A 144,179-nucleotide genomic window follows, 5' to 3' on the forward strand; every position below is an offset into this window, starting at 1 on the left:
CGAGGGGGGGCGGGGGGTGCGGACCGCACCGGGTGACACCATTTAGGGGGGTGACACCAAGGCAAAAAATAGCAAAAAATATAGAGAAAAACTCGAGGGGGGGTGCAAATCGAAAGTTTGAGGGGGGGGTGCAAATCGAAAACTTGAGGGGGGGGGGGTGCAAATCGAAAGTTTGAGGGGGGGGGTGCAAATCGAAAATTTGAAAGTTTGTCCCTGGGAAGGGTCTCTATGCCTCTGGGGGGGGGGGGGGTGACACCATTAAGTGCCGCACCGGGTGACACCCGACCTCGCTACGCCACTGCTAGATAGTAAAATATAATCTAGAAATCTAAATTTAGATCTTTCCGGCATCGTACGATATGTCTATGTCATGTCGATCTACTTGTACATTAATGTATTCTTCATATTTCAATAAACCCAATGATCGATCTGAATTTCAGACAATCCATGTCAGTAACTTCACAAAGTGACGAATACTGAGTCGAAATGTCCATTATACTTGTAATTTTGTTCTTAATTTGTAAAGTTGCTAAAACTATGCGTCTTTATTAATAGAGGAGAACGGCCAGAAATGGGATAACAAAGAAGTGGGACAACCCATTTCTGTTAGGCCTGCTTCTAATCAGTGATTAAATCACTCTTCATTTTTTTTTCAACAGAGAGCTCTTATACTTTTGCTTCCGGGTCAAGTTTCGACAACAAACGTGAAGTGTTCCTAATAATTTTCTATTTTCTACCTGTCGTAATTTACAGAAATGTCAGAAAGAAAAGTTTTAAACGTAAGTAGCGATTTATAGTAGGAACTACAATTCTTACTTACTGTAGAATTGTAGAATGTTTATCTTTAATTCTCAGAGTTACTAGATCTAGATTCTGTCACTGATGTGGTAATCTAAATTTTCTAAATCTATCGTTTTGGGTACGTACTAGACTAAAATCGCCCGCGACTTGTAATGTGAAAAACAGGTGACTCCTTAAATTTTAATAATTATTTCACATGTTGAGGAGGATTTATGTTTTTTAAAATACAAACATGTTACCTTGTTTCATTTATGTACCTGTTTTTAAACAATTGAATTAAAACTTTTCTGTTATAAATGAAGACTAGCGATGTTTCCAACAGATGCAACCATGCTCATTTACTATAGCACCCATCTTGTTTAAGTTTTATTTTTATAAGCTTATAACGCAAGATTCAGGGGAAGCCACTCTATTTTACAAATGGCTGCTGTTTATATAGCAAATCTTGCTCTCAGACACTGCTGTTTAAAGTTAATTTCTGGCCTATATCGATATATTTAGCCATTGATTTAGGTTTATTATTCATTTATCTATAATATTTGACAAAAACATATGACAATACACTTCTACGTTTTCGTACATAAATAGCCGCGGGCGGTTTTACGTACCCAAAACGATAGATTACCCAATAATTAATAATTAGTAGTAGGCCTGGCTATTATTACTATTAGATTAGGCAAGTACTTAGTACTTAGATTCTAGTACTAATAACTTACTAATAAGTTAGTAAGTTAGTAGACCTACTACTTTACTAGTGAAGTGGGAGACTACTAATAAACTAATATATAAATATAAATAAAACTAACTAAACTTTATTGAACTAACTTCTTAAACTAAGGCCTTGGCCTAATCTAATCAAATTAAAATTAAATCAAAACAGGACTATTCAGATTAAATTGAGGGATCAAGCTGCTCTGACCACTTTGTTACAGACTTTCTTCTTTGAAGCCCACTATAACTCATCCTGTGTTATTTTTTATACCCACTAACAATGCTAACCTTTTGTCCTTTTAACAGAAATACTATCCTCCGGAGTTTGATCCATCAAAGATACCCAAGCTTAAGCAGCCAAAGAATAGGACTTTTAGCATCCGAATCATGGCGCCTTTTAATATGAGGTACAAGGTATTCAAATGGAAATTTCAAAATGAATTTTTTAGTAACTTACTTTACTGTTTGAATGTGCTATTGCTAAAGGAATTCATGAATCAGAATATTTAATGGACAATGTATTTTTTTCTACTTTAGGTGTAATACTTGTGGTGAGTACATTTACAAAGGCAAGAAATTCAATTCAAGAAAAGAAAACGTTGATGATGAAGATTATCTTGGTTTGCGAATATTCAGGTTTTACATCAAATGTCCAAGATGTGTGGCTGAAATTGCATTTAAAGTGAGCAGAGCTATTTTATAAAATTTAAAGATTAGATCATTTTTAAATTTGTTATTAGTTGTTTTTATCTTAGCAAAGAACATTGAATATGAAAAAAATAATATTTTTCAAAGTTTTACATTTTTTTATCTAATTAAAAAAAAAACAACCTTTCATTCATTTATAATGATTACTGTTTATTAGACAGACCTGGCTAACACAGATTATGCTCTGGAAGCTGGGGCAACTAGACTTTTCGAAGCTGAAAAGATGGCACACCAAATGGCAGAGAAAGAAAGAAAAGAAAAAGAGGAAGATGAACTAAATCCAATGAAAGTAAGACTTGCCCTGGTCACCAATCCTTACATTAGATTACCATTTTTAGAGCAGGGATTTTTTTCAATATCTGTGTTTACTTTACAAGAATCTTACTGTTACATACGTTTGAAATGTTTCTATACAACTAAACTTAATTCTTTAATATTATAATCCCCCTGATGTATATTGAAAATAAATATTCTGTGTATTGTTTTATAATAAGAGTTGAGCGTGATTTAGAAGATAAGTCCTGGTTCACCTTGATCGATGATATTTAGGAAATGACAGAAACCTTCACTGGAGTGTACTCAACAAGCTCCCAATGCATGTTGTTTTTTAATGAATGATTGACAAACAACCAGATAGACATTAGTTTCTGTTCGACAATTCCTGCCACCACTGGCAGTGGCACTAGTCCCCGTCTCTCATTTAGCAGTCTATGCCCCCTCCCCCTCCCCATTATAAAACAGCTTGCCCGTGTATACACCAAGTTCTGCTCTGTCTGCAGGTGTTGGAGAACCGCACCAAGGCCAGCCGGAATGAGATGGAACAGATAGATCAGCTGGAGGAGCTGCGGGAAATGAATGCTAGACATGCCCGTGTGGACCATGAGAATATGCTCCAGCAGCATATGGCTTATGAGGAGCAACTGCTAAAGCTGCAAGAACAAGAAGAAGATAAGCTTGTTCAGTAAGTGACCCTAACTACCTAGATGTTTGCCTTACTGATTTTTCTTAACCTTATATATGCCTATACTAATTCTTCTTGAACTTCATTTACTGAGCTTTGTTTTTATCATTAACTGTGCTTAAACTTGTTATTTTTATATTAGTTTATTCTCTGTTATACAGCTGGTATATTTTGTTTTCAATTTATGTAATTCATTTTCTACATCAGTAAAAGTGAATAGCTTAATATATTTTGTGTAGAAAATGTTACAGTATTGTGTATTTGATATTCTAATAACTTTATAAACCTGCAACCAGTTTTTTTAATTATTTTTGTATGACAGAGAAATACTCAGAAAAGGTAGCTCAAGCAAAATAGTGAAAAGAATTGATGAAGATGACAGTGATGAAGAAAGAAATTTACTGGCCAAGAAAGCAAGACAGGAACAGATTGTTTCAGCCAAGCCAACAGACCTTCTAGCTGTAAGCTATATTTTAAAAAGTTGTTTAGTTTAGCTTTAAGCTATATGTACTATTTTGTTAGTTTAGCTGTATCATGTTGAGTAGTTAAGACTTATAAATGTAGTGAAGTTTCATTTTTTTCATAACCTCTTATATTTTCTCTCATAACTTATTTACTGTTGTTGTTCCTTCCAGGCTGAAATCAAGCAAGAGGATAAGAAGAAACCAGCATGGGAGCGAAGTGTTGGCTCTTTTTCCAGCAAGTCATCACTCTCTGGCTTGGTGAAGAGGAAGTCTGCTGTCAAGACAGAAACATGTGGATCAGCTTCATCATCAACAGATACCACCACTACCCCTATAAATGCGGATTTATCCCTGCCTGATACCAAGCCTGATCAAGTGGTCAGTACAGAGCAACATTGTGAAGTTAAGCCTAGTGTAAGCTTAGGTCTAGGCCTGCTGGGAGAGTACTCTGATTCTAGTAGTGGGGATGATGTACGATAACTGCAATTAATTCTTTTACCTGATGTACCTAAATGCAAGCCTTTAGAATTTTATTACTGTTGTCTTGATGAGGGCAGTATTTGAAATGCCATGTAATCACCGATGTAGTATTAATCAAGGTGGTGAATATTTTACTGTCTGTGACAACAGGACATCCATCACTAATGGTTCTAGTTTTAAGTTATGAACTTCAATTTTAATTCAGAAACAATACACTTGAAGAAATAAAGGCTGGTTAATTAATTTAGAAAAAAAAAGTTGAAGCAACATTAAATTCTCAACAAATTAAGTTCCATGAATAAATTTAGGCATGCCATTTTTAACGTATAAGTGAATTTTAGACCAATCTGCTTTTCAATTAGCAGTAGCTATCATCTTGTTTAAAGATGGATGTGTTTAATTTTATCTGGTTTTAAACTAGTTTTTTAAATAAACCACCAGGATGCTGCCTTGTACAATGCAGCATATAAAACTGAAATGTATCTAGGAATATTGCTACATAAGCTTTTATCAGTCATGTTTATTTGTAAATGGTTTTTGTGAACTCTTCTTCCAATATTTTATTTGTAACTTCTTTTAATGTCTTTTAATGACAGAATGTATTGTATATTTTAGTAAATGAACACACACTTTAAGATTTGGTTTTTATTTGTATCTTATTTTACATTGACAATACAATCAATATGAATGGCTCATTGGTTAAAATAAAAACATTTAAATTTCACTCTACTGTAAACTGACATCTGCCACAATTTCAACACCATACAATCTATTTATAGCATTTAGGTGGCAAGGTAGAGCTAAAAAAAATCATTGTAAGCAAGCAGATTAGTTTGGTGCCTTACCAGCTAATAGTTTAGCATGTCTAAAACTGTATTGAACCAGCTATATTTTCTATATAATTAGTTTCTAATGCAGGATAATTAAAATTGGTGAATTTTTAAATTGTAAATAAATGTATTTATTGTTACACATTGTTTTATATTTTCAAGTTACATTTGGGGAAAAAAAATTACATAAAAAAGCAATCTAAAGCATGTTTTTAACAAATGGTCTCAACATAAGTGAAACATGAAATGCTGTGTGAATCCTGAGCTAATGCTGCCTGGCAGAAATAAACTACACAGCTCTGCTGACAACAACCTATGATATCCTTAACACAGCAACAAGTTAAGTTCTGGTTTTCAAAATACAATTATTCTTGAATCAGTAATCAAAATATAATTATTATTTCCTGTAATAAGTAATTTCTAAGCAGACACAGATAATGTTAAGTGCCATTTCTTTCTCAAGCTGGTAAACTAGTGAACAGTTTAAGATAGAATCAGTTTTGAAAGTTTTGTTTGGAGTATTTTCTTACTGATATAACAATGGTTTCACTTAAATTATCATCCGCTGAGATTTTCAGCTCAATTGTGAAATTAAAAACAATTCTGAAGCTAAAAAAGTAACTTGATAATTATCTCTGCAATCTTTAACATTAAGAGCAGTAGGTTGTTAACTAAAGATAGTAACTTCAAATGCCTCATGACTTGCAACTCACAAAAAATTTGTTTACTTATGTACAAATAAAGAATTTTGAAATATTTTTATGTGAAAAACAACAAGAAATTTAAATTGCCAATCATCCAGAATCTAATGAGTAACCAAAAGTAAACCTGAAAGCAATCGCTCAACCAAGCAGAGCACAATAAGTTAAAACCTCCATTCAAATATACAGAAAATAGATCACTTTGGACTGTTAAGTTTAAAATAAAAATGGAATATGATGAGAAAACGAATCACCCAGTTGAAACAAATGAAAGAAAAACACGCAAAAATAAATTACTCTTTCATTATCAGCCATTCAAATGTACATGCCACTTAGACCAAAATCAACAGCCGATAAAAAATGAGCAAGAAATAAAACACTTGAGATTTTGCAGGGTATGAGTCAGGTAAAAAAAATGTACAACTCTCCTTTAATGGTAGTAAACAATGTCACATTTTCCACATGCAGTTCTTATACGCCAGTCATATCCATTACTGAAAGGGTCTTGTTATATAGTTGAAGGAACATGCAGCCATTCATCAAACTAACATGTACATGGATCTCTAGAGTCAGCTCACAACCTGAACGTGGGCTTCTCAACACAACCGGCCTGTACGCCAACCAATTAGCAACTACTTGAACCAAACATTAAAAACTCAACAGCTTGTAATGAATTAATTTAAAAAAACATACTAGTCAAGGTAAGGCAGAGTAAACAGATGATTATTTCATTTTCTGTGGAATAGGTTATTCTACGCATAAAAATACATTTATTATCAATGAATTTACCGCTTATGTACCAGCAGAGTGAGTTATATTTTTAGCAATCAATTAAGTAGTCACAAAATGATCCTAAAAAGTTTAGATATATCCCATTGATAACAAAATGACAAATACGCTAACTGGTTTGTTAGATTTAAATTAACCAGCGCCAACACAATTGACCATGTGGTGTACTAGGCAGTGTAACCATGACTATTTGGATTGACCATTTTGAATGTTTGATGCTAAATGGAGAATACTGCAGTAAACAGGAATTGCATCTTTCTAAGGTATTTAAACAACACACTCCTTGTTCACAAGCTGCAGGATCTTCTAGGGCAGACATGAGTGGGTTAAACTCCCTGTACATCCAAAAACTCTTTCAGTAACGTCTGTCTCCGCTTTTCAGCAACATCCATCTGGTTTTCTAAAACCTGGGGAGAGGAAAATTTAGGGATGAAAATTTCCTCTACTACACACTATTGTCATACGTCGAGTCCACCCAGCTCTGATGGGTACCTGCCCTAAGTTAGGGAAATGAACTCAAATGATCCATTTAAGTTGGATGTCAAACACAATTTCTGGATCTTAAAGATGTAGTGAAATAACAACAAGATGTATAATTAAAATCTTTGAATCTAAATGATGTAGTGAAATAACAAGATGTATAATTAAAAATCTTTTAATCTAAAAGATGTAGTGAAATAACAACAAGATGTATATTTAAAAAACTGAATCTATAAGATGTAGTGAAATAAAGATAGTGTTTACCCCTCTGTCTGTAATCTCTGCCCTTTCAACTTTCCAGGATAGATTTTCTACTTCAGCTTCTAACTGTGCCTGCTGGTACTCAAACTGAAATTTTAGGGGGAATGTGTTAGTTTACAGCTGTGCTTTTCATCTTAAAACTCATACTTGAGATTTTAAGGGAACTGTATGTCAACTTAGCATCATAACTCACTGAAGGAAAGGTGCAAAACTACAAAATACACCTTTAATCCTAAGGAAAGGGGCACAAATCTAGAAAAAAACTTGTCTACTCATCACTTCATTGATTATTAAATTTAAATGAAACATTTGATCATTTTAATTATTTATTATAAATTTTGCAAATCCTAATTATCAATAAGTCCAGTGAAAATTTTGATAAGAATTAAAAAAAAAAATGATACAACTAACCAAATTAAGATTTGATGGCTTAATGCAAACCACAGAAAGGAAATTTGCTTCAAATTTTTTCCAGTATTTTAATTGAAGTAAGAAAAAAAGTTTTATAGCTCACAAGGCTTCAAGTAAAATAAATGGTTGAAGCTTAAAGGACTCAGGACTGCTGAAACATTATGATACTAAGTGTTTACAACAAAAATATACCAAAAGTACATTGGTACTTACCAGGATTTTTCTTGGGCCTTTCTCCATGTAATAGGCATAAGGGTATGTGTACTGGAGGGTGTATCGGCACTGTGGAGGAGAATTTATATTGATTTAAATATCTATTAAAGCAATTTTTTGTAAGATAATTTCTGACAAACTTTTTTACAAGTTCAGCTCTTCATAAGAAAAACTTAATTTAAAAAAAACCTGCTGAATTTTATAAGAATAGCCATTTACGGTCCTATGTGCCTGAGATTTTCTTATGATTTACTATTTAATGCAGCAGACAATGTGTAATGCGTTTATTTACACACAGTAATTATGAAAGTTTTATTAGCATTTTTTCTTTCTCTTCTGTCACTAGCAGTTAAATTTCTACAATGTTTTAAAAATTTAAATCTAATTAAAATGCCTTTCCTTGTTAATAGGGCTTTGTTTATAATTAACTTACATAGTGTTATAAAAAAAGATAGTTTCAGTGACTAAATTAAATTGTTTTTTCTTTTAGCTTTTAAAATGACAGGAAAAAAGTATGTTGTTTTATACATTTTTCTATGTTTTATAGTAGTTAAATATATTATTTATAAATTATCAGACTCAAACATAATAAACTAAGTAACTAAGACTAATTTCCTGTAAAAAAAAATTATTTTTTCAATGTACATGAATATTTTTAAATACTTTTGAAGTGTAATAATTTTAATAAAAACATATTTTTGCCCAGACAGTGAGTAAGTAAATGGTTAATTTGCTCAACATTCTGACAGTGAGTAACCGGTTCATTTATACAACCTTTTTGAGAAGTCCAGCAGCGCGCAGCAGATACTGCCAATCAATCCAAGTTCCCTGGTTGTTCATCACCTTCTCATGAGTGCGGGCTGTGATTTTGGCTGTTGTTGTTTCTTCTAACTGTAAACTTTTGGCATGGTTCTCCCACTGTGTACAAGTAACAGACACATTAGATCATAACATTCAATGTAAGTGTAACATTCTCTTTAAAAGGTCCTCTTTGATTTGATTATTTATATAACCATGACTGACTAGTCTAAATGCTTCTTTAATGCTAATTAAACCACCACTAATAGCTAAAATGCTTCTTTGATTTATGGGTGATTTTTAAATACATCATTTAAAATATTTTTGAGACAATTAAAATAGGTTGGTATTCCGGTACAGGAAATTACAGAGAAAATTTATTTCAGATCTACTTAAAATTTCATTTAAATTGTATAAAAAACTATAAGCTTTTTGGAGTAGGTTTTTACAGGTAATCAACTTAAGCCTGCAACAACCTTAAAAGCTAATAAAATCACAGCCAATGTTTAAGTTGGTTCACTCCTAATTAGGAAGGAGTATAGCCCAATGATTTTATGAAGCAACTAAAAGACTGAGAGATTTGTTGACAAACTCACCCTCTCATAGTAGAAGAGATATTTCTTTAAGGCTTCCCTCGCTTGGACATGCACTGATTCGTTGGCTATGTTTGGGTTTTCTTTGTAACGACTGCATTCATAATATTCACTCCCATGGGTTTTCCAGTCTGAAAGTAAGTGCCTTGAGTTGAGTAGCACATTTTGGTTACAGCATTAACATTCTAATTTTTAAAGAAGTGAGTACAAAAACATGCTTCTTCCAATATAGAAAAAAACTAAACTCTTGTCGTTTCAAATGTATCGCATTTAATGTAATAACAATCTCACCATTTCTCTACCAGCGATATATTTAAAGTGGTATTTGAATTTCTATAACAGACAAAACATTAACTATGTTTTCAAAACTGTCTTTCATTCTATAGCAGACCTGTTAGCAATGCAAATAAAACTCAACTTACCACCTAAGCACATCCAACAGAAATCATGCTTGCATTCAGGACATTGCTAAATGACAAGAATACAATAGTTATAAACATTTTGTTTAGTATTGATGCATTGTATAAAAATTTAATTTAAGGGAAACAACCAATGCAATTTCAACTCTACAAAGTGCAGACATTGTGTAGTAGCCCTTAGTTCTTTCATTTACATTTAGTACCTTGAACATAAAATTAAACCTCTGAATTCTGCTGTTAGAAATATTAACCACAACTAACTTACCATATGGTTGCAGCCTCCATTTTTCTCTATACACACATGGCACTTGGGGCACTAAAAATAGAAAAGTCAGTGTTCACACAATAAGACATTACACAATAAACAAGCTTCCTTGAAACAAAGGTGATCACTTCATAATTGTGGATGGAAATATGAATATACATAAAAGTATGCCTTATCAATAAACAAAAGAAGTCAGATATCCAAAAAAAGTAATATAAATAAACTTAGGGTAAACAATTGTTTAATATGAATTTTTAAGAAAAAAAAATATTTTATTGGTTTCACTGTGTAGGACGCCCCCAAGTTCACCCAGCTCTGATGGGTACCTGACTTAGGGAATGTAAAGGGAGCTCATAATGTTGAACACATTACCCCTTCAAGGTCAATGAAACAGGTGAATTCTATTTCATCTGCCACTTTGCTGTACAAATTTGGTATTGATAATTGAAAAATGTTTCTGATTTTTCAAAGTTGACTTACGTCTTTAGTGTGGGCACTGATGTAATTAGCTGTCTCAGAGTCATCTTCACATTTGGTAAGCCACCGCTTGATTACATCACATTCAGTTGGTGCATGGTAGGCTATGCCACACTTGAAGCTGCATTAAAAAAAAAGATTTTATCCTACTTAGTCCTTACGGACCTAGCATTCTATATTAAAGAAAATAAAATTATGGGCTAAAACCTATATTCTATTTCACATAGACCATAATTAAGTGTAGTATTCCAACCAGCAAAATCTTTTCTTCTAGGGATCAGATAAGTAAACCAGGTATCTGTAAGGTAACTACTGGAAGAAGTCAGGTAAGGTAACAGGATTTCATGAGCCTGTCAGGGAAACAGGTCTGAACCAGGGAAACAGGTCTGAGCTAGGGAAGGTCCAGGTTAACTCCATCTGTCCGGACTAACATTTAGCTCTCTTCTGCTAGCCTGAGCTTATCACATGATAAACACTAATTAAGGCTTTTAAGCTAAAATTTTTATTTATGTACTTTGTTATATATTTTTTACACTAGCATTTAAAAACCGATCACTGGCATCAGGATGTCAAAGAACTGTTTAGCCTAGTTACCAAAATGCAGCCTTGCATGACTGACATTCCACTTTCTTTGCTTTAGGTTCTTTAGCCTTGATGATTACTGAGCAGTCTATACCTGGGCAAAATCTGAGGTTGGGATGGGACTGTAAAAAATATATTTGATCAGACATTTCATCATCAGATTCGTTAATAAATGCTATATTTATATGCTATTAATGTGGGTAAAACTTTTTATAATTTAAGTAATGAATTTATAAAATTCTGATTGGTTTCTAACCTTAATGAGGTCGTTAAAAGAAAATTTGGAATACTTGTCTCTGAGTTTGGGCTGAGTTAGAATTTCACAAACAAAATCTTCTGTTACCAGAACCAGGCATTCTTTTGCCATGCATTCAATACCTGGAAGAAACTTGAAAGTTAGAATAGAAAATATTTTTACACAACTTCATACCCACCATTCATACCTTTTGCCATGCATTCAATACCTGGAAGAAACTTGAAAGTTAGAATAGAAAATATTTTTACACAACTTCATACCCACCATTCATACCTTTAGCCATGCATTCAATACCTGGAAGAAACTTGAAAGTTAGAATAGAAAATATTTTTACACAACTTCATACCCACCATTCATACCTTTTGCCATGCATTCAATACCTGGAAGAAACTTGAAAGTTAGAATAGAAAATATTTTTACACAACTTCATACCCACCATTCATACCTTTTGCCATGCATTCAATACCTGGAAGAAACTTGAAAGTTAGAATAGAAAATATTTTTACACAACTTCATACCCACCATTCATACCTTTTGCCATGCATTCAATACCTGGAAGAAACTTGAAAGTTAGAATAGAAAATATTTTTACACAACTTCATACCCACCATTCATACCTTTTGCCATGCATTCAATACCTGGAAGAAACTTGAAAGTTAGAATAGAAAATATTTTTACACAACTTCATACCCACCATTCATACCTTTATGCCATGGTAACACACAATTTTAACATAGTTTACTACCACCATTCATATATTTAAGTAATTGTAAGACACAATACATTTTAACACGGTTTACTACTGATCAGTTCAAGAAATTACTGTTACTAACATTTTAAAATTTTTAAGTCCCCTAATTTTAAAAATATCTGGCACAGCATATAATGCACAACACATTTTAACTACTATCATCAAGAACATCTTTCACCAACTGACAAGCACAGCCCATCCTATGAATCATACCAGTAGTAATGCCATCTTGAATTTGTATTTGAAAATGCATATCCCAGCAGTCTCTACAAAAACTATGACCACAAGCAACTCGGAAAAATCTGTCCCGGGGGTATTCTATACAGCAGACAGAACACATGGGGCGCTGGCCAATCAAATTGTCCTGTAATACACATAAAAACAAGGGTGAAAATTTGTGGCAACGCTAAAAATTAAAGTAATTAAAAATGTAATTATTCAAGACAACATCAGCTTACATGCTTTCTTCTACTGGCAAGGTGGCTTTCAATTAAATATTCTGTTGGATTGCGTTGATAGCTGCAATAGAGTAATTGTTACCCACCTTTGAAAAATACCCATTTTTGTGAAACAGTAATACAGCACGAATATGTGAAATACAATAATAAGAACATGTAGATTAAGATTCTAGTTTTGGAAACCATACCAAGACTTGTATTAATTTAAAAAAACTGCCTTAAAAATATTAAATAAAAATCTATTGTAAATGTAAGCACCATAAATAACTCACTTGTCAATAATTTCTTCTTTACTCCAATTGTGTCGTAGTAATAGCATTTTGGCCATTGAAGGATTAACCTAAATATAAAAACATGATTACTATAAAAATATTTAGTTTACATGTTTTAACCAACTAATTAGAACAGTACAAAAGTTAAAGGTATAAACAAAGCATTGGACTTATGAAAATGGAAACTACTTCAGTTAAAAAATTTGAAGACAAAATTTTGATCTTTATTCAATCTTAAGTCGTTTAGTCTTACAATTATAAAGCACATTATAAAAAGGCTTATGTATCTTTATTGATAAAACAAAATATCAAAATGAATTCACTTTATTATATTTTGGGAGATGTTAATCACTTTAAAAAAATTCTTGCCAATGTCAGACTAACAGTTATATCCTTACTAACCTAAAGTGCTTTTAAATAAAATTTCAAACAAAAGATTTTGGTCTAGTAAGTTATTAACTTAAAACATGAAATACAGCAACACTAGGAAACATGTTAACTATTTTTGCTAGTTTTGATACTTGATAAGATAAGATGTAGTAGTGGGACAGAATGGTAAACAAACTAGAAAAAACTAACCTCCAGCCTTGTACACAAGGCTTCAATTTCTTCATTCAGCATTCTCTCTGCGTCAATCAGCTGAAGAGGTTCATATTCAAAATACTCAGGGTCATCCGTTTTACTTGGACAGTCCAGACCTAAATCATCTGATGTGTCGTCATAGTAGCTATGGTCAATATCTTCATCCATGTCTTCAGAGGAGTTGCCATCGCTTCCTATTGATGATGCCTCTGACATGTGACTTAACTGGCGATTTATATCGCCTGACATTCTGTTCTACTTATCACTTCAAACGGAAAACTAAAGCTGGGATAATCTGTGAAAATGGTTTAAATAGATAAGCTTATAAGGTATGGTACTTTTCTGCTCACCCTAGACAATCAATAACAGAAGAACAAGAAAAAAAAAAGAACGACAAAAATATTGACAAGACCCAATTATTGAACCAGCATAGCTTAAGATTTAAATGATAAAAACTTTAACACAATCCCATAAAAATAAATCACAGCTTTACTTAACTAAGGACAAACATAAGCCTTTAGATCACTGTTTAGTAATGTAAAAGCTTAAAAGGTAGGCCTACTTAAAGGACTACAAGAGAAAATCTATGAGATTTTATTAGACATGTTTAAAAATAGTCAATAAATGTTACAATTGGTAAACTTAGGTGCAGCATGGAATACCAGGTTTGGATGCATCAAGCCCCAGATTCAAAATTCACTCAAGGCCAAGGTTTTATATGAATTTTTACCATTTAGTATTTAGGCCTATGCCTACAATAATATTATATTCCTGTTTTGAAGTATTTTCAGCTGACTGTCCCCCAGTGTCCGTCCGCTTCGGTTTTTAATTTTATAGATCTAGAATCAAGTTAACTAGTTAGGCCTAGAATCTAGACTCTCTAGCTATAGCTACATTAGCTAGATTAGATCTAGAATCTAGTCTATCAGTATCAAATATCAATCATTTAGCTAGATTCTAAAACTAGAACAATAGGCCTAGGTCTAATAATAATATAATTAGTATTAGGGATTAGGCCTAATAATTGAATTGGATTCTAGTTTTAGACCTAGATTTTCATTTCTTAATCTAAATTCTCTAGAATCTAGCATAGATTTAGAATCTAGAACTTCTCAGGCCTAGGGCCTAGCTAGATCTAGAAGATAGGGCCTGATAGTGATTTTCTTTCTAGAGATCTGCTCTAGAATCTAGATCTAAGTTTTTATTGTTAATTATAAATCTAACGATCCCTTTATAAAATAATAGTCTACATATTATTTTTAAAAGTAACGCTAAGCTATTTAAAAATTGTTATAAAAGCGAAGTTTACTTCAGTGACCACACAACAGTTGTAGGCTATGAATAATCTCAACCAGGATATTTCTTGTTCATCAACAAAGACATTCGCCATCGCCGGATATGACGCAAGGATTTTCCTTTCCTAAAAATAATCTTCCCATTGCTGTTTTCCACGGATAATTATCAGTTATTGTTATTGTTGTTTTTATTTAAAAATAGATTTCGAGTTTTAATAAAAAATTTAAAATGATCTGTTGAATCTACTTTTGCAATAGATCCTAGAATCTGACATTCTTTCCCATTCTCGTGTTAACATAAATCTGTACCTTAACACCAGTTTTAGTTTTATAGATGCGTTTTCAGTTACTTAAGCCTCTGTATAAGTATCATCATTTAATAACATGATCCCATAAACGTTTTAGTTTAGCGTGGGTTCTTCTTTTGTTTATGAAAAGTGCAAGTTTATATCTTTTAATTTAATAGCTATAAATTGTGTCTATAGTAACGAATATAGAATCAACTTTAATCTAAACAAATAGTATATTATATGTTATATAGTTTAAATAGGCCCTAGCTAGCTATAGCTGTAAACAGTAATCATAATGCGCACTTGGCCGTGCACAGACAACAGTAGAACACAAACACATAAACACAACGCATTTTAATGTCATTAATGACACGCTTTAGAATACGTTCTAAAAGAAGAAAGTAAACGTTTTTCTTTAAATATACAGATCTAATTATGTAGGCTATCTTAGAAAAAATTAGAGGCGTACCGAAGGGGGGGGGGGTACATATGTCCCCAGGCGCCAACCCTAGGGGGCGCCAAAATGGGTTGGAAAAAAAAATTAAAAGCTCATTTTAGCTGCAGTTTTGCATTATAAATATAAAAAAATATATGTAGGGGGGGGCGCCAAATTCAAAGTTTGTCCCCGGGCGCTGGGAAGGGTCGCTACGCCTCTGTATTATAAAGATAATTATTCGTTTCCGTTCTTTTTCGTGCATAGATAGATTGGGTATTAAACAGTTTTTTATTTTAAAAATTTAAGTACTTTTAAAACCATAATAGAATAACACAAAAAATAAATGTGCACTAGATGAACTATGAAGGACTGTGTAGGCCTATGATACTGAGTGATAGCGCGAAAAACTAGAAGGATATACTTTTTATAGTAAACCATTTAATTTTTAAACATTATTTTTCCTTGGGGGGGGGGGGGCGGACACCCGTAAACGTATATATTTTCTATACACAATCTATTTTGTTCAGAGGAAGGAGGGGGGGGGGGGGTGCGAAGAGATACATGAAAGAAACACCGCCTCCATCCAACCGCCCCCCCCCCCCCCCACTTTCATACTTCACACACACACACACACACACACACAAATGTGGAGTATAGGCCTACACACAAGAGGAGGACTTTAAACAACTTTATTTTTAATTAACTGCACTTTCTGCTCGCCGCACTCTGCACTTTCTGCTCGCCGCACTCTGCACTTTGTGCTCGCCGCACTCTGCACAGGGTAACATTGCTAACAGCTCACTCGTTAACAAACTAGAATAAACTGAGGCCCTTCAAGTAAAAAGTAAAGAATCCTCTGTAAAGTAAAGTTCGTGTGATTCTTGACCTCGGCATATGAAGGGAAGGTGTTGTTAGACTTGTACCACGCCATCAAAATCCTTTGTTGTGTCTAGAAGAGAGAGCACTCTGAGAACAAGTTTTAGTCCGAAGCCACCTACCACCCACTACCCCACCCACCACCCACTACCCCACCCACCACCCACTACCCCACCCACCACCCACTACCCCACCCACCACCCACTACCCCACCTATCACCCACTACCCCACCATGGTTGGCACATCTACCATGTCCGCGAAATCATCCAACTGCGACTGCTGAAAAAGGGATACTTCAAAATTCACCACCAAATTCATCTGTAGTCATGTAACGAGGTGTATGTCATTCCGTGCAGGCGATGATGTGACATTCATTAGATGAAACAAATTTAGACACATGTGTGTGACAAGGTCAACCAACATCTAAGACAGTCTTCACCTTTGTAAAAAAACAAATGTAATAAGACAAAACGCAATATTTAAACAGATTAGCGTGACCATTGTCCAATACGGCCAACATTTTAAAACACGACTAAACACGAAAACAAGCGTTTTATCTTGATTAAGTCAATAGATTAGCTTGTACTCAGAGGGAAAAGCAAAAAGTATCAACTACTGTGTAGGCATATGATACTGATAGTACTATATCGGCGCGATTTTAATGTGAGGGTGCGTTTACTTGTGAAAACCCGTCTAGCACCGAACTTGAACACAATGTTCAGATACCATTGAAAAGAAGATTCGTTATTGTAATCTTTGAATGTGACAAATTCTTTTATTTGGATTCGACTTGTTGGTATTTTATACTTTTGTAACACATTATAGTTGGCCATTTTGCGAGAGTTAATTTTATTATTAAACCGTTGGTCTATTATAAAAAAAACAACAACAACACGTTCGAGGCTGATTTAAAGCTGCGTGACATGGCGAAAATCATCGGAAAGTGGGTACTGGTAGTGGCCCACTACCGTAGTGGCAGATCTACAGTCTAAACTTAGATCCTACAACAATAAGAATGTTTGAAGTTATCTTTCTGCGAGTGTTACAAGTGTTTCTATAACTTTCTTGGGGGGGGGGGGGAGGCACAAGCAATTAAATTTCCCGGATGGGGGAGGGGGGGGGGCGGCGGACGTGCTCCGGGCAGTGTTTCTTTCAGACATCTGTTAGGGATATAGCGCTTAACTGCTAACAGGAAACCCTCGAGTTCGAATCCGGGTTCAAGTCAGTACATCATCATTGCGTCCACCCAGCTCTGATGGGTACCTAACTCATGTTAGGGAAAGTAAAGGCGGCTGGGCATAGTGTTGACCACTGTATCCCTTCATTTGCCAAGGTCACAGAAACAATGAACTCACTTCACTTGCCCCGTGGACCGTCGTCGGGGGGGGGGGGGGTGGCACTATTGTGTACATGGAACTCCTTTCCCAAAAGGGTGTAAGATCGAGGTACGAATTGATTTCTACAGTGATCTTAGCTCCAGACTGCTTGATCGACATTTCGCTTTGTACGATCATTCGTGTTAGTCTGGTTCAGAGTTTCTTTCAGGCATCTATTCTGAACGTGACACTGGTCTGCTTGTATATGAAAGTAACGTGGGAAGTAGTCTTTTAAGACCAGATAACAGTGGACTTAAAATACCTCCCAGCAGTAGCCGACTGGTACAGTTAAATAAACACTAAATAATTCACAATAGCCGACTGATAGGAACTTCCCATACTTTCCAGCTATTGGTACGCTGTAATAATTTCCAGCAATAGCTGCTGGTATAGAGTCCTTTCATATGACGTCACGTCCGTTCGTGATACCTACGCCCGCCGCCACAGTGGTGTACATCAGACGTAAACACAATCAGCTGTTCGCCAGCGCTGGACGTGTTCACCAGCGCTGGACGCGTTCACTGTATGTAAAGAGCCGCACCCGCGGAAAAGGAAAAATACGTTAAAAAACTTGAACTCTTAGGAATTGAAGATCCTTATACTGTTATTGACAGTTTCGTATAAATAAATATGTGGACAAAATTTCTAAATAAAAATACTGTTAGTAATACTGTTTGCGTTTAGAGTTAAAGTAGTCGAATCTGATCAAATGCAGTTTTCGATACTTTGTTTCAGGTAAGGACAGTAAAATAATAAACTCCATTTTAATTATAAAAGATAACTATTAATAAAACAAATATGCTCGACCTTCACAAATACAAATAGTAAAAGACAAAGTCAAAAGTAATAATAAGAATAATAAGATCTAATAGTAGGCCTAATACCTGGCTCCGCTGGGTAGACATAGAATCTAGAATCTACTTCTTTACTTAAATTTAATTACTTTAGATCTACATTCGATTCAAAATACACCCATAATAAATCAAAAGTAGTCATAATAGGCCTAATAAAGCATTTAATTGTCTCTAAGATCTAAAATCTCGCTCTATTATCTTATCATTTTTTTAGCAAACGAAATTTTCTGAAATTCTAGTATGACTAGACTTAGATCTAGAATCTGCTACTTAAATTAAATTGTAAAAACTTTATACAAGCATGTAGTTGATATTATTGTAGTAGAAGGCTTTAATAAATTACTAAGGCCTACCTACTTTGTTGTCTTTTTACAGCAATTTGTATCTGATACTGGACTGAGTTTAATTAAATTCAAATTCATATCTAGTAATTGGTCTACTAAGTTTTTGTAGCCTAGTAGTACAATCTAGATCATACCAGCCAACAACAAATAACCACATTATTATTATTTGGTTAATGATTAGGCTAATTTTAAAAAAAAACCCCACTGTTTATAAAAGAAAAAAATCAAGCTAGAAACATTATAAGTGAGATGGTTTAGAATAATAACAATGGACCCAGTCTACAATTGATACAATTGCAGGTCTACATAGGGCCTACAGTCTAGTAGTTTACAGTAGGCACCTAGTGTGTAGCTAGTATACTAGTGTGTAGCTGTCCAGAGTTAAGATTCTTAATGCCTTAATGCTTTCCCCTGATAAGCCATGTGTGCTATAAATGACATAACATGACACCGAGGTGAGAAGTGTTGAGGGGAGAGCAGTGGGACTTTCCCCTTTGTTCTCCCTGCTGGGCCCTGAGGGTCAAAATTATATAAGAAATACTATCTCTGTGGGGCTGGGTATCACGGAGGTGAGACATTTTCAGGGGAGGGCAGGGCAGACTCCTCTTAGGTTTTATTGTGGGCTAGATACAGGTGGGGGCAGCCATCATGAGGGTTGAACGTCAGTATTAACGTGTCTGATTACTTCCCTGCTGGATTATAAGGGTCTTAAATTGTATAACATGCTACCCAGATTGGTTATTACCCATGGATTATATTAGCCGTTGTAGTGTGGGTTTTGTAGGAGTTAAGTGGTCTCACGTTTGCTACAGTAGATAACCTATAATATATTACTGCATTTGATCAGCTTCGTCTACTTAAACTCTAAACGCAAACGGTATTACTAACAGTATTTTTATTTAGAAATTTCGGCCACATATTTATATTATCCACGAAACTGTCAATAACTGTATAAGGATCTTCAATTCCTAAGAGTTCAAGTTTTTTAACATATTTTTCCTTTTCCGCGGGCGCGATTCTTTACATACGGTGAACACGTTCAGCGCTGGTGAACACGTCCAGCGCTGGCGAACAGCTGATTGTGTTTACGTCTGATGTACACCACTGTGGCGGCGGGCGTAGGTATCACGTGATTTAGGTCACGTGTTTGCAAGGACTCTATAGTCCGGCATTGAGAAAGAACACGCCTCTCACCTTTGTACTAGTGTAGCACATGCCATCGTCACAACTGGCATGCTGTTATGGACCCACCACTCAATACTTGTCATTTTAAAATATAGGCCTTTATCTTTTTCTTCCTCCCCCACCCCCCTCAGGGAGCGGTGCCAATATGGGATCTAACCATTATCTTTTTCTTCCTCCCCCACCCCTCAGGGAGCGGTGCCAATATGGGACCTAACCATTACCGCAACATGTTTGGACAGTTCTACGTTTTACTCTGGAAGAACATTCTGCTTGAGATCCGGAACTGGCCGAGCTTGTCCATCAGCGCCATCTTCTCCTACGTCGTCGTCATCTTCCTCATTCGCTACCTAGACATCACCGACAGGACGCTAGGGGACAGCCGGCACGGCAACGACACCCGGAGCCTCGCGCCCACCCCGGTGGACATTCACCTCAGGTCAAAAGCCTACCCCCCGTATTCGAACATTTTCATCGCCTACGCGCCATCTTGTCCGGCCACGGACGAACTGATGGCTCAGGTGAAAAGGATGCTCATCCGTAACGGCCTGCCGCCCAATGTGTATGACAGTAAGTTGGAGTTATGTTACATGCTAGACAAGACAACTCATGTTTGGATAGCGCATAGAACGTTTCTTTGGGTAACCTTACCGTACGAGATCGTTTTTGTTTAGGATAAAGTTAGAAGTTTTCTTAGGGTTTTGGGTTGTTAATGTGGATATTACGCATTGTGATTGGCTGGGGCATGATAACAAAGAAAGTTAACAATTTTGTTAGCCTAAGGCAATGGCGTATCCAGGAATTGGCTATGGGAGGGGTTTAAATTGTTTCCATATATATATATATATATATATATATATATATATATATATATATATATATATATATATATATATATATATATATATATATATATATATATATATATACATATATATACATATATATATATACATATATATACATATATATATATATATATATATATATATATATATATATATATATATATATATATATATATATATATAGGCTATATATTATAACATATATTGTATTTATTCCGGGAATTATATGTAATCCACCAAGGTGGCAGGGGAAAGGGTACCAAATATGTTGTCAGGGAGAGGGTTAAGAAAGTTACGATGGTATCACAATATTCACATGGGAGGGGTATAGTCCCCTATCCGCCACGTTTCTTACGCCACTGGTTTAAGGTACACACATTGGGATTTGGTTGCGATTTTTAAAACTAGAGATTTGTTTCTTCAACGGTCAATCTTTTTACTTATCCCCAGCTTGGTTTTTGTTAAATTTTTAAAAAAAAATTGTTTCGTCAAGCGTTCAACTTTTTACTTATCCTCAGTTAAATTCTTGTTGAATTTAAAAAAAAAAAATATTTGTTTCGTCAAGAGTTCAACATTTTACTAATCCACAGTTACGTTGTTAAATTTTTATTCCGAGTTCGAGATGGTGGAGTTCGCCACCGACAACCCCGATCAGGTCACCCACGCGTACGCGTTTGATGACGTCATTTACAACTCGACTGAGCTCCCCAAGCGGCTGACGGTCATCATGCGCCCCACACACAGCCCGCTGGATTGGATGGGCATGCAGGATCCAGGTGACGTCACATTGTTTGGCCGATTCCCACTTAACTTAGCCCCCATGTCATCCCATCGTCACGTGACAAGTCGTTATCTAATGCCAGACCGACATCCAATAACGATGTCACAAACGAACACTTTTTCAAGTAGTTTGTACTTTACACTTTGCTACGTCACACTTTCTTAAACACTCATCACTGTGGTCACATACCTTCACATAAGTCCACCCCCTTCTGCTGAGTGTAGGTCTTGTGTGGTCGACCCCTTATAAACTGTATACAGGTCTTAGACCCTCACTCACCACTGCCACATTCCCAATTATCTCACCACTGTCACACTCCCTTTTACCTCACCACTGTCACATTCCTTATTACTTCACCACTATCACATTCCTTATTACCTCACCACTATCACCACTGTCACATTCCCCATTACATCACCACTGTCACATTCCCCATTACCTCACCATTAGTGATTACCACATTCCCCATTACCTCACCACTGTCACATTCCTTATTACCTCACCATTAGTGATTACCACATTCCCCATTACCTCACCACTGTCACATTCCCCATTACCTCACCATTAGTGATTACCACATTCCCCATTACATCACCACTGTCACATTCCCCATTACCTCACCATTAGTGATTACCACATTCCCCATTAACTCACCACTGTCACATTCCTTATTACCTCACCATTAGTGATTACCACATTCCCCATTACATCACCACTGTCACATTCCCCATTACCTCACCATTAGTGATTACCACATTCCCCATTACCTCACCACTGTCACATTCCCCATTACCTCACCATTAGTGATTACCACATTCCCCATTACCTCACCATTACCACATTCCCCATTACCTCACCACTATCACATTCCCATTTACCTCACCACTGTCACATTCCCCATTACCTCACCATTAGTGATTACCACATTCCCCATTACCTCACAACTGTCACATTCCCATTTACCTCGCCACTGTCACATTCCCCATTACCTCACCATTAGTGATTACCACATTCCCCATTACATCACCAATGTCACATTCCCCATTACCTCACCATTAGTGATTACCACATTCCCCATTACATCACCACTGTCACATTCCCCATTACCTCACCATTAGTGATTACCACATTCCCCATTACCTCACCACTGTCACATTCCCCATTACCTCACCATTAGTGATTACCACATTCCCCATTACCTCACCATTACCACATTCCCCATTACCTCACCACTATCACATTCCCATTTACCTCACCACTGTCACATTCCCCATTACCTCACCATTAGTGATTACCACATTCCCCATTACCTCACAACTGTCACATTCCCATTTACCTCGCCACTGTCACATTCCCCATTACCTCACCATTAGTGATTACCACATTCCCCATTACATCACCAATGTCACATTCCCCATTACCTCACCATTAGTGATTACCACATTCCCCATTACATCACCAATGTCACATTCCCCATTACCTCACCATTAGTGATTACCACATTCCCCATTACCTCACCACTGTCACATTGCCCATCACCTCACCACTATCACATTCCCCATTACCTCACACCACCCAGAGTCTATCCATATACACCCACTACATCATGTTTCCTACCCCCACCAGGCTTTGATTCCTCCGGTGAAGTGTACCTGATCAAACTGATCATGGAGGCCTACATCAACAACTGTACCGGGATAGAGAATGATATCACAATCCTCACACAGATGTACCCCGAGAACCCGCCCAGTGACGACCCCTTCCTGACCATGTCCCGCTGCTACAGAATCACAACATTCATGATCCTAGTCAGCGCCATCTCAGTGGCTCGATGTGTGTACCTTCTGGCCAAGGAGAGAGAAAAATGCATTCTGGTGATTTCACGTTTTGTTTCGTTTCTGGAAGATCTAACTCAGGCATTCCTAAATTTTGGAAAATTTACATTTATAACTTTTATACCTGCAATTTGGAGGAAATTATTGCATGATGTATGTGTGTATGTGCGTATACGTGTCTATGTGTGTGATGTAGTAAGAATGCTTTTAGTGTTTTTCTGCAGACAGATATCTAGTAATTCCTTAAAAAAAACAGCATAGAACAGACCAACTGACTAGTAAAAATTGTTGTGAGATGTCTGTGTATTATGTTAATATGTCTGAAATAAGTTTAAGCATTTTGCCTCATATATATTATAACAGTTGTATTTTTAGCACAGCCAATTATTGACCTTGACTGATAGTTTAAATACAAAGCTTAACCCGCTTGAATCTGATGACCTTCACCTTGCACCCCCCCCACAGGCTATATACCAACGAATGGGTGTACGACCTTTCATGTACTGGCTAACATGGTATCTCTGGATCTTTGTCGACCTGTCCATACTGGCCACAGTCTTTGCCACTTCCTTTGTTGTGCCCATGTTGTCCAAGGAAGCCATTTTAAAGAGAACTGATCCCTGGATTGTCTACTTGTTCTTCTACACTTTCTCCTTTAGCCTGGCGTCATTCTGCATTCTGGGTAGTGTGCTACACCCCAGTGGTAAGTCTTATGTGTCCTTGGTAGTGTGCTACACCCCAGTGGTAAGTCTTATGGCATTGTTGGTAGTGTGCTACACCCCAGTGGTAAGTCTTATGGCATTGTTGGTAGTGTGCTACACCCCAGTGGTAAGTCTTATGTGTCCTTGGTAGTGTGCTACACCCCAGTGGTAAGTCTTATGTGTCCTTGGTAGTGTGCTACATCCCAGTGGTAAGTCTTATGGCATTGTTGGTAGTGTGCTACACCCCAGTGGTAAGTCTTATGTGTCCTTGGTAGTATGCTACATCCCAGTGGTAAGTCTTTTGTCATCGGTAGCAGCCACATTAGTAAAGGTTGTTCCATCTTGGTGATAAATTTGATTTTGTTAGTAACATATTGAAGATAAACTAAGAGAGCAATTTAGCCTAGCATCTTTCAAACTGATCCTATTGTCTCTCCCAGCTAAATCCACCACACCTGATCCCATTGTCTCTCCCAGCTAAATCCACCACATCCACCACAGGTGATCTCATTGTCTCTCCCAGCCAAATCCACCATATCCACCACATCTGATCCTATTGTCTCTCCCAGCCAAATCCACCACACCTGATCTCATTGTCTCTCCCAGCCAAATCAACCACACCTGATCCCATTGTCTCTCCCAGCCAAATCCACCACACCTGATCCCATTGTCTCTCCCAGCCAAATCCACCACATCCACCACACCTGATCTCATTGTCTCTCCCAGCCAAATCCACCACACCTGATCCCATTGTCTCTCCCAGCCAAATCCACCACACCTGATCCCATTGTCTCTCCCAGCCAAATCCACCACACCTGATCCCATTGTCTCTCCCAGCCAAATCCACCACACCTGATCCCATTGTCTCTCCCAGCTAAATCCACAACACCTGATCCCATTGTCTCTCCCAGCCAAATCCACCACATCCACCACACCTGATCTCATTGTCTCTCCCAGCCAAATCCACCACACCTGATCCCATTGTCTCTCCCAGCCAAATCCACCACACCTGATCCCATTGTCTCTCCCAGCCAAATCCACCACATCCACCACACCTGATCTCATTGTCTCTCCCAGCTAAATCCACCACACCTGATCCCATTGTCTCTCCCAGCCAAATCCACCATACATGATCCTATTGTCTCTCCCAGCTAAATCCATCACACCTTATCCCATTGTCTCTCCCAGCCAAATCCACCACACCTGATCCCATTGTCTCTCCCAGCCAAATCCACCACACCTGATCCCATTGTCTCTCCCAGCTAAATCCACCACACCTGATCCCATTGTCTCTCCCAGCCAAATCCACCACATCCACCACATGTGATCCCATTGTCTCTCCCAGCTAAATCCACCACACCTTATCCCATTGTCTCTCCCAGCCAAATCCACCACACCTGATCTCATTGTCTCTCCCAGCCAAATCCACCACACCTGATCCCATTGTCTCTCCCAGCCAAATCCACCACACCTGATCCCATTGTCTCTCCCAGCCAAATCCACCACACCTGATCCCATTGTCTCTCCCAGCCAAATCCACCACACCTGATCCCATTGTCTCTCCCAGCTAAATCCACAACACCTGATCCCATTGTCTCTCCCAGCCAAATCCACCACATCCACCACACCTGATCTCATTGTCTCTCCCAGCCAAATCCACCACACCTGATCCCATTGTCTCTCCCAGCCAAATCCACCACACCTGATCCCATTGTCTCTCCCAGCCAAATCCACCACACCTGATCCCATTTTCTCTCCCAGCCAAATCCACCACACCTGATCCCATTGTCTCTCCCAGCCAAATCCACCACACCTGATCCCATTGTCTCTCCCAGCTAAATCCACCACATCCACCACACCTGATCTCATTGTCTCTCACAGCTAAATCCACCACATCGATCACCTGCCTGATCTATGTTTCAAGCATCTTTGTGTCCCGTGTCTTCTTGCCTGGGATGAAGATGAACTACCTCCTTGATATGATCATCAGTGTCAGTCTTCATACAGGCATGAGCACTATGTTCCATTATGAACAATTAGGTATGTGCGGAAACAGCAACAGGAAATTACACATTCAGTCAGCAAAAGATTACATAATACATACATACACAAAATTATATAATAATATGTATATATACATGACTACATAATACACACATACACAAATTTATATAATAATATGTATATATACATGACTACATAATACACACATACACAAAATTATATAATAATATGTATATATACATGACTACATAATACATACATACACAAAATTATATAATAATATGTATATATACATGACTACATAATACACACATACACAAAATTATATAATAATATGTATATATACATGACTACATAATACATACATACACACAATTATTTAATAATATGTATATATATATACATGACTACATAATACATACATACACAAAATTATATACTAATATGTATATATACATGACTACATACATATAAATACATTTTTGTTTTTAGGGATATATATATATATATATATATATATATATATATATATATATATATATATATATATATATATATATATATATATATATATATATATATATATATATATATATATATATATATATATAAATTTATCTATTTATTGAAGTAAAAAACTTATATGGATACAACACCAAACCTTTAAAGCTTTACCAGTCAAAACATGATCATTTAATGGGAAGAAATTTGGATTATTTGAATTAATTTGATCTATCTGGATATAACAACACATGAAATAAAACAATCATTGAACATTGCAAATACTTGTTTTTTATGTGAAAGTAACTGTGTTTTCAGGTGTGGGAATACACAGCTACAACATGTTCTCCTCACGCTACTTAAAGAGTATGTTCTTTATACATAACATATACCTGAGGCTCCTCTCAAGTTTCATCTACCTCCTCCTGGCTTTTCTCTTCTACAACATCATCATCAGGAATAAACCTGTCTGGTTTAAACAAAGTGAGGTAATTATTGGAAGGTCGTTTGTCAGTTAATTCTTTTATTAGTCATCTCAGCTTTCAATATTACAGTTTTAATTTTTTTTTATTAATGTCAGCAATTGGAGGATGGTTCAATTTATCACTCTAGGAGGGTTCAATTTATCACAAGAAGGGTTCAATCTATCACAAGAAGGGTTCAATCTATCACAAGAAGGGTTCAATCTATCACAAGAAGGGTTCAATCTATCACAAGAAGGGTTCAATCTATCACAAGAAGGGTTCAATCTATCACAAGAAGGGTTCAATCTATCACAAGAAGGGTTCAATCTATCACAAGAAGGGTTCAATCTATCACAAGAAGGGTTCAATCTATCACAAGAAGGGTTCAATCTATCACAAGAAGGGTTCAATCTATCACAAGGAGGGTTCAATCTATCACAAGAAGGGTTCAATCTATCACAAGAAGGGTTCAATCTATCACAAGAAGGGTTCAATCTATCACAAGAAGGGTTCAATCTATCACAAGGAGGGTTCAATCTATCACAAGAAGGGTTCAATCTATCACAAGAAGGGTTCAATTTATCTCAAGGAGGGTTCAATTTATCTCAAAGACGGTTCAATTTATCACTTACGAGGGTTCAATTTATCACTTTAAGAGGGTTTAATTTATCACCTAAGGTGCATTAAATTATTCACTTAATGGTTTAATCAATGAGTATAGATAGTCAATAAGTGGGGGTTCAGCTCCAAAGTTTTCTAGAGTGGCTATGTTAACATGAGAAAATAAGACATATTTTAAAAACATGGTGGCTTAAGTTATTTAAATATTTGTCATCAGAATCATAAACAGGAGTTGTCTGAAGACAAATTTGTCAACCCAAATTTTCACGAAGATCAAACTGAACTCTCACCTAGTATCAAGCTTGAAAAGGTTTTCTTTTTATTGACATCATTTCTTTTATCTTCTCCTTGTTCTTATTCAACCATTTCGTTTTTCTGACTAAATAAGTAACAACTTTTTCTTTTAGTTATGGTATTTAGTTCTTTTCAAATCCAGTTCAAGTCAGTAGAATGTCTCTGGGTCTACTCTACTTCATCTGTGTCTTGGGCACAAGAGGAAAAAGATGATTTATTTCTTGAAGAAAACAATCATTAATTCTGAAATATATTTAACCAGATCATTGCTTATTTTAGCTATTTGAATATAAACATTTGTATCCATGAATCACATCAATTTAGACCCTAATTAATCTGCAAACAGATCAGCAATTCATTTATGATCAATGTTTCAATGGATATGTATGAGAACCAAGTGACAGCACTAATTAGCAACAGTGGAAGACTTCATCTGACGGACGTATTTAAAGGTGAGTCACCATGTTTGAATCCATGCCACAAGCTTGTAGGTTACTAATGTTCTATCAATATTGGTGGAATCAATTTTCCAGCGGGTAGGATGCTAGTAAAAGTATGAATTCCATTGGACAATGGTAAAAGTATGAATTCCATTGGACACTGGTAAAGTATGAATTCCATTGGACAATGGTAAAAGTATGAATTCCATTGAACAATGGTAAAAGTATGAATTCCATTGGACAATGGTAAAAGTATGAATTCCATTGGACAATGGTAAAAGTATGAATTCCATTGGACAATGGTAAAAGTATGAATTCCATTGGACACTGAGAGTTTAGGATAGAGAAGAGCATGTCAGTAAAGAAGAGAGTGTAGGAGTGTGTGGTTTACAGATAGACAAGCCAGGTTTAGAAGCTGAAGTATTTTAAAATTTTAGGGTATTAAAGATATAAAAAGATGATCTTGAATCAAGTTTTTAAAATTTAATTTGCTTAGCAGTCTATCCAGTAAAAGTAAGTCTATAATTTCTTTGACTCATATAGAGATTGGGTTAATAAAAACAACTAGTTTAACCTAATAGGCTGAGTGAGATTTTAATTTGGCTGTCATTATGTTTATTTAAGGTCAGGTCAAAGTAGAGCAGGGAAGAATATTAGTGTATGGTTTGGACCTCAACAACGATCTTAAGCAGATTCGAAAAACAACTGGAATTTGTACCAAAAGCATCACAAATTTGTATAGGAAATTGACAGTCAAGGAAAATTTAAGTTTGTTTACAAAGGTATTTTCTAGATGAACCAAAGCTTTTAAATCTTTTCAATCTGGCATTGTTTTGGGAGGTAGAATTCGGTGAAGCTTTTTTTTTTGGGGGGAGGGGGGGGGAAGGAAGTTGCTGTAAAGCTAATTGCCTAAGGACCAGTTACCTTATGGCCACTTGCCTGAAAATTTTGTTTGTTTTCCATACGCAACTGAGATATCATTCACATGTTTGTTTTCCCTACACAGTTAAAGTATTACTTTAATCTTGTGTTTTCCCTACACAGTTGAAGTATTACTTTAATCATGTGTTTTCCCTACACAGTTGAAGTATTACTTTAATCATGTGTTTTCCCTACTCATTTGAAGTATTACTTTAATCATGTGTTTTCCCTACACAGTTGAAGTATTACTTTAATCATGTGTTTTCCCTACACAGTTGAAGTATTACTTTAATCTTGTGTTTTCCCTACTCATTTGAAGTATTACTTTAATCATGTGTTTTCCCTACTCATTTGAAGTATTAATTTAATCATGTGTTTTCCCTACTCATTTGAAGTATTACTTTAATCATGTGTTTTCCCTACTCATTTGAAGTATTACTTTAATCACATGTTTTCCCTAAACAGTTGAAGTATTACTTTAATCATGTGTTTTCCCAACTCATTTGAAGTATTACTTGAATCATGTGTTTTCCTTACTCATTTGAAGTATTACTTTAATCATGTGTTTTCCCTACTCATTTGAAGTATTACTTGAATCATGTGTTTTCCCTACTCATTTGAAGTATTACTTGAATCATGTGTTTTCCCTACACAGTTAAAGTATTACTGCCAGGATGCAGAAATGACCAAAGTAGAAGATATTGCAGCTAAATTCAAGTTACATAAATTGTTACATATACCCCTTACTGACCTTAAGTCATCTGAAATTAGAATGTTGCAAATAGCTCTTGCATTCATTGGGCACAACAAGGTAGGTTAGCTAATCAAGTTTACATTAATGATTTAATTATATCAGTTAATCAAGTTTACATTATTGATTTAATTATATTAGTTAATCAAGCTTATAATATTGATTTGTTGATGTCAATTAATGAAACCTACCATATTAATTTGAGCAAGATATTTAATCAATCTTACAATGTAGATTAATTAATGCTAGTTAATCAAGCTTTCAATATTAATTACTAGCTAATTAGAAGTAATTTTTTATTCTGTAAAGTGAGTGAACTATCTAACAGGGATGTGTAATCTAATCAATGTTTGAATTTATGAATGTATTATTGTGGTGTTGTTCCAGACACATTTTTAAATACTGCATTTAATACATTTTAAAATAGTTTTAATCTATAATTTATTTTTAAAGGCATTCAAAAGTCTATTGTACACTAGATGTAAACAATTAGACTTTCTAAAATATCTATTGAGGTTACCAAACTGGATTGTTTTACTTCTACAAGAGATTAGGCCTAAAACTTCTTCTTGTTAAACAGTGGAGCCCACAACTGCTCTCCTGCTAGTCTAGAATTATGTAAGATAGAGCCATGCCACAGGTGAACTCTACTCCACCTGCACTATTGACTGTCTTGTCAGAAATTGCAATTTTTATTGGATCTCTTTATTCAGGTCATTATACTGGAGGAGCCATTCACAAACCTGGAGCCGGGCCACTGCCTGCGGCTGTGTAACATCATCAGCAGTGAGAAGGTGGATAAAACAATTCTTCTGCTGGTTCACAGTCTGGAACATGTAGAACTGACTGCAGACGTGCTGGCCTTTTTCATGGCCAAACATCTCATTTGTTCAGGAAGTGCTAATTTTTTACGTGTTCTTTTAGGTAACTATTACAAACATTTTTTTTTTCAATTAAAAAAACCATTAAAATATTAACTCATGAGATATTTATTTCAATTTCTCCAAACATTTTTTTTATTGAAAAAAAAATAATTAAATAATAAAAGATCTCAAAAAAAAATTAATTTTAATTACTTCAAACATATCTTTTTTTTTTCGATTTAAAAAATGTAAATATAAAGTTATGCTCATAAGATAGTTACATATATCCCCAGGTGCAGGGTACTACCTCACCATAACACTAGAACCTCACCTTAATTGGTTACATCTATCCCTAGGTGCTGGGTACTACCTCACCATAACACTAGAACCTCACCTTAATTAGTTACATCTATCCCCAGGTGCTGGGTACTACCTCACCATAACACTAGAACCTCACCTTAATTGGTTACATCTATCCCCAGGTGCAGGGTACTACCTCACCATAACACTAGAATCTCACCTTAATTGGTTACATCTATCCCCAGGTGCAGGGTACTACCTCACCATAACACTAGAACCTCACCTTAATTGGTTACATCTATACCCAGGTGCAGGGTACTACCTCACCATAACACTAGAACCTCACCTTAATTAGTTACATCTATCCCCAGGTGCAGGGTACTACCTCACCATAACACTAGAACCTCACCTTAACTTGTTACATCTATCCCCAGGTGCAGGGTACTACCTCACCATAACACTAGAACCTCACCTTTTGTTACATCTATCCCCAGGTGCTGGGTACTACCTCACCATAACACTAGAACCTCACCTTAACTTGCTACATCTATCCCCAGGTGCAGGGTATTACCTCACCATAACACTAGAACCTCACCTTAATTGGTTACATCTATCCCCAGGTGCAGGGTACTACCTCACCATAACACTAGAACCTCACCTTAATTGGTTACATCTATCCCCAGGTGCTGGGTACTACCTCACCATAACACTAGAACCTCACCTTAATTGGTTACATCTATCCCCAGGTGCACTGTACTACCTCACCATAACACTAGAACCTCACCTTAATTGGTTACATCTATCCCCAGGTGCACTGTACTACCTCACCATAACACTAGAACCTCACCTTAATTGGTTACATCTATCACTAGGTGCTGGGTACTACCTCACCATAACACTAGAACCTCACCTTAATTGGTTACATATATCCCCAGGTGCTGGGTACTACCTCACCATAACACTAGAACCTCACCTTAATTGGTTACATATATCCCCAGGTGCTGGGTACTACCTCACCATAACACTAGAACCTCACCTTAATTGGTTACATCTATCCCCAGGTGCACTGTACTACCTCACCATAACACTAGAACCTCACCTTAATTGGTTACATCTATCCCCAGGTGCACTGTACTACCTCACCATAACACTAGAACCTCACCTTAATTGGTTACATATATCCCCAGGTGCTGGGTACTACCTCACCATAACACTAGAACCTCACCTTAACTTGCTACATCTATCTCCAGGTGCAGGGTACTACCTCACCATAACACTAGAACCTCACCTTAATTGGTTACATCTATCCCCAGGTGCAGGGTACTACCTCACCATAACACTAGAACCTCACCTTAATTGGTTACATCTATACCCAGGTGCAGGGTACTACCTCACCATAACACTAGAACCTCACCTTAATTAGTTACATCTATCCCCAGGTGCAGGGTACTACCTCACCATAACACTAGAACCTCACCTTAACTTGTTACATCTATCCCCAGGTGCAGGGTACTACCTCACCATAACACTAGAACCTCACCTTTTGTTACATCTATCCCCAGGTGCTGGGTACTACCTCACCATAACACTAGAACCTCACCTTAACTTGCTACATCTATCCCCAGGTGCAGGGTATTACCTCACCATAACACTAGAACCTCACCTTAATTGGTTACATCTATCCCCAGGTGCAGGGTACTACCTCACCATAACACTAGAACCTCACCTTAATTGGTTACATCTATCCCCAGGTGCTGGGTACTACCTCACCATAACACTAGAACCTCACCTAAATTGGTTACATCTATCCCCAGGTGCACTGTACTACCTCACCATAACACTAGAACCTCACCTTAATTGGTTACATCTATCCCCAGGTGCACTGTACTACCTCACCATAACACTAGAACCTCACCTTAATTGGTTACATATATCCCCAGGTGCTGGGTACTACCTCACCATAACACTAGAACCTCACCTTAACTTGCTACATCTATCTCCAGGTGCAGGGTACTACCTCACCATAGCACTAGAACCTCACCTTAATTGGTTACATCTATCCCCAGGTGCAGGGTACTACCTCACCATAACACAAGAACCTCACCTTAATTGGTTACATCTATCCCCAGGTGCTGGGTACTACCTCACCATAACACTAGAACCTCACCTTAATTGGTTACATCTATCCCCAGGTGCTGGGTACTACCTCACCATAACACTAGAACCTCACCTTAATTGGTTACATCTATCCCCAGGTGCTGGGTACTACCTCACCATAACACTAGAACCTCACCTTAATTGGTTACATCTATCCCCAGGTGCAGGGTACTACCTCACCATAACACTAGAACCTCACCTTTTGCTACATCTATCCCCAGGTGCAGGGTACTACCTCACCATAACACTAGAACCTCACCTTAACTTGCTACATCTATCCCCAGGTGCAGGGTACTACCTCACCATAACACTAGAACCTCACCTTAATTGGTTACATCTATCCCCAGGTGCAGGGTACTACCTCACCATAACACTAGAACCTCACCTTAATTGGTTACATCTATCCCCAGGTGCTGGGTACTACCTCACCATAACACTAGAACCTCAACGTCGCAGTGATCGTGTGAAACAAGTTGTGGTGACGTACATTCCAGAAACTGTCATTCTCGAGGAGTATGAAAACACAGTCATCTTTCTGCTGTCACTCAACCAGACAGAAAACTTCTACAACCTCTTCTCTGTTTTGGACACCTATAAAAAGGAGCTTTTTATTGCTAATTATAGCATCGATGCTAAAACTCTGGATGAGGCTTTTTCTCGGTATGTTTGACCTGTGGTTCATCAACCTCATATGGCGAGGCTGATCATTCTTGCTGTCACTCTGTATGTATGTATATCTCTTTAGGATATATATGCATGAGATGAAGTAGCATGGCTTACAGTGTGAAGATTATCTTGTCCTAGATTGCACAAATGTGGTCTTCAGGATACATGGGAGACCTTTAAATCTGATACAAGTTTAAGCATCCCCAACCAACTGACTTCTGTCATACAGAGGGATAGAATGAAGAGCATGTAAGTAACCCTCCTACACTCATTCTTGGGCCAATAGAGGCTATTTTGTCAATGATTCAGATTAATAGTTCTTGTGTTTACATTGTCTATTTAGTCAATGATTCAGATTCATAGTTGTGTTCACGCTGTCTATTTAGTCAATGATTCAGATTCATAGTTGTGTTCACGCTGTCTATTTAGTCAATGATTCAGAATCATAGTTGTGTTCACGCTGTCTATTTAGTCAATGATTCAGATTCATAGTTGTGTTCACGCTGTCTATTTAGTCAATGATTCAGATTCATAGTTTTTGTGTTTACATTGTCTATTTAGTCAATGATTCAGATTCATAGTTGTGTTCACACTGTCTATTTAGTCAATGATTCAGATTCATAGTTGTGTCCACGCTGTCTATTTAGTCAATGATTCAGATTCATAGTTTTGGTGTTTACATTGTCTATTTAGTCAATGATTCAGATTCATAGTTGTGTTCACGCTGTCTATTTAGTCAATGATTCAGATTGATAGTTCTTGTGTTTACATTGTCTATTTAGTCAATGATTCAGATTGATAGTTGTGTTCACGCTGTCTATTTAGTCAATGATTCAGATTGATAGTTCTTGTGTTTACATTGTCTATTTAGTCAATGATTCAGATTGATAGTTGTGTTCACGCTGTCTATTTAGTCAATGATTCAGATTGATAGTTCTTGTGTTTACATTGTCTATTTAGTCAATGATTCAGATTGATAGTTGTGTTCACGCTGTCTATTTAGTCAATGATTCAGATTGATAGTTCTTGTGTTTACATGGTCTAATGTTCATCTCTAGGTGTGAGATTCTACAAACTGATGGTGCAGATGCTGCCGCAGAGAGGGCAAAAGGATCCCCCATTGATGATGAGATCGTTTTTGTGGCTGGTCAAGACACTGAACAAGAAGATAGGTTGGCCATTTGTAAAAAACTTATCTCGAAAGTTAAAGGTATGACAATAGTGAGGGTTTAAAGAATTGTGCTGTAGGGTTTAAAGAATTGTGTTGTAGATTTTAAAGGATTGTGTTGTAGTTTTTAAAGGTTGGTGTAGGGTTTAAAGGATTGTGTTGCAGGGTTTAAAGGATTGTGTTGTAGGGTGGTCTGACCCCTGAAATTTGTGGGGTTTTAGGATGTGGGTGTGTGTGGTCAGACCCCTGAAATTTGTGGGGTTTTAGGATGTGTGTGTGGACTGACCCCTGACATTTGTGGGGTTTTGGGGTGTGTGTGGTCAGACCCCTGAAATTTGTGGTGGTTTTAGGATATGTGTGTGGTCTGAACCCTGAAATGTGTGGGGTTTAGTGTGTGTGTGGTCTGACAAGTTTACAAAAAAGCATTTGTGTATTCTGCTAATTAGAGTTCTGCTAATTAGAGTTCTGCTAATTTCTTGCAACTAAGAGCCATGAGTTGACCCACCCCTCTCTTATAGCCTCTCTACACCTAATCCAAGCCAATTAAATAACAGTGTTAAGTTTTTTTTTTTGTAAAATAAAAGATAAATAGTTTCAATCAAGTATTTATGCAACTTAAATATATATTAATAATTAGACTAACATTTTATTTATCCCCAGCTTTTACTAAACTGCTTTTTCCCCCCAGAATTGAATCAGCAAAAACTGAAAGGATTCCCTCTTTTATATGCCCAGGCTTACGCCATGCTACACATCAAAATGATCTTTAGCACCAGCAACTTAGTAATTCTAACAGAGTTGATTCAGGTTCCGTAGGCTACTACAATCATATTCTTTTTTAATATTAACTTCTAGTAAAAATTAAGGAATTAAAATAATTAATTTTTGATAAATATATATTCTGAAGTAATAAAAGTGATTTAGAAAATGGTGGTCAACTAATTATAACGAGACCTTATTCTTGGTTTAGTGTGATTTAAAAAATGGTGGTTAACTAATTCTAACGAGACCTTATTTTTGGTTTAGTGTGATTTAAAAAATGGTGGTTAACTAATTCTAACGAGACCTTATTTTTGGTTTAGTGTGATTTAAAAAATAATGGTTAACTAGTTATAACGAGACCTTATTCTTGGTTTAGTGTGATTTAAAAAATGGTGGTTAACTAATTCTAACGAGACCTTATTCTTGGTTTAGTGTGATTTAAAAAATAATGGTTAACTAGTTATAACGAGACCTTATTCTTGGTTTAGTGTGATTTAAAAAATGGTGGTTAACTAATTCTAACGAGACCTTATTCTTGGTTTAGTGGATCTTTATCTTCCTCCTGGCCTTCCTGTCGTGCGAGATTGAAGTGCACTCCACCTCCTATCAAGAGGTTGAGATCAGCTCTCACACTGCTGCCATCTTCCATCCCATCATCACTGTCACAGAAGGCCACAGTAGGTCAGAAAAAACCAAGAAATTAGCCGACATTTTCGTTGAGAATTTTATAATGGGGCAGACTCATAAGCTGGACCGTGATTTTTTATTGCAGTATGATATTGCCAAGGCGAGTCAAATATTTTTTCAATTACATTTTTATCTTGAAAATAATCTAAATTTGTACTTTATTTTTTAAGATGTGCCATTTTTATTGTGCCAACAGGAACCTATGTATCAAATCCTAGATAACATAAATTTGCGCAACAAGCAACCACATTTCGGAGTTGAGTTTTTAAACATTGCAAACCTGTCTGCCATTGCATGGTATTCAGGAAATGCCGATGAAAGACTTGGCAAGCTGCCTTTGTCTGTAAGTTATAGGTTTACCCAACAAAAGTTAAAATCAGATTTTTACATTATTTTAAAAAATAATTTATGATTTATATAATAATCTCTGACGATTTTTCCAGCGTGATTCAAACTGTTCAAGAGTACAATAAAAAAAAAATGAATACAATTTTATTCCAGGTGGTGGCAGTACTCAATACATTTCTGACCTACCTAATGGGCAATCAATACTCAATGAAGTTAAAACTACTACCTATAAAAAGACTGGACACAATAGAGGCTAAGAATTTCCAAAACCATGTTTATTATGACATAACGCATCACAGTGTTCTTCTAATGATCATTGCCCTGTCTGTCATTCCATACAACTTAGTTTTAGAAAGAGAGGTAATTATCTCATTTTAAATTATCAAAATTTTTAAAAATTTCGGCTTCAGTTAGTTAGGTAAACCTAATCATGAATTATAATAGGGGTTGCGATCACAATGAATGGCTATTGTATATTTCACAAAGGATTGCATCTGTCTCTGGGTAGAATTAGTTCAATTAGAGATAGTATATTTCAGAAAGAATTGCATCTGTCTCTGGGTAGAATTAGTTCAATTAGAGATTGTATATTTCAGAAAGAATTGCATCTGTCTCTGAGTAGTGTTAGTTCAGTTAGAGATTGTATATTTCAGAAAGGATTGCATCTGTCTCTGAGTAGTGTTAGTTCAATTAGAGATTGTATATTTCAGAAAGAATTGCATCTGTCTCTGAGTAGTGTTAGTTCAGTTAGAGATTGTATATTTCAGAAAGAATTGCATCTGTCTCTGGGTAGAATTAGTTCAATTAGAGATTGTATATTTCAGAAAGAATTGCATCTGTCTCTGGGTAGAATTAGTTCAATTAGAGATTGTATATTTCAGAAAGAATTGCATCTGTCTCTGGGTAGAATAAGTTCAATTAGAGATAGTATATTTCAGAAAGAATTGCATCTGTCTCTGGGTAGAATTAGTTCAATTAGAGATAGTATATTTCAGAAAGGATTGCATCTGTCTCTGAGTAGTGTTAGTTCAATTAGAGATTGTATATTTCAGAAAGAATTGCATCTGTCTCTGAGTAGTGTTAGTTCAGTTAGAGATTGTATATTTCAGAAAGGATTGCATCTGTCTCTGAGTAGTGTTAGTTCAGTTAGAGATTGTATATTTCAGAAAGGATTGCATCTGTCTCTGAGTAGTATTAGTTCAGTTAGAGATTGTATATTTCAGAAAGGATTGCATCTGTCTCTGAGTAGTGTTAGTTCAGTTAGAGATTGTATATTTCAGAAAGGATTGCATCTGTCTCTGAGTAGTGTTAGTTCAGTTAGAGATTGTATATTTCAGAAAGGATTGCATCTGTCTCTGAGTAGTGTTAGTTCAGTTAGAGATTGTATATTTCAGAAAGGATTGCATCTGTCTCTGAGTAGTGTTAGTTCAGTTAGAGATTGTATATTTCAGAAAGGATTGCATCTGTCTCTGAGTAGTGTTAGTTCAATTAGAGATTGTATATTTCAGAAAGAATTGCATCTGTCTCTGAGTAGTGTTAGTTCAGTTAGAGATTGTATATTTCAGAAAGGATTGCATCTGTCTCTGAGTAGTGTTAGTTCAGTTAGAGATTGTATATTTCAGAAAGGATTGCATCTGTCTCTGAGTAGTGTTAGTTCAGTTAGAGATTGTATATTTCAGAAAGGATTGCATCTGTCTCTGAGTAGTGTTAGTTCAGTTAGAGATTGTATATTTCAGAAAGGATTGCATCTGTCTCTGAGTATTGTTAGTTCAGTTAGAGATTGTATATTTCAGAAAGGATTGCATCTGTCTCTGAGTAGTGTTAGTTCAGTTAGAGATTTTATATTTCAGAAAGGATTGCATCTGTCTCTGAGTAGTGTTAGTTCAATTAGAGATTGTATATTTCAGAAAGAATTGCATCTGTCTCTGAGTAGTGTTAGTTCAGTTAGAGATTGTATATTTCAGAAAGGATTGCATCTGTCTCTGAGTAGTGTTAGTTCAGTTAGAGATTGTATATTTCAGAAAGGATTGCACATGTCTCTGAGTAGTATTAGTTCAGTTAGAGATTGTATATTTCAGAAAGAATTGCATCTGTCTCTGAGTAGTGTTAGTTCAGTTAGAGATTGTATATTTCAGAAAGGATTGCATCTGTCTCTGAGTAGTGTTAGTTCAGTTAGAGATTGTATATTTCAGAAAGGATTGCATCTGTCTCTGAGTAGTGTTAGTTCAGTTAGAGATTGTATATTTCAGAAAGGATTGCATCTGTCTCTGAGTAGTGTTAGTTCAGTTAGAGATTGTATATTTCAGAAAGGATTGCACATGTCTCTGAGTAGTATTAGTTCAGTTAGAGATTGTATATTTCAGAAAGAATTGCATCTGTCTCTGAGTAGTGTTAGTTCAGTTAGAGATTGTATATTTCAGAAAGGATTGCATCTGTCTCTGAGTAGTGTTAGTTCAATTAGAGATTTTATATTTCAGAAAGGATTGCATCTGTCTCTGAGTAGTGTTAGTTCAGTTAGAGATTGTATATTTCAGAAAGGATTCTTTCTGTCTCTGAGTAGTGTTAGTTCAATTAGAGATTTTATATTTCAGAAAGGATTGCATCTGTCTCTGAGTAGTGTTAGTTCAGTTAGAGATTGTATATTTCAGAAAGGATTGCATCTGTCTCTGAGTAGTGTTAGTTCAATTAGAGATTTTATATTTCAGAAAGGATTGCATCTGTCTCTGAGTAGTGTTAGTTCAATTAGAGATTGTATATTTCAGAAAGAATTGCATCTGTCTCTGAGTAGTATTAGTTCAATTAGAGATTGTATATTTCAGAAAGGATTGCACATGTCTCTGAGTAGTATTAGTTCAGTTAGAGATTGTATATTTCAGAAAGGATTGCATCTGTCTCTGAGTAGTGTTAGTTCAGTTAGAGATTGTATATTTCAAAAAGGATTGCATCGGTCTCTGAGTAGTGTTAGTTCAGTTAGAGATTGTATATTTCAGAAAGGATTGCACATGTCTCTGAGTAGTATTAGTTCAGTTAGAGATTGTATATTTCAGAAAGAATTGCATCTGTCTCTGAGTAGTGTTAGTTCAGTTAGAGATTGTATATTTCAGAAAGGATTGCATCTGTCTCTGAGTAGAGTTAGTTCAATTAGAGATTTTATATTTCAGAAAGGATTGCATCTGTCTCTGAGTAGTGTTAGTTCAGTTAGAGATTGTATATTTCAGAAAGGATTGCATCTGTCTCTGAGTAGTGTTAGTTCAATTAGAGATTTTATATTTCAGAAAGGATTGCATCTGTCTCTGAGTAGTGTTAGTTCAGTTAGAGATTGTATATTTCAGAAAGGATTGCATCTGTCTCTGAGTAGTGTTAGTTCAGTTAGAGATTGTATATTTCAGAAAGGATTGCATCTGTCTCTGAGTAGTGTTAGTTCAATTAGAGATTTTATATTTCAGAAAGGATTGCATCTGTCTCTGAGTAGTGTTAGTTCAGTTAGAGATTGTATATTTCAGAAAGAATTGCATCTGTCTCTGAGTAGTATTAGTTCAGTTAGAGATTGTATATTTCAGAAAGGATTGTTTCTGTCTCTGAGTAGTGTTAGTTCAATTAGAGATTGTATATTTCAGAAAGGATTGCATCTGTCTCTGAGTAGTATTAGTTCAGTTAGAGATTGTATATTTCAGAAAGGATTGTTTCTGTCTCTGAGTAGTGTTAATTCAATTAGAGATTTTATATTTCAGAAAGGATTGCATCTGTCTCTGAGTAGTGTTAGTTCAATTAGAGATTGTATATTTCAGAAAGGATTGCATCTGTCTCTGAGTAGTTTTAGTTCAATTAGAGATTGTATATTTCAGAAAGGATTGCATCTGTCTCTGAGTAGTGTTAGTTCAGTTAGAGATTGTATATTTCAGAAAGGATTGCATCTGTCTCTGAGTAGTGTTAGTTCAGTTAGAGATTGTATATTTCAGAAAGGATTGCATCTGTCTCTGAGTAGTATTAGTTCAGTTAGAGATTGTATATTTCAGAAAGAATTGCATCTGTCTCTGAGTAGTGTTAGTTCAGTTAGAGATTGTATATTTCAGAAAGGATTGCATCTGTCTCTGAGTAGTGTTAGTTCAATTAGAGATTTTATATTTCAGAAAGGATTGCATCTGTCTCTGAGTAGTGTTAGTTCAGTTAGAGATTGTATATTTCAGAAAGGATTGTTTCTGTCTCTGAGTAGTGTTAGTTCAATTAGAGATTTTATATTTCAGAAAGGATTGCATCTGTCTCTGAGTAGTGTTAGTTCAGTTAGAGATTGTATATTTCAGAAAGGATTGCATCTGTCTCTGAGTAGTGTTAGTTCAATTAGAGATTTTATATTTCAGAAAGGATTGCATCTGTCTCTGAGTAGTGTTAGTTCAATTAGAGATTGTATATTTCAGAAAGGATTGCATCTGTCTCTGAGTAGTGTTAGTTCAGTTAGAGATTGTATATTTCAGAAAGGATTGCATCTGTCTCTGAGTAGTGTTAGTTCAATTAGAGATTTTATATTTCAGAAAGGATTGCATCTGTCTCTGAGTAGTCTTAGTTCAATTAGAGATTGTATATTTCAGAAAGAATTGCATCTGTCTCTGAGTAGTATTAGTTCAGTTAGAGATTGTATATTTCAGAAAGGATTGCATCTGTCTCTGAGTAGTGTTAGTTCAGTTAGAGATTGTATATTTCAGAAAGAATTGCATCTGTCTCTGAGTAGTGTTAGTTCAGTTAGAGATTGTATATTTCAGAAAGGATTGCACATGTCTCTGAGTAGTATTAGTTCAGTTAGAGATTGTATATTTCAGAAAGGATTGCATCTGTCTCTGAGTAGTGTTAGTTCAGTTAGAGATTGTATATTTCAGAAAGGATTGCATCTGTCTCTGAGTAGTGTTAGTTCAGTTAGAGATTGTATATTTCAGAAAGGATTGCATCTGTCTCTGAGTAGTGTTAGTTCAGTTAGAGATTGTATATTTCAGAAAGGATTGCATCTGTCTCTGAGTAGTGTTAGTTCAATTAGAGATTGTATATTTCAGAAAGGATTGCATCTGTCTCTGAGTAGTATTAGTTCAGTTAAAGATTGTATATTTCAGAAAGGATTGCATCTGTCTCTGAGTAGTGTTAGTTCAGTTAGAGATTGTATATTTCAAAAAGGATTGCATCTGTCTCTGAGTAGTGTTAGTTCAATTAGAGATTTTATATTTCAGAAAGAATTGCATCTGTCTCTGAGTAGTGTTAGTTCAATTAGAGATTGTATATTTCAGAAAGAATTGCATCTGTCTCTGAGTAGTGTTAGTTCAATTAGAGATTGTATATTTCAGAAAGAATTGCATCTGTCTCTGAGTAGTGTTAGTTCAATTAGAGATTTTATATTTCAGAAAGGATTGCATCTGTCTCTGAGTAGTGTTAGTTCAATTAGAGATTGTATATTTCAGAAAGAATTGCATCTGTCTCTGAGTAGTGTTAGTTCAATTAGAGATTGTATATTTCAGAAAGAATTGCATCTGTCTCTGAGTAGTGTTAGTTCAATTAGAGATTTTATATTTCAGAAAGAATTGCATCTGTCTCTGAGTAGTGTTAGTTCAATTAGAGATTGTATATTTCAGAAAGAATTGCATCTGTCTCTGAGTAGTGTTAGTTCAATTAGAGATTGTATATTTTAGAAAGAATTGCATCTGTCTCTGAGTAGTGTTAGTTCAATTAGAGATTGTATATTTCAGAAAGAATTGCATCTGTCTCTGAGTAGTGTTAGTTCAGTTAGAGATTGTATATTTCAGAAAGGATTGCATCTGTCTCTGAGTAATGTTAGTTCAGTTAGAGATTGTATATTTCAGAAAGGATTGCATCTGTCTCTGAGTAGTATTAGTTCAGTTAGAGATTGTATATTTCAGAAAGGATTGTTTCTGTCTCTGAGTAGTGTTAGTTCAGTTAGAGATTGTATATTTCAGAAAGGATTGCATCTGTCTCTGAGTAGTGTTAGTTCAATTAGAGATTGTATATTTCAGAAAGAATTGCATCTGTCTCTGAGTAGTGTTAGTTCAATTAGAGATTGTATATTTCAGAAAGAATTGCATCTGTCTCTGAGTAGTGTTAGTTCAATTAGAGATTTTATATTTCAGAAAGAATTGCATCTGTCTCTGAGTAGTGTTAGTTCAATTAGAGATTGTATATTTCAGAAAGAATTGCATCTGTCTCTGAGTAGTGTTAGTTCAATTAGAGATTGTATATTTCAGAAAGAATTGCATCTGTCTCTGAGTAGTGTTAGTTCAATTAGAGATTGTATATTTCAGAAAGAATTGCATCTGTCTCTGAGTAGTGTTAGTTCAATTAGAGATTGTATATTTCAGAAAGAATTGCATCTGTCTCTGAGTAGTGTTAGTTCAGTTAGAGATTGTATATTTCAGAAAGGATTGCATCTGTCTCTGAGTAGTGTTAGTTCAGTTAGAGATTGTATATTTCAGAAAGGATTGCATCTGTCTCTGAGTAGTGTTAGTTCAGTTAGAGATTGTATATTTCAGAAAGGATTGCACATGTCTCTGAGTAGTGTTAGTTCAGTTAGAGATTGTATATTTCAGAAAGGATTGCATCTGTCTCTGAGTAGTGTTAGTTCAGTTAGAGATTGTATATTTCAGAAAGGATTGCATCTGTCTCTGAGTAGTGTTAGTTCAGTTAGAGATTGTATATTTCAGAAAGGATTGCATCTGTCTCTGAGTAGTATTAGTTCAGTTAGAGATTGTATATTTCAGAAAGGATTGTTTCTGTCTCTGAGTAGTGTTAGTTCAGTTAGAGATTGTATATTTCAGAAAGGATTAAAACACCAGGAGCTGATAAGGGGGGTAAGCCCAGCTTTGTACTGGTTCACCCATTTCTTCTACGATTACCTCAACTACATTTTCTTCTACAATGTTTATGGTTCTGTTGTACTCTTTATGAAATCTGAAGTCATGGAAAATTCAACAGGTATCCATTTTTCTGGCATTTTTGTAGTTTTTAATGTCTGTTCTTTTATACTAAAGCATTTTGTTTTGTTTTTTACTTTCTCGTATATATGAAGTATAGAGAAAGTATTGTAATCGTGCACAAAAATCACTTGAAATTTTAACAATTTTCACCGTATTACACCTCAGTACTTCATCACATCCGAAGTATAGAGGACATATTTTAATCGGGCAAAAATTATCAATCCAGATTTATCAAAATTAAGAGGTTTTATGCGTAATCCAGTCTGAAAAACTGGGCTTTGCAATTCTGTCCGTATGTCTGTGTGTGTGTCTGTGTGTGTGTGTAAACACGATAACTTGAGTACCGTTACAGCTAGGTTGATGAAATTTCATATATAAGTATTTTATCAAAATCGTAGATCCGTATCAACTTTTGAGCGATTTCCGATAACCGGAATTGGTACTTTTTCTACTTTGAATTTTTCAAAAGACTATAACTTGAGTACTATTTTAGATAGATAAATGAAATTTCACATGTAAGTAAAAGATCTAATACTCTACCTTCTGTTAAATTTTGAGTAATTTCCATTGACCGGAAGTAGTAATTTACGCTACTTCCGATTTCTCAAAAAACTAATGTAAATTTTTAAAGTACTAATAATAGTGCGCACTATTATGCACTTTTTTATTTGGCGTTCACTTGGTGTGCAATTCTTTTGTCTACGAGATTTTATTCTATTTTTCAAACTTTAAGTATTGAAAATGGATTAAAAATCATGTCTATAGCCCGAGTTCCCATCCCCTGTTGTTTTATATTAGAATATTCGAGAAAGTTTAGGGGAGATCACTCCCGGTTTATTTGTTATGGTGTACTGGAAATATCTTTGTATTTTCAAAGTTTGTTTACATAGAATATTTTCTTCTCATGTCATATTTATAACTTTGTGCTTTACATGTCATATTTACATATTTGTGCTTTACATGTCATATTTACATATTTGTGCTTTACATGTCATATTTACATCTTTGTGCTTTACATGTCATATTTACATCTTTGTGCTTTACATGTCATATTTACATCTTTGTGCTTTACATGTCATATTTACATCTTTGTGCTTTACATGTCATATTTACATCTTTGTGCTTTACATGTCATATTTACATCTTTGTGCTTTACGTGTCATATTTACATCTTTGTGTTTTTCCATTTCATATTTACATCTGTTTTTCTATTTCATATTTACATATTTGTGCTTTACGTGTCATATTTACATCTTTGTGCTTTACGTGTCATATTTACATCTTTGTGTTTTTCCATTTCATATTTACATCTGTTTTTCTATTTCATATTTACAACTTTGTGCTTTACGTGTCATATTTACATCTTTGTGCTTTACGTGTCATATTTACATCTTTGTGTTTTTCCATTTCATATTTACATCTGTTTTTCTATTTCATATTTACAACTTAGTGCTTTACATGTCATATTTACATCGCATGTACTTATTTTTCAGGCCTTCTTTACATCCTGGTACTGTGTAGTGGCCTCATGATGTTGCCATTCATCTACGTGATGCAGTTTTTGTTCAACTCTCCAATCATGGCAGCTACAACAATCCTGACATGTAGCTATCTGACATGTGAGTCTAAACCAACAATCCTGACATGTAGCTATCTGACATGTGAGTCTAAACCAAAAATCCTGACATGTAGCTATCTGACATGTGAGTCTAAACCAACAATCCTGACATGTAGCTATCTGACATGTGAGTCTAAACCAACAATCCTGACATGTAGCTATCTGACATGTGAGTCTAAACCAACAATCCTGACATGTAGCTATCTGACATGTGAGTCTAAACCAACAATCCTGACATGTAGCTATCTGACATGTGAGTCTAAACCAACAATCCTGACATGTAGCTATCTGACATGTGAGTCTAAACCAACAATCCTGACATGACATGTAGCTATCTGACATGTGAGTCTAAACTAACAATCCTGACATGTAGCTATCTGACATGTGAGTCTAAACCAACAATCCTGACATGTAGCTATCTGACATGTGAGTCTAAACCAACAATCCTGACATGTAGCTATCTGACATGTGAGTCTAAACCAACAATCCTGACATGTAGCTATCTGACATGTGAGTCTAAACCAACAATCCTGACATGTAGCTATCTGACATGTGAGTCTAAACCAGCAATCCTGACATGTAGCTATCTGACATGTGAGTCTAAACCAACAATCCTGACATGACATGTAGCTATCTGACATGTGAGTCTAAACCAACAATCCTGACATGACATGTAGCTATCTGAAATGTGAGTCTAAACCAACAATCCTGACATGTAGCTATCTGACATGTGAGTCTAAACCAACAATCCTGACATGTAGCTATCTGATATATGAATCTAAACCAACAATCCTGACATGTAGCTATCTGACATGTGAGTCTAAACCAACAATCCTGACATGTAGCTATCTGACATGTGAGTCTAAACCAACAATCCTGACATGTAGCTATCTGACATGTGAGTCTAAACCAACAATCCTGACATGTAGCTATCTGACATGTGAGTCTAAACCAACAATCCTGACATGTAGCTATCTGACATGTGAGTCTAAACCAACAATCCTGACTGCAGCTATATAACAGTAAGTCCCACACAACAATCCTGACTAACAGCTATATCCCAAGTATAATTCTACAACATGAAATGCTTGTGTCTTGCAGCAGAGATCTACTCTCTCAGTGCCCTGTACACAGCCAACTCCCTAGAGACTGAGTCTTTGTGTGCTAATGAGTTCTCCTTGTTTTTTCTTTTGATAACACCTAGTGCAGTCCTGCCTAATGCTGTCTGCAATGCTATTCAGAATTATAGGTCAGTGTGTTGACTAGAATTATTGGTTTAATGTGTTGTATAGGTCAGTGTGTTGTATAAGTCAGTGTGTTGTATAGGTAAGTCTGTTGGCTAGAATTATAGGTCAGTGTGTTGACATGAATTATTGGTTTACTGTGTTGCATAGATCAGTGTGTTGACAAGAGTTGTAGGTCAGTGTGTTGTATAGGTTAGTGTGTTGTATAGGTCAGTGTGTTGTATAGGTTAGTGTGTTGTATAGGTCAGTGTGTTGTATAGGTCAGTGTGTTGTATAGGTCATTGTGTTGTATAGGTCAGTGTGTTGTATAGGTCAGTGTCTTGTATAGGTTAGTGTCTTGTATATGTCGGTGTGTTGTATACGTCAGTGTGTTGACAAGAGTTGTAAGTCAAGTGTGTTGTATAGGTCAGTGTGTTGACTAGAGTTATAGGTCAGTGTGTTGTATAGGTCAGTGTGTTGACTAGAATTATAGGTCAGTGTGTTGTATACGTCAGTGTGTTGTATAGGTCAGTGTATTGTATAGGTCAGTGTGTTGACTAGAGCTATAGGAAATGCCATTTGTGTACCACTTTCAGGGGAGATAAGTTCTGCTCTGCTGTACACAATTATTGTGGCTCCTCATATAAAGTCAACTACAAGGACGTGTGCTGCACTGGTAAGACTCGGGGTTGTTATGGCACTGTTGGCATGGTAACCAGAGGATAAACAAAGATATCCATTGGGTTTTAATGTTTATAATTAAAACTGTGATCAGATGATAGCTTTTATTATCAGATAGAGAATTGTCTTATTAAAATAGGTTATGTGTGTGTGGTAGGGGGGGGGGGTAGGGAGGGAGATATTTTGTCTAATTAGACTGTCTTGTTGGGTGGGGGGGGGGATAGAAATTGATGTTTTAATAAATTAATATAAATATATGAATACTTGTAAAACCGCAAATATTTTTACAACCCACAAATTTAACTTTTGTTTGACAAATATATTTAAGTTAAAAAAAACTTATATACTTAGCAGTGAGACAAACACACATAAAGAAAAAAACAACTACAACATGAATCCATCTTTGACCTCCAGAATCTTGTCCTGGATATTTCAACTGCAACATGTTTGTCAAGCGGCATTTCCTGTCCCTGTGGCGCCCTGGTGTGGGCATGCACATCATCGCCATGATAGCTCACAGCTGTTTCTGGTTCCTGGTGCTCATGGCCAAAGAATACAGATGGCCGTCTCGCATAATGTAAGGATGACTGTCTTGCATAATGTAAGGATGGCCGTCTCGCATAATGTAAGGATGGCTGTCTCGCATAATGTAAGGATGGCCGTCTCGCATAATGTAAGGATGGCTGTCTCACATAATGTAAGGATGGCTGTCTCACATAATGTAAGGATGGCACTCTCGCATAATGTAAGGATGGCTGTCTCGCATAATGTAAGAATGGCTGTCTCACATAATGTAAGGATGGCTGTCTCGCATAATGTAAGGATGGCCGTCTCGCATAATGTAAGGATGGCTGTCTCGCATAATGTAAGGATGGCTGTCTCGCATAATGTAAGGATGACTGTCTCGCATAATGTAAGGATGGCTGTCTCGCATAATATAAGGATGGCTGTCTCGCATTATGTAAGGATGGCTGTCTCGCATAATGTAAGGATGGCTGTCTCGCATAATATAAGGATGGCTGTCTCACATTATGTAAGGATGGCTGTCTCACATAATGTAAGGATGGCTGTCTCACATAATGTAAGGATGGCTGTCTCGCATAATGTAAGGATGGCTGTCTCACATAATGTAAGGATGGCTGTCTCGCATAATGTAAGGATGGCTGTCTCGCATAATGTAAGGATGGCTGTCTCGCATAATGTAAGGATGGCTGTCTCGCATAATTAAGGACGGCTGTCTCGCATAATGTAAGGATGGCTGTCTCACATAATTTAAGTATGGCTGTCTCACATAATTTAAGTATGGCTGTCTTGCATAATTTAAGGATGGTTGTCTCAAAAAATGTATGAACTGTAGAGGGCTGTCTTGCATAATGTAAGGACTATATATGGCTGCCTGTCATAATGTAAGGACATTAGATTGCTGTCTCGAATAATGTAAGACGTGGGGTTTACCTATCTACAAATCTTGTTCGTTGGCCCTTATCATTCCAGTGTAAAGAAGGAGAGAATCAGTTGTGATTGGAGGGGGGGGGGGGGGGTGAGATGGTTTTCACCCAGGTAAAACAAAAGACAAACCAAATTATGATTTGAGTTGAAAAAAGCCATTCAGATTTGATATACTTTTATTTTATTTTGACTCACTGGTTGGGCTTTACTCCCACCCTACAGGTTCCGTTTACGAAAATATTTTCCTGCGGAGGAACCAGCACAGTCTAACATCAACTGGGACCTGCGGCATTCTGTTTTTCTAAATTTGAGTGAAGATTCCGACATTTTTGCCTCCAGTAAATCCACTATTTGTGTCAAATGGGCTTCTCCAAGCAATGAATATGCTGCTATTAAAAGGCGTAAGTATGACAACTTTGTGACATAAATATTGAGGTATAAATTTTGTGACAAAAATATGCTGTGATAATTTTGCTACTAATATGCTGTAATAATTTTGTGATGAAAATAGCCTCTGATAATTTTATGACTAATATGCTGTGATAAGTTTATGAAAAAATTCAGCTTTGATAATTTTGTGACAAAATTCAGCTTTGATATTTTTGTACCATTTGCATCATCCAATGGCAGCCATTGTACCATTTGCATCAACCAATGGCAGCCATTGTACCATTTGCACAGTGTGTTTTATAGGTCAGTGTGTTGTATAGGTTAGTGTGTTGTATAGGTCAGTGTGTTGTTTAGGTCAGTGTGTTGTTTAGGTCAGTGTGTTGTATGGGTCAGTATTTGTATCAACCAATGGCAGCCATTGTACCATTTGCATCAACCAATGGCAGCCATCGCTTATCTTCTTGCCTAATCTCACTAAAAAGAACAACCTTTACAGCAGCACCAGCTATGGCATGCTTCCAGCTGTGCCTGCCTGAGAAAAATGGCACCAAGGTTCAGAACATCTCTCTGGGTGTGGATGAGGGGGACATCTTCTACATCGTCAGCTCCGACTGCTCCATGTCGTCTTCTCTGCTGGGCACGTTTGCTGGAACTCACGCCATCAAGAATGGACACATCTTTAGGAAAGGAGAAAGTATTGATATATTTTCTTATGAGGTAAGGGGCAAATATATTTTCATATAAGGTAAATGTAAAGGACAAATAAATTTTCTTATGAGGTAAGGGGCAAATATATTTTCTTATGAGGTAAGTGTAAGGGATAGAAAGTATTGATATATTTTCTTATGAGGTAAGTGTAAGAGACAAACATTTTTTCTTATGAGGTAAGTGTAAGGAATAAACATATTTTCTTATGAGGTAAGTGTAAGGAACAAACATTTTATCTTATGAGGTAAGTGTAAGGAACAAATTATTTTCTTATGAGGTAAGTGTAAGGAACAAATTATTTTCTTATGAGGTAAGTGTAAGGAACAAACATATTTTCTTATGAGGTAAGTGTAAGGAACAAACATATTTTCTTATGAGGTAAGTGTAAGAGACAAACATTTTTTCTTATGAGGTAAGTGTAAGGAACAAACATATTTTCTTATGAGGTAGTTGTAAAAAAAATTGAAAAAATTATGTTGAACTAACAAAGCTGGGTTGAATTAACTGATTGTAGTTAAATAGACAGCTGAATTAATAGTTAATTAATTAATTGTAATGTATCCAATGTAACATGATTTCCTATAGACTGATTATACTTCTCACTAATTATACTAATTATACTTCTCACTAATTATACTGATTATACTTCTCACTAATTATACTGTGGACTGAAGTTTTTGTAAACTATTGATATTATACATTTCATCAATGATATTATTATTATTAAGTAAGCTTATTGTTGATAAATGTTTATTAATGATTCAGTCAATATTTCAGCCATCAAGGAAGTTTATCAGGGATAATACATTCTAGTGATTGAGAAAGTAAATCGCTGGGATTGTTTATGATTGTTTCAGCCTTTTGATTGAGAAAGTAAATCGCTGGGATTGTTTATGATTGTTTCAGCCTTTTGATTGAGAAAGTAAATCGCTGGGATTGTTTATGATTGTTTCAGCCTTTCCGTAGTATCGGCTACTGCCCCCAAAGCTCAGTCTGCCTGTCCCACATGACCGCGTATGAGCTGCTTTACTTCTTCGCCTCCATTGAGGGGGTCAGGAAAGAAAACATCACCCCCCTGGTACACCAGTTGATCAGTATATTCCACCTAAATGACATTGCCCATCTGCCTGCCAAAACTTACAGGTAATTTGAGTCACTTTGCACATCATCTTATAGTGTAAACAGATATGTTTTTTAAATAAAATTGTTAGTAGGATTATAGAGTATGACGTTAAGTATTTTTACTTTACATAAGTAGCTGTTTGAGTCAGAAAATTGGTTATAATCAGATGCAGATCAAAAGACTTAGGCCAAGGTTTTACAATAAAATAAATAAAATATTTTAAAAATATAAGCTCAGTTTAACTAGATGAGTGTATTTTAAACGTGGCATCTGTATTATATATAGTCAGTGTGTTCTTGATAACATGACAGAGATTTTGGTAATTCTTCAATGTGAAGTTTAATTTTTTCAACCCTTGAAGTGAAAGTAAACTTGAGCGTCTGAATCTGGCAGCAGCCCTGATTGGCAGCCCGCACATTCTGCTGGTGGACAATTCCAGAATCTTGAAGGACACTTTTGGGCTAAATCTGGTCAAAAACTTGCTGGCAGCTTTAAAGGCCATGAACACAACTGTTGTTGTTACATCTAGCAAGTGAGTCAGTTATCTTAGTTGTCTCATATATGTGTGTGTGTGTGTGTCAGTTATCTTAGTTGTGTCATGTGTGTGTGTGTGTGTCACCTATCTTAGTTGTCTCATATATGTGTGTGTGTGTGTGTGTGTCAGTTATCTTAGTTGTGTCATGTGTGTGTGTGTGTGTCACCTATCTTAGTTGTCTCATATATGTGTGTGTGTGTGTGTGTCAGTTATCTTAGTTGTGTCATGTGTGTGTGTGTGTGTCACCTATCTTAGTTGTCTCATAAATGTGTGTGTGTGTGTGTGTCAGTTATCTTAGTTGTGTCATGTGTGTGTGTGTGTGTCACCTATCTTAGTTGTCTCATGTGTGTGTGTGTGTGTGTCAGTTATCTTAGTTGTGTCATGTGTGTGTGTGTGTGTGTCACCTATCTTAGTTGTCTCATGTGTGTGTGTGAGTCAGTTATCTTAGTTGTCTAATGTGTGTATGTGAGTTATTTAATTGTCTAATCTGTGTTTACTACAAGTAATTTATTTATCTTGATACTCAGTTTCTCATTCGTGTTGTATTTTATTTGTGTTGTGTTGGTGTCTAATCACTCATCCATCATACAACAGTAATCATTCATTGTCCAACAGCCTTTATGCAGCATTCATCATTCATTGTCCAACAGCCTTTATGCAGCATTCATCATTCATTGTCCAACAGCCTTTATGCAGCATTCATCATTCATTGTCCAACAGCCTTTATGCAGCATTCATCATTCATTGTCCAACAGCCTTTATGCAGCATTCATCATTCATTGTCCAACAGCCTTTATGCAGCATTCATCATTCATTGTCCAACAGCCTTTATGCAGCATTCATCATTCAGTCCTCATAAAGGTCAACATGTAAAATGTTATGCAGAATTATTATGCATCAGTTCTTACTGTAATGAGTTTTTAAAGTTTCTTTTTAAACATGCAGTATTTAATATATTAGCATAGAATATTTTTGATTTACTTGATTATCATATGTAATAGTGTTCGTCTGTTTTTGCGACCTTATCATTGGAAGAGATATTGTTGCAAGTTCTATGATCGATCATGATTATTTTCTTTAACTGGTGTTAAGTGGAATCATTGATATCTTATAGGTCCCAGAAACTGAGCTTAGACATTTAGGTTAGCCATGGTGTGCTCTACTGCAGGGCATGTCTGTCCTGTAGTATATGTTTAGGTAAATGTGAGGAAAGTCAGCTAAGTGTTGGCTGCTATGAAATAGCTGGATGTAGGGCCTACTGAGCAAAATGTCTGTCCTGTAGTATATGTTTAGATGAATGTGAAGAAAGTCAGCTAAGTGTTGGCTGCTATGAAATAGCTGGATGTAGGGCCTACTGAGCAAAATGTCTGTCCTGTTGTATATGTTTAGGTAAATGTGAGGAAAGTCAGCTAAGTGTTGGCTGCTATGAAATAGCTGGATGTAGGGCCTACTGAGCAAAATGTCTGTCCTGTAGTATATGTTTAGATGAATGTGAAGAAAGTCAGCTAAGTGTTGGCTGCTATGAAATAGCTGGCTGCATGTACTGAGCAAAATGTCTGGAACTCTGTACAGCATGGAGGAGAGTGCAGCCCTTGCCACACGGATCGCCCTGTTTGTCCACGGGAAGCTGGTGTGTCTGGCCCCACCCAAGGAGATCCAGAGGAGCTACACCAACAGCTACACCCTGCTGGCCAAGATTGACTCACTCAACTTCAAGGTCTCCAACGCGATCCTCATCAACTCACTCAAGCAGAGGTTCCCAAATGCTGTGGTGAGTTGTACACAGAGGTGGTCCCCAAATGGGGTGGTTAGTTGTACACAGAGGTTCCCAAATGCTGTGGTGAGTTGTACACAGGTTCCCAAATGCTGTGGTGAGTTGTACACAGGTTCCCAAATGCTGTGGTTAGTTGTACACAGAGGTTCCCAAATGCTGTGGTGAGTTGTACACAAAGGTGGTTCCCAAATGGGGTGGTTAGTTGTACACAGAGGTTCCCAAATGCTGTGGTGAGTTGTACACAAAGGTTCCCAAATGGGGTGGTTAGTTGTACACAGGTTCCCAAATGCTGTGGTTAGTTGTACACAGAGGTTCCCAAATGCTGTTTTGAGTTGTACACAAAGGTTCCCAAATGGGGTGGTTAGTTGTACACAGGTTCCCAAATGCTGTGGTTAGTTGTACACAGAGGTTCCCAAATGCTGTTTTGAGTTGTACACAAAGGTTCCCAAATGGGGTGGTTAGTTGTACACAGGTTCCCAAATGCTGTGGTGAGTTGTACACAAAGGTTCCCAAATGGGGTGGTTAGTTGTACACAGAGGTTCCCAAATGCTGTGGTGAGTTGTACACAAAGGTGGTTCCCAAATGGGTTGGTGAGTTGTATACAAAGATTTCCAAATGGGGTGGTTAGCAAAAACTTATGTAAAACTTAATGACTATTGTATGTAATTGTCCATTCCTGGCAATTCTGTAGTAAAGAGGTGGTTTCATCATCTAGTACTGTATTGGGAGCAGAGAAAGCAGCAACATTAAAAGTGAATGTGAGGTGTTTTTTTTTTAGTAGAAAATAATTGAAGGTCGGTGTCTGAAACACTGGAATCATAGTAAAATCAGTCAAAACATCTAAGATGCAGTCTTGTGATGAACTAATACACTGGACATAGTAGGAATAACAGGCTTTAGTAAACAATTGTTTATAGCTTTGTCAACATAGGATGAAGGTCCTATCTGTTGTATACCACCTGATTTGGTTGTTACAATATGAGACAAAGAACTTGTCTTGATACTTTGTTTGATGCTCTCTTTACAAACATGACGGTCCATGGGGCAAGTGAAGTACAGTTCACCTGTTTTTGTGATGAAAAGATAGTATAGTCAGCACTTTGCCCAGCCATCTTTACTTTCACTAACGTTAGTTACCTATCAGAGTTGGGTGAACTCAAGGACATTTTACTTACTTAAACCTGGATTTGAACTAAAGGCTTTTGGGGTAGCAGCCTAGCACTCTATAACTAGGCCACACCATTCCTGACACATTGTTTATTAAATGTCTATTTGAAACAATGTGTAGACCACACTCTTGTATGCCCCAGGTTTTTCATGATCAAATGGATTTCGTCCACATGCACATACCATATGAAAGTGATTCATTGGCTGAAATATTTGCTCTGATGGAGTCTACCAAGAAACACCTCAAGGTAAATATAAATTATCTTTGTATTATCTAAAGAGAAATTTATGAAACATTTTAAAAAGATGTTCTTAAATTTAAAAACGTGGTATCTAATTGAACTTAATGTGTAAAAAGAAATACGTTTTTAAATGTTTATGTAGATACATTTTAGCTTTTTTTAGCTACAGAATTTTTTTCATTCTGATTTGTGATTACACAGTTTAGTTTTTCTGCTTACAGAATTAGTTTTGTTTTCCTTACAGTTTCGTGATTACACAAGTTTGTTTTTCTGCTTACAGAATTAGTTTTGTTTTCCTTACAGTTTCGTGATTATACAAGTTTGTTTTTCTGCTTACAGAATTAGTTTTGTTTTCCTTACAGATCCGTGATTACACAGTTCACTACACAAGGTTGAACCACGTCATGTATGTATTTGAAAAAGCTATCGAAGCAGCTGAAGAGTCTGAAAAGAATGAGTAGCTTACAATACATCACCGTGCTTACACCTTACTAATCCCACCCTTACACCTTACTAATCCCACCCTTACACCTTACTAATCCCACCCTTACACCTTACTAATCCCACCCTTACACCTTACTAATCCCACCCTTACACCTTACTAATCCCACCCTTACACCTTACTAATCCCACCCTTACACCTTACTGATGCCACCCTTACACCTTACTGATGCCACCCTTACACCTTACTAATCCCACCCTTACACCTTACTAATCCCACCCTTACACCTTACTAATCCCACCCTTACACCTTACTAATCCCACCCTTACACCTTACTGATGCCACCCTTACACCTATGTGATAAAAACATTGTTTTCAATTAAGCTTTTCAAGATTTTTCCTTGTAATAAAGATTTCTTATTTTATTAAAGTGTTTTTACATTCTTGTCTGGAAAACCCTGTTGAAATAACAAGGTACAAATATGAGCAGTTTCAATACCAAAATTGTGAAGTATTCAAAACACAAAACATTCCATCTAATAACAAAACAAACTTTGTAACTCTTGAATTTACATGCACTGAAAAGAATAGCAATGAGTTTTAAATGAATGATAATCTATTAAAAATAAACTATTAAAAACTACAGAAACTGTTCAATAAAATTCAAAACTGTAGCTGTAGTAAAGGGAAAGCTACTCCCAAAAATAATGGAAACTTAAGTTTAACGCAGTTATGTCTCTTTGACAACATTTCTTTAACCATGGCCCAGAAGATTTACAAAAAAAAATATACTCCCCATGTTTTTAAAAACTATTTGTAATTTGCCCTGCCTTTTAGTTGTCAATTTTTTATGTCCTCTCGGAAAGGAAAAATTGGGGGGGGGGGGGGGGGGGGTCTTAAATGTCGCCATTTAGACCTTTGTGTGGTTCGTCAGCTGCTCTGGATGCACCTTGAGTTAAACATTAAAATATATCGATCACCTTCCAACACTACTAACGAGAATGAAGAAGTAAAAACTAACTTCTAAAAAAAGAAGACAACCAATACGAAACATAACCAGCATACAAAATATACATATTTAAACAATGTGTTTATGCTCGTAACCCCCTCATCCCCCCCCCCCCCCCCCCCCCAAGCTCAGCGGTTAGTAAAACATAGTATGACGTGTTTATAACTTGAGCACAGAAATGTTTAATAATTTCTATCCGAATTTAGTTGATCTAAAAGAAATGTTTAATAATCTGTATCCGAATTTAGTTGATCTAAAAAACATATTTTCTGAACACGTTCAAGATTCTTCTTCAATTGGGTTGATTAAATGTTTGTATCGAGTATACCACTCTAATGCACAATTTATGTTATTGAGAAAGTAAGATTTGAAGTCTTACTTTTTTTTTCAGGAAGTCGAAACTAAGGGGGGGGGGGAGAAAGGGGGGGGGGGTGTAAAATGTATCCTTAGTGAGAAGAGGCGTTTAAAATCCCAATTCTTTTGGTGGGCGGCATAAAGAGATGAATACTTGAGTGTTTTTAATTTACTGTTAGTTTTGTTAAATAAAATGTAATTTAACATTTGATTTTTCTTCTTTTGAATTTTCGAAATTAAAGAGGTGAGGTCTTAATAGAAATGTAATATAATATAAGTTGTGGTAGATCATGAAACAGAAATACTTTGTTAAATGAAGAAAGGGTAGGTCAACAATTGTCTCATTTTGTGCTATAATAATATAACTAATAATATAACAACATGTGCACTATTTGTAAAAAAAAAGTTTAAAAATTGTGACTGTTTGTAAAGACTGAATGCTATGTGAATTATTAGTCTGAAAAGGTAGAAATGAAGGTTTAATAATGTGTGTGTGTTTGTGAGGGGAGGGATAAGACATGTTGAGGAGGGCGTCGTGTTAATTAAATAGTCATGAAATGGTGGGAGGGGCTCAGTAAAGACACGGGACATCCTGTGGGTGGGGGGAGGATGGTGTGGTAGGCGGCTGGACATGGTGTGTGGGGAAGGACATGTATGAGTTGGGGGAGGACATGTATGAGTGGGGGCAGGACATAGTGTGGGTGGGGGGAGGATGGTGTGGTAGGCGGCTGGACATGGTGTGTGGGGAAGGACATGTATGAGTTGGGGGAGGACATGTATGAGTGGGGGCAGGACATAGTGTGGGTGGTGGGAGGATGGTGTGGTAGGCGGCTGGACATGGTGTGTGGGGAAGACATGGTTGGGTGGGGAGGTGTGATTAAAGAGCTAGGACATACATCCTGTGGGTGGGGGCAGGATGGTGTGGTAGGCGGCAGGACATGGTGTGTGGGGAAGACATGGTTGGGTTGGGAGGTGTGATTAAAGAGCTAGGACATACATCCTGTGGGTGGGGGCAGGATGGTGTGGTAGGCGGCAGGACATGGTGTGTGGGGAAGACATGGTTGGGTTGGGAGGTGTGATTAAAGAGCTAGGACATACATCCTGTGAGTTGGGGCAGGATACGGTGGGTGTGGTGGCAGAACATTGTGGGGGGGGGGGGGGGTAGGACATAGTGTGGATGGGTGTAGGACAATGACGGATGTCCTTGTTGCTGATGTTGATATGACTGTGTAGGACAATGACGGATGTCCTTGTTGCTGATGTTGATATGACTGTGTAGGACAATGACGGATGTCCTTGTTGCTGATGTTGATATGACTGTGTAGGACAATGACGGATGTCCTTGTTGCTGATGTTGATATGACTGTGTAGGACAATGACGGATGTCCTTGTTGCTGATGTTGATATGACTGTGACAGCCGTATGACATACGGCCATGTTGGGCTCGAACCTGGGGACGGGCAGGTGACAGACGCTACCGCTGTCCGACACGGGCTGCTGCTGTCCCCCGGGCATGGGACACGTCAAGGAATGTGTGGGTGAGAGGTTTAACAAGGTCACGACAGGAGCCAATCCTATGGGGACAATTTAAATTTATATGTAAGTCCAAGAAAACAAGTTTCAGGAGTTAAACTCTCGACCAGATCTCTATACACAAGTGAGTTGAGTATATCGCAAGAGTTAAACTCTCGACCAGATACACAAGTGAGTTGAGTATATCACAAGAGTTAAACTCTCGACCAGATCTCTATACACAAGTGAGTTGAGTATATCGCAAGAGTTAAACTCTCGACCAGATACACAAGTGAGTTGAGTATATCGCAAGTAAACTCTCGACCAGATCTCTATACACAAGTGAGTTGAGTATATCACAGTTTCACCCTCAGCCTAGGGCGATCAACACTGAACCCTAGATGGGGACGTTAGAGGTAGAGCTGCAGTTTTAATTAACTTTTAATTGACCTGCTGTTGGTGATTGGTTTGGCCAAGGTGGGTAATAATTAGACCACATGGCCAAAATGTTCACAGCCACAAACCCACACACAAGTAGCCACGCACGGCATAACTACAGCAGTCATAAACACAACCTACCTAAACACAACCTACCTAAACACAACCTAGACACAACGTACCTAAGCACAAACTAAACATAACCTAGACCCAATCTACCTAAACACAACATACCTAAACACGACATACCAAAACACAACATACCGAAACACGACATACCGAAACAAATATTTAAACACAACCTATTGAACACAACCTACCTACATTCTTCTTTGATTAAGAAACACTGAACGGAAATCCCCTTCAATCTACCCAACAAAAACTTAATCACAACCCGCATCATCCTAACCTGAAGAACAACCAACCCATATCCCACTAACAGCTTTCATTCTCTCAGCACTACCCGCATCAAACATGTATTGAACCATATAACCAACCCTTATAAGTATTACAGCTTTCATTCTATCAGTACTACCTGCATAAAATATAAAACTAGATAAACCAACACTTGATCTGACCAGCTGAGAATCCACGTCACTTAATAATCTATCAACTGATCATAACCTAATATAAACATCAGCGTCTTCAGCAATATCATATACATCACCATCATCATCTACATCGCCATCACAATCTACATCACCATCACCATCTACATCACCATCACCATCTACATCTACATCATCATCTACATCACCATCGACTCACCATCTACATTACCATATACATCATCATCTACATCACTATCTACATCACCATCTATATCACCATCTATATCACCATTTACATCACCATCTACATCACCATTTACATCACCATCTACATCACCATATACATCACCTCAAGAACTACATCACCATCTAGATTATCATCTACATCACCATTTACATCACCATCTACATCAACATATACATCACCATATACATCACCTCAACAACTACATCACCGTCTAGATTATCATCTACACCACCATGTACATCACCATTTACATCACCATCTACGTCACCATCTACATCACCATATACATCCCCTCAACAACTAAATCACCATCTAGATCATCATCTACATCTACATCGCCATCACTATCACCATACCTAACCTAACCTAACCTAACCTAACCTAACCTAACCTAACCTAACCTAACCTAACCTAACCTAACCTAACCTAACCTAACCTAACCTAACCTAACCTAAACTAACCTAACCTAACCTAACCTAACCATCAGCTACCCATCCCCATCATCTAACCACCTCCATCACCATCATCTACTCATCCCCACCCCATACCTTCTACCTCTATCCTACCCCCGAAACGCTCCACCCCCCTACCATTTATTTACAATTCCACCCCCTACCATTTTTTATCCAACCACAACTTTGCACCGCCGCGAAAAACCAACACAACGACACATCCCTAATTCCCCGCTGGATGAAATGATGTTTTTCTTTTGGGCCTCAATGGGCCGGAGGAGAGTTCGTTTCAAATGGTCTCTATTTAAACTCTCCTACTGAAGAGTACATACGCCAACAACGGGCCCAGGAAATCGCATACTATCTCAGCAAGCCCGGCGTATGCTAGGGCTGTGTCAAACGGCTGAGTCAACGCTCAGTCGCTCATCATTATGATGAACATTAATGGCCAAGTGGCCCTTTATTGCGCTCAAGTTGGCGAGGCCATTCACAGGGGGATTGTGGGCCGCTAAACTGTGCGGGACCGGCCCTAACAACGCGCGCTGATGAAAAGCGTTTCGGTCATTCGTAGACAGTTCTTAGAAGATAAATACGAAAGGGGGAAAACTGGTGGTCGTCGAGAGGTGCTTCAGGGGATGCAGAAATCTAGCATCGAGTGCCGCCCCTTGCGCGGGTATTATTATTAGAAGGAAGGGAAGTAATAAGCGGGGCATTATTGAAAGGCAGAGCAAAAACTTTCTTTTGAATGCCCCCACCTGAATATTTCGATTTCGTGGTGTTTATATAAAACTTCTAGCAAAGACCTTTTAGATGTAGAGGCAGGTGGCGGGGGAGACGGGGCGAACATAGGATCAGACGGTGGACGAGGCATAAGGCTATCTATACGGTAGGCTTTAAAGCTTTCTTCAATGAGGCTCCACGCAATCTGCACTAATGTCTACTCCAGACAATCGTCCACAACGCTGGAACCCTCAGGGTTATTCTCTACACGTTGCCGTGTTTACGGCCGACGATTCTACACAAACATTTTTTTAAACGGATAAACTGTTTGTAGATTTTGAGATGCATTTTTTTTTGTTGGTGTTTGAGGATTTAGATGTGGGTGTTTTTTGTGTGGATTATTTGCGGTGGTCGGATTAGTGTAACACCTGCATGCGGGTTTCAATGAATGTGAGGAAGAATATTGACATTATGTACACTACATCAACATCTTTACAGCTTAACTATTAAAATAAAAATGGTACTGGTAAATATTTTGCAGACTTGAAGACTAGGTGAGTAGCATTGCGGGGGGTCGGGTAGGAGTTGGGGTGGGACAGGGGGTGGGCCCAAGTAAACGTATGAGGGGTTGGGCCCAAGTAAACGTGTTGCAAAGGTAATAGGTTGCACGCGCCTAGAAAAACAAAACGCGACTTGGTAACATTTTGTTTGAGACAATGAAAAACATGAACACAATAAGACAGCAGCACTAAACACAACACCATAACAACATAACACAACACCAGGTAACTACACGACACAACACAACACCACAACTTTACAACACAAACACAGAACATAAAACAACTACACAACACAACGCAACAGAAAAACAACTATACAAAACGATTACAGAACACAACACAACACAACTACACAACACAACACAACACAACACAACACAACACAACACAACTACACAATACTACACTACACTACACTACACAACACAACACAACACAACACAACACAACACAACACAACACAACACAACTACACAACACAACACAACACAACACAACTACACAACACTACACTACACTACACTACACAACACAACACAACACAACACAACACAACACAACGCAACACAACACAACACAACTACACAACACTATACTACACTACACTACACAACACAACACAACACAACACAACACAACACAACACAACACAACACAACACAACTACACAACACAACACAACACAACACAACACAACACAACACAACACAACACAACTACACAACACAACACTACACTACACTACACAACACAACACAACACAACACAACACAACACAACGCAACACAACACAACACAACACAACACAACTACACAACACTATACTACACTACACTACACAACACAACACAACACAACACAACTACACAACACAACACAACACAACACAGCACAGCACAGCACAGCACAGCACAGCACAACTACACAACACAACACAACACAACTTCACAACACAGCAACACCACACCACAACACAACACCACAACGCTAACTCAACACAACATAACATAAATAGACAAGAACACAACACAATACAACAACACAACATAACATAACCCAACACAACTACACAACAGCACAAGAACACAACACAACATAAGAATAAATAGCAACACAACAAACAAGACAAGTCAACAAAACAGCACAAACAGCAACACGGTAAAACAAGGCAACAATAGCAGTCAACGTGCTGCCTATTGCCAAGTCAAAAAGATTGTGTTTGTGACAAAAAATTATCTGCTAACAGTCACAAGTTTAGACTAATCTCACTTTTTAAAAGTTAATATCTGACTTTAGTCTCACATTTTGTCACCAGTTAATATCTGACTTTAACCCTACTTTAATACACCAGAATCACCAACATTCACAGTGCCAATCATCCTAAGTTAAAACGTCTGCCTTCACGGCTGTTACATTTCCTAGGCTTGAACATCGGACCTCAAGAGATTTAATAATTATTTGATAATTATAGACCTTCACCAATTAACATTAATGTTTAATTAAACTAATCATCTAGGTAAGAGCTGGAAAACCCCAGGACGCGACAGACGCCTAAATGTTTTTGTCTATCTTGTAGACAATCAGCCTGCATACCCCAAAAACAACCCAACCCACCAACAAAAACATAACCCGGAAAAACCAACGAACTTTTTTTAGGAATTTGAAAATAGAACTAATTTACTGCCAGTCGATTTGACATCAATAATGATTTCAAAAGAGATCAAGAATTTTAATTCAATAATGAGCGTTAATCTGACTCCGGCTAGACTGTAGAGGATGTCGGCAGGCAAGAGGAGGCCCCAGCAAGAGCAATGTACCCCAGAAGACAGACCTGATGCAGACCTCTACAGTGGAGAGTTCAAAGTCTGCAGACGCTCTCCTTCACACAAGGGGAGGTAAGTCTCAACGTCTGGCCCGACCGCTGGGTGGTACCAGCGATTAGAGCCAGGAAAAGATAATTATTAATCTTACACCTAAGTTAATGAATAACCAAATGAAGTTGACGAGATCGCTGTGAATAGAAATGAGCCTATCGTCTGCACGCAGACGGGTAATTTTTCCCTCTTTACTTCCCGTCGTCTGCCAATTAAATCTAGCCACCAGACAACTCGCCTTTGACAAGCAGTTATCCAAAATTTGCTTTTCACCTTATTACATTTAAAATATATTTTCCGCCTTTCTTTAGAGTTTATAACATATTTTCAAGTAGAATAGAAAACGCTATTCATTCATCAGCAAATACCTCAGCCGCCACTCGCCGTCGACGCTCGTGAATCGAGTTCACGCTTCGTGGCTCTCAATGTAGAGGAATTCAATTAAAAACCATTTTGGCTCGATAATGAAAATTAATTAAAGGAAAGAAAAACTACTCCTGTGTTTTTTTTTTCTTTAGCCGTGAATCATTTCCAAGAGATGAAAAAACAAATTATGAAATTAACCACCACTCAACCGGGCCCGCTAACAGTAAGCTGGGGTATGGGTGTAGTTCTTTATTCATGCGGGGAGATTTTTTTTTATTTCTGCGGGACTGCGTTTCTGTGAGGTAACGCGCTTAAAGCGCGGGTTACGGCTAATCGCGCGGGCTATTCATCCAAGTAGCATACACCGGCCTTGTCTGGCGGCCATGACGCTCCCGCGGCAGACGATTAGCTATAATTGTACCGTCATGGCGCGGCTGATACTACGAACAGAGCTTTTATTGAAAATCGTGTCGCGATTATTTCCATGTAGCGCGGCCAAAAAGGACAGGGCCACGGTGGCGATGGTATTCAGGCTCGGCCTTTCATTCGAATCATTTTTTTTTTAATCTGGTAAAAATATTTGCCAAATCGTGTGTTGGATGTGGTTGAGACGACCACCCACCCTCCCGCCCGCCCGCGGCTGGGGTTGGCTGCCGGCTGTACATTACAATTGTTCTATAGTACCGACCATATGCCCGGACCCACAGCTAAGATACCGCCGTAAACCTCCATGGCTGCCAAACCACCATAGCTGCAGCAATACTGATGGGTGTTAGCAATTTTAATTTTGAAACTGGGAAGGGGAGGTAGCATTCTACGGATGGCTTGAAGGGAACTAAAGAATTTTTTTTAAATTCGCGATCTGGCTATTCAAAGACTGCCTTTTTTTTTGTCAACAAACACTCGTGCTAGTCTTTTCAGCCGCCCATGTACGGGAGGGGCCGGACCTCACCATCCGGTGCCACACCCTCCTCCCGCTCAGCACCCACCCTCCAATCACCCCATCCCCTACCCTCCCAATACCACACCCTCCCATTATCCCAACACCCCCCCCCAACACCCCACCAACACCCCACCTTTCAACACCACACCCTCCCACCATCTCAACACCCCCCCAACACCCCACCAACACCCCACCTTTCAACACCACACCCTCCCACCACATCAACACCCCACCCCCAACACCCCAAAACATTCCACCACATCAACACCCCACCCCCAACACCCCACCTCAACACCCCACCCCCAACACCCCAAAACATTCCACCACATCAACACCCCACCCCCAACACCCCACCCCCTACACCCCAAAACATTTCACCATATCAACACCCCGCCCCCAACACCCCACCCCCAAAACATTCCACCACATCAACACCCCACCCCCAACACCCCACCACCAACACCCCGCCCCCAACACCCCACCCCCAAAACCCCAAAACATTCCACCACATCAACACCCCACCCCCAACACCCCACCACCACCACCCCAACACCCCACCATCCCACCACATCAACACCCCACTCCCAACACCCCACCCCCAACACCCCAAAACATTCCACCCTCCCAGCGCCCTACCCTATCAACACCCCACTTTATAAACCCACTTTTTTTTTACCTAGTTAAATTCTGAAATATCTTGATACGCTGTCCAGAGATGATATATAGTGGCCTCTTGGGGCCATCCAATAGTGACCTCTTGGGGCCATTCAATAGTGGCCTCTTTGGGCCATCCAATATTGGCCTCTTGGAATAATCTAATAGGGGCCATCCAATAGTAGTAACTTGGGGCCACCCCATTCAATAAATACCCAGTAATACACGACGCGAATAATTTGAAACCAAATGTGCAAGTTACCCTGTGTGGATGGTGTTAGATTTACCTGCTGTGTGCGGATTCCCATGCATCTCATGCTGGCAAAGGAAATAATGTGTTAGATGAGTCATTTCTTAATTAGGATTTAATGCAATTACAAACTTAATTAGGATATAATGCAATGACAAACTTAATTAGCATATAATGAAATGACAAACTTAATTAGGATATAATGCGATGACAAACTTAATTAGGATATAATGAAATGACAAACTTAATTAGAATACAATGCGATGGCAAACTTAATTAGGATATAATGCAATGACAAACTTAATTAGGATATAATGAAATGACAAACTTAATTAGGATATAATGCAATGACAAACTTAATTAGGATATAATGCAATGGCAAACTTAATTAGGATATAATGCAATGACAAACTTAATGAGGAAATAATGCAATGACAAACTTAATTAGGATATTATGCAATGACGAACTTAAATAGGATATAATGCAATGACAAACTTTATTAGGATATAATGCGATGACAAAACACAATTTGAAAAGTGTCTGAAGTAATAGTAAAGTGTGTGTAGGCCTATGGTGTTCATGTACTTTAGACAGGTAATTATGGTGGATGGTGGTGGATGGTGGTGGATGGTGGTGGATGGTGGTGGATGTGTTGATGGATATCGGCGAGTGAGGTTTGATGCTGGGTGGATAGCTATACATTTTCTTGTCGGTGGATTTCTTCATGGGGTAGATGACGGTGGATTTCTTCATGTGGGTGAATGTCGGTGGATTTCTTCATGTGGGTGGATGACGGTGGATTTCTTTAAGTGGGTGGATGACGGTGGATTTCTTTAAGTGGGTGGATGACGGTGGATTTCTTTATGTGGGTGGATGACGGTGGATTTCTTCAAGTGGATGGATGACGGTGGATCACTTCATGTGGGTGGATGACGGTGGATTTCTTCATGTGGGTGGATGACGGTGGATCACTTCATGTGGGTGGATGACGGTGGATCACTTCATGTGGGTGGATGACGGTGGATTTCTTCATGTGGGTAGATGACGGTGGATCACTTCATGTGGGTGGATGACGGTGGATTTCTTCATGTGGGTGGATGACGGTGGATTTCTTCATGTGGGTGGATGACGGTGGATTTCTTCATGTGGGTGGATGACGGTGGATTTCTTCATGTGGGTGGATGACGGTGGATTTTTTCATGTGGGTGGATGTCTCTAGGGACGCCCTAAAAGAACTCGCTTTCTCCTCGCGTTTCCGGCGACGCCCCCTGACTCTGCCAATTAACCCAATCCTTTTGTCCCCAAAAATAAACAAGCAAAAGACCCCTACACGCCCACCCCTAGCGATACACCGATGCTTCCACTTTTTGTCAAGAAAATATCCAAATTTTTCTTCTCATTAGACGAACAACAAAGCCAAATTTATCCGTAGTTGTGTCCATAAAACTATTTATATCGACCAGTGGATGATAAAAATCTTTTTACTGCGCATGACATGAAACATTTCTGTGCTCACCTTGGTGTCCAGAAATGTGTCCGAGTTTTTTTAACTTGCCAGATTTAGTTGCCAGATCAAACAATGTCCTCCTTGCCATATGGTGGCCAGTTGCCAAAATGGCCAGTCTAAAAAAAATTCATCGAAATCTGCAGGCTCGGCAATTTGGACCAGCAGATCTCTGCGTAAGACAGGAGTCACAAAAATAAAAATAAAAACAACGAAAATTGAAATGTCAGATGTATTTATGTGTTCATAATTATTCAAGTTACGCAATCGTACTCTTAGGTTTCATGCCTATTTTTATTTTGGAATTGAAAAAGTATAACATTTTATTAATGTAGCTTAAAAATATACAATATAAGAAGTATTTTGTTTTGGTTATATTTCTGATTTAAAAAAAAATATTGTTGAATACGATTTTGAGATGTACTTTTTCTTGCCATAGTACTAATAATTTCTTTTAAAAAGTTGAATGTATCCATTGAGATCTAATAGTTTCTATAATATTTTCTAGGTATGATAGCTGCAGCTATGCAGCCAACAACAGATCCAAGATCCAAAGCAGTAGCTAATGTGTCTGGCCTCTACTAGGGCATGTTTTAGTGAAGAGATTAAGAGGGGAAATACATGACCTAGACCGTTTTCAAAGGGATACTAAAAGTCAAAAACTGAAACAACTTTTAACACTGTCAAATTTCGATAATACCAAGTGATGACACTGACAAATTTTGACACTTTTGTGACACTGACACATTTTGACAAGTTTTTTTGACGCTCACGTGATTTGACACGGTGACAAGTTCTAACATTGACGGCACTTGTCATGGCTATAAAGTACACAACGGAGCAAGTGTGGAATGGAATCATTCCATTTTTTTTCATTTGGACTTTCCCTGAATAGATTTGGGGAACAAAAGCCTGCCGTCGATATCATGTGGGTTAGCTCCGCCCCTGACTGAATTAAGCCTCCCGTGAGATTAATTAAAACTTTTAATTATGTTTTAAATTATTAAAAAATTTGGAAATTTAGTTGGGTGGGCTGCGGGGGTAAAAAATCTAATGAAAAAAAATTTCATTGCAGAATAACCACCTACACATCATCAGAACATCAAACATCATCACAACATCAGACATACGTCATCAAATCGAACACACATCATCACATCATCAAACGCACATCATCACATCAAACAACATCACAACTTCAAAATAAGTCACAACATCAAACACATTATCACACAACAATCGCATCATCACAACATCAAAAAGACATCATCACAACATCAGATATACGTCACCACAACATAAACTACATCATCACAACATCAAATACAACATCCCAACATCAAATACCATCACCATAACATCACACATAACCATGACATCAAAATACAGCATAAGTTGTTCATCCCTAAAACTTTAGCTGTACATCACATCAGCTATGCGTTAAAAAACCAGCAGCTATAAAATAATCAAAGCACCATTAAAACATTACCTAACAAAAATTAAACATAGATAAGTAACCACAATTAGAAATACATCATCATTAATCAGACACAAGGTAGCAAACACACCACAGCCAAACTAAAAACCTTCTATTTGAAGAAAAAGCTAATTTAAAAATTAAATTTATTTTAAAATGCCAATATTGACAGACATTTTGTCAGCTAACCTGCTTGTCATGGGAATATGACTCAACAGAATTGGGGGGCACTTTTTTGGCATTTTTCCCCGCTAGGTGGGACGTTGTCAATTTTTTTCTGGCTAGGTGGCGCGCTGTCAATGATTTCTGGTTAGGTAGCACGATGACAATATTTTATCGCCAAGTATCGCGATGTCAATGTTTTCTAGCTAGGTAGCGCGCTGACAAAGTTATATGGCTAAGTAGCGCGTTGTCAATGTTTTATGGTTAGGTAGCGCGTTGTCAATGTTTTATCGCTAAGTAGCGCGTTGTCAATGTTTTATCGCTAAGTAGCGCGCTGACAAGGTTTTATCGCTAAGTAGCGCGTTGTCAATGTTTGAAAATGACTATACAAGTATCTGCTAGCCATTTAACATAGGATCACCGTAACTTAGATAAATCGACTTTTTTTTTCTTTCTATACATTACCATTGGCGTGGGCGAAGTGTTCTAGGAGGTAGGGTATATATAGGCATATATATATATATATATATATATATATATATATATATATATATATATATATATATATATATATATATATATATATATACATATATATATATATATATATATATAAATATATATATATATATATATATATATATATATATATATATATATATATATATATATATATATATATATATATATATATATATATATATATATATATACTTTTGTCCCCTCCCCAAAGCATAATATCCTGAATCTTTGGGCGTCAAATTGAATACTGTAAGCACATTTTTGTCAAGTGTTAGCAATAAGGCTGAAGTATTGTCTGGTCTGAATGCCGATATGTTAATTGAAATTTAACTCTACATTTTTTTACGTAAGTGGTAAAATAAACATTTAAACCACAGGAAGACTTTAATAATTTGAATGACTGCTGTTTCTATAAGGTTTTACCGTAAAATCGAATGCTTTTTTTTAACCAAAACTTTGAATGCAAGTGTATTCAAATAGTTGTAGACTGTAAACTTATGTTTGCTGTTTTGAAAGTTTTACCGTAGCTTTGATTACCACCAAACAGGATTAACATCATAATCTGTTACTTAAAATAACCCAAATGTTGACTAACTGGGACGAAGCTATACTTGGGTGGCGACGCAGACGATAGCAAATGTAGGTCATGTTGATATCAGACAAAATTGATTTGTTCCTGCATCATTGGGTGTAATTGATTAGCCGTACCCACCGTACTCGTACAGCAGAAACTGGCGATAACAAAAAAACTAGAACTTAGAGACACGTTTAGGGGTAGGATTCACCCTTGGTGTTGTGAGATGGATATGATACCATACACTGTACGAATATAAAGTTAAGTATAATGGATGATATTGCTAATAATCGATGACAACCAACTTTATTTGTATGAATATGATCTTAGCCGAAATATTACGTCTAACAAGATTTATCTTATGTTGGTTGGCTTGCGTATAAACTTGATAATATTGTGCTCTATAATATTAAGCTCTATAAAATTGCTTCCTATAATATTGCGCCCTATAATATTGCGCCCTATAATATTGCGCTCTATAATATTGCGCTCTATAATATTGCGCTCTATAATATTGCCCTCTATTATATTGGGCTCTATAATATTGCGCTCTATAATATTGCGCTCCATAATATTGCGCTCTATAATATTGCGCTCTATAATATTGCGCTCTATAATATTGCCCTCTATTATATTGGGCTCTATAATATTGCGCTCTATAATATTGCGCTCTATAATATTCCGCTCTATAATATTGCGCCCTATATTACTACGCGCATTTTTATCATTTCCTACAGGACGAAAGAAACTGTGGCCAAGACTCATTTGCTGGTATAGTTTTGCTAGTATCGCTACACGAACTGATCTTAACCCTGACTCTTACACTAGACCAGACTTTGACATGACCCTAACCTTGACCCTAGCAACAATGCAGGCAGAAAAAAAAGAACAACCTCAAAACAATCCTGAAACGAACCTGAAGGTCTGAGTATTTTTTTATCAAACCTTGAAGTTTCAGAAACTCAGGGACACGGATGGGGGTGGGGGATGAGGGTGGGGCTTTGTTGATGTCTGCGTATTCGCTTTCCCGAAACACCACCAATTCCTCCTCCCTTGATAAAAAAAATATAACATTGTGATTTATTTTAAGTTCCCTGACCTTGACCCCTGTGCTCACTCCTGTCACGACAAGACGAGACAGGCACGTGAGGCTGAGCAGGCGGGGTCTGACCCTGGTCAGTTGGGCAGGCGAGTTGCCAGTTGGTTCAAGGTGTTCCTGTGCCCCAACAAACACGGAAATACACGCGCTTGTCTTTAGTATACAAGGGGAGATCACACTTTTCTCCAAGGCCGATTTCAGCCCTGGACAAACAGGGTAGCGTCCCCTGGCAAACCAGGCAACATTGGGCAGGCGACTGCTCAAACATGGCGGACGTGAAGTCAACGGGAATTGAAATAGATTCGATTGTGGTCGTACAATCACCAGGTGGGGTCAAGGCTACGGACAAATTATTTTTAGAATTAGGTCAAGGCTTTTTTTTTCTAAACAAAAAAAAAAAACATCGCGATGAGTTTCAACAAAGCCAGTAACACACATGTAACAATACAATGTCCCCTGTAAACGTGTAATACCTAATGTATATTCAAAGAGCATCTTCATGTTAGGGAGCCAAATTTTGTCCACGCCAAAGTATATGGTGAGTGGAGTTGTTGCATGCTAGCGTTAAGTTAAGCCCGATGGCAGATAGGAGACTTGTAGCGACTGGGATTTATCAGAATAGAGGGCATTTGTTGGCGAATATGTGCGACACTGGACGACTTGTTGGCGAATCTGTGTGACACTGGATAAACTTATTGGCGAATATGTGCGACACTGGACGACGCACATTAGTGCGGGTAGAGTGCAGCAACGAAGAATGCAGATTAAAGCTTGTCAGTTACGGCGCAAATGCACCACAAAACGACGTACACCATAGCTAGGCAGATCGTCATAGCATTATTTTTAGCAACACAAATAAGCCAGTTCGACAGGAAGCACAACACAACAAAAGAACACAACACAACACAACACCACAACAACATAACACCACATCACAACCTAACACGGCAACACAACACCACAATATCACATCACATCACAACACCACACCACAACACAACACCGCACTACACCACACCACAACACCACAACACAGCACAGCACAACACCACAACACAACACAACACAACAACACAACACAACAACACAACACAACACAACACCACACCACACCACACCACAACTACACAACACCACATCACAACCTAACACAACACCACAACACCACAACACCACACAAACCTCCGCACCACACCACACAACACAGCACTACATCACACCACAACACTACACCACAACACCACAACACCACAACACAACACAACACAACAACACAACATAACACAACACAACAACACTACACCACTCAACACCCAAACACAAGTCAACACCACAACATAACACAACAACTTAACAACACGACACAACATAACACCGCACAATACTACAGCACAGCAACAACACCACAACATCACAACACCACAAGAAAACACTAGGACACACCACAACAGAACATGATATAATAACACAACACTAGATGATTTCAATGATCACCACAAAGCGATGAGATAATTGAATCACTCACGCTTCACGTGTTTTTATAGGCATGCCCGACTTACGCTCTGTTGGGTAATTCAACACGCAGATTTAACGGATAGAAAGGACCAGGTTATGTGTCTTGTCGAAACAATTAAACCAGCTGGTTCATACATTTCCTCTCAATACACAACTATAAATATTTAGGCCATATGCTGTTGAGGTCATTTTCGTCGGCTGAGATACCAAACATTGGAACCACTTTTATTTTTGGAGATTTCCGTCAGCTTGAATTGTGCTGTTTTGTGTTGTATGGGTCTGGAGGATGCTGTGTTGTGCTATGCTGTGCTGTTTGGTGCTGTTTTGTGCTGCATGGTGCTGTAAGGTGCTGTGTTGTGCTGTAGGATGCTGTATGGTGCTTTATTATACTGTGTTGTGCTGTATGGCACTGTTGGGTGCTATGTTGTGCTGCATGGTGCTGTAGGGTGCGGTATGGTGTTTTAATGTGCTGTGTTGTGCTATGTTGTGCTTTAGTGTGCTGTGTTGTGCTGTGTTGTGCTGTAGGGTGCTGCCCCCCCACTTCCCCAAAACAAAAGTTGTAACACTGAACCTGGGACGTAGTAGCGCGTCCACCTGAATGTTTGTTCGTGTCCTACTTTCATCGGGCCAGACGTGACCTCATTTCTCGCTCCTGTCCACATTTTCTGACACGTCAGCAGTCTCCAACGGTAAAAATAGGTCCGGGAATTCGTGCCTGTTTGAACACAAACACACAAACAAACAAACAGACAAACTGTCGCGCAGACAGGCGGAGCTTGAACCACCGAAAAGAAACCTCGCCTCTCTATGCAGGGGGTGGCCAGATACAAATAAAAGCTGCGAGCCAAATTTAAATTTAAAAACATTGTGTCCAGATTTGGCGACATTGGGAGACGTCGCTATTCGAAGGTTACCCCTGGAGAAAAGCAGGATAGGGAAGCTAAGTATGCAGAATCCCAGGATAGGATGCCAGGAGATGTTTGTACCTTCGAGGTTTTTTTTTGAAACTGTGGCAAACAACGTGCCGGACACGCGGCTTGGAGAACCAACATCCTAGACAAGGCCAAGCTCAAGACGTTGGGCTAAAAATAGCCGTTGGTCAGGCCAGACCCAAAGAGTTATAGAAATAGAAGAGGGGGGGGGGTCTATTCCTTCCTGATGGTCAACAGTGGCTGGAGGAAATATAGGTGGACACTGGCGACTGGGGACTGTTGTGTTAGTTTGTTGGTAGATGCTGGGGGAGGGGGTAGAGTAGGGATAAGGTGGTTGTTTGAAATTGTGTCGAATAGTTTTTATTATTTTGACTGGGTCCCATATGCTGATGACAGGGTCTCATATGTTGATGTTGACAGGGTCCAATATGTTGACTGGGTCCAATATGCTGATGACAAGGTCTCATATTTTGATGCTAACTGGGCCCAATATGTTGATGTTGACAGGGTCCCATATGTTGATGTTGACAGAGTCCCATATGTTGATGTTGACAGAGTCCCATATGTTGATGTTGACAGAGTCCCATATGTTGATGTTGACAGAGTCCCATATGTTGATGTAGACAGGGTCCCATACGTTGATGTTGACAGGGTCCCATACGTTGATGTTGACAGGGTCCAATATGTTGATGTTGACAGGGTCCAATATGTTGATGTAGACAGGGTCCCATACGTTGATGTTGACAGGGTCCCATATGTTGACTGGGTCCAATATGCTGATGACAAGGTCTCATATTTTGATGCTAACTGGGCCCAATATGTTGATGTTGACAGGGTCCCATACGTTGATGTTGACAGGGTCCAATATGTTGATGTTGACAGGGTCCAATATGTTGATGTAGACAGGGTCCCATACGTTGATGTTGACAGGGTCCCATATGTTGACTGGGTCCAATATGTTGATGTTGACAGTGTCCAATATATTGATGTTGACAGGGTCCAATATGTTGATGTTGACAGGGTCCCATATATTGATGTTGACAGGGTCCCATACGTTGATGTTGACAGTGTCCAATATGTTGATGTTGACAGGGTCCAATATGTTGATGTTGACAGTGTCCAATATATTGATGTTGACAGGGTCCCATACGTTGATGTTGACAGGGTCCCATATGTTGACTGGGTCCAATATGTTGATGTTGACAGGGTCCCATACGTTGATGTTGACAGGGTCCAATATGTTGATGTTGACTGGGTCCCATATATTGATGTTGACAGGGTCCCATACGTTGATGTTGACTGGGTCCCATATATTGATGTTGACAGGGTCCCATACGTTGATGTTGACAGGGTCCAATATGTTGATGTTGACTGGGTCCCATATGTTGACTGGGTCCCATATGTTGATGTTGACAGTGTCCAATATATTGATGTTGACTGGGCCCCATATGTTGATGTTGACAGTGTCCCATATGTTGACTGGGTCCAATATGTTGATGTTGACAGGGTCCCATATGTTGATGTTGACAGGGTCCAATATGTTGATGTTGACAGTGTCCAATATGTTGATGTTGACAGGGTCCCATATGTTGATGTTGACAGTGTCCCATATGTTGACTGGGTCCCATATGTTGATGTTGACAGTGTCCAATATATTGATGTTGACTGGGCCCCATATGTTGATGTTGACAGTGTCCCATATGTTGATGTTGACAGGGTCCAATATGTTGTTGACAGGGTCCAATATGTTGATGTTGACAGGGTCCCATATGTTGATGATGACAGGGTCCCATATGTTGACTGGGTCCAATATGTTGATGTTGAAAGGGTCCCATATGTTGATGTTGACAGGGTCCCATATGTTGATGTTGACTGGGTCCCATACGTTGATGTTGACTGGGTCCCATACGTTGATGTTGACTGGGTCCCATATATTGATGTTGACAGGGTCCCATACGTTGATGTTGACAGGGTCCCATATGTTGATGTTGACAGGGTCCCATACGTTGATGTTGACAGGGTCCAATATGTTGACTGGGCCCCATATGTTGATGTTGACAGTGTCCCATATGTTGACTGGGTCCAATATGTTGATGTTGACAGGGTCCCATACGTTGATGTTGACAGGGTCCAATATGTTGATGTTGACTGGGTCCCATATATTGATGTTGACAGGGTGCCATACGTTGATGTTGACAGGGTCCCATATGTTGATGTTGACAGGGTCCCATATGTTGACTGGGTCCAATATGTTGATGTTGACAGGGTCCAATACGTTGATGTTGACAGGGTCCCATATGTTGACTGGGTCCAATATGTTGATGTTGACAGGGTCCCATACGTTGATGTTGACAGGGTCCCATATGTTGACAGGGTCCCATATGTTGATGTTGACAGGGTCCCATATGTCGATGCTCAGCTGAGCTACAGGTGTATTTTTTGGCATTGACACAGATATAGTTTTCGAGCGCGATAAGTTTTGTAGATTTGGTAAATTTATATGATGTTTAAAATGTAAATAAATTATATATAACTAATTATATATATATATATATATATATATATATATATATATATATATATATATATATATATATATATATAATTTATTAATATGTGTTTTTGTGCATGTATTATAGTTTTATATGTATGTTCTGCCTAAGAGTTAAAAAGTTTACCGAGCACTGCTATTACTTTCAAGTTACAATCCTAGGCGTAAAAACCGCACAATTTGATATATAAAAATGTCATGTTTATTTTTTACATGACCTGTGTAACATTTCTTTTCCCCAATAAAAATAACCACAATTAAATTATTTGAGCCCTAAGTTACCTATCTTCTTTTATTTTAATTTAATTACTAGATTCTAAATGAGATTGTATTTGTTTTCATTTCGTAAAAATATCAAATAAACACACTTTACAGTTAGTAATGGGGTTTTTTTTTCAATGCAAAAAATTCTACTTATTATCAGCGTATATATTTTTCTTAAAAAGAAAACAACCCATCAAGCTGTTTCTTGTGTTCAATTCTGTGAAGACAAATAAAAAGTTGACTTTGTGTAAATACTTTTATTGCTTTCAGAAATTCTGGGATAGCGGCCGGCCATTTGAGTGGCTGACGTGTGGAGGTAGTGCCGTGATTGCTAGCACCGGTCGAACCTAGGCGCCAATCTCTCTAAGTGACCGGCAGAGTTTTGAACCGGCTGGCCCCGTGCCGGCTCTTGTCCCGGTCCCGTCAAACGTCTCGGGTGGGGTGTGAAACAGCAGACGGTGATGCCACGATGGCGTCTGCCGGCGACATCGGCGTCCTTAGTTGCTATGACAACTGGATCCGGTCACCCGGATGGCATGCGCAGTCAGGGCTTTGTGAAGATTTCCTTGTGACTTGGTCAGACTTACTGTAGTTAGGTATTTTTTTTTAAACAACTGTTGGTAAATATTGTTGATGTAGCAGAAGATGTAGTGATGATGTAGCAGATGATGTAGCAGATGATGTAGCAGATGATGTAGCAGATGATGTAGCAGATGATGTTGCAGATGATGTAGTGAAAATGTAGCAGATGATGTAGTGATGATATAGCAGATGATGTAGTGATGATATAGCAGACGATGTAGTGATGATATAGCAGATGATGTAGTGATGATGTAGCAGATGATGTAGTGATGATATAGCAGATGATGTAGTGATGATATAGCAGATGATGTAGTGATGATGTAGCAGATGATGTAGTGATGATATAGCAGATGATGTAGTGATGATATAGCAGATGATGTAGTGATGATGTAGCAGATGATGTAGTGATGATATAGCAGATGATGTAGTGATGATATAGCAGATGATGTAGCAGATGATGTAGCAGATGATGTTGTGATGATATAGCAGATGATGTAGTGATGATATAGCAGATGATGTAGTGATGATATAGCAGATGATGTAGCAGATGATATAGCAGATGATGTAGCAGATGATGTAGCAGATGATGTAGTGATGATGTAGCAGATGATGTAGTGATGATATAGCAGATGATGTAGCAGATGGTGTAGCAGATGATGTAGTAGATGATGTGCACATGATGTAGTGATTATGTAGCAAATGATGTAGCCGATGGTGTAGTACATGATGTTGCACATAATGGCTGTAAGTTAACGTTGTTGACGGAGGGACTGATGGGCTGCTAAGATACAGGAAAATAACAGCTTTCTTAATATGTTCTTACAAAACGATAGCTTTAAGTACGGTAATTTTAATTTATTAAAAAATAAAGACCGATGATCTTAAAACATGTTATTTTAATTCATTCGAGTATGGATTCTAACATCCAAGAACCGCTAATCCAACTTTGCCAAATAAAACCAAGTTTTGTCCAACATTCTAGTTGTGAGAAATTACGTTTCTACATTTTCGTAACAACATTAATTGTAGCCAAAAAATGTATTTATCTTTCAGACGCTTAGTCAGAGCCAGACTCTAGTAACTTTACAACTATTACTTCACCATGTCTAGCTCAAAGCAAATAATCCAAGTCCAACATCTTAAACATGATTAAGTCAAGATGTAATTATTTGACAATGATAATCGTAGGACAAAACTGGGCTATGAATTAAATCATCATCATTTCCCGTTCGTGCCCAAGACAATTGGGGCAGATGAAGTACATTTTAACTGCTTCAAAGACATTTGAAGGGATTGTGGTCAGCACTATACCCAGCCGCCTTTGTTTCCCTAATGTGAGTTAGGTACCCATCAGAGCAAGGTGGACGTTCCCCTAATTAAACCCGGAATCGAACGCTATGAATTAATGACATCCTACTTATCAAAGCTGAACACAGGATGAATAAAACAGTCCAAGCTGAACATGATGTATCAAACGATCAAAACTGAAACCTTGATGAATAAAACAAAAACTACGAAAATATTATTGATCCTGTTTTACTTGCAAATATCAAACACGGATGGCAAAAAAATATTCTGGGATGTACATGAAATAATTTTTTTCCCATTTACCATTCATGTATTGCATTACATTATCTGAACTTTTTAGACCGCAGTTTAAAGCCTTGTATAAATTAGTTGAAGTGTTGGAATTCCTACCACAAATTGTTACATTTTGACACCTTCGAATAGTAGAGCTTTTGGCTGCTAGCCCTAAGGTCTAGGGTTCAGATCTCTGGTCGGGCTTGTGATGTTGGACGTCCCTGAGCCCACCCAGCTCTGATTGGTACCCGACTTACGTTGGGGAAAATAAAGGCGGCTGGCCATTGTGCTGACCACACCGACCCTTCAAATGCCGAGGTAAAGAAACACATGAACTCTACTTTCTCTTCCTAATGGATCGCTAGAGAGGAATCTTAATATCGTGTATAATACTTATTTTCTCTTTTTGGCAACCTTTTCGGGAAATATATTTTTGTGAATGTTATGGTGATTTATTTTTTTAAAAGTCTAAATAAAATATCTTTCTTTCTTTTTGAAGAATTTGTCAAATGGTTGAATCAACAATAGACCCGCTTTTTATGCTAAGAAGGATAACTCTACATCCCCCTTTGTAAAAGGGACAGCACCCCGCAAAGACACGACACGTTAGTACCACACCATCAAATTGATTAGAGATTAGACTTTCGTGTCAAGCTCCCAATGTAATCATTGCCACAGGTTAACAGGCTTTAAGACACGCTGGGTAGTTGACCCTGAAATGGAGTTTACCCTTCCCCCCGGGTGTGCTGGTCTGTATCGGACCACCCCGGGGGTAGACCTGACAAGGTAGGCGGGCTGTCTCTGTGAGAGACGGGAATTCCTAACACCCCCATACCAAGCTATCTGTATGTTTTTCAATATTGAATCAAGTACCAGCATAGCGCCACCGTCCTGGGTCGCTTTGATGTCACGTCGCTAGATCGGGGTGGACGTGCCCCATTTTGTGGCGGGGCTTAGCGCCCCAGTCCCAACATGGGGGTGGATGTGCCCCATTTTGTGGCGGAGCTTAGCGCCCCTGTCTCAGGCTGGCGCTTGGACCTGCTTCTAAAGACAGACTCGCTTTTGATTAGATTTCCAGGCACTAGAATCAACAGACGGAAGGACTTTGTGACTCTGAGACGCCGGTGAACGGCAGCGCTTAGCACCGCCTTGCGAAAAACATCCAGTTGATGAATTAAATCTGGGGGGTGGGGGGGATTCGATGTTGATCGTTGAGTTATATCGCTAATTAACATACAAGAACGTGATTTATATTCATAATTAACCTGTAACACTGTGATTTATATCGACGTTCACACTGTAGTAGAGTATAGAACAGCGGAAACGTGACCGGTTGAAAAATGGAAGCTGTGATTTTCAACGCGATATTAAAGTGCCTCCCTTTTAGAGGTTGTAGCACGGGGTGTGGGGTGGCGAGCAGGTGAGAGGTTTTCTCGCCCAGTGAATGACACCATACCTGTGAACTCTTCATTTCATCCCGGCTGAAATCTGGCCATTTGTATGCAGAGATTGACGGGGCAGAGACTGACATATATAGGAGGGAGAGGGGGGGGGGTGGGGTTGAAGCCCGGTAACTCCTCCACAAAATCTATTTGTTTTTCTTTCTTGGGCAGTGTTCGACAGTGTCTACTTATCCCCCTGCTTCGTTTTTTTCTCTGCCTATTTCCGTCTAGTATTAATTCAGTGTTAAATAGAGCCATTTAACCATCGCTAAAGGGACGTAACTCTCTGTTTATCTTCTCCCCCACCACCCCGTTTCAATAGGCTATGATTGGGCGCCATCACAGATTAACATCTCTTAAGTGATGTTCATGACAACCTCTACGTGATGGTACACTATGCCGGCTATGTGATGTTCAATGTGATATTGGCAGCCCAGGTTTGGTGATGTTGTGAAGTTCACCACACCGGTTAGGTGATGTGATATTCACTACACCGGTTAGGTGATGTTGATTGTGATATTGGCAGCACCGGTTAGGTGATGTTGTGATGTTCACTACACCGGTTAGGTGATGTTGTGATGTTCACTACACCGGTTAGGTGATGTTGTGATGTTCCCCACACCTTCTTTGTGATGCGATGTTCCCCACACCTTCTATGTGATGTGATGTTCCCCACAACTTATATGTGATGTTGTGATGTTCACGACATAATTCATACCTGACTCTACCTTACAAACCTCTGTCAATATAGGATTCGATCCCGTCCGGGCTAAATCCGGCTAACTGAACCGGAAGTCGGATGGTATCCTTAGGATGAGCGACGGGAAATTCAAATGAAAAGTCCACCTGAGTCTCATCAAGCCGAGTAAAGAAAAAAATAATTACCTGTGTTACAGACTATAGGGAATGCCCATTTCAAATATCGTAGTTGACTACAGAACATAGATATGTTTACAATACTCTCCTAACCATATTTTTAAACACATTTTTTCCACCACGTCATGTATGTTGCAGTATTTGGTATGGTTAGGTTCAAGCCTCTAAGAGTGGCGTATGGCATAGGTCAATGAACCGCACTAACCTCCCAGATTTTTAACGCTATGGACTTTTTTATATGGCCATAATGGTTTAAATTTGATAGTTTTTTATTTTATTTTACTTTGTTTATAAAAACAACAGTTGAGATAAAACTGTCAAAAGTAAAAAAAAAAACTGGATGTTTTGATGTGTTTTTTTTTAAAATAAAGTCTTGAAAGAAAAATTATAATCACTATACATTCATTTATTCCGTATATCCACTCTTAGTTCAGTATGTGGATCCAGTTTTTGAAAATCTCAAATCATGGGGGGAAAATTTCTTTCTAAGATTTGATTTGGCTTGTTAGACACTTTGTTGTTTGAATGAAAGGGTGTACAGGAAAAACAAATGTAGATATAGATTTAACAGGTGAGATTAAATTATTAAAACAATGAAAAACTGTTGTGAAATATATTCACGAATTTTTTTATGAAAAGCACAGACATTTATGGCATACCAGCAATGAGAGTTTCAGGGGTCTGTTGTCAAATAGACCCCTCTCGCTCTCACATAGTATCGCGGAAGGTCCCTTACAACGGGCACAAAAAGTTAATACCCGTGACTGAAAAACTCAGCGCACGAACACAGCTCCCAGGACGCGCGAACGACAAAACAAATATTGAACCTGTGTGAGGACAGCGTCGTTGTATGTCTACGTGACAAATACCCCGACACATCCACCCCCACGTTCTGTGGTGGCTCCGGCCCAAATTAGAAGCAATCGCGAGCCGGTTGGCGCTCTTGTGGCCCGTACATTGATGTGCCCGCGTCTTACATCAAATTTTGAAATTTTAGAAGCGCCGTCTTGGTATGTTTGAGCAGAGAGTATAAGTTGGACCACTTTACGAATGGGGAGAAAAGGGTAGGCGTTTGTTGAGTGTTCGCTAACAGGAGAAGATCTATTTCCATCTCTTCACACAGGAAACTTCTGGTAGTCTAGCTCGTCTTACCTCGGCAGTTTCCGTTGTTCGTCTCATTTTGTCAATTTCCGATGTTTGGTCTAATTTGTCTGCGTATTTAATTGCATGCCATGCAGAATATGTTTCCGTGTTGATCAAATCTTGTCTAATGATGCACAAACCTTGACCATTTAATCTTGTCTAAAGATGCACAAACATTGACCATCAAATCTTGTCCAAAGATGCACAAACCTTGACCATTTAATCTTGTCTAAAGATGCTCATCAACATGTTAATCTTCCTCTACCACTGCACTATCTGCCGTGCTATCTAAAGTGCTATCTGCTCTAATACAACTGTACTTCCTTCCTTCCTTATACGGAAACCGACTCAGAAGGTTTAACTACAACTGCACTATCTGCCGTGCTATCTATCGTGCTAGTTGCTCTACTACAACTGCACTATCTGCCGTGCTATCTATCGTACTATCTGCTCTACTACAACTGCACTATCTGATGTAGCATGTGCTGTTGATCAGGACTAGCCCCATATCTGTCCTCCTGTTTTGTATCTCGATGCTTGTTTCATACAATCTATTAGTGATTGAACAATCAAACGCTACACAAACCCCCAAACTAACATGCTACAGTGTGAACACGCTACTTTATATTTGAAACACATGTACAAAACAGCTAGTTCCAAGATAATTTTTGTTTATATTTTCTGAAGATTACTGTAGGGTGAAAGTCACACATATATCGGGCATACGGTCGGCTAAAGCATGTACAGATTAACACATAGTCTACACACGCTCAGAAATCAATGTAAAAAAATAGATTGCGTTCATATTCAAAGTGGTTTTAACTTCAGCAGCATTAATTAACAGTTACATCAGAAGACTGATGCATCCATTATTGTAAGATAAAGTAGTCAACATGTAATGAAGGACATGTAATGATTTGCTACAAATTTTTCTTAAAGAAGCTGAGTTAAAATCGACGCGCCTTTAATTAACAATCAGCTAATTTGGCTTACATCCAGCTACATCTGCAGCGCGCGTGAGCACGTTTTTTTAACACACTACCATCCCGTATGTGGTGAATTTATTGGACGTATTAATATGTGAACATATAAAAGTAACGTAAGCAACGGTTGCTCTGAGGGGAAAAAGCTACCACGCAACGTGCATTTTGTGTGCGCGGCATTCTATATGTCTTATACAAGAGCATATGCATTTTGTGTGCGCGGTATTCTATATGTCTTATACAAGAGCATATGCATTTTGTGTGCGCGGTATTCTATATGTCTTATACAAGAGCATATGCATTTTGTGTGCGCGGTATTCTATATGTCTTATACAAGAGCATATGCATTTTGTGTGTGCAATATTCTATATGTCTTATACAAGAGCATATGCATTTTGTATGTGCGATATTCTATATGTCTTATACAAGAGCATATGCATTTTGTGTGTGCGATATTCTATATGTCTTATACAAGAGCATATGCATTTTGTGTGTGCGATATTCTATATGTCTTATACAAGAGCATATGCATTTTGAATCCATCCAGCTCTGAATGGGTACTGAGTTCACGTTAGGGAAAGTAAAAGTGGCTGGGCATAGTGCTGACCACACTACCCCTTCGTATGCCAAGATCACAGAAACAGGTAATCTCTTCTTCACATGCCCCATGGACCATCAGGTTGGGGAAAAAACATATCTAATTAACAAAATGACTGTGCGGCTGGTTCAAAACTACTTCGCGCATCTCATAGGGAACGTAGATTATAAGGATCAAATCTCAATGCCTTCACCAACAAATACAGAGATCGTAATATTCTATAGCAATCCATTACACACGTGGTTGCTTTATAAAACCCTAGCCCTAACCTAACGAATACAGAGATCGTAATATCCTATAGCAAACCAGTCTACAAGTGGTTGCATTATAAAACCCTAACACTAACCTAACGAATACAGAGATCTTAATATCCTATAGCAAACCAGTCTACAAATTGTTGCATTATAAAACCCTAACCCTAACCTAACGAATACAGAGATCGTAATATCCTATAGCAAACCAGTCTACAAATTGTTGCATTATAAAACCCTAACCCTAACCTAACGAATACAGAGATCGTAATATCCTATAGCAAACCAGTCTACAAATTGTTGCATTATAAAACCCTAACCCTAACCTAACGAATACAGAGATCGTAATATCCTATAGCAAACCAGTCTACAAATGGTTGCATTATAAAACTCTAACACTAACCTAACGAATACAGAGATCGTAATATCCTATAGCAAACCAGTTTACAAATGGTTGCATTATAAAAACCCTAACCCTAACCTAACGAATACAGAGATCGTAATATCCTATAGCAAACCATTCTACAAATGGTTGCATTATAAACCTGCGCGTATTTTCGGTGTTTGGAATGCCCATCTGATGTACAAAAACGGATAACTCTCGTTAAATCTGTGATTGTAACCTTCTGTTTAAATGATTGCATTACTTAACTCTTGCGTGTTTTCGCGGGTTGGAATGTCCAGGCTATGTACAGGCAGGGGCGGGCTGTAATGGGGCCCACCGCTGTGTACACGGGAGGGCCATAGCTGGCCTTTACCCGAGTTGTCATCGGGGCTAAGAGGGGAACCAACAGACAACAAAGTGTTAACATTCGAAAGTTGACACAAAACATACAGACCGCCGGCTTTGACATTCCGCGGCTGGGGTGGGGTGGGGGGGTAGGTAGCAATGGGAGGTAGCCACGTCAGGTAGCTGTAAGCTGCTAAGTCATCAAATTTTTTCTTCTAGGTAAAGACACGGGGCTCATTAAACAACTCAGTCGGGTAATCAATTTGATTATCTAAAGACCGCAATGAGAATAACTCATTTTCATTCTCCGAGCGGGTCTAACCGAGTTTTAGCCGGACTCGTCATCGTTGCGTAATGTCTGTGGTCGGGAAATAGGCGCGGGGGTGTGGGAGGGGGAGGGGGATAGATCCCCATTCTTATCTGACACAAAACGAAAGTCAACACACTGTGCCAGAAGTACCACAAAAATGGCGGCGGTGTGTGAGTTTAAGGGGCGGGGACCCCCGTTGGCAGGGAGCAGTTGCTATGTCCGCCATGTCGAGGCTGCCCCTTCATGTGATCGTAGACATGACACAAATGTCGGTTAATATTGACCATATGGCCTTTGTCCTTGACCTCCAGCGGGCCGGTCTTGTTCCTGTCTCCCTCCCTAGTTAGGCGATGTTCAATATTACGTAAGGAATTTAAAGTGAAAGTAGCCCCCCCCCCCTTCTCCCCCGCCCCTTTCCAGTAAAAAAAAAAAGTTTCTCTTGTCTGGTCGTGTGACCTTTCCTGACACAGTTAAAACCCGGAGTTTTTGGTGACGTTTAGGGATGTTGCGCCTTAATTTTGGGAGGTTTAACTCAGGCTTATGGTAGGTTTCTTGTAGGTTTCGGGACTATTGTAGTTTGATGGTGTTGCATGTTCTTAGATAAAATTAAAAGGCAGTTGTTTCCTTGACATTTATTTAAATACAGACGGCGATTTGTTTTGCAGCTGCAGATTGTTTGTCTGTTGATGCTGTTGTCTGTCTGTGTACACAAGTCAACCTGAGGCTTACATTTTTTTTTAATCTAGCCGTCAGATAAATGGCCAAACTTATTTTATGTAATTATTACCTGGAATAATTAGTTTTCCGACCTCTTTTATATATTAATTACGACAAGAACACTAACCGATGGACATTTTAAATTTACATGTTTTTTCTCTGACATTTAATAGAATATTGATTAGAAATTATCAGTATGTTTGAAAGATCAACAGCATTTTGTATGTTTGAAAGATAGACAGCAATTTGTATTTTCTCACCATTACCTGCTCACCATCACCTGTTCACCATTACCTGCTAACCATTACCTGCTAACCACTACCTGCTAACCATTACCTGCTAACCACTACCTGCTAACCATTACCTGCTAACCATTACCTGCTTACCATTACCTGCTCACCATCACCTGTTCACCATTACCTGCTAACCATTACACTATGACGTCACCCTTATCTGCACACGACACCCTCGTAGACGGATATCCGGACCAACGGATTCGTAATCGCTGGGTGTATATCTGTTTTAAAACAATGTAATCGATTATATTTCATAGGTCTGGTAGTCGCGACATATTGATGTGTGTATTGGGGGGGGGGGGGGGGGGGGAGAGGGGTAGTCTCGACATTTTGATGGTGGTTTCGGGGAGGGGGGGTATTAGCGACATTTTGAAGGTAGTATTCGGAGGGGGAGGGGGGGTTGAGACATTTTGATGGTGAAACATAATAGGGCGAAAGAGAAAACTGGAGAGTCACAGGGTAAAAGAGGGAAAGAGAGAGAGAGAGAGAGAGAGAGTGAGAGATAAGAAGATAGAGGGTGGAAGAAGATAGAGGGTGGGGTGTGGGGGAGTTAGGGTGAGGTGTGGGGGAGTTAGGGTGGGGTGTGGGGGCGTTTGGGTGGAGTGTGGCGGAGTTAGGGTGGGGTGTGGGGGCGTTCGGGTGAGGTGTGGGGGAGTTTGGGTGGGGTGTGGGGGAGTTAAAGTGAGGTGTGGGGGAGTTAGGGTGGGGTATGGGGTGTGGGGGGGGGGGGGGTGGAGTGAGATCTTGGATAAAGAGGTGTTGCGTGTGGGTTTTGAGGAAAATTGGAGTGGATGTGAAGGGGTAATATGTGAGGCCTATGTTTTGAGGAGTGTTTGGGGGGGGGGGGGGGGGCGAAGGGTGTGTGGGTTAGAGGTGTCTGGTGAGGGTTGTGGAGGTGACGGGGTTGTGGGGAGTGAGGTGAGATGAGGGTGTTAGTAGTAGCACTGAGGGTGTGTAGTGCGGGGGTGAGGGCTTAAAGCACACACCTGCACATAAATTAACTTATCAATCCCCTGACACAATCAACGCCATCAGTTAACACTAATTATCAGCTAATTAAAGCCAGTCGTCTTTACGCCACGGCCTGAAGTCATTGAACCATGTCAGAGACGAGCAATCCTCGCGGCGCGTGAGTCACATCAGTACCTGCTTACATCACGTGCACAGTGAGTACGGACCGGAAGAACCAACAAAAACCGGCAGATCCGTGTTTATTTACACCCGGTCAGGTGCTGATTTCCATCTCAGAGCCGGACAATGCCGGCCTTGTCTTATGACGTGAGCACCTAAAACATGACGTCAGTCACGTGACCAGTAGTCACCCCCTCCCCCACGCCAAGCCTAGAGCAGACGATGAACCGGCTTGTTTCCAATGATTAACCCCGGCCCTCCCCCTATGAACCGGTTACCTAGAGCTAAGCCGGAAGTTTTTACCATTGTCCGCACCTTAGCCCCTCCCGCGAAGTGTGCCAGGTCAATTAAAAACACGGCGGTTCCTTTTTGATTTCCTCAAACAAATTACTTTTTTCTTTGATCTTAAGACATCGTACGCGGCATCATTTCCATTCATCCATACACATTTTATGGCTGTTTTATTTCTCTGAGTATGTGTATTCGTAAAACAGCATACACAAACATACATGTGGTCTTCTGATTCAGTAACTTCAGCCCTGGTTTCGTAACTTTAAAATATAATACAAGAACTTGAATTTCGACTAAGTATTTTGCTGCCTATTAGTATTGTTTTTTCAATAAACTACAATACAATACATTAATTATGCAAATAATGTGTTATTTAAATATACAAGGATTTAAGCTTAAATTAAAAAAAAAAGTTTTGTCTTAAGAGAGATTAATGCATTTCTTTTAAAGCTTGTAATATTTAGTAGAGGAATTCTCCGATTCAATTCTAATTACTTGTTTTCATAATGTAAAACGATCAGGAACTAGTAATAGGGCTAGAAAAACATGTATAGTAATTAATTTGGAGAATTGACAATTTAATTAATTACTTTACAGATATTTCAGTTTCAGTTCGTTGGTCATTTACGATAACACGGAGATTACGCTAAATTTAAAAATAGCACCAGTAAACGTAAACAACGTTTATTTATAGCATCGATGTAAAAAATTCAGATCGGAAACACGGAATATTATTAATGTGGGTTTATTTATAGCGCAGACTAGATGGAAATCCTGAAGAGAAAGGAAACGATTTCCTAGTTGTCTTTTCCTTGCTGTGTATGTGCACGTAGTAGTGCGGATGTCTGTGCGGCGCACCTACACACGTGACCCTACGATAACAATGGTGCACTCACTATAGGTGCAGTGGCCCACTATAGGTGCAGTGGCCCACTATAGGTGCAGTGGCCCACTATAGGTGCAGTGGCCCACTATAGGTGCAGTGGCCCACTATAGGTGCAGTGGCCCAATATAGGTGCAGTGGCCCACTATAGGTGCAGTGGCCCACTATAGGCGCAGTGGCCCACTATAGGTGTGGCCCACTATAGGTGTAAAAGTAAAGTAAAAGTTCCCATTTCAAACCTAACGGTTCATAGGGCAAGTGAAGTAGAGTTCACTTGTTTCTGTGACCTCGGCATATGAAGAGATAGTGTGGTCAGCACTGAGCCCAGCCGCCTTTAATTTCCCTAACAGGAGTTAGGTACCCAGTTGGGTGGACTCAGGGACGGTCTACTGACTTGAACCCGGATTCGAACTCGAGACTTACGGGATAACAGTCCAGCTCTCTGCCTACTATAGGTGTAGTGGCCCACTATTTGTGTAGTGGCCCACTACATGTATGGCCCACTATGTGTGTAGTGGCCAACTATAGGTGCAGTGGCCCACTATGTGTGTAGTAGCCCACTACAGGTATGGCCCACTATGTGTGTAGTGGCCCACTATAGGTGCAGTGGCCCACTATAGGTGTGGCCCACTATTTGTGTAGTGGCCCACTATAGGTGTAGTGGCCCACTATGTGTGTAGTGGCCCACTATAGGTTTTAGTGGCCCACTATAGGTGTAGTGGCCCACTATGTGTGTAGTGGCCCACTATAGGTGTAGTGGCCCACTATGTGTGTAGTGGCCCACTATAGGTGTAGTGGCCCACTATGTGTGTAGTGGCCCACTATAGGTGTGGCCCACTATAGGTGTAGTGGCCCACTATGTGTGTAATGGCCCACTATAGGTGTGGCCCACTATGTGTATAGTGGCCCACTATAGGTGTAGTGGCCCACTATGTGTATAGTGGCCCACTATAGGTGTAGTGGCCCACTATGTGTGTAGTGGCCCACTATAGGTGTAGTGGTCCACTATTGGTGCTGTGGCCCACTATAGGTGTGGCCCACTATAGGTGTAGTGGCCCACTATGTGTGTAATGGCCCACTATAGGTGTGGCCCACTATGTGTGTAGTGGCCCACTATAGGTGTAGTGGCCCACTATAGGTGTAGTGGCCCACCATAGGTGCTGTGGCCCACTATGTGTGTAGTGGCCCACTATGTGTGTAGTGGCCCAGGTCCACAATATGTGTATTGGCCCACTGACATCAATGTACGTGGCGCACCTTTACATGTGGGGTGACAGTTAATTTGCTGCACTATATGAAGTGCACATGTTAGTACAGTGCACGTAAAGGTAAGGGCGTACCCATATTTGTGGGGCGGTTATGACAGGGGCGTACCCATATTTGTGCGGCGGTTATGACAAGGGCGTACCTATATTTGTGGGGCGGCTATGACAGGGGCGTACCTATATTTGTGGGGCGGCTATGACAGGGGGGGTACCTATATTTGTGGGGCGGCTATGACAGGGGCGTACCTATATTTGTGGGGCGGCTTTCTCTTGTACCAGTGCCAGTCACATAAGCCTAATCGTGGCTGGAATCTATTTTTTTTAAACCAATCAGGACAGCGCATATTAACCAACTATATTAGCCGATTTTAAGTGCCCCTTCCCTCACCCGAAAAAAAAACAGTCTTAAGGAAACACTGTTGTATACGTGCGTTGGTGCATGCACATTTTCCATTCCTGGAAAGAAAAAAAACAACAACAAAAAAAAACAACAAACAAACACATTTGACAGACAGGCAGACAGGGGCGTGGCTTCATTTCCAGTTGTTCACGATGGTCCCTCCTTACAGTGTTTGTATATTATTCTGTGCAACCTGGGGCGACCGCTACCCCCGCTCCACCCTAGGTACGCCATTGAAATAAGATTCAAACAAAATGTACATGGTCCTACAAAAACAAAGTACTATAAAAATGACGTAGTCTGGGACATATGGAAATCGAAATGAATATTGGAGGAGATTTGGGTTTAAAGATTAAATAAAAAGTTTGAGCTTATTTTTACAGTTATAAAACCAACACTGTTGTCTTTCAGAGGTCATTAACTCAATTAATTAACATTATTTTTGGTTGACAGGCGTAGAGTGGTGACCAGAGAAATGAAAACAAACCAACAAAACAAAATTAGGTCAAGGCTGAATGTACGCATCACGCGTGCTGCACGCAGAAATTTAGCCTCGTCAACACCACCACAATCCATTCATCGTATCAAACCCGATAACTGCAGTTAAAGGGACATCACCCTCATCTCGGATGGGAGACAACTGTGCAAGAAAAATATGGTTTATGCTTCTAAGTTGACTCATCAGTCGTAACTAAATTTAGTAAAGAAAACGAAGCAATAAATGTCAGTTGTGTTAATATTAAATAATGTGATGTTCATCGTGAATGGGGTATTCGTCGCTTCAAGATGCTTAACCTAGATGATTATGTTTTTGATGGGTGCCAATAAAATCACACTCTGGTAATTAAAGCAGTGTTAAAGTGACCCACCCCTAACCCCTCTGTAACACGCAAAAGTGGGGCAGGTTGACCTTAAAACATAAGCGTTATTTTTTTACCAAACAAGGTATAAAGTTGTAATAATCGAATCGAGCTATCGGGTTAAATCGATGGAAACCAATTGTGTAAACCATGATTTATTGGGTCATCCATATGGAGCATTGTTTGTTTCAGACTTTTCTTTCTCGGAGGGGGGAGGGGTACTTGAAACTTTCGTAAGGCGGACAGACATTTTCTGGGGACGGGGTACGGATACTAGTATGAGTATACATTTCCTATATAAATTTTATTTCATTCGGGAAGGGGGGGGGAGAGGAGATAGGCGTGTTTCGGGGTGGGGGATGGGGTGATGGAAAGGGGAATGGAAGCGGTTGGGGAGTTCAGACTTTGGGGACACTTTGTGATGGCACAGTTTCATATTCAAAGAAAAAACAACAAATTCTGACAAGCTAAACATCAACTGTTGTGTCAATGTTGATGAAAAAAATAAAGAAAATAATGCGACTAACATTAAGTTTAATTTAAAGAAATCAATTTCATAAGCTGATCATTGATTCAGTTACTAGGAGTTCATTCTTAAGTCAGCTACACAGAGATGACCTATTAAATCAGCTACACAGAGATCGCCTGTTGTTAGCTACACAGAGCTGATCTTTTAAGTCAGCTACACAGAGCTGATCTATTAAATCAGCTACACAGAGATCGCCTGTTGTTAGCTACACAGAGCTCACCTGTAAAGTTAGCTACACAGAGCTCACCTATTAAGTCAGCTACACAGAGCTCGTCTGTTGTTAGCTATACAGAGATCGCCTACGAGTTGTATCCCCCACCAATCACTGACTTCGTCGTGTTCGATTAGCCAAATTGGCCTTGAGCACCCATGAGCCACCTGAATCCATGACCCCTCCCTCTCCCAGACCATTACAACAATACAACACCAATACGTATCAGACTGCATGATTAGGTGCGTGGGCGGTTGGGTTTACTAGGCTGGGCCGGACGCACCCCCGGGGCTGCGATACGCGCCCCTGCAGAGATATTTTGGGCGCCCATCGATACAGCCAGAATCTCTGTGGTACCATGGCCGCTGTTTTACACGGGGGATTGTGATGTACCGGAACTCTACAGATTTCACATTTCCTTCTCGTGTAAAACATGGGTGTTCTCTAAGCCACCCCCGCAACCCCCGCCACCCCCGCCTCCCGCACCCCCAGCCCCAACCCACATACTTTTAGTGACTAAAAATATTGTCAAGTCAGCACACTTCACGCCCATGATTTCGGACAACTTTTTTTTTCCTTAACCCGTCGTCTAAAACTCTTATTTTAAAAACCTAGAATATAGAACAAAATCGAACTGCTCCCTACCGCCGCCTTTACAAATTTGGAAGTTTTTGAAATTGTTTTAAAACAACATTATTCACGTCCCGGGCTTCTAAATTCGCCATTCATCCTTTAAATTCGCCATTCATCCTTTGAATGCGCCATTCTTCCCTTGAATGCGCGGGGTTTAAAAAACAATATTTGGCTTTTCGTGATAAGCCTGTCCGATCGATACCATTAGATCGGTTATTGATATATCAATATTTCCAGTATCGATTCTAGGAATCGATCCCCATTAACCGCTTGTCTGGGGTGGTAAAAATGGCTTTTGACAACGTGGAATTTTTTTTTCATGTTTAAAACAAAAGATGTCTGGGTAGAGGACAGTGTGGGAGGTGGGGGGGGGGGGGGGGGGGTGAGGGGCCTTTTCCAGGCATACCTTAATATCACCTGCCTGTTTAAAGCCACGTAGACTGACAAATAAAGCGTTATGGGTGAGTAAAGAATTGTGAGAACGGTAGAGTGCACTCACGTCGATTTAAAAATTTCAACTAACCTTAACTATTAACAAATATAAACCATCATTGAACCAAGGTGACGGCGTGGTCGAGTGGAAGAGCGAATAACTGCTAACTCTGAAGTCCTGAGTTTGGAGCTCGGGCTAATGCAGCTCGTTAACTGGACGATATCCCGTTTAATTTTACAATTAAGAACGAAGAGGAAGCAACATCAGACCATCACCATGCAGTCATTTAATGTCTTCTATTAACAAACGTAGGGATAGTAAAGTATAACTGCAAACAGCAACACTTTGATGACCCAATGTTAATCTATAAACATGATTCACGTTCAACAATTTGTTCTCAGTGACTTCCTTAAACTTTAGACCGTGTCGTTCCTTGACCACCCTACTTGTGACTACAATTTATCAACCGTTGATGTACCTTGAACATTCCACTTGTGACTACAATTTATCAACCGTTGATGTACACCGTTAGTCCACTTGTGACTACAATTTATCAACCGTTGATGTACCTTGAACATTCCACTTGTGACTACAATTTATCAACCGTTGATGTACCTTGAACATTCTACTTGTGACTACAACTGATCAACCGTTGATGTACCTTGAACATTCTACTTGTGACTACAACTGATCAACCGTTGATGTACCTTGAACATTCTACTTGTGACTACAACTGATCAACCGTTGATGTACCTTGAACATTCTACTTGTGACTACAACTGATCAACCGTTGATGTACCTTGAACATTCTACTTGTGACTACAACTGATCAACCGTTGATGTACCTTGAACATTCTACTTGTGACTACAACTGATCAACCGTTGATGTACCTTGAACATTCTACTTGTGACTACAACTGATCAACCGTTGATGTACCTTGAACATTCTACTTGTGACTACAACTGATCAACCGTTGATGTACCTTGAACATTCTACTTGTGACTACAACTGATCAACCGTTGATGTACCTTGAACATTCTACTTGTGACTACAACTGATCAACCGTTGATGTACCTTGAACATTCTACTTGTGACTACAACTGATCAACCGTTGATGTACCTTGAACATTCTACTTGTGACTACAACTGATCAACCGTTGATGTACCTTGAACATTCTACTTGTGACTACAACTGATCAACCGTTGATGTACCTTGAACATTCTACTTGTGACTACAACTGATCAACCGTTGATGTACCTTGAACATTCTACTTGTGACTACAACTGATCAACCGTTGATGTACCTTGAACATTCTACTTGTGACTACAACTGATCAACCGTTGATGTACCTTGAACATTCTACTTGTGACTACAACTGATCAACCGTTGATGTACCTTGAACATTCTACTTGTGACTACAACTGATCAACCGTTGATGTACCTTGAACATTCTACTTGTGACTACAACTGATCAACCGTTGATGTACCTTGAACATTCTACTTGTGACTACAACTGATCAACCGTTGATGTACCTTGAACATTCTACTTGTGACTACAACTTATCAACCGTTGATGTACCTCGTTAGCCTACTTGTAAATACAACTTATCAACCATTGATGTACCTTGAACATTCTACTTGTGACTACAACTTATCAACCGTTGATGTACCTCGTTAGCCTACTTGTAAATACAACTTATCAACCATTGATGTACCTTGAACATTCTACTTGTGACTACAACTTATCAACCGTTGATGTACCTCGTTAGCCTACTTGTAAATACAACTTATCAACCATTGATGTACCTTGAACATTCTACTTGTGACTACAACTTATCAACCGTTGATGTACCTCGTTAGCCTACTTGTAAATACAACTTATCAACCATTGATGTACCTTGAACATTCTACTTGTGACTACAACTTATCAACCGTTGATGTACCTCGTTAGCCTACTTGTAAATACAACTTATCAACCATTGATCTACCTTGACCATTCTACTTGTGACTACAACTTATCAACTATTGATGTACCTCGTTAGCCTACCTATGATGCTACAACGTATCAACTATTGATGTACCTCGTTAGCCTACCTATGACTACAACTTATCAACCATTGATGTACCTTAACAAGCGGCGTACATCTCAATTATAAAATTAAACGTATCCTAAACGGAAGGATCGCCCAATGACACCCAACAAACCCACCCCGACCCCATACCCCTGCTTGTTTTGTCAACAACAATGTCCACATAACTTTACAGGAAACAAAGCATTTGACGCGAGCCGGAAAAAAATCGCGCGATCAGATATTTTGACTTCAGATAGCGCCGGTGAATTTACCATCAGATATCATCAGCTTATACGACAAAAAAAAAATCAAAACAAATATTTCAAGGTCTATACCTGACAAATATCCTCAACACCTTCTCGCCGTCATTGACAACAGCAACCGGACGCACGTTCTGATTGGCTTAAATCAACCGGAACTAAAACCCTTAATTTGTATTGGAGTACGTGTTCAGGTACACAAGTACCACAACAAACAACAACAACAAGCAACAACAACAAGCAACAACAACAATTTCTTTTGTCAACTAATTACTCAAAACTTTGTCCCTTCAATAAAATCCTTCACAAAATTCATTTATATCTTTTAACTTTTTTTCAATCAAATAAATTTGCATATAAATAATAAACTTGGGGTTTTAATGTAACGTGTAGCTAGGCCAGAGGCTAAACCTGCTGTCAATCTATTTCTGTTGACGGACCTTGCGTCAGTTGAAGGTTCAGCCATTTCCTGACACTGAAGCCCCACTACCCCCCCCCCCCCACCCCCCAACATACCTGGCATAGTTGTGATGGTATCAGATGATGCGTTAAGCTCCCCCAACAGTTTGATGCGTTCTGCCTGGTTGATTTGGTCTGATTTGTACAGTTAATGATTATATGATGTCGACGTTGTCTGATCGTGTTCTTTGTTATAGGTTGATCAAAGTCGTTTGATTGGAAGGGGTGGAAAGGGTGGTTTACTTTTGATTGAGAGAACAGGGGCATGGGTAGTGTTTAGTCGATAGGGGCACCAGTTGGTACAATGGCGGCCTTTACCTGACCATTATATACCATACATCACGCATTTGACCACACACCACTGTTTATTGCCGAGGTCATCGTTTTAGTTTTGACGGCCGGGAAGAGAGACTGAGGGTTATTGCTGGTGACAGTGGGGTACGGCCTGTGGGGTACGGCCTGTGGGGTACGGCCTGTGGGGTACGGCCTGTGGGGTACGGCATGTGGGGTACGGCATGTGGGGTACGGCCTGTGGGGTACGGCCTGTGGGGTACGGCATGTGGGGTACGGCCTGTGGGGTACGGCCTGTGGGGTACGGCATGTGGGGTACGGCCTGTGGGGTACGGCCTGTGGGGTACGACCTGTGGGGTACGGCCTGTGGGGTACGACCTGTGGGGTACGGCCTGTGGGGTACTGCCTGTGGGGTACTGCCTGTGGGGTACGGCCTGTGGGGTACGGCCTGTGGGGTACAGCCTGTGGGGTACGGCCTGTGGGGTACGGCTTGTGGGGTACTGCCTGTGGGGTACGGCCTGTGGGGTACGGCCTGTGGGGTACGGCCTGTGGGGTACAATCTGTACGGTACGACCTTTGACCTTGAACCCTGCTACCGAACCCATTACTTTCAAGTTAGCTACCGCGGGTACTGCCACTATACCACGCCTTCTTTCTAACAACCAATCAGCATCTTTACTTATCAATTGCATCATGTTATTTTCTAACTGCTAATGGTTTGGCGTTCCTGTCTATACGGATGTAGTACAAATGTTTTAAACACTGTATGCTAATGAGTTATTGAACTTTATAGTGCTACTGCACCCAAAGCATGTATCGGTACATTTCCGTTATCCATTATTCTTAAACGACCTTCATCCCCCCGCCCCCTCCCCTCCTACTACCCCAAGCTTCATCCCAAATACACAGCAATAGAAACTAGAGCTTCCGTAACATGTCAATTGGACTAAATTTAAAGTGACAAAGGTTTGACCTTTACCTGATCATCAGCCAATCACAATCATCGATGCACCAATCACAATCATGTATACACCCATCACAATCAACTGTCCACCTATTACAACAATCATCTAAGCACCAATCACAATCATGTATACACCTATCACAATCACCTGATAACTGATGGTGTGAACAAATAGCTGTTCCCTACATCCGGCAAAATTAGCTCCGGGAAAACCCAGGGATCCATGTGGTCGAGTGGTAGAGCACATGACTGCTAACATCCAACCTTATCCACACATCATGTAACATCCAACCTTATCCACACATCATGATGTAACATTCAACCTTATCCACACATCATGATGTAACATTCAACCTTATCCACACATCATGTAGCATCCAACCTTATCCACACATCATGATGTAACATCCAACCTTATCCACACATCATGATGTAACATCCAACCTTATCCACACATCATGTAACACCAAACCTTATCCACACATATTGTAGCATCCAACCTTATCCACACATCATGATGTAACATCCAACCTTATCCACACATAATGTAACATCCAACCTTATCCACACATCATGATGTAACATCCAACCTTATCCACACATCATGTAACACCAAACCTTATCCACACATATTGTAGCATCCAACCTTATCCACACATCATGATGTAACATCCAACCTTATCCACACATAATGTAACATCCAACCTTATCCACACATCATGATGTAACATCCAACCTTATCCACACATCATGTAACATCCAACCTTATCCACACATCATGTAACATCCAACCTTATCCACACATCATGTAACATCCAACCTTATCCACACATCATGTAACATCCAACCTTATCCACACATCATGTAACATCCAACCTTATCCACACATCATGTAACATCCAACCTTATCCACACATCATGTAACATCCAACCTTATCCACACATCATGTAACATCCAACCTTATCCACACATCATGTAACATCCAACCTTATCCACACATCATGTAACATCCAACCTTATCCACACATCATGTAACATCCAACCTTATCCACACATCATGTAACATCCAACCTTATCCACACATCATGTAACATCCAACCTTATCCACACATCATGTAACATCCAACCTTATCCACACACCATGATGTAACATCCAACCTTATCCACACATCATGTAACATCCAACCTTATCCACACATCATGCAACATCCAACCTTATCCACACATCATGTAACATCCAACCTTATCCACACATCATGTAACATCCAACCTTATCCACACACCATCATGTAACATCCAACCTTATCCACACATCATGTAACATCCAACCTTATCCACACATCATGTAACATCCAACCTTATCCACACATCATGTAACATCCAACCTTATCCACACATCATGTAACATCCAACATTATCCACACATCATGATGTAACATCCAACCTTATCAACACATCATGTAACATTCAACCTTATTCACACATCATGTAACAACCAACCTTATCCACATATCATGTAATACCCAACCTTATCCACACATCGTGATGTAACATCTAACTTTATCCACACATCATGTAACATCCAACCTAATTCACACATCCTTAAACATCCAACTTTCTCCAGACGACACATCCTGCGACACCCTATCCTCTACAGACGACACATCTTACGACACCCTATCCTTTCCAGACGACACATCTTACTCGCAGCAGACAATTTATGCCGCCTGCTGTCGAACAAACGACCTTGAAATCTCACCTTCCTCCTGCAGTAAACCAAACAAGGCGTTGATTTCACGGTGGTTTTATCGTCCGACGGGGCAAAACGAGACTTGGCGAGGGAACACGAGAGCTGCTTGATCCTGATTTACCTCCCTTCACTTACTCATTTACCGAGATTTACGACGGATGCTGATTTCAGGGGTACTTAAAGAATATGTTAATGATATCGTCTGGTACGGCTGCCGGCAGACGAACTTTTTTTTCAGACATGCGTGCGGCTGGGTACCACCCAAATGTTTACATGTTTTAACCCCGCCATCCCTCCCCCACCCCAGGCGTTCGCCTTCCCGGGAGAGCACTTATCCGCTTACCTTGCAGACGAGCCTCATTCTGGTGGTCGATTGGCTCCTTACGTCACAGATCTTTGCACCAGCGACATCTAGCGCGGCTTCCGAAACTTCCGCATTACCATTTTCAACTCTATAAACAAGGGCTGATCAATTTTTTAAAATCGGGCCGGAATTCTAAAAAGACAGTCCTGACTTTTAGGGCTGTGGGGCTGTTGATTTACAACGCGGCTGACGACCTTATCAAAGGATTCGCAGAAAACGTTTAATGAAATGCACTTTTGTCTGGATTTGAATGTTAAAATATAGACTCCTGTTCTTGTTTTTTTCTCTTGCCATTTCGTTTCGTTTTATTGAAACAATTGTCAGTTGAATTGTTTTTTTATGTCTTGTACAGATATTTAGACCAAACGTAAAAACAGAATGTTTAAGGGAAATGCATCAGGCATGGACGGGAGAATTTGGGTGTTGATTTTAACAGAAACATTAAAACACGGAATTACTTTTAATTTTTTGTTTACTTTAAATGAATAGAAGATTGAAAAATTTTAATCACGAAATGGCGTGGTGTAACTTATTTCTAAGTCTACTTATGTATTAATACCTGATTAGACAACGTCCCTAAGGACCGATAAAAACTTTGCGAACAGGCGTGGGATCGGAACCCACAGGGAAGAGAACTTTTGGCAGGCCTAGAGAATATGGAGAAGGTGTTGAGAGATACAAGGGCTGCGGGGCTTACATTAGTACAATTCATGAAAGCCTTCCTATATGTTGGAGGTCAGCTGACCAGTACTTCTTCGGGCATCACGTGATGTATTAAGTCCCGACTAGGCGAAAGTGTAACGTGATATATAATAATAGTATATAATAAGTTCAGAAAGGTAAGTATAAACATAAAATATAACAACAGAAATAAGACTTTTAAAAATAAAAGCGGTATTTGAACAGAATTTGAATGGTTTGTTGTTTGTTTTCTACCGTGTTAACTTTTTTTTCTCTCGAAAGGCTAATTACAAATACAAACACAAACACGAATACAAACACGAAGACAAACATTTTGTGGAGAATTGCAAGTGGCACTTTGCGTCTCTGAGACAAACAACTTGCAACACTTTCATCGATAAGACCGGCGTCCCACCGGGATTCGTTCCGGCTCGCAGACTGCTGCAGAACTGGTGGAATAGTTCTCTAATCACCTGGCATTCCCTGCTCGTCTGCTCGCTGTGCTGACGTGCTTGTGGCCGTTTGAATTTGGTTCCAATCTGATCGCTGGCTTTTCCAATCCTGCACGTTGACGGGGCATGAAATTGGCGCGTTTATTTGATTCTTTTCTTAAAGAGAATTCTGTTTTCATATCTTCTGACAATACCGTCATATTTGCTCCAAGTGGGGGCCGGTGTTTTAAGCAAAATCCCCCTTCAGAAATTTGACAATAGATTTTACTTGTGGAGATTTCCCTTAGAAATATTTTCTAGACCGATTTATCGCTGCCTCGATCTTTAACCCGGCTAGATCTAAACTGACGCGGGAGGCTGGATTGGTTGAAAGAATGCTGGGATCGTCCAAAATGTCTGTGTGGCAGCCTTGTGTCGCCCCCTGGTGGAAGATTCACGCAGCGATACCCTGACTGCTAATGTTGACAGCGATTATGTATTTAAGTGACAAAGGCACTGGCATTTGGCCTACCGGGTGGACGAAACTCTTTCGGGAAAGATCAGAAATAATCTCGGCATTTTCTTATCTCCAAGGACGAGAATCTCCAGGATTTGTTGGAACTTTGGTGTCACTCGCTACAAGAACGGAAACGTTGTCATGGAGACTGATGCCAAAAAGGGAGGACGTGTTGAGAGTTTATTGAAAGCTATGACTAGGAATCACGAAATTTATATTTACAGCAACAACAAATGTAAAGGAAGTCTTTGACAATGTAAGAGTAATACTAGGTTTACAAACTATGTCGCTTTTTTTAAAAAACCATGAATTATCAAAAACAGGTCTGTTAACCATATTCTCTGCTGAATATAAATTCGTTGTTTACTGACAACGAGCCGACCCGCGGCGTATCATGCGCCGCTATTTAGTTGTTTTATTTTCTACTTTTCAGTAATTCATAATTTGTGAATTCGACAGTACCACTGCTGTCACTGAAAATATTTGATTTAAAACACTATCAGTAAGTCGTTAAGAACGATAACCCCCCCCCCCTCCCCTCATTTCCCCCAACCCCTAACCCCCCCCCCCCCCCGTGAAAGCAGCCTCCTCTTAGCTACCTCCCCTAAGTTTAAAATCGTTTCAAACAAAATTATCTCCCCCTAATAGCCGTCACTAAACCCGGCTGTACGATTGTAAACATTTAGCGTGAACCACAGCTCACCAGACTTCCTAGAGAGGAAGAGAGGGGACTGCAAGGCGCGCTTACAGTTTGTTTTCTAACGTCTCCAAGAAGAGAATTATATATATATACTAGCTGCATCCCGTGCTCCGCCACGGTAAATCTTTTTTAAATGTACCAACTTGGGAACAGAACATAACGAAACACAACACAAACGAACGCAAAAAAAAAAAAAAAAACACAAACGAAAAAACAAACACAACACTCATAACATAAACACAATTTAAATGCAATCATAAAGGCATATTGCTCACAGTCTAGCCCGTAGCGCCAAGTCGCGCCCTTTCCGGTGATTTGCACCCCCCTCAAACTTTCGATTTGCATCCCTTTCCCCCCTCCCCCCCCCCCGCCCTAAAACTTTCGATTTCCACCCCCCCCCTCGCAAATTTTTTCCAACCCACTTTGGCGCCCCCTAAGGTTGGCACCCGGGGACATATGCCCCCCCCCCTCGCTTCGCCTCTCCTATAAAACCCCCAGCTTGTCCGCAAACCGACAGAATAATAATTAGTAAACAGCATAAATAATAGGCAGTATTTAAAATATCCGTGTTTTACCTACAATATTTCACTTTATCCATTCACGCATTTTTTTTTCCAGTACTTTAAATTTTAAAAATTTACAATAGAGTTTCATAACTAAAACCATTGCGCACCTAATGAACGTGATGACGCGCCTATAATAGTGCTGAATAGTTGATTAAAAATTATAAGTAATAAATAGTATGGCCTACATTCAGTGAATAAAATAAATAAAAGATTGCCTTTTATCAATCCATGCTAATTATAATTTTCTAACAATAATTTCCTCTTACACATCCGAATAATTTGCATTCACATTTTGCTAATTATATTATTGCAACACTAATTCCTTTTATGACGAACGTATATTTGCATTCACATTTTTTATTAGCGTGAGTTTAATGTATTTTTAAAATTACCTCCTTTGTCAAAATTAGAAAAGAGTTAAATTAATTTGATTTTTCTACCCTGCTGTTATTATGTTATTAAAATGTATCCACTTTTTCTGGGAGCCAAACGAAAATGATATTTGACATTAATCTTTTTAATACGTTTTAGCAGTTTGCGTGTATTTAATATTTTCTTGACGTTATGCGAAAGAGTAAAAACCGTGGCAATTATAAAATAGCTCTATGCCGCTATATAAACAAACCCTACTCTAATACTTATAATAAGACACTGCGGTGCACTGAAAAGCACAGCATGGTGCGAATGTTTACTTTTATGGTTCCAAAATCTATAGCGATGACGGAAGGAAGGAAGGAAGGAAGGACTGACACACTACCAGCAGCGTTATATTATAGACTAGCTGCATCCCGTGCTCCGCCACGGTAAATCTTTTTTAAATGTACAAAGTTGGGAACAGAACAAAACTAAACACAACACAAACGAACGCAAAAAAAAAAAAAAAAAAAAAAAAAAAAAAAAAAAAAAAAAAAAAAAAAAAAAAACGAAAAAACAAACACAACACTCATAACATAGACACAATTTAAATGCAATCATACAGGCATATTGCTCACAGTCTAGCCCGTAGCGCCAAATCGCGCCCTTTCCGGTGATTTGCACCCCCCTCAAACTTTCGATTTGCACCCCTTCCCCCCCCCCCCCCCCTCCCTAAATCTTTCGATTTCCACCACCCCCCCCCTCGCACATTTTTCCAACCCACTTTGGCGCCCCCTAAGGTCGGCACCCGGGGACATATGCCCTCCCCTCGCTACGCCTCTCCTATAAAACCCCTAGCTTGTCCTCAAACCGAAAGATAGAATAATAATTAGTAAACAGTATAAATAATAGGCAGTATTTAAAATATCCGTGTTTTACCTACCATATATCACTTTACCAATTCACGCATTTTTTCCCCAGTACTTTAAATTTTAAAAATTTACAATAGTTTCATAACTAAAACAATTGCGCACCATCCACCCAATGAACGTGATGACGCGCCTATAATATTGCAGAATAGTTATTTAAAAATTATATGTAGTTAACAGTAAATTCAGTGAATGAAATAAATAAAAGATTGCCTTTTATCAATCCATGCTAATTATAATTTTCTAACAATCCGCATCCGCACAATTTGCATTCACATTTTGCTAATTATATTATTGCAACACTAATTCCTTCTAAAAGGTCCGTAGATTTGCATTCACATTTTTTTTTTATTAGCGTGAGTTTAATTTATTTTTAAATTACCTCCCTTGTCAAAAAAAGAGTTAAATTTATTTGATTTTTCTACCCTACTGTTATAAGGTTATTAAAATGCTTCCACTTTTTCAAGGCATAAAAAAGAAAATAATATTTGACATTGATCCTTTTAATACCTTTTAGCAGTGTGCGTGTATTTAATATTCTCTTTACGTTATGCAAAATTGTACAAACAGTGGAAATTATAAAATAGCTCTATGCCGTTATATAAACAAACCTACAACTTATAATAAGACACTGCGGTGCACTGAACAGCACAGCATGGTGCGTAGCTTACTTTTATAGTCCCAAAATCTATAGCGATGACGGACGGAAGGAAGGACACGCTCAGCCCGATTATATTATAGATATGCTGGTGCATATTGCGCTAACATGTCTCAATAAACATTATCATTTTGTAGCGTACAAATAGTTTTGTACAGACATTAAACTTTATAAAGGCGATATCAGCAACAGAAAATCATATTATTTTGCAGATATTTTAGTTTACTCGGGGTTTGTTGACTGTCGGCGGTTATTGAAGGGAGGGGGGGGGGGGGGGGGGTGACAATAGAATAGGATCCTTTTTATCACGAACTATTCTGTCGGGGATAATTTAGCCTTTTTAGACTACAACTTAGGCATACCCTGAATATAACAATAGCAAATGTAACTAGCCCAGCAATGCACCAATTGCAGAGGCGTAGCGACCCTACACGGCGCCCCGGGGACAAACTTTCGATTTGCACCCCCTCTCCCTCGAACTTTCGATTCGCAACACCCCTCAAACTTTCGATTACTTTTTCCAACCCATTTTGGTGCCCCCTGAGGTCGGCGCCCGGGGACATATGTCCCCCCCCCCCCCTGCCCCCCCCCCCCCCCTTTCATCGCAACGCCTCTGACCAATTGACGGCTTCAGCAATCTCTTCAGCCAGAGACTCTAGCAGGTCTGGAATCTTCTCCAGCTGGAGCCACTCGCGGCCCACAGAGGTTCATCTTATCGTCAAGAGCTAAGTGAGTCCTATGGGAGCTAAGTTAGGCCTGCAGGAGCTAAATGAGTCCTATGGGAGCTAAGTTAGTCCTGCAAGAGCTAAGTGAGTCCTATGGGAGCTAAGTTAGGCCTGCAGGAGCTAAATGAGTCCTATGGGAGCTAAGTTAGTCCTGCAAGAGCTAAGTGAGTCCTATGGGAGCTAAGTTAGACCTGCAGGAGCTAAATGAAGCCGAGCAAAGTGACTCCAGCATTAGCTAAGTAAGATCCACTGTTCAGTGTATGCTCGCTGATCTGTGCAGTCATTAAATTTGATTAAAACGCCTACTGTCAAACCTAACCCGATGGCATACATAAATAAACGGATCAAAGAACGATTAGCCGGCAGCCGGAAGTCCAAGTTGCCATCAAAGTTGAGCCGTCCGGTCGTATCAGATTTGTATTTGACACCCAACATGTGACGGTGGAAAATAAAATTAGCACCGCCCTCGGCCAGTGACGTAAATAACTCTCTAGTCGGCAGATTGGGGGCTGTTTTCTTAATGATTCAAACTTTGGGGGGGGGGGGGGGGGGGGGGGGGGTGATGGCTACAGGGACTGCTATTTATAGGGACTGTTGGTGACAGAATTTGTTGTTGATGTCAAAGTTTGATGTTGGTGATAGAGATTGTTATTGGTGACAGAGTTTGATGTTTGTCATAAGGATTTGCGGGTCAAAGGAACTATTGGTCATTGGTCACAGGGCTTTTTGATCATTGGTCACAGGGATTATTGCTGCTTAAAGGAGTAGTTGATGACATGTATTTTAGGTTATTTATAGGTACTATTGATTATATGGGCTATTGACTTGACTTTGACTTAGTCCTCCTTGCTCCGATGATATAGTCTATAAAGTTATTGTGTGACCAAATGAAAGTAGACTTTTCGCATAGAACTAGTTTACAGAATGCTAGCTTGTGTCTGACACCTGGAAATGAGACCATTGGTGTCATCTGGATATGAGACCGTTTGTGACACTTGGAACTGAGACCGTTTGTGACACCTGGAAATGAGACCATTGGTGTCACCTGGCTGGAAAAGAGACCGTTTGTGACACCTGAAAATGAGACCATTTGTAACACCTGGCTAGAAATGAGACCGTTTGTGACACCTGAAAATGAGACCGTTTGTGACACCTGGAAACGAGACTTTCCAAACGTCCCGTGGCCATGTTAAAACACACCCTAGCTGTATCTGTCGTCAGGAGATCTGTGGAGAGGGTCAGGTTACAGGTAATCAAATGTAAACTTCTTTCAGTTAAACCCAAGTTTTGACTTAATAGGGCTGATATGAGTTGGACATTTTCCATAACGTGTGAGAGAGTTGGGGGGGGGGGGGGTGTCATTGATGAAGAATTGTAAAGCCTGCGGTGCTATTTGAAGGATTATGTTGACGTCATCAAGGGCAGATAACTAGGATTAAAACAATTGTAGCTTAATGTGAGTACAGGTTTATTTTAATTTGAAGCACGTGGTCGGCACTAAGGACAACCCAACCCCACTCACCCAATGACCTCTCACCCCCCCCCCCCCCCCCGCAGCACATCGCCGTAGACGCTAATACACAATTAATCCGCGCTCCCCCCTCAGATACGCACACGCCCAAAGCGGTCGCACATAGCTTAAACAACGCGTCCGCTGCTTATCAGATTTGACCGATCATTTGTGTGGGTTAGACCTACTCACATCCCGCGCGTGACGTCACGGTACGGCTAACCCTTTCCCCGATGGCATCGCCTGATACCGCTGGGCAGTGGGAAACAATCCGCATTCCTCCACCGACAAGGGAAACAATTCGCAAACTATGCAGCGATAACCACTGACCGCTTGGGCATCCTCGGTACTTTTTCCTGTCCGCCATCTTGGTGTACCACCTACAACTTTGTACTCCTTATCTCCGTACTGGGCGGGGGATCCCGCCCGCAAATGTGCGTCACGGGTGCGTCAGTGGTGCGTCAGTGGTGCGTCAGTGGTGCGTCAGTGAGTTTCTCTTCCCCCGACTCCGGACCTACAATACCTCCGCGGCGTAAAGCGGGGTCATAAATCTTCCGCCCCTCCCCCTCGCTGCACGCGCGATTACTCCGCTTATCAGCTAATTGGGTTTGGACTGTACTCACTTTTGTAATTTATTAATCAACCCCTTCACATCAACACAGACCCCCACAACAATCGACCCCTGCAATCTCCGTGGGTCTCTGCGTCAGTCCCCACCACTCCCCAAATCTCCATTTTTTATCGTCTGCTATCTATTTTATTTTAAATCTGTTTGTCTCGTGTTTATTTATCAGTCGTGTTTTTACATCGTGGGGGCGTTGTTGGGCGCAATGGAAAGCAGGCGGTAACCGGATATCCGATATGTGTTCGGTCCATGGCATGCTGGGTATCACAATGGAACCGGAACCGGATAACTAGTCCTCTAAGACTTGAGGGTTGTATTCAATATTTTGGACATGATTTACAACATGAAAAATGGCGAGGGAAAAACTAATAAATAATAATCGTTTAATATACATTTTTTTATTTAATATAGTTTTCTAATTGGATTTTGGATGCGTTTATTTATCTGAATGCGTTTTGTATAATAGTGTGTTTCTATTTTTACTGTAACTGATTTGTCGGTGGAAGTTACGTAATTAAAATGCTTCTCTCTCTCTTTTTATATATCTATCTATCTATCTATATATATATATATATATATATATATATATATATATATATATATATATATATATATATATATATATATATATATATATATATATATATATATATATATAAATATATATATATATATATATATATATATATATATATATATATATATATATATATATATATATATATATATCAGTCTAATCATATATAAATCGTATACAGTGATAACCGAAATCACATAATGAAACAAGTAGGCCCTACATTTTATAATCAGTGTACAATTTTCAACAAGCAATCCTAAATTCGAGGTCATAATTGCACCTAACTAGCACATACTAGTGACTTACTAGCTAGAGACTTACTAGCTAGAGACTACCCAGCTAGAGACTTACTAGCTAGAGACTACCTAGCTAGAGACTTACTAGCTAGAGACTTACTAGCTAGAGACTACCTAGCTAGAGACTTACTAGCTAGAGACTTACTAGCTAGAGACTTACTAGCTAGAGACTAACTAGCTAGAGACTTACTAGCTAGAGACTTACTAGCTAGAGACTACCTAGCTAGAGACTTACTAGCTAGAGACTACCCAGCTAGAGACTTACTAGCTAGAGACTACCCAGCTAGAGACTTACTAGCTAGAGACTACCCAGCTAGAGACTTACTAGCTAGAGACTTACTAGCTAGAGACTTACTAGCTAGAGACTACCCAGCTAGAGACTTACTAGCTAGAGACTTACTAGCTAGAGACTTACTAGCTAGAGACTTACTAGCTAGAGACTACCCAGCTAGAGACTTACTAGCTAGAGACTTACTAGCTAGAGACTTACTAGCTAGAGACTACCCAGCTAGAGACTTACTAGCTAGAGACTTACTAGCTAGAGACTACCCAGCTAGAGACTACATAGGTATGACCATGTTGTTGAAGCTGGCCCTATAGCCCCACAGTCCCTTTATATGCCATAATACCATCCATAGGTAAACATCCTACTTCGTCTACCTAGCCACGTCTGAGCAACATTGGATGTACTTTAGTTTGTACCGACATCATCTACATCATCTCGATGACAGTAGTTACAGGAAGCTCTAGTGAAAGATGTAACCACGCCCACAACACGCAGGGGTCCACGCCTCCGCGTCAAGTAGCAGCTAATCAGAGCGTCTTTTAACACACAAAGGCGTAGCGACCCCTCCCGTTGCCAGGGGCAAACTTATAATTTGGCGCCCCCATATATATATATATATATATATATATATATATATATATATATATATATATATATATATATATATATATATATATATGTGTGTGTGGATGTGTGTGTGCGCGCGATATAGTACTGAAAAGATTTACTAATTTCGTTGCCTAAAATTTAACTTGACGCCAATTAAATTCCCTATAATATTCGTAATGTTTTTTTAAGATTAATAATGTCATTAAATATAAACCTTATTTGAATTTAAACTGTAGTTAGTAGCATAATTTGTTTAGGCTAGTCTTTTATGTTCTATCTTTGGAACATTCTCTACGATAACATGCTACGATACTAAGCGTAGAATAAAAACATCTGAAAGATACAAGTACATTTACCAGTTCTGTTAATCAAGCACAATTGAGTTAATTACACCTCTAAGTGCTGACGTCATCCTTTGCTACTATGTACCCTTGTTTTGCACCGGTATATGTCCTTTTCTAGGCGCCATAATAATTTAATTCCAAAATAATTTCATGAATAAACAAACAGTATGAAACCCCAGACAGGACCCACAAAAACCACCAAGTCAGAATTTTCACTTTGAGACTTCATTTTCATATCTTTTATATTATTTTTTTACATTTCTGACGAAGGCCTATGTTCGAAACATCAACAATGTCAGCGGCCAATTTAATCAAGAGCAGCACCGTTACAAATCTGTTTATCTAAAGAACTCTTTAGATTTTGCGTGGGCGTTCAGCTTTTTCTGGAGCAAAACACACCAATACTCTCACACACACACTCACTCACAAATGCACACACACACCAATACTCACACACACACACTCACAAATGCACACACACACCAATACTCTCACACTCACTCACTCACAAATGCACATACCCACGCGCGGACTTCGACCAATTCGCTCACCTATTGCGGTGACCTTGAATCTTGACCCAGCCGTAATTAGCCCTTGAGCTTAGATAACAAGCTCCCGTAACCCACGGCGCTGGACGCTTGCGAAATCCGTGCCGTTTTCGGTCAGTCCCGCACGGCGCTACCAGAGTCCGGGAATTATCGTATTTGTTCTGTATCGCATTCCCACCCCAAAACCCACCCGGTGTTAAGTGGTTTTCTAACTTTAGAATACCTGTCAACGGTGAGTTATCCCCGCTTAAGACGCATGCTCATAAAGCCGCGCGTCACCAAGGCTATTTATAGCCTGTGTTTACATGAGATCACGTGCTGGTCCTACAAGCAGCGCCCTCTACTTGGGCACCGTGACGTAGGTGTGACGTATCCTCTGCTCAGGCGTAACGACAGCACATAAAACTGTGACCGGAAATTCCAATGTTGACCAAGTCTTGAGTTCCAGCCGTTTTGGGTAATTAAAACAAACGTGACGTCAAGAAATTGAATTTTCACCTAGACCTTCTCAAATAATCGGTTGTTAAACACTTCAGGCAGGAGCTCAGAAGATCAACTACATTGTTTAGGTCTAATTCGGTTCCGAAATCTTATTTTTTGAACATGTTTGTCTAATCGTCTTCGGTTCTAATTTTACCTTCACGGCCGTAAACTCTTGTAAAGGATACTCAAGATACCGAGATACTCCAAGTATGAGTACCGTAAGGGTCACACTAAAATTGTGACTAAAACATGACTCTTATTTCTACAATATAAACTTTTTCGCTCCTGCATAGTCAGCAACATATTTTACAGATCAACTCTACTGCATCCCCTTACAACTAGTCCTCACTAGTGTTAGTAAATTAGAATAACAAACTAAATCTCTGTACAAAGTCAAAAGCTTTTGATTTTTACAGGCTTGCCAATCTCCGTACCTCGCAGAAGTCCTGACATTTCAACACGCGCAACCTTTGTTGTAGGTTGTTCAAAAGTTGGTGGTGCTCAGTACTTCTGTGATCTAGAACTTTCCTTGAATTATCCGTCTCCCCACCCTCGTGTAAAAATACACATTACGGTTAGGGAGTGTACAGTATGGACCCACCCCATGCGACCACCCCGAGATGGACCCCACCTGTTTACAGTGACCTAGCACTTCCCTTTATGGACCTTACACTTCCACCAGACTTTGACACCATATGTAGCCTACACCTCCCCACAGTGACGATGAAGCTCCCCTAATGGACTTTACACCTCCCCATATGTAGCCTACACCTCCCCATATGTAGCCTACACCTCCACATATGTAGCCTAGACCTCCCCACATGTAGCCTACACCTCCCCATATGTAGCCTACACCTCCCCACATGTACCCTACACCTCCCCATATGTAGCCTACACCTCCCCATATGTAGCCTACACCTCCCCATATGTAGCCTACACCTCCCCATATGTAGCCTACACCTCCCCACATGTACCCTACACCTCTCCATATGTAGCCTACACCTCCCCATATGTAGCCTACACCTCCCCATATGTAGCCTACACCTCCCCACATGTACCCTACACCTCTCCATATGTAGCCTACACCTCCCCATATGTAGCCTACACCTCCCCATATGTAGCCTACACCTCCCCATATGTAGCCTACACCTCCCCATATGTAGCCTACACCTCCCCATATGTAGCCTACACCTCTCCATATGTAGCCTACACCTCCCCATATGTAGCCTACACCTCCCCATATGTACCCTACACCTCCCCATATGTAGCCTACACCTCTCCATATGTAGCCTACACCTCCCCATATGTAGCCTACACCTCCCCATATGTAGCCTACACCTCCCCATATGTAGCCTACACCTCCCCATATGTACCCTACACCTCCCCATATGTAGCCTACACCTCTCCATATGTAGCCTACACCTCCCCATATGTAGCCTACACCTCCCCATATGTAGCCTACACCTCCCCATATGTAGCCTACACCTCCCCATATGTAGCCTACACCTCCCCACATGTACCCTACACCTCTCCACGTGTACCCAACACCTCCTTACAGTGACTATGAAGCTCCATAATGGACACCTCCCCAAATGGACACTAAACCTACTCCTGGGAACCTCATTGGATATCACTACAGGAGCCCTTCCGTATATATATATATATATATATATATATATATATATATATATATATATATATATATATATATATATATATATATAATTGATTTAATTTCAGTGGTGTAATCGTCATATTCATGAAACATAATCCCCCCTCCCCCTCCCCCAACTTGCCCCACCCCTAAAGATATTCCAGGACCTGATGCACCAGCCTGCCGCAGGGTGCCATGACGCTATTGTGGGAGGGACACAAAAATAACACGAGGGTGAAAGCTAAAATAAAACCACCCCCAAATTAGCACTCACCAATTTTTTTTTTCATAATATCACTCAAATTGGTCGCGTGGGCGTTTTGTTTGTTCTGGAATTTTAGTGTGCGCCATATGGGCCGAGGTTCAACATATAGGTGCACACGCATACGTGAGCAGGGACTTCCTGTTTGCATGCTGGTGAGTCATCAGATACTAGCATACTCACGTCTAAATGTACGTGTCGAAAGTTTAATGATATTAAGGTTATAAAATAATAAAACGTTTATTACGAAAATATTATCGTTTCATTTTTTTGGGTGAAAAATGAGTCTATAAATACCAGTGCTTGACCTGGAGTGATCTAATTAATTGGTGGCCAGTGGCTATTTATAATGAAAACATGGGTGTAAAAATACATTAATTATTCTCGTGCGGTCTATAAATAGGTTATCCTGTCGCCGTTAAAGAGGATGTTTGCTCCTATATGCGCATGAGCATTCACGGTGTAATCGATACCGCTAATATATTTGTGTGAGCGACCAAGAAAGCTTGAACAAAAATATCGTCAATGGTTAAGGTCTTAAAATAACATTTTATTCTGGACGTGGAATTTCCTACATGTACCTACATTGGCAGATTTAATCAAGCGTTAAACCTTGCTCGATCACAATATTTTATTTTTACAAACGTAAGTAAAGTAAGTGAAGTTCCCTTTCGAACCTGACGGTCTATGGGGCAAGTGAAGTAGAGTTCACTTGTTTCTGTAACCTCAGCATATGAAGGGATAGAGTGGTCAGCCGCCTTTACTTTCATTAACGTTAGGTAGCTGGGTGGACTCTACTGACTTGAACCTATATTTGAACTCAAGACTTTCTGGTTAGCAGTTTAGTTCACTACCGCTAGGCCATTACGTAATGTAAATTATGTAAAGTTAGCTTTTAACCCTCGCCGATTACAAAATTCTTTTTACACAAATGTAAAGTTGACGATGTAAACAAAACAAATAATTCCCTCCAAGTTTTTAGACGTCCGGTACATATTTTTGCTGAGTTGACTCAGTGGCGTTCATTTGATCATAACACGAACACATTATTTGAACCGCAGTCTGCTAGGTTATGTATCTTACGCTCCACCACGCGACCACCGTTATTGCATTAGAACGTGTGTCTTGACATCATGCATGCTGAACAACAAGTCGCCCTTCCAGCTTGTTTGTGTTTCCATCGTCATTTGGCAGTCACATATCAAAGCTTTATCCAGGCACTAGAAAGTCAAATTGTCTTCTGCGAGATTAACAGCGCCGTCTGGTAATCCTTCATCTGATCTGGTAATCCTTCATCTGATCTGCTAATCCTTCATCCAAAGTGTCGGGTTAATTGAGCCTCTGACGGAGATATTTTATCGAATCGAAAGACGCGCTCCGGCCCACGGGGGATTATAGTCATCAACAAATGAAATTAAGATGGCGGTTATTGTTTACGTTGACCAATGGGTGGCCAGTGCCGATGTTTGAGATAACCAATCGGCGCTAAGCTAACTGGGGAATTGTTGCGTAAACAGCGCAACGGCGTCTTCAACTCCCGAACAAGTTTTAGGGAAATCCAAAGACAAATATCTATCATTCCTAAAGTTATGTGCTGCTATATCTACTTCTTCGTTTGACTGCGAGTCCGTATGTTTTGAGTTCGAATCTGGGTTCGTATTCGTGGCCGCATGACATTCTTGAGTTCACCCAGCTTTGATGGGTATCTGACTCACGTTAGGCATAATGCTGACCACACTATCCCTGCATATGCCGAGGTCATCAACTCTACTTCATCTGCCACATGAATATTTGGCACAAACGGGAAATAATTGATTTTCTCATCTTATTTTTTTAGTAAAGCCATATTTTTTTCTATTTATTCCTATGCAATTTACTTGCGCATTTACTTTTTAAATTTGTTTTACACATTCATTAGAAAACGACACATGCTTAGTGGACGTAATACTAAATGTATAAAACACGTTTTCTTACAAAATGGGAGATAACCATAGATCAATTACTTTACTGTGTCACAAGATACAAATAAAAAAAAATATTGCTAGACTTATCCTCCCCTTTTCGTGGCCAACCATTAATAAACAGATTAGACTCGGCGCGATAACTCAATGATCTAGAACGTTCCCTGGCCGGACTGTACGGTCCAGTCCTGGAGAACCAGCGTGGATAAAAAAAATGGGCTTAAAATTTAAGCCAGATGGCCCCCCAGGGGAGGTGGGTTCCTGGCTGAGATGGGGACTGTGGGGTCCGAGTGGTCAGTTGGAGCCAAGATCTCCATAGATCAAGTCCAGTTTGAGACCCGGAACAATACATTCAGTGATGGTCATCGCTCACTTAACGATGGTCTCACTAAGTGATAAGTCTTATCGTGAAGTGGACGGTGGTCATTGTTTGTATGGATGGTGGTCTATGGTGGTCAATGTTTATCTGGACGGTGGTCGATGTTTATCTGTACGGTGGTGCATGATGGTCAATGTTTATCTGGACGGTGGTCAATGGTGGTCTATTTTTATCTGGACGGTGGTCAATGGTGGTCTATTTTTATCTAGACAGTGGTCTATGGTGGTCTATGGTGGTCAATGTTTATCTGGACGGTGGTGCATGATGGTCAATATTATTTTCTGGCGGTAAGCGACGCGTGAATGCCAGGTAACATCCTCCAACAATTTTGGCTTTTCCTCGTCCCATATCTTCTTATTTTATTATTTGAACTCGATAAAATATCGTTTAAGTGTTACCGGTCATAATGTAATTTATGGACTACAAAACATTCACCTGTAAATGTTGCTGATCACATTATTTTATCACAAACTACGATAGATCTGTACACCAAGGAATTTGAGTTTTGAAACATTTTTCCCGACACAAAGCACATTTGTTTTCACGTCACACAGAATGGTTGGTTACTTGATTCGATGGGAAAGGTTGTTGTGATCATCTGTCGCGACACTTGCAGCATTTTGGTGGTGACGGTTACTTAGGTAAAAGTTACTAAGGCACGATCCTCATCATCATCGTCATCATCATCATCATCATCATCATCATCATCACCACCACCATCAACATCATCATCATCATCACCACCACCATCAACATCATCATCCTCATCATCATCATCATCATCATCATCATCATCATCATCATCATCATCATCATCATCATCATCATCATCATCATCATCATCACCACCATCACCACCACCACCACCACCATCATCTTCATCATCATCATCATCATCATCATCACCACCACCATCAACATCATCATCATCATCATCACCACCACCATCAACATCATCATCATCATCATAATGACCACCACCACCATCATCATCATCATCCTCATAATCATCATTATTATCATCATCACCACCACCACCATCATCATCATCATCATCATCATCATCCCCATCATCCCCATCATCATCAACACCACCACCACCATCATCTTCATCATCATCATCATCACCACCACCATCAACATCATCATCATCATCATCACCACCACCACCACCATCATCATCATCCTCATAATCATCATCATTATCATCATCACCACCACCACCACCACCATCATCATCATCATCACCACCACCACCATCATCATCATCATCATCATCATCATCACCACCACCACCACCATCATCATCATCCTCATAATCATCATCATTATCATCATCACCACCACCACCACCATCATCATCATCATCATCATCACCACCACCACCACCATCATCACCATCATCACCACCACCACCACCATCATCATCATCATCGTCATCATCATCATCATCATCATCACCACCACCACCATCATCATCATCATCATCATCACCACCACCACCACCACCACCATTACCATCATCACCATCACCATCACCACCACCTTCATCATCATCATCATCACCATCATCATCACCACCACCACCACCATCATCGTCATCATCATCATCATCACCACCACCACCACCATCATCACCATCATCACCACCACCACCACCATCATCATCATCATCATCATCATCGTCATCATCATCATCATCATCATCACCATCACCACCACCTTCATCATCATCACCATCATCATCATCACCATCATCACCACCACCACCACCACCACCACCATCATCATCATCATCATCATCATCATCATCATCATCATCATCATCATCATCACCACCACCACCACCACCATCATCACCATCATCACCACCACCTTCATCATCATCGTCGTCATTTGTTGCTTCAGAAATTTGCTCAAACATTTTGCGACCAACGATATTTTTGGGGCTTTTTTGGGTGTTTAATTTTGATTTTTTTTTTCTTTTTAGTGCGTTTATAATTTTTTAAGCCGCGCTTTTATAAATATATTAAAAATTTCAATGTACATTTTTTTAAATGTTGGTACTAGAATATTCTAACTACAACTGATTCTACCATCGCTCAGCAGAACTTTCTTGTTTGAAGTGAGAATATCGGAAAAATTGCATGGCTAATATTTTTAAACTAAGGAATGTAATCGGGGCTGGCTCAATTGATTAGCCACCATAATTGGGTTTTTTTTCATCATCGACTAGCATGGTCGCCTCCCACTCATATGCGCATGCAAACCTACCCCCGGGCCAATCACGTCAATAAATTCTTTCAATCAAGCAGACCTTGTACAAATAAAACAATCACACACGCACAGACACACACACGTGTGACGTAGAAAGCCACGTGTGGTCATGTGATCTATGCCCCGATAGATAGGTCTATTTTTAGACCGCTCGGTCATATTAGCTATTCCCCTTAAGGTACGTTACGTCATTTTTGTATTGTGTTGTTTTTTTCTCTCTCTTCTGTAGGCCAATGATTGATTAGCTCGTGTGGTCCGCTGCACAGCGTCATTAGACCACTACGCATGCGCGCTGTTTGTTTTTCGCTGATGGTAACGGCGTCACAATAATACTCATAACACCCCCTCCCCCTGTTCTTTGACTCAGCTTGCAATGCAAATTTTGAAAGGTCTGGCAGAAGTGGTGGGGTGGGGGAAAGGCTTTATAATTAGACTAGTCGCCGTCCAGCCCAATGTGGGGGAGTCAATGGGCGTCTGAACCCGTATGGGGGAGTCAATGGGAGGGACTTCTGGCAAACATACCCTGGGGCGATCTAAAAACGGAAGTTGTTTAATGGTGCCAGTGTGCCCAACAATTCTATATTGATGAAGTTTGTTATTTCTGCCTAGAAGCGACGATTTAATCAAACACGTTTTAAGGAGCTTACGTCAGCATAACTCTTCAAAATAAATAGACAGCTCCAAGCTTCTATCGGCCCCACAGCTCCAAGATTCTATCGGCCCCACAGCTCCAAGCTTCTATCGGCCCCACAGCTCCAAACTTCTATCGGCCCCACAGCTCCAAGCTTCTATCGGCCCCACAGCTCCAAGCTTCTATCGGCCCCACAGCTCCAAGCTTCTATCGGTCCCACAGCTCCAAACTTCTATCGGCCCCACAGCTCCAAGCTTCTATCGGCCCCACAGCTCCAAGCTTCTATCGGCCCCACAGCTCCAAGCTTCTATCGGTCCCACAGCTCCAAGCTTCTATCGGCCCACAGCTCCAAGCTTCTGTCGGCCCCACAGCTCCAAGCTTCTATCGGCCCCACAGCTCCAAGCTTCTATCGGCCCCACAGCTCCAAGCTTCCATCGGCTCCACAGCTCCAAGCTTCTATCGGCCCCACAGCTCCGAACTTCACTCTGCTCCACAGCTCCAAGTTTCACTCTGCTCCACAGCTCCAAGCTTCTGTCCAATACACTGATCAAATTAGCTGGCGTTGTATAAACTGGATTGAATGTCCCGAGGGTGAGTTGATAGAGCCTCAGACTGGTACTGAACATGTTCCAGGTTCAGATCCACGTCAGAAGACGGTGCTCTAGTGATATTCGTAAGAAGTTAATAGCGAATGTCTTTTAATTTTGGTCTTAGAACCTGACCAGCTCTACTTCCTCTACAGAAACTTACACCTACGTGTGTTTTGTTTGGCTTTTAATCGTGACGTCGCGGATTGTGATGTATAAATGTAAAAATAAAAAAATAAAAATAAAAAATAAAAAACAAATCACTTAACAAAATTTTTTGTTCAGAAGCCAATGTGTAAAATATTTCAGCTAATTCTCATCTCTAGATAAAAAGTTCAAAAGTCTCAGCCAACGTTTATGTTCATATACAAACGTTTGTGCTCACTCGAGCACCATCACTCTTCTATGGTCACCCATCAACATCAACATCACCACTGCCTTTGTTCCTACAACCAATCTTCTGGTGTAGAGCGGCGAGATTTTCCTACCGATACTTAATCTCGTTCTGTAAGAAAATCTCCTAGAGCCGTCTTCTGATCAGTGAGTGACCGTTGTATCCACAAGTTAAGTTGATGATGTAGTTGGATGTTGTAGTGAGGTGGATGTTGTAGCTGGATATAGTAGTCAAGTCAATGTTGTATTCGGATGTAGTAGTCTGGTGGATGTTGTAGTCGAAGTTTCAACTGTGCTACTGATGTCTCTGTGCTACTGATGTTGCTGTGCTACTGATGTCACCAAATCCTAACTAAGCCACTGAAGATCAATCATAGAAATCTATTTCACCGCAGTTTATATTTACACTTTTTTAACACATGTGCTGTTTCTGAACGTTTTTTTTTTCTGAACACATTTTTTTTCTGAACACATTTTTTTCTGAACACATTTCCCACGGTGAACGCTTTTACTGTCGTGAAAAATGCCGCAGTCATTACTGCGTGTCTTCTTTTCGTTTGTTTACTGTGTTTCATGTTCAAAGTGGATTTTTACCGTTAGAATCTTTCCCAGTTATACAATAATGGAATCACTCTATAAATAACCAAAGAGATTTGCTTTATCAAGTAATAAACATTTCTGTTAATCCAAAAATTATTTTGTTCTTTTCAAGCATTCCAGCGAATTCTCAAAATGTGAAATACAATAGAAAAGGTATTTTATTCACTGTCGAATATAATATTTATTTAATTGTCGAAACTAACATTTTGTCTAACAGAATGCTTAGTTTTTTTTTTTAATTATATATTTTAATTAGATACACTAACAAGAGGAAAAGGAATATGGCGAGAAAATAATGAAATATTTATGCCAAAAACAAACAAGACGAACAGAAGAAAATTCCGGTAAGGGGTGGGCAGCCGTGATGAAGAGGGCTAGAGTAGCGGCCCTTGTAACCAGCGGTACTGCCCGGAGATGGCGCATGACGTGTCCGTCGCTAGAGGGCGACACTAGACATTGACAGGGACGACAACCCAGTCGGAAAACTTGCCCGCCGCTCAAAAGGCAGCGAGGAACAAGCGGCATAACTCTTGGTGTCACCATTTACACGATCACAGTTGAAACAAAAAATGCCGTTGGTGGTTGTTGAGTTAGGGAACATCCACGGAACATGGAGGAACGGGGAGACAAGATACCTGAAGCGGTGTCAGCGGCTGTCCCCGTGGGGAGGGGAAAAATGATTAGAAGCCATAATTTACATTTGAGACCTGGCCAGGAACTCGTGTTTGCCAGTTTGGCCGAGAGAATTTGTCTTGAATTAGAACGACTTTAGCTGCTTAAAAAAACCATCACAGCGCGCGGTATTCGTCAGGTCCGCGTTGTCTTGTTGTGTTTTGTTGGTGATATTTTAATGAATGTGTCTGTGACCCCATGAGACTGTAAGAAAAACAAATATTCAGGAAATAAAAAGTTTTGCTGTCGTGGTCTTGACGCAGAAAGTGTTAACATAGTTTAGAATAATTTTAAGCCGACGTTTTCGCTCTTTCATCCCCCCACCCCATATATTCCCATAACGAAGGAAATGATTGTCTTGATGAGAGGAGTTGTTGATGGAGTGACGTAATGAAGTGACGTAATGGCAAGATGGACGGCGTAATGTGTGGCAAGATGGGCGTCATCTTTTGTGAAGATGGAAGGGTGGGCGGCGACATTAACGGTATGATGGGCGTCATCTCTAGTAATGAATAACTGCTGTCGGTCGCTCCATTTTATGCCGTAAACAGATGTTGAAAAAATAAGTCTTAGGGGCTATATTCCAGATTTTTTTGGTCAATATATCCAGAGTTTCTACCCCCCCCCCCCCCCGAACGAAATGAAATTCATATAATTTATATAGAAAATATATACTTTTAACAGTGTCCGCCCACCCCCCCCCCCCCCCCGAAGAAAGTCTACCGCACCCCCTAAAATTTCAAGTGCCCCCCCGGAGAAAAAAGTCTGGAAGAAACACTGAATATATCGTAAAGCATGATCAGTTAGTGCTACCATTTCATGGTACTCAATGTTACAAACTATGATGTTATGTCCGTTTGCACTTCCGGTTTAAGATGGGCAGGGGTCACTTTATGGAAGCTTTTTGTCAAAGATTAGATAAATACGTTTTAATTAATTAGAGCTCTCTTATAAAGTGTAGTTCAGCTTATCAGCATATTTATATAAATCTCGAACCTTTCCACATTTTTTTATTTAATGTCATTTTCTAGAACACTCTCCACGGGATACCAAAAATCTACTTATCCATACATATTGTAATTCTGCGGAACAATCTATCTTTACACCTGTAGTTTGAAGCATACAGCGTACATTGCCGAAAGCGTGGCTAAAACGGTCTGAATCTGACTTGATTTAGTTTTTAATTTAGAGAGTACAAAAGAAGCCATTATCTGTGTCTTTCATGTCTGGGGTATCGGTATCTGTGTTTGTGGGATGTCAAGGTCATCGGAAGGTCATCTGGGAGGTTAGATTGTGCCTGGTTGACGGTGTGTGTCCCGTCTTGTCACTAAAGCGTGGAGCTGTCACTATCTAGTGGAGCTGTGAAGGTCTAGTGGACGGTGGAGGTCTAGTGGACGGTGGAGCTATGGTCTAGTGGACGGTGGAGCTGGGGGCCAATGCAAGTAAACAACTGGTGCTGATGACAAAAAAATGTATTTGGTTAAATTAATTGATCAGTTAGGTCGCATGTTAACAAGAAAGAAAACATATAGGTTTTTATATACATACATACATACATACATATATATATATATATATATATATATATATATATATATATATATATATATATATATATATATATATATATATATATATATATATATAATCCAAGGCTAGATAGAAAAAATTCCGTAGGTGTGGCGGGTAAGATCAAGGTAGGTAGGTTTTTTTTTATTCATGACGAAGTCTAATCATTGTGCGTAAAGAGATGTCCCATTAAAAAAGAGATGTCCCACTAAAGAGGAGTCTCATGTCAGCAAATATACGCGTGTGATCCTCTGACCCACTCCCGCGGCGGATTAAACACTCCACAAGACCTCTAAGTGGCCTCACGACCCGAGCACGATGCGGGAATTCCCACTGGGGGATGTGCACGATGCGGGAATTCCCACTGGGGGATGATGTGCAAGTTGCAGCGAACAGCGCAGTTAACGAGCCTCTAGGGATTAAATGAACAAGTCCTGCTCTAGAAAGGAGGAGCAGAGAGGCAACTTATTCGTGGGCTTCCACTGTGTCTTCCATATTAAGTGGTTGAAAATTAATTGGTCGAGAAGCTAATTTAATTATCTTGTGTTTTTTTTATTGTTTAAAAGTGTAATTAAAAGAGAATTTATCGCTCTAATTAGTGATACTTTACGTCTTTCTCCCGTCAGAGAGTTGTACGTGTAAGGTCTAGAAAAGAATTCAATGACTAAATATATAATACAATTTGTGTAAAAAAATCACAGAAAACAAAATTAATATTGCAAATAAAAAAAATCTCTTGGAAAGAATAAAACAAATAGTGTTGTCTTTAAATTATCTTTTTATTTTTATTTTTTATTTTTGAGTTGCGCACTGGTAAGTTTTTACATTTTTGGCAGACATTTATGTCTTACAGTTTGTGGATGTCGTCACTTCTCAATGCTAGCCGTTGATCTGGCCAAAAGTTATTATTAGCCCTGGGTTGATGTTTGGGTAGTAAATGGACAAGTGGCCAGTGGCACACAAGAAATATGCCACACACAACAAACCTACTAACTACAACAAACCTACTATCAACAACAAACCTGCTACATACAACAAACCTACCACATACAACAAACCTACCACATACAACAAACCTACTATCTACAACAAACCTGCTACATACAACAAACCTACCACATACAACAAGCCTACCACATACAACAAGCCTACTATCTGCACCCAACCTATCATTTACAACAAGCCTGCTCCAAACAATAAACCTACCACATACAAGAAGCCTGCTTCACACAACAAACCTACCATCTAAAAGAAGCCTACCTCATACAACAAAGCTCCAACATTGGTTAATAGCGCGGTGTAATTAACGTTTGACCTCAAACTTTCTGTTACACGTACACTTACATGTTAACTAGCCTGTACACTTGGCAGTTTAGTTTACAACATGTGTAGGCGATTCTTTTAAAAATTAATCACGTTAATTAATGAATTGAGTTTAATTTATCTTATACATCTATGCATAAATCCCGCGGGTGAAGTTTTAGTAGGCGGAGCCTTAAACTGCTCAATTTAACAACACCACACCCGAAACAAAAGCCACTTACACCCCCTCACCCCCCCTGAACCAAACGCCACTGGTCAGGAAAGCTGTACATATACCACTTACACCCCCCCTCGTCCTCACCCACCCTCTAACTATACGCCACTGGTAATGAAAATTGCATATCTCCCACTTCCATCCCCCCGTCGCCCCACCCCCTTACCCCAGCCCTCGAAACAAACGCCACTAGTAAGCAGAATTGTATTTATCCCACTTTCGCCCCTCCACCCTCGCCCTCCCCATCCCCCTCCCCCGAAACAAACTCCACTGGTAATGAAAGTTGTACATATCCAACTTCTACCCCCTCTCCCCCCACCCACAATACAACAGCATCAGTTTTAGTGTCGCTGCGTGACATTATGTCCGTCAGATGAAGAAGTGCTAGTGGCCCACAACTGGGAAAACCCCCAGTTCACCTGTCTCTTAACGACGTTTCTCCCTCTACCCCAGCCCTGCTGTCTGTTTGCTCGATCGGCCCGTCCAGCCGGACTGTCCAGCCGCCAGCCCCACTCTACAGTAATAGCCACCTATAGGTGACCATTGTCTCAAGATGTGGTCACTCCATCAAGATGACCAGCAGCTTACCCATACAACCCCCAGTTAAACACATTGAATGGTAAACTGGGGTACAAAGCGAATCAGTTATATCCTAACGCTCTGGTTAAAAATATGTCGTGATTAATATAATTAAGAGTTTTCGTTAAGTCGTGTTGTGCAGCCGAATGATTGATTCCCGAAATGGTTAGGCTCAGTATAGGAGTTGGATCTATGTCTACAGCGAGGGACGTTAGTGGCAGTGTTTCTTCCAGGGGGGGGGGGGGGGCGCACTTGAAATTTTCGGGGGGGGGGGGCGAGCTAAAATTTCCGGGGGGGGGGGGGGGTGACACTGTTAAAAGTATATATTTTCTCTATAAATTCCATTTCGTTGGGGGGTGGGGGGTGGTAGACTCTCTTCGGGGAGGGGGATGTGCACCTCCCCCCCTCGAAGAGATGCCTGGAAGAAACTCTGATTAGTGGTAAGGAGTTAGGGCTATGGTTGATGTGTCGTCATTAAACTATTAATTTTATTTTTAGGTGTCTGTTAACAAAACGAACTGTAGAAAATGGTTCTATCAGCCTCTATACAGAGGAAGTGTAGGAAACACAGATGAGGCGGGGGAAGGGGGCTGATGAAGATATGAAAAGCCATCTCTGCAAGGCCAGGTACGCATTCAACGTGACCAACGTAAACCAGCCAACAACATCACCAGGCAGCAGGCACTAGAATGGAATCCCCAAAGAAAGAGGAAAGTAGGTAGTCTGAAACAAATTTGGAAAAGATCAGTTGTCAGTGAAGCAGATGCAGATGCAGCCGGAATATCGTGGATTCAACTTGGAAGACTCGCTTTTACTAGCTCCAGTCATGAGCTCTTCTCTTAGTCCCGTGCCAGTGTCCCAGATCCAGTCATAGAAGAACATGACTTTGAGATTTAAGAATTCCCGGATAATTTAGTTTTAAAAATTGACACGTCCCTCCCATTCATAGCTAATACATACATACACATTCAGCTTAAAACATGCCTAGTTTAGTACATACATGTTTAGCCTTAACTTGTATGTACTGGTCGTGTACATACATCTGTACATACATTCACTCCTTACAGACGACGCCATCCTCAAAGGTCATCGACCAACAACCATGACCTGACATGGCCCCACCAGCTGTTCCATCAACTCGGCCTACTCCCATCTGACCCGACTCCCAGCCACCGTACTGTTTCCGGTGAGTCTAGAAGCTAATATACAAACACGCTGCTACCCTGGAAATATACGCACCGTGAACGTGTATACACCAATGGAATAAAATCCCCACCCTTAGCCCTACCCCCCTCATCCCGACACGGTCTGGATCCGCCTTTGTCCCCCACGGGTTTTATTGGAGCGGCTCCACCACGGAGTCGTGTGTGGGACGTTTTTATTGCAAATGGCGGTCTCTCGTAGCGGATTTTCAGTCTCTGGCGGCCATTGGATGGATCAAGAGATTATCGGAGATCGAACTATCGCCGCTGTGTTACCTGTGTTTACAGGCCGCTCACCACTGGTGATGGGGGGGGGGGGGGTGAAAAGGGGGGGGGGCAGGAAAACCATAATGGGGAGTACAGCGGGGGCATCGCTAATTTTCAATGGGTGGCAATTAATTTGTTTTGATTGCGTTTCGCTGTCTTGTACGCGCGAAAAACCAACAAGACAGAACACAGCCCGGTAAGTGCTTTTAGATGTGACTTCTTTTTTCGGCCAGATTTTTCAGCGGGTTTTTATTTTATACTTTTGTTGCCGGCTTGGTTGTATATTTTATGTTATTGGCAACAGGTTGGCTTGCTAATGAACTAGATTTATTGAAGAGAAAACTAAACAAAAAGAAAACTTCTAGAAATACTATGCGATTTTATTTTATCCGATCAATAACCATAACGGTAACTATAACTGTAGCCATGACTGTAACCATAGCTGTAGCCATACCTGTAGCCATGAATGTAGCTATAGATGTAGCCATAACTGTAGCCATAAATGTAGCAATAACTGTTCTCGGACTTCAAAGAACCGCAAGTGATGAAAGCTGCCATAAAACTTGCATGTCACAGCCCAGATCATCGCTCACACTCCGGCTAACGAACGCCCGGGGGTCTATGACACCCCCCCCCCACACTCCCCACCACACCAACCCCATGCGACAACCACATTCCATCACAAGTAGAAACATACCTTCAACTGACGAACGGCTATCAGACAAAACCTACCAACAGCGAACTACTGAAATATACCAACCACATACTTCATCTTCAACCTTACCCTTCCCAAAAATGAAAAAAAAAAACAACTTTCTTGACGTGATCCTGTCACGTGATCTTGTCACGTCGAGCGCTGGCTCGACCAACCGCTGGCCCAGCGACGCCATTAATTATTATTAGACAAGATCTAAAGCAGGCACCATCGCGCGCGCCGAAAAATTGATACCTTTCATTTCAAAAACCTTGGATACATTGTAATAAACGTCATGTCGTTGTTGTGGCGTCGTTTTTTTTTTTTCACCCATCACAATTTGGTCCAAATTTGTCCACGGTAAAAACTCTTGTTTCGGTGTGATTTAGACGGAACCCGAGAAACAACGGTCGTATCAAGTTCCCCCCCCCCCCCCCCCCCCTTCGACATTCATACCTTGTTCTTCATTCACCTCATCAGAAATGCACATTTGTTTTTTTTTTATACAACTGTTTAAAATTCCTTTTATAGGATTTTAACACGGTACCGGCAACCCTATGGACGATAAATTTACAGGCCAGTCCGCGCCTAGGGCGGTATTCACACTTTCCAGGCCGACTTCCGCCGCGGTGAAATGGCCGTTAAATTCCCGACCCCACGCTTCTTGGCAAATGCCATGCGGCGATGACGACGCCCTGCAGGGGTCGGGGGTAAAGACCCAGCCGTGTTTTGCCATTAACTTCCCGTCAGGTTGACGAGGCCATAACGCTAGTTGTCGCCTGGGCCGGGGCTTAAAGAGGCAATGTTAACAGCTCCGGATTTCTATGCGACGATCATAAACCCAGCTTAAAGGACTACCCGCGGATTAACCTAAACTAACGCGGGCCGGAGGGGGGAAATTGGCGCCGTAAAACGCTTAATGTGGACAACCATTCAGGGGGAGTAATGCGATCGGTGGCCAACTCGCTGTGTGGTGTTGGTGTTACATGAACTGATTCAGCGAGACTTAACGATCACGCGGATACAGTGACTAAATCAGTGACTAAATTATGCAGTGACTAAATCATACAGTGACTAAATCATACGGTGACTAAATCATACAGTGACTAAATCATACAGTGACTAAATTATACAGTGACTAAATCATACAGTAACTAAATCATACAGTGACTAAATCATACAGTGACTAAATCATACGGTGACTAAATCATACAGTGACTAAATCATACGTCTGATACAACGACTAAATAATTCAGAGACTAAATGATACATCTGATACAGCGACTAAATTATACAGCGACTAAATAATACAGCTGATAGAGCGACTAAATCAAATATCTGTTACAACGACTAAATTATACAACGACTAAATCATACATCTGATACAGCGACTAAATCATACATCTGATGCAGCGATATGGAGAAAGAACTAAATCCTTCAACTACAAAAGGAAAGCGTGGTGGTGATGGTGTATGGTTACATTTAAGACAAGTACATCAGTATAACCTACGATCCTAGTACTTATACAAAACTTTTAAGTCTTGTATATTTTAACTTCGTACAAAAACTTAGAACACCTCACATTAATATACTACCAGTCTTTAGATGTACCGTCTTTAGAACTAGCTGTCACTGACCTATAGTCTACAGAAATACTCGTACTTTAGAACTATCGCTGTCTTAAGAACTACCAGTCATTGACCTACAATCCACAGAAATACGCGGACTTTAGAACTACCAGTCATTGACCTACTGTCTATAGAAATACGCGGACTTTAGAACTATCGCGGTCTTTAGAACTACCAGTCTTTAGTTATGACCTTGGAATATTTCTTTAACTCAACTCGCTTCAAACTAACCTTCAATACATCCCATGTAAAGGCACAATCTAGAACCTCATGATCACAGTGACTAAAGACCCCAGGTATACAAACCAGTAGCACCTTTACAGACCTACCTGATAGTTCCAGCACCAAGACTTGCTTGTATGGGAACCCTGCCCAGGGCCGTATACAATCCTCACCCAAATTGTAATCGGGAAAGCTTATGTAAATGACAAAAAATGCAAATCTCAGCTATGAAACCGTTATCAAACGGATTTGACTAGCAAGTCTTGTCTTTGATTGACAGATGAACGGCCCAGGATTCCAGAACCCGGACACAATAGTTCCAGTGTTATGTAGATTGGCGCGCGGGGGACGGGAACATGATAGCAATTTGTATATAACGCGATATATATATTTATCGCGTCGAGCTGTGTCGTATGTTTATGTCGATTGAAAGTTGGGGGGTAGGGTGAGGGGGGGGGGGGGAAGCCCCACTAAGCTGAAGATACGGGGGGGGGGGGGGAATATTATCACGAGGTTCAATTATTCCAATTGAAATTTTTTTTTTTATAGGATTAAAAAAAAATCACCAACATACCAAAAGTTAATTTTCTCATTTATTTTTGGAGGTAAGGAAAAAAGTAAAAAAAAAAACACACCAGGTAAGGGATAAGCTATCAGTATATTTTGTATTGTCTGTTTGTTGTAGTTATTCTGTTTGTGTATTCTGATTTTTCTATGAATCTCTGTACCAAGCCTAGACATTCACAGGTGAATGTAGCAAGATCATAGACGACGAAATGTGTTCAAATACTTGGAAGGTGGATGTAGCGAGGTGAGCCGACAAACTGTGTTTAAATACTTGGACTTGGAAGGTGGATGTATCGAGATCATAGACGACAAACTGTGTTCAAATATTTGCTGGAGAAAGGTGGTTGTAACAAGATCATTACTGTCTGCATATTACCTGGATAATTACCTAGATAAGACTTTCGTAACGAACGAGTGTGAAAGATTGAGTCGAGTAAGTTAATTCTCTAAGGGAGATAACACTCATTTAAAGGGGGGGGGGGGGTAATCCACTCGACTTTCTCGAGGGTTCTAAAAACTTTTCGAGCTCTATAAAGTAGACAGGCCAAACTGAAAAACGAAATACAAGTTTATAATAAAACTTCTTAATGGGGTCAGTTTTCATAGTTTTTGTGCTTTTAAGAACCAGATGCACATACGTTTAGGTTTTGTACATGATTAAAATTCAGACGTAGATGAAGATACAGCATATCGGTTTTATGACACCGGAAATAGAGTAAGTACCACTTCCGGTAATGGGAAATTGCTTAAAATTTGAGAGAGTCCGACTAATAGGATTTCATACTTGCACATAACTGAAACTATACTCAAGTCATTGTGTTTATACACACAAACACACACACACTTTCACACATACACACACAGAGATACAGGCAAAATTGCAAACATAGGGTTTCTTCGAGATTTGCCTAACAATATGTTTTGCTATGTTCTAGATGCTTGATAAAAAAATTGTATTAGAATTTTTACACACAAGTTGTTTTAGAAAAAAATGTTTTTAAAAATGTCCTTTTTGAGATAAAAAAAAACAGTTTTCCAAGAATTTGGAAACCACATGACCTTAGGGCATATGTTTTGATTTGGTCTGCCTACTGGAAATTTGGGATCAGTGTATCTTGGAGGCTGACCTGTATACTTTGGCATGCCTATAGATCCCAAGTCCCCCACGATCAAGTTCCTAGTCCCTCTACCACAAAAGTTAATGAGATTCCCTTTCTTTTTAGCAACACATCCTTGTATACTAAAACAACTTTCGGCTTGTAGTAACAAAAAATGTCTTTTTGTTTTTTTTTTTGTCTGTGGCTACTCTAGTATATACATCTAAGTATACAGGCTATAATGTGACGGCAGATACATCGAACAGGATGTGACGTAGAAAATTTTGAGAACCGCTATCCATGACTGAGATGAAAAACAAAAAAAAAAGGCGCTCAATATCTGCTACACTTTTAGACACTGGAATCTACTAGAGTTTATTTTTTAATGGAAAAGACAAATATTTTAATGCCGAACTAATTTCTGCCAATAATTTTATAAACATACATTTTTGAAATACCAATTCTGAGGTAGATTGTCAAAGTTTGCATGCCAATCAACGTCGGTGGATGTGTTAACTACTGAACTGTTATGATTAGAAAAAAAAATTACTATACAGTCTATTAATTTTTTTGTGTTAAAAAAAAACACATTATTTTTACCAGTGCAAGCCGGCATGTAAGTCAGACTGTTGGCCAGGAATTTCAGGGGCTGGCAGACGTATACTCTGAGAGGATTGTCGTCGGCTTAGTGTGGTAGGTTGGAGTTATCCCCCCTAATGCGGCGAGTCTTCCCCTGACACTGAGCCGGCGACTTGAAAATATCGAAGTTGCCAGATCAGCATTTCCACGGTATCGATTTCATAAAATCGCGAAACACTTGTGATATTAAGTATCGATTGCTAAGTTTTTCTCGACTAGTGTTGTTAGATGTTATGAATGACGAAACTATTTTATTTTTCTAGTCCTGATTTAAATTCGGTTAATTCCTCCCCGGGGCTATGTGTTTTTGTGTGAAGGTTTAGGTATAGGGCTGGTAAGTAGGTCACCAACCCGTTCTAAGGCTCAACAAAACATGCATGAGCCATAGTTTATTGACCTACTTATCAGCCTTAATATCCTTCAGGAATGGTAGCAAAATAATAGCGTTGGTAGCTAAATCGGTTGATTTAGCAACAAGCGCTCTTAAATTTTTTTATTATTATGCAGTGGTGGTCAAGTGGGAAGGCAATTGTTTGTTCACGACAGTCTAAGTTACATACATACTGGACGTACGGCCAGTCTAAGTTACATACACAGTGGACGTACGGCCAGTCTAAGTTACATACACAGTGGACGTACGGCCAGTCTAAGTTACATACACAGTGGACGTACGGCCAGTCTAAGTTACATACATACTGGACGTACGGCCAGTCTAAGTTACATACACAGTGGACGTACGGCCAGTCTAAGTTACATACATACTGGACGTACGGCCAGTCTAAGTTACATACACAGTGGACGTACGGCCAGTCTAAGTTACATACACAGTGGACGTACGGCTAGTCTAAGTTACATACACAGTGGACATACGGCCAGTCTAAGTTACATACACAGTGGACGTACGGCCAGTCTAAGTTACATACACAGTGGACGTACGGCCAGTCTAAGTTACATACACAGTGGACGTACGGCCAGTCTAAGTTACATACACAGTGGACGTACGGCCAGTCTAAGTTACATACACAGTGGACGTACGGCCAGTCTAAGTTACATACACAGTGGACGCACGGCTAGTAGTGATGTCCCCACAATATTAGGGTCCCATAATATTGTCCCCACAATATGAGGGTCCCCACAATATCATGTTCCCACTCACTCGCCCACATTCCTATGAAAGATAAAGTAGCAACATGTGTTTGTATTGTTGTGGTTCTGTTCACTGTTGCAATGTATGGCCCATCAAAATATTTTGGTCAGTGTTTCGTTACATCCATTTGAAATGATATCACTTGATAGTTTGTGAAAGTCAACAAGAACAGGTGGTCATACAGCGCTCGTTTTCAGTGGTATTATCGTTGGGATGTACATGCCATGGGCTGGGATATAGGGGGCTGGGGACCTTGGGATGTACATGCCATGGGCTGGGATATAGGGGGCTGGGGACCTTGGGATGTACAAGTCATGGGCTGGGATATAGGGGGCTGGGGATTTAGGGGTGTAGAGGTCAGGGACTGGGATCTAGGGAATTGGGAACTTCTGTGTTAAAGGCTAGGGACTGAGATGTGTGGGACTCGGGACTTTGGGGTGTAGAGATTAGGAACTGAGGTGTTTGGTGGGGCGGGGTTGTGGGACTGAGATGTAGAGGTTAGGAACTGAGATGGAACTGGAGGGGGGAGGGCTGGGAACAGGGATTAAGAGGTTAGGGACTCGGGACTTTGCAATATAGAGGCTAGGCACTGCGTTGTATAGGACTCAACATTACCTCTAAGGGGAAAAGGCTAGTGGGAAACATGTATTTTGTGTGCGCGGTGTTCCAAAAGTCTTATACAAAGATATACGTATTTTACAAAATGACTGCGCGGCATGTTCAAAACTAATGCGCGGCCGCGCAACCGCGCACCTTAGAGGGAACACTGGGACTGAGGAATTCGTGGTGTAAGCTAGGGACTGCAATTTAGGGGGCTGGGGATGTTAAGATAGGGACTGGGGACTGAGGTCTGTGATGTAGAGGGGAGGGGCTGAAAATTAGGGGTGGGGGCACTGGGGTGTAGAGAAAGATATATTGTTGAAGTGACCATGGGTGAACAGCAAGCCTACCATATCTTCTCTAGACATGTAACCGTACACTTGGATGTAGAGGCAGATATATTGTAGTGGCCAAGGTGATCAGCAAGCCTACCATATCATTTCTAGTAATGTAACTGTACACTTTCTGTACACGTGTCCTATTTGAAACATGCACTATTAGTTTTGTTTAGATCAGTCCAGTCTGGGCAGGGAGGGCAATGTTTAGTTTACAATGTTTAGTTTACAATGTTTACTAGATATTTTTGTGAGAAGAAAGTCATATCAAAGGCTGAAGACATGGGCGTTTTGAAATGAAAATTTTGACATCAACATTTGGTTTACCACAGATGAAATTTTGACATCAACATTTCGTTTACCACAAATGAAAATTTTGACATCAACATTTTTTCCCATGCCAGTGTCTATGTCACATGACACACTGACACATTCAGATGATGACAGGTTGACGATATAACTGCCACGAACACAACTTGTTTGTCTCAGGAGGTACGATTGGTGCCACACACCGACATAAACAGACTGACACAACAGAAGAACAGAAGGGGCAAGTCTCGGACATAACGGCGCCAGTTGGATTTGTTCCTGGCCCTTTAGGCGAGACGTTTAGTGCAGGCAATACCTAGTTAGGTCTAAATCTGCAGCGATATAGAAAAATTATCACCGTCTACTTTAGCGTTTTGACTTAAGTTATTTTTTTTCAAAGGGATTTCCTATTAGTTCTAGATTGGGTCGCAGATTACAGTAGTTTTAGAGATTGTCGTAAATTATTTGTAGGATTTAAAAATAATTGAAAAATAAACAGCAATAAAAGATAAACTAAAACAAAAAAAAACATTTTGATATTTAAAAAAAAACGTTGAACAACAGAATCTATTGTTGCGTGTGTTTTGTTTTTAATTTATTTTGGATGAGTTGTGAGAGAAGAATTTACTCAGCGGCCAATGTCAAGGATATGACGCCCATGGCCAGGTCACGGTGACCCAACATTTCACCACAACAACAGCAGTCCCAGAAGGTCATGTGACAACCAGGAAGTTTAGAAGGTTCCAGAAATATCTGCGACCGTACGGCCCTGGGATGTAAATAAACTCAAAGGTTAACGGCTGTACACCCAACAAATAAAGTTGCAGGTACAAAACTCTTTAAGTCTAACAACTAAAGTTGCAGGTACACAACAAGTCTAACAACTAAAGTTGGTTGTACACAACTCTTTAAGTCTAACAACTAAAGTTGGTTGTACACAACTCTTTAAGTCTAACAACTAAAGTTGCAGGTACAAAACTATTGAAGTCTAACAACTAAAGTTGCAGGTACAAAACTATTTAAGTCTAACAACTAAAGTTGCAGGTACAAAACTCTGTAAGTCTAACAACTAAATTTGCAGGTAAGAATTATTTTTTTTACGTCCAACAACTCCCTTACATCCCAGCTGTTACACTGGTTTAAAGCCTAGGATAGGTCGAGATTACGGAGTGTTTGCTGAATGCGTGGGTTTGAATCCTTCGATTGTTTTGTGGCCTCCACTTCCGGACGGACACGTCAGGCGCCGATCAATACACATACATATACATATATATATATATATATATATATATATATATATATATATATATATATATATATATATATATATATATATATATATATATATATAATCTTCATCCATACATTAATTATAATTCTAAAGTTGTTGCAATAATGGCATTATACAAAGACTAACTCAAGTAAAAGCCGATATACCTATGTAGACACTTAGCCAGAACTTATCTGACATTTGCTTATCGTAAAAAAATGGCAGATCCATGCAAACAATCAAGGTGTAGGTGGGTGTGGGTGGGTGTGTAGGCGTATTGTCTACATTGATTGGGCCACGCCCCCGACCTACAGGGCTGGGTTATATTGACGTCTGGTGATTAAGGGATTGTCTGCTTTTTTGGGAGGATGGAACGAGGGCCATTTATCTTTGTCCAAAGTTTGCATTTGTTTTTAATGCCCATAATAGGAAAGTTTATGGAGTCACCAAAAACAACCAATGGAATGACGTGGTTGAGTTCTGTTGAATCGTTCAGCCAATCAAATATCGACGTTTATTAACGCCACGTCAATTCTGTGTTCGTTGGTTTTATTGATGTTCTTTTCGATGGGATTAGTGGGGTTTTTTTTCGTTTCGTTGATTTTCTCGAAGTTTTTTAACGAATTTTTTTTCCCGATTTGATTAACCGATGCCAATTTTAGCTCTATAGCTTTTTACTCGTAGTATTAAGCTCCGTCACTTTCTTTTTGTTTTCTTAAGCTCCGTTACTTTCTTTTAGTAGTCTTAAGCTCCGTCACATTTTTTATAGTCTTAAGCTCCGTCACTTATTTTTTTTAGTCTTAAGCTCCGTCATTTTTTTTTGTAGTCCTAAGCTCCGTCACTATCTTTTTGTAGACTTAAGCTCCGTTACTGTCTTTTTAAAGTCTTAAGCTCTATCTCTTGTTCTATCACTGTGTACAATAGAACTAAGACAATGGCAGTCTATTCGCATCAGCAGCTGTACATTTATTTATTTCCACTATATCCTGCAACATTTACCCCCCCCCCACCTCACCCCCCCCCCCCCACCCCCCAGTGGCAGGGACCAGGTGAAAGCCCCACAGGTAGACCGCGACCCCTAACGTAATCTGATTATGTAGCCGTTTTTTTTTCTTCTTTCTTTCTTTCTTCGATACCAATTTAAAGTAGGTGTTTATTGCTATTTGTTCCGGTTGGCCGGTCCATGCCGTACGGCGCCGTGTGTGATGCCGTACGACAGATGCTAGCTTGTTGGACAGAGCTGTGTGAGGTCGTATATCAGAGGCCGGCCATAAATCAACGCACCTGGGGGGAATTAAAACGTGTCTTTTGGGGGTCTAATAAAACTGTTAGACGCCTTGAATAACAGGTGGGTGGAGCGGGGGGGGGGGGGGGGGGGGGGAGGGGTGTGTTTCATTCAGGTATCTAATGATTTTCAGCGGTTGCAGGATTATCGTGCAAGATGTTGCAAGTTTAGTTGACGCGTCGTTGTAAGTTTAGTGAAGCTGTTAAAGGTTTTAGTGAATTAGATGCTGCTAGTTTGCTGAGGTGGGTGTAGTATAGTCTTGGGCAGTAGATTTTAAAAATTAAGTTGGAGTGCATATATATATATATATATATATATATATATATATATATATATATATATATATATATATATATGTGTGTGTGTGTGTGTGTGTGTGTGTGTGTATGAATGGCTATTAAATGTGTATTAAAGGTGTATTGTAGGTGTCTGTAAGATTATTATAATTTCACCTAAATGCACTAAGTACATCAAAAGATTACACTGATGCGACGGTACATACATACAGAACAGGAACGATACAATTGGTACGTCTAGAATAAAACCTTGTGTACTTAACACTGGCGTCGTTACGATTAGGTCCACACAATAGCGTCTTCACAATTCGCCCTTGTAACGACGTTATTATAACGACGTTATAATAACGACGTTATAATAACGACGTCCCAGTGGCGACGTGTTAATTACGTCGTTCAATGTCCTTCCATCAAACACTACTCACGACTGCGTCTTAAATTTTAAGGAAACAATGTCACCATTACTCACCATTCTAACGAAACCGGGTTTTTTCATAATTTTCTGATTCATTAGTCGATTCGTATTAATTATATGTAGTCTGAAATGCAATTGTAGCCATTAAAATTAAAAACCAGTCTATTGTATATAATGTGTGTGTATGTGTTTCTGTATAAAAGAGGTGTAGCCTTAGAAGAAAACCCTCCCGTACATTTCTTGAAATGATCTTCCCAAAACTACAAGGCTAATACTGTTTTCATTAGCCTATTGTTTGGTTCCTAGAATCAGGGTCTCTCACAGAATGTCGATCATTGCCGGATATATGCATCATCCCTGGTGACTGACATAGCCAGTAATAGTGTCAGTGACATCGCCAGTAATAATTTCAGTGACATCGCCAGTAATAATGACAGTGACATCGCTACTGACATCGCCAGTAATAGCGTCAGTGACACAGTTGTGAGATTCTAAGAACGTCTGAGAACCGTCATACTACGGTGGCTAAACCAGGTCAAGTAACTAATTAAAGAATCTGTGTGGCCATGACATCACACCCACATCCGGTCTACTGCTAGCATAACTTAAGAAGCTATTGTTTTTTGGGTTGTTTTTTTTTTTTTTTTTTTTGTCGTTCTTCAAAAATCTTAGTAGCACGACACTTGAATGATTGTATGACTGCCAATGGGCTGTTACAAATATATTCATGCAGTTTCTTTCAGGAATCTCTTCCCCCGTCCCTCCCCTCCCAGTTCAGAGATTATATGAAAAAATGATCTATATATATAATTCTCTTCTTCGAGCCGTTAGAAAACAAGCTGCAAACGCTCTCCCTACCTTCCCACCCCTACATGGTTTTAGTGAGCTGTGTTCACTCTAAATGTTTACAAGCAGAGCCAACGATTTTAAACGTAGGGGGGGGGGGGGGGGGAGGAGGGGGGGAGGAGGGGGGGAGGGAAGGAAGGGGGGGGGGGGGGTTATGGTCCTTAACGAGCTACTTATAGTGTTTTAAAGAAATATTTTCAGTGTCAGCGTTGGTACTGTCGAATTCACAAATTATGAATTATTGAAAATTAGAAACAACTAAATAGCGGCGTATGTTATGCCGCGGGCCGGTTCGTTTATTTATAAAGCGGATACTTAAACGAGATGCCCACCCACCCACTCCTCCCCCCCAAAAAACGTTTGAAGTCTCGCCCCCCCCCCCCCACCCTCCCCCCCCCCCCCCCCCCCTGCACATGATAGAATCTGTAACTTAAACCTAACCCTAATCCTGATCTTCACCTTACCCTAAATCCTGATGTAGGCCTAATCCTAATCCCGATCAATACCCAACCCTAATCCTTATCTCTAATCCTGATCTAGACCTAACCCTAATCCTGATCTACTTTGATCCTAAATCCTTATCTAGGCTTAATCCTGATTTAGACCTAATCCTAATCCTGATCTAGACCTAATCCTAATCCTGATCTATACCCAACCTTAATCCTTATCTAGACCTAACCCCAACCCTCATCTAGATGTAACAGTTATCTAACCGCTACCATAAGACTAACCAAGATAGTAACGCCGCCTCCCTGAATACTCTCCCACCCCCACATACAAGCGCATGAACTACTATTATGTTTACATATATCCTTGTAAGGTCAGAAACCCACTCAACGTGAAGTCATCGCAGGAGTATTCCTTCTTGTCTATAAATACACCCTACAAGAAGATTAGCGGGGTTATATTCGTATGTTATCGCTCATTGTTTGCTACACGCGTTTTTTTGTCTCCCCTGAATATACTCTGATCATTTATTTCTCTCCCTTGGTTTCTGAAAGGTGTCCATGTATTTAGCCGTGTTTATTTTTACATTTCTATTTCAGGCCACGTCTTGTGAATAAACTGATACCGCTTATAACTTGAGTGAGGTAATATGTCAATCACACCGTAACGGTTCAATGGCGACCAGTAAATGCGATCCTCCCTTCACTGGGAGGTGTCGTCCGGTGATTGGATAACGAGCAGACGATGACGTCATAGTCGTACGTCCGAATGACGTACGGCAAAATTTTTCAACTGGTTTGGTAGGTCAGAAACGAGGCTTGAAGTTTCATCGAAAAAAGTTTCGCCTTATTGTCAAGTTCATTGACAAGTTTCTCCTCATTGTCAAGTTTCCCTTCCCCGGCTGATCCCTTGTGTATGCGGATCTGACAAACGGAACCTCGGCTGTCACTTCAATTAGCCGTCTGCAATTCATTGCCCCGACTGTGTACGAGCATGAAAGAAGCAGAAGAAGGTGACGCCTGCACGTCGGTCACATAGGCTGGGTTTCCTCGACGGCTAAAAATAGACCGCTATCTAGGGCGGAGCAGCCGGCCTTTGAATTAACACCCTTGAAAATTGAAAGTTATGAGGATTAACTCCCCTGGAATGCCGGGGTATACAATACTGTTTTTAAACACGCCCGTCTACAATGATTACAGCGGTCTAATGGAATTTTTTTTTTATATTAAAAAAAAATGCCGAAGAATTTGAATTGGGGGCTAAGGTACGCCTTTTATCGTAAACTTGGGAACAAAATTTACTACACAAAGAAAGCTGGTAAGCTTACTTTAATTTATAGATTAATTCGCCAAACGCGTTTAAAAAAAATAAACGAATGCTGTCGCTACTTTACGAGAATGTTCTTTACCTTGAAGATGAAGTGCGTGTCCCAACTGGAAGAGTGTGTTAATCATCCGTCGAATGTGCCGGGCATCACGTGACTTGTCCAAGGTCTGGCCAGTTGGGTGTAGGTGGCGTTGGAGGAGCCGAACACGATGCTGTAGTAAGGCAAGAACGGTTAATCTAACCAGCAACCTACCATCTTACCCCCCTACCACCCCTCCTCCTTTACCACCCAATGTCCCTTACCACCCAACCTACCCCATCCCACCTCCCCCATCATACGACCTGTCCCACCAATCCTACCATCTGATCTCCCCCACCCCCACCCTCCACCCCACCCCACCTTACATTGACTTGTCTAACAACACAACAAACACTAAACCTCTCAACATCTTTAACTTCAGCGACAACTTGTTGAAAGGTCAAGGCCAATGATACTAGACGTTGACCTATTTTAAAAAGACAAATTAGGTTAAGAAGAAAAGCATTCCGCACACACGATTGCAACTCTACGTGTGCGTATATCTTCGGTCAATGAATGATTTTTTCCCTCTAGATGTGCGTATATGGTCGGTCGTTGAATGAACTTTTCCTCTAGATGTGCATAACCGTTGGTCGATGAATGAATTTTCCCTTTAGATGTGCATATATCGTCGTTCGATGAATGAATTTCTCCTCTAGATGTGCGTATTTCGCCGGTCGATGAATGAATTTTCCCTCTATGTGTGTGTTTATCGTCGTATTGAGGGCCCACATATTCCTCGCCCGTTTTATTTTTGTCATACATGACTGAATGTTTGTAATGAGGCCCCCTGCCCAGCGGCACGCAAGTAAAGCGATAGGCCCGGGGACCGTGTTCACTTCCCCGCCTGGTGATTCATAAAGTGTTGCTGTCGGTTGTCACATATGCATAGTCTCGCCTTAGATCTGCGTGGGGTCCCACTAATGCATTCAATGTTATCTCATCTGGGGAAAATGCGGCTGTTACACACATACAAAGCACACAATGCCTACAAAATACAGCCGAATGGTCTTGTCGATATTTTCTTTTATTATTGGAAAAGCTTAATCTGGACGTTTTAGAGCAGATGAAGTAGAGTACACCTGTAACTGTGAATGGGATATATGAAGGGATAGTGTTGTTAGCATTATGTCTGAACACGTTAAAATTTCTAGGTTTAACCCGGGTACTGTATAGAGCTGAGTGGTGCTCCCAGTAATCGAGTCGATAAACTAGACATAACACCTTTAGGTAAATTCTCTTTCACTCTAGCTTTCGACAAATTGTCTGTTCTATTTAAGTGTACTTGGATTTCTTCTTTTGCCCTCTCTTTTTTGTTTCGTGTCAACCTGTTATGCGCTATTATGGCCGTTGACTCCGATTTCAGCCTGTTTTTCATTTTAAATTTGCTTCCATAGCCTTTGTCTATCCAAGAACAAACTACAAGGCAGCAATTGTTTGATTTTGGATCTGTCTCTCCTAGAAAGTTGCTGTTATCGAGCAACGTGCATTTAATTAACAACTTATTTTATTCAGTGACGGTCCTCACTTCCCCTCGTATTCCAAAACCAATTTAAAAACCATTTGATTCGTCGGTTCTGAATCATCGATACTTAAACGTTATTCTCCCCTGCACCTACCTCAATGAAAGAAAAAACATGTATAAGCTGTTGGCATTACAGAAGAATAACAAATCGGCTTTATCTGTCAAAACATCGGACAACTAGATTCAAAGAAATGAAAGTGAATTTCGGATATAAAAATTTGAATATTTTTTTTTATTATAGCGACCCCCCTGTACGATGAATGTCAATTACCGCAAGAGGTGTGACATTAGCACTAAGGTGCGCACTTGTGATCTGACTAGCGGATCTGATGTCTGGGATGCCAGGGCATAGGGCATATGGGCAGGGGTAACTTGGACAGAAAACAATGTGGTAGTTGGATATAGGGGACTTGATACAATGAGGAGGCCACGAACCTTGTCCTGATACCTAAGGCAAAGTAAGGCTTACAGTGTCAAACTACCAGATAAAATAGGCATATATATATATATATATATATATATATATATATATATATATATATATATATATATATATATATATATATATATATATATATATATATATATATATGTTACCTAGGCAAGTTGCATACCCTGCTCGCTGCGCCAAATGTAACGAGTCCCCGAGTCTATCCTGCCGACAACGCCAAATGTAACGAGTCTCTGGCTACCCTGCCGACAACGCCAAATGTGACCTTCCCGAGTCTAACCACTCATTCCACACAACATTGACCACAGCATAGATACTCGAAGATGCAGGTTCATTATTGATCCTTTTATTACATGAATCAAAGAATGCTTCACAATAATATAATGAATCAAGAGAGATGTTTCACAATAATAGTCTGAATCAACGGACCCCCAACAGTCCTCACTAGGCTTCATCTAACTGAATACACATGTCTAACGTCCTTCTTAACACAATATAACCAACTTGATACTGCCACACAGACTCACTGAGAGAGAGAGACTGACTGACTGACTGACTGACCGACTGACTGAGAGAGACACTCGAGCTCAGCCGTCGCCTTCCTTATATCCCCTTCATAATCGTACTCATATTCGGTCCTATCATAATCGTAATTGTAATCGATTCTAATCGTTACATCAGACTGTTAATTACGCCGCTTCTGTCGTACAGTCCGATTTTAATAAGCCACCTGCATCCTGTCACATCAAAGTTGACAGACCGTCCCTCGTATCGCTTCCCGAGATACTACGCCTTGGCATCAGCCAACACCTGCACTGTGACGTCAGACTGTAACACGTTATGTCTCTTGGTAACTTCCCCTAGTTACATCCACCCCTGCCTTTTTTTGTGTGTTATCAACCACAAACAACGCTTGGCAGGTGCAGTCCTTCAAAGTCCATCGCACCACCGTAAAAAAAAAAAATCCATTGTTCCACTCACTGTCAATGTCGTCACATTCGTATAAGATTGACAGTTATCCCTATTTCACATATCCAATGTGTCTACATCATCTTCCTCAGACACAAAACAGTTCTAGAATTCACATCCACCTTTTTTCGTTTGGTGCCTTCACCAGTTCACTTTTATGACTTTTTGAACAGTCTGTTTTCATACCAGCGCGACCATGAAAGAATTGATGGTTGCTGACAAAAAATTTCGTATTCTTTCTGTTTCTCAAACTTCTCCGCGGACCACTTATCTGATGGTCTACTGTCTCTCTGCTTTTGGAGGGACCGGGATCCTCCTTGTTGCCGGTATCCTCCCCTTGTGTGTCGCTGTTGTGCTGTTGATGGTGACATGGTTCCGGGATGGGTATGAGAATTTCCGTTATAGTTTCCGGTTCCCTAATTGTCTTGGGTTTCCTTGTGTGTAACTGCTCTCCTTGACTATTACAATATTTCTTTAATTGAGCAATATTCGCCCACCGATCCGGTTTGGTGTGATCGATGGGTCTTATCTTCAAGGGGCCACCTGCTACTTTAGGCATCTCCACGACTTGCCATATCTCCTGTCCCCAGAGATCGTGGATTTTGTTTCTGCCTAATGGGTGGCTACGCAGTAATACCCTGTCGTTCAGTTTGAGTGGCGGGTCCTTTGTCTGTACCGGCGGTTCCCTTCGCCGTGCTTCATGTTCTAGTCTTTCCTGTACTACCCTGTACATTTCTCTAATTCGTCTCATATGTTCATTCACATATTCCAGTGCAGTGTATGAGCCAGTCATACTCTCCTTTTTTCCTAGGGACAAGTCAAGGGGCAATCGAGCCTCCCGTCCGAACAGCAACATGTATGGCGAAAAGCCGGTTGTGGCATGGGGTGTGCAGTTGTATAGATATACCAACTCTGGGAGAAAATCAGGCCAACGTTTTTTCTGTTCAGGTTCTAGAGTACGCAGCAAATCATGCATGCTGCGGTTGAACCGCTCGCACTGTCCGTTTCCTTTCGGATTAAATGTGGTTGTTCTAGATTTGTTGATCCCGTAGTGGCTGCACAGTTGGTTAATTACTTCTGACTCAAAGGCCCTTCCTTGGTCAGAGTGTAATTGTCTTGGTATGCCATATTTGATGAACCAATGTTCTATTAAGACCTTTGCCACTGTTTTGGCAGTCTGATCTCGTGTGGGCACCGCCACAGTCCATTTGGTGAAAACATCAGTCATTACCAACACATGTTCCGTCCCATCCGATGATTGCTCCAACGACGTAAAGTCCATAGCCACAATCTCTAGTGGTTTTGTCGCTAATAGGTGTCCCGATGGCTGTCTCATTTTGACAACTGGCATTTTCGCATGCTGACACCTCACACAAGCCTCACAATGGCGTTTGACCTCCATTTCCATATTGGGCCAGTAACACCTCCGTCGTAATATTTTGTGCGTCCTGTCCTGACCCTGGTGTCCTGCCCTGTCATGTGCCAACCTTAGCACTTCTTCTCGTAATTGTCCAGGCACCACCACCTGGTGTATTGTCCCATCAATTTGGTCATGAATTCTCCGCATGAGAACACCATCCTGTATACTGAGACGGTCCCACTGACTCAGTATTTTCTTTGTTTCTCGACCAAATTGTTCTCTTTCCCTTCTTCCTGGGAATTTTTGTTCCTGGACGTGTTTCAACAGCGGCTGTAAGCCACTATCCGTTCTCTGGGCATTTCTTATCTCTTTGTGATTAAGGCAACTAAAATCACCAATGTCTATATGTCCGGGCTCTGTGGAAATGTGCTCCACCCCGGTCTGTCCGTTCTGCCTCACTTGCACCCCGTGAGGGATATCTGTTGACGCTCTGACCTCACATATTCCTGTCAGCGTTTCTTCCTCATCGCCCGGTCTCTCGTAAGGATTCCTTGATAAGGCGTCCGCATTGCCATTGGACCGCCCCGGGCGATATTTTATCTCTAGGTCAAAGAGTGCCAATTCTGCTGCCCATCGCTGTTCGATGGATCCCAACTTTGCTGTCTTTAGGTGACTCAAGGGGTTATTGTCAGTGTATACCACACATTTAGCACCTAATAGATAGTCCCTGAATTTTTCCGTCACAGCCCATTTTAATGTCAAAAGTTCTAGTTTCATGGCGCTGTAATTTGTCATGTTCTTCTCTGATTCCTTCAGAGCTCGACTGGCATAAGCAATAACCCTGAAGCCTTGCTTTTGTTGTTGTGATAGCACAGCTCCCAGACCTTTAGAGCTGGTGTCAATTTCTAGCCGAAATGGTTTGTCAAAGTCTGCGTATCCTAATATCGGCGCCTCTGTCAAAGCCTTTTTCAATAGCTTAAACGAGTTCAGGCATTCATCAGTCCATAATTCACCTATCAGTTGTGTTTTACCTTTCTTTTTCTTCTTACTGTGTTTCTTTGTCATTTTGTTTACCAAGTCATGCAATGGTGCGGCAATTTTTGCAAAACCAGGCACAAATTTTCTATAATAGGAAGCAAAGCCCAAGAATGATCTGACCTCTACTGTAGTTGTTGGCTGTTTCCATTCTTTAACAGCTGCAATTTTATCTGGGTCAGTGGCGATGCCATCCGACGAAATCACGTAACCCAAAAAATGTACCGATTTCAGACCGAAGCAGCATTTGTCTGGGTTCAGCTTTACTCCTATCTCCCTAAGACGGAGAAACACTTGTTCTAATCTTTCTAGATGGTCCTCCCAAGTTTTTGAATAAACTAGTATATCATCCAAGTACACCAACATTATTTGAAATAGAAAGTCACTCATAGCACTCTGCATTACTCGCTGGAATGTAGCAGGTGCATTAGTTAGACCAAACGGCATACGGGTCCACTCGTACAGTTTCAGTGGAGAAATAAATGCAGTTTTATGTTGATCGTTGGGGTGCATGGCCACTTGGTGGTAGCCACTGGCCAAATCCAAGGTAGAAAAAAATCTTGCTCCCCCCAACGCATCAAGACATTCATCAATACGAGGCAAGGGGAATGCATCCCTTCTTGTGATATTGTTCAATTTCCGGTAATCACAACACAGTCTTATCTCCCCTGACTTCTTTTTTACCACTACTATCGGTGCCGCATACGGGCTCGTGCTGGTTGTAATAATTCCCTTTTTTAGTAGATCGTTCAGGTGTGCTTTCACCGCAGAGTAGTGACTCGGTGGTAATCTTCGATAAGGTTGCGCCACCGGCTTGTCTTGTAGTAAGGGTATCTGGTGTTTTATTACTTCCGTGTAACCCAAATCACCCTCGTACGAGGCAAATATATCCCTGTACTTATTCAACAATTCATTTAGTTTTGGGTCCTCAGTTTCCGGGAATGTATATGATCGGCCATCCTCTTTCTTCACCTCGGCCGTCACATTGACCGACCTAATTGTTACTTCATTACTGCTGGTATTGCTCAGTTCGATGCACTGTGCCGACCTTTGTACCTCGACGTTCTGTGGTACTCCTACCAGAGTATTAGGCGGTATAAAAATTTCCTCATCCAAAACATTTGCCACTAGTCCTTGAACTAGTCCATTTTCCGCTGATGTGTATGTCCGCAGTAACACGACGCCTGCCCTCAGTGCGGCGCCACATGGTTCTATCATCACATCACCATTCACGCTTCTATCACCAATTTGTAATGTGATTGCCTTGACCGTGTTTGCCGGGACTGATATCCTTCCTCTGGTCTTGGCAAACCTGGCCAACTTGGATCCCCGACCTGGTGTGGTCGATCCGACAATATTTGTAAGAAATTCTGGCAACTGGCCAAGAATATTCATGCCCAACAGGCAAGGTATATTTGACACATTTGTCTCTAGGTTGTGTTTCGTAACGAACACCCCAACCTGCTTCAACCTATGTCCCGCCACCACGACATCCGCCAGAAAATAACCACAGTATGGAATGGTTAGTCCATTAGCTGCCGTCAGGCGCATGCATGTGTCAGACCTCAACCTATGGTCTTTTCCTTTCATCCATTTGGTGTAAAAATTTTCCGTGATTGTCGTCACCTGGGAGCCTGTATCCACAATTGCCTTCACCGCGATGTCCCCAATCGTAATCACCATTTCGGGACAGACTCCCATCATTTTGCTTCTTGGGCCATAACCTCGCCCCTCTGTAGCCTGGCCCTGCCTTACAGAGGACGACCGTTTCCCTGGCAGTACCGTGCCATATGTCCGGGCTGTGAACAGGACAAACAAATTGGTCGACCGTCAGCCGTCCACCGGAGTGATGGACCGGCGGGTCGCGGCCGTCCAACCTGTCCCTGTTTTGTCCCGTTCTTTTCCTGATTCTCAGCTGTTGACCTGCTTTCTAACCTCTCCAATCTTTGGTTAACCTTATCCAGGTGGGCCAACAGTTGAGCCATCATGGTTTCCACCGTGCCGGTCCCCGTGGGTGGGGATTGTTTCTGTTCCGG

General features: G+C 39.8%; 4 protein-coding genes across 5 annotated transcripts; 3 read left to right on the forward strand and 1 right to left on the reverse strand.

Annotated features, from left to right (window-relative positions):
• Positions 1-654: 654 nt before the first annotated feature.
• Positions 655-4,760, forward strand: LOC131934661 (splicing factor YJU2-like). Its single transcript, XM_059290739.1, has 7 exons — positions 655-779; positions 1,819-1,919; positions 2,050-2,194; positions 2,378-2,509; positions 3,000-3,181; positions 3,504-3,642; positions 3,817-4,760. Exons 1-7 carry the CDS (start codon positions 756-758, stop codon positions 4,123-4,125), a joined length of 1,032 nt encoding a protein of 343 aa, XP_059146722.1. The 5' UTR covers positions 655-755; the 3' UTR covers positions 4,126-4,760.
• LOC131934660 (putative E3 ubiquitin-protein ligase ariadne-2) lies at positions 4,756-14,674 on the reverse strand. The gene is made up of 15 exons (XM_059290737.1): positions 14,573-14,674; positions 13,261-13,558; positions 12,682-12,749; positions 12,410-12,470; positions 12,165-12,315; positions 11,201-11,322; positions 10,957-11,066; positions 10,366-10,483; positions 9,886-9,936; positions 9,624-9,669; positions 9,205-9,332; positions 8,585-8,728; positions 7,811-7,879; positions 7,190-7,273; positions 4,756-6,852 (listed from the first exon to the last, which is right to left on the reverse strand). Exons 2-15 carry the CDS (start codon positions 13,510-13,512, stop codon positions 6,772-6,774), a joined length of 1,485 nt encoding a protein of 494 aa, XP_059146720.1. The 5' UTR covers positions 13,513-13,558; positions 14,573-14,674; the 3' UTR covers positions 4,756-6,771.
• Positions 14,675-16,923: 2,249 nt separating this feature from the next.
• On the forward strand, positions 16,924-23,617 carry LOC131934670 (uncharacterized). The gene is made up of 5 exons (XM_059290753.1): positions 16,924-16,953; positions 20,110-20,487; positions 21,356-21,541; positions 23,173-23,420; positions 23,606-23,617. Exons 2-5 carry the CDS (start codon positions 20,124-20,126, stop codon positions 23,615-23,617), a joined length of 810 nt encoding a protein of 269 aa, XP_059146736.1. The 5' UTR covers positions 16,924-16,953; positions 20,110-20,123.
• Positions 23,618-23,857: 240 nt separating this feature from the next.
• Positions 23,858-55,434, forward strand: LOC131934649 (phospholipid-transporting ATPase ABCA3). 2 transcript variants are annotated; one of them, XM_059290719.1, is made up of 27 exons: positions 23,858-24,084; positions 25,964-26,122; positions 26,906-27,075; positions 27,890-27,982; positions 28,313-28,418; positions 29,031-29,188; positions 29,983-30,138; positions 30,792-31,002; positions 33,809-34,058; positions 34,203-34,313; positions 35,123-35,274; positions 35,921-36,039; positions 36,539-36,781; positions 36,878-37,024; positions 37,183-37,389; positions 43,839-43,995; positions 45,491-45,616; positions 46,717-46,864; positions 47,435-47,514; positions 47,934-48,096; positions 49,191-49,369; positions 49,855-50,075; positions 51,022-51,209; positions 51,551-51,721; positions 53,297-53,495; positions 54,809-54,913; positions 55,270-55,434. In XM_059290719.1, exons 1-27 carry the CDS (start codon positions 23,862-23,864, stop codon positions 55,366-55,368), a joined length of 4,341 nt encoding a protein of 1,446 aa, XP_059146702.1. In that variant the 5' UTR covers positions 23,858-23,861; the 3' UTR covers positions 55,369-55,434. The 2 variants fall into 2 exon arrangements, with proteins under 2 accessions (XP_059146702.1, XP_059146703.1); XM_059290720.1 differs by having other exon boundaries at positions 46,825-46,864.
• The last annotated feature ends 88,745 nt before the right edge of the window (positions 55,435-144,179 follow it).

The sequence above is a fragment of the Physella acuta genome, unplaced genomic scaffold (assembly GCF_028476545.2).
Source record: "Physella acuta isolate Inbredline_101_S28 unplaced genomic scaffold, ASM2847654v3 ptg000115l, whole genome shotgun sequence".
In the NCBI taxonomy this organism is placed as follows: domain Eukaryota; kingdom Metazoa; phylum Mollusca; class Gastropoda; family Physidae; genus Physella; species Physella acuta.

Excerpts from the sequence above, each read along its gene's own strand:
- LOC131934661 (XM_059290739.1), top strand. The coding sequence starts at position 756 with ATGTCAGAAAGAAAAGTTTTAAAC. Across the intron at positions 2,195-2,377 it reads TGGCTGAAATTGCATTTAAA|ACAGACCTGGCTAACACAGA; the intron begins GTGAGCAGAGCT and ends ACTGTTTATTAG. Across the intron at positions 2,510-2,999 it reads ATGAACTAAATCCAATGAAA|GTGTTGGAGAACCGCACCAA; the intron begins GTAAGACTTGCC and ends CTCTGTCTGCAG.
- LOC131934660 (XM_059290737.1), bottom strand. The coding sequence starts at position 13,512 with ATGTCAGGCGATATAAATCGCCAGTTAAGTCACATGTCAGAGGCATCA. Across the intron at positions 9,670-9,885 it reads ATGGAGGCTGCAACCATATG|CAATGTCCTGAATGCAAGCA; the intron begins GTAAGTTAGTTG and ends CTTGTCATTTAG. Across the intron at positions 7,274-7,810 it reads AAGGCCCAAGAAAAATCCTG|TTTGAGTACCAGCAGGCACA; the intron begins GTAAGTACCAAT and ends CTAAAATTTCAG.
- LOC131934670 (XM_059290753.1), top strand. The coding sequence starts at position 20,124 with ATGGGACCTAACCATTACCGCAACATGTTTGGACAGTTCTACGTTTTA. Across the intron at positions 20,488-21,355 it reads GCCGCCCAATGTGTATGACA|TTACGTTGTTAAATTTTTAT; the intron begins GTAAGTTGGAGT and ends ACTAATCCACAG. Across the intron at positions 21,542-23,172 it reads GATGGGCATGCAGGATCCAG|GCTTTGATTCCTCCGGTGAA; the intron begins GTGACGTCACAT and ends TACCCCCACCAG.
- LOC131934649 (XM_059290719.1), top strand. The coding sequence starts at position 23,862 with ATGGGTGTACGACCTTTCATGTACTGGCTAACATGGTATCTCTGGATC. Across the intron at positions 31,003-33,808 it reads TTTTTTACGTGTTCTTTTAG|GTGCTGGGTACTACCTCACC; the intron begins GTAACTATTACA and ends ATCTATCCCCAG. Across the intron at positions 43,996-45,490 it reads AGTCATGGAAAATTCAACAG|GCCTTCTTTACATCCTGGTA; the intron begins GTATCCATTTTT and ends CTTATTTTTCAG.